The 144,179-nt window shown below is 39.5% G+C and overlaps 2 protein-coding genes across 2 annotated transcripts; one reads left to right on the top strand and one right to left on the bottom strand.

The window, feature by feature from the left end:
- The first annotated feature begins 26,207 nt into the window (after nt 1-26,207).
- On the top strand, nt 26,208-104,451 carry LOC139719068 (spectrin beta chain, non-erythrocytic 1-like). The gene is made up of 39 exons (XM_071630513.1): nt 26,208-26,527; nt 38,722-38,862; nt 39,619-39,770; nt 47,288-47,461; nt 52,755-53,043; nt 59,366-59,666; nt 63,610-63,727; nt 65,432-65,754; nt 66,162-66,300; nt 69,519-69,684; nt 72,368-72,612; nt 73,306-73,506; nt 75,207-75,323; nt 78,805-78,882; nt 79,365-79,529; nt 79,986-80,188; nt 80,817-81,042; nt 81,635-81,751; nt 82,336-82,611; nt 83,261-83,428; nt 84,245-84,417; nt 85,536-85,773; nt 86,030-86,293; nt 86,913-87,134; nt 87,561-87,851; nt 88,474-88,682; nt 89,841-90,045; nt 90,421-90,615; nt 91,215-91,283; nt 91,926-92,036; nt 92,632-92,876; nt 95,318-95,456; nt 96,319-96,403; nt 97,081-97,172; nt 97,771-97,875; nt 98,898-99,094; nt 99,559-99,846; nt 100,764-100,937; nt 101,664-104,451. Exons 2-39 carry the CDS (start codon nt 38,748-38,750, stop codon nt 101,857-101,859), a joined length of 7,071 nt encoding a protein of 2,356 aa, XP_071486614.1. The 5' UTR covers nt 26,208-26,527; nt 38,722-38,747; the 3' UTR covers nt 101,860-104,451.
- Nucleotides 104,452-112,026: 7,575 nt separating this feature from the next.
- On the bottom strand, nt 112,027-136,656 carry LOC139718766 (REST corepressor 3-like). The gene is made up of 12 exons (XM_071630234.1): nt 136,395-136,656; nt 136,232-136,288; nt 127,887-127,970; nt 125,035-125,249; nt 123,583-123,716; nt 122,323-122,392; nt 120,180-120,286; nt 117,784-117,985; nt 115,217-115,349; nt 114,289-114,455; nt 113,671-113,840; nt 112,027-112,195 (listed from the first exon to the last, which is right to left on the bottom strand). The coding sequence occupies exons 1-12, from the start codon at nt 136,525-136,527 to the stop codon at nt 112,027-112,029; spliced, it is 1,641 nt and encodes a 546-aa protein (XP_071486335.1). The 5' UTR covers nt 136,528-136,656.
- Between the last annotated feature and the right edge of the window lie 7,523 nt (nt 136,657-144,179).

Here is a 144,179-nt window from a genome sequence, read left to right as displayed (position 1 = left end):
TAGGGGCCTACCATTACTGTTTTCCATGCAGATTTTTTTCCCCTGATAGAAGCTTCCTTTGAAGCAGTCAACTTGGGTGTTTTCAAGATTTTTTTTGTTTTTTGTTTTTGTGATGTGAATGCTAATGTACCAAGAAAGATAAAACAAAATCAGCATACATGCTTGCAGTGTCTGTCATTGAACTTCAAAGTGACATCAATGAATAGCAGTTATTGTATTTTGGATCAAAAATTTATCTTTTGTGATTGGTTGAAAGAGCTTTACATGATTATAGGTATTTTCAGCTATGTCAGAATGTTGGCATGCTGGACACTCCGTGGCGTACTATTTTCAAAGTGACATCACTTTTATTTTTATTTTCCAAATAGTATATTGTGAAATGATTCACAAAGCAATTTTGACATGGCATGCTGCTTTGTACATTGTACCTTCACTCTGTGAAATGTAACAATTTTTAACAAAACAATTGTGACATCACAAAGCAATTCTGACATTGCGTACTGCATCGTACCGTCACTCTGTGAAATGTAACAATTTCGAACAAGAAAATTGTGACATCACAAAGCAGTTTAGACGTTTTACGCTGCTTCTTACGGTCAGTGTAGGATCTTTCTACAACATTGCATCCACCATGCAACTTCTCGCCTCACATTTTCCCCTTCTTTTGTTTACATTTTTTCCTTCTTTTGTTTACATTTTTTATCCAAAATATGAAACGAGTACTCTCAGCCTAGTTTCGAGTTTCTGATTAAAATCATAGGCCTCAGTGCCTCCAAGAGTACTATTCACTTTGGATCTGTGCCCCTCAGTGAATATTACTAATTTGGAGTCGCCTCTGCCCATAGTTTTAACCAGAAACTCTCAAGGCAAAGTATATTTGTGTACTATTTCCAGTCCTTTCAAAATCCTTATTCAGCAGTCTTTCTAACTTCTGTTGTTTTCTCAGAAGTCACAAAGCCTGAAACCATTCCCATTTATGGTGTACAAAAGAATAAAAGAGATTTTCCATTGTTACTGCCTCTTTTAAAATAAAAATATTTCCAGGTAATGTTTGAACACATTTCAGTTTTACGTTCTCTGTTATCCTGGTACATGCAACTTGTTTGTTACAGAGAGGTACGGAAATGGAGACTCTTGCAGTTTGATTGCAAGGAATGACATTGAAATTGTCGGTCTGCTTTGAATTCTTCCTTTGTTGTAATAATGTGTCACTGCTTTGATTGATCCAGCCCAGCCATTGTTGCTGAAAGTCTCCTCAGAATACACCACATACCATGGAGAATTTTGGCCATTGTTAGAAAATGTAATCATCTCACCTCAACATATTTCAGCCCTGGAATTCTGAACACCTGGGATGATGTGTTTGTTCATTTGTTTGTTTTGTGTTGTTGTTTTTTTTCTTTGCCAACACAGCCCCTGGTCTGCACAACATGAGCAATTTCCATCAAATTTGTGAAGTACTAGTTGTTGTTGTGCACATCACGACTTCCTTTGTTGTGGCATTTGCAATGTGTGCATGATGATAATGTACCAAGAAATCATCCATGGAGCATGATTTTATTCATTACAATTTTATATAAGTATGTCACCAAGTATACCTCATTTTGGAAGGCCAACAAATCAAAGATTGGTGCATGCCACATTTTTAAATTTTGAATATCACATGTTACCTTTTGCCGATATGTAATTTTTTTTCATCACTTTAGACATAATGTCCATGGCATTGACATGCAAATATAGAATGCTTGTATGTATTCAATGTTGCAAATTGAAATGACTATTGTGAATAAATATCTCAGGTGTAAAGTTTTGTGACTTTTTAGGCTTTCTGCCTTTACTGTAAAAAGCTGACTGTGGTGATATGCAATTTTTTTTTTTCAAGGAGCATATGAAATAAATCAGGTTAGGAGAATGCATATCACCTGACACCTCTTTGATAAGGCAGTAGAGGAGAATCTGGGGAAAAAAATTGTTGTACCGTAAGGATGAGATATGTATTTAAGATGTTATGCATGCAGACAATATAGAGTGAGAATATTGTAGTGTGTCAAGAAAAACAGAAGAAAAGCACATACAAGTGACTTTTAGAAGATTGTTCATTAAATAGATATGGTATTATATTTGCATCTTTTCTTTTCATTTCTGTGTTGATTAATTATGTATTAATCCCTCAGCACTTACACACTTGATCTGTTTGTGAGCTACAGTTCATTTCAGGAAAGAAGTTCTAATAGGGATCACTCAGGGCTTTATAGAAATGCTAATGAATGCTGTTGCCCCCTCCGCTGTGTTGAAGAATTGGCCACCCCAAGCAGCAGCAGCAGCCCAGAAACAGCTCTGCATTAACTCATGAGTCATGCCTTGAAGAGCTACAATGAATCATTCATTTTCAGCACCCCATCTAGGCATCTTCTCCCCCCCTTCCTTTTCTTAATCTTCCTCTCCCAATATCTCATTCACCTTCTCTTGCTATTGTATATTAGTTTTTTCCTGTCATTTTTACCCTTCTTTTCATCAGTTACCCTCTCATTTTTATTCCTCTCATCTCTCTTCCCTTCACTCCCCTTTTCTATATCTTCTTTATTCTCCTTGCAGTATATTTATCATTTATCTCTATTTCTTTCTCTCTATCTCTATCTATCTATCTATCTCTCTCTCTTGCTGGCTCTATCAGTTTGTTAATGTTTTCATCATTCACTCTATCATTTACTATATCATTTTAACATTCATCACCTCTCCTTTCCATGCTCTCCTCTCCTCCACGCCTTCCTTCTATCCCTCTCTCTCTCTCTCGTTCACTCTATCACTTCATCCTCTTCTGCCCTTCTCTTCATTAGTTGCCTCGTCATTTCAAGGGAGGCCAAAGTAAAGCTCCCATCTCCCAGATATTGTCTAGACAATTTGCGTCAAGGGCGGACACATACTTGGAAAGCAGCTCCGCCAGTGGATGTTTGCAGATGAGCGGCATGTAACATCACCGTCTCTGACTCACTAGTCTGCATATTGTGATGAAATTTGAGCAGGGTTTCTGGTGATTTTTACCCGCTGACAGTGTAATACAGGTGGTTGGATTTTTAAGGCAATTTGTTCCGTTTTTGTCATACCTCCTGACATGCCAACATGTGTACCTCACAAAGTTAATCAATTTCATCAGTGATTTTATGGGCCTGTTTTGTCAAGAATCTCTCAAGCATTATTGCATTGATTATACTTATCTAAAATATCTTTTCTACTTTTCAGGCCAGTAACGCCCTATCTAAACGATTTGCTCTGCTCGGCATGTTTTCATACGGATGCGTTGTGTTGTTGTTTTTGTCAAAGCTAGAATTAGGCTAAGAATACTGTATAAGCTGTTATTTTCGCAAGGGTTTTATTTTTTCGCGAATTTCACGAATCACAGTTGGATCGCGAATTTAACAACACGCAAAAGTGTCGCCAGATGCTAGAGTAATGGTACATTTAAGTTGGCGTAGGTGTCAATTCACGAAAACAACATCTCACGAAAAAGTCCGTGACCTCATTCGCGAAAATATCTGTATGCGAAAATAACAGCATATACAGTAACACATTCATAGTCATGCAGTCACATTTGAAATGAAATTATAATTTATGAAATCAGTCTGAGTTGAACATTATTTGCTCTACTCTATGATGAATGAAACTGCATTCCTGTATTCCCATCAGTCACAGTTTTTTAGGGTTTTGTTGTTGTTTTGTTTTGTTTTTTGTTAAAAGTAACATTATGGGAAACATGATTGTAATAACTTTAAGAGAAATTCTTAATTTAGGCACGTTTTAACTCCTGCAGGGAAGGAAGTAATAGATGCTTATCACAATCTAAAGGTGATATGAACTTACAGCGGTGACTAACAGTTTAGTCTCTCTAGGGCAATATACTTGTAGCAGCACAAGATGCAGACTCTTGTATTTTTAGTTGTTTGTACTGCAGGTGACAGACTGTAGTGATTCTGTGGCTGGTTACGCTCTGAACAGAGTGGTGCTGAGAAAATAAATTTCATTGTACAGGATCATTTCCTGTTTTCAAGCTGGATTTGAGGAATGCCCAAACCCATGTGTAACAAATTGGGCTCTTTCTTTTTTTTTTTTTCTTTTTTTTTTTATTGCGTAGGAAGACAGAGAAGGTAATGCAAGATGCAAAGGAACGAAAAACCAAAAGAACATGATACATGAAAGTGTATGTACTGTCTTGGATGGATTGAATTTAGTTAGCAAAGTTATATGGCTTCATAAGAAGCAAGGAGTACACCTAGAACTCTTTGAAAGTGTACAATCTACAGAGATATCTGTCCGTCAGGTAGTCGTTTATCCTAGTGGCTGTTCGCGTTGATGTTTATTATATGTTCCCCAAAGGTCTGAGATACAATTGTAGTACTTCCTATGACCTGGATTCAATAATCGTACGTGTTGTTTAAATTTCTACGGAATCTCTCATCACCAGAAAATGGGGCATCCATACAGGGGGATGCAATTGAAGTGCCCTAGAAGACACTTCTAGGCAGTCACCCTTTCTACATAGTGGATGTTTTGCTGCAGCGAATGTGAACATTTATCTAACTTCACCTTTGTCCAGCTTTTTCTTCGCTGTCTTCACCATACTTGTGCCTCTTCCTGAAGTGCACACAACTTCGTGTTTTGTTTTGATATTTTCCCATTTATTGTCTCGCCCACCGGAGGTGAAGGCGAGACTAAGGGATCCAAATGGCGTCCGTCCGTCGTCCGTCGTCTGTCCGTCGTCCGTCCGTCGTCCGTCCGTCGTCCGTCCGTCGTCCGTCACAAATGTTAAAGTTTACCTGCAAGACTCTCTTATGATGCATAACTTGGCATCTGTTACAGCAATGGCAGCCACACTTGGGTGATAGAAGCACTAGGGGTATCTTCATGTTATGGTGTTGTCAGAGGTCATGTGATGATGTCAAAGGTCATTTGAGGTCATAAATTAAAGAGTATGTGCAAGACTCTCTTTTCTATGTTAAAGTTTACCTGCAAGACTCTCTTTTGACAAATAACTTCACATAAGTTGCTTGGATTACAACCTAACTTGGGTCATAGATGCACTGGGGGTACCTTCATGTTATGGTGCCGTTGGAGGTCACAGGATAAGGTCAAAGGTCATTTGAGGTCAAACGTTAAAGTTTACTTGCAAGACTCTCTTATCACATGTAACTCGACACATGTTGCTACAATGGCAATCAAACTTGGGTGATGGATGCACTAGGGGTACCTTCATGTTATGGTGCCGTAAGAGGTCACATGATAAGGTCAAAGGTCATTTGAGGTCATACGTTTAAGTTTACTTGCAAGACTCTCTTATCACACGTAACTCAGCACATGTTGCTACAATGGCAATCAAACTTGGGTGATGGTAGAGGTCTCTTGGGAAGTTGAAGGTAACCACAAGGTCAAAGGTTACAGACAGGGGTCAACGAACTTTTAGGGCCCAATGTTAAGTTTTTAGGGCACATTTCGTTTATGGCTCATAACTTTTGATCCCTTTGTCCGTTTGTGACCAAACTTCGATGGAAGATGTCCCTTGGGGAGGGGAAGGTCGTCACAAGGTCAAAGGTCACAGACGGGTCAACAAACTTTTAGGGCCCAATGTTATTTTTTAGGGCACGTTTTGATTGTGGCTCATAACTTTTGATCCCTATGTCCGTATGTGACCAAACTTGGACGGTAGATGTCCCTTGGGGAGTTAAAGGTCATCACAAGGTCAAAGGTCACAGAAAGGGGTCAACAAATTTTTAGGGCCCAATGTTAAGTTTTTATGGCGCGTTTCGATTATGGCTCATTACTTTTGATCCCTTTGTCCGTTTGTGACCAAACTTGGATGGTGAATGTCCCTTAGGGTGTTGAAGGTCACCACAAGGTCAAAGGTCATAAGCAGGTCAATTAACTTGTGGGAGTTATAAAAAATATTAATTCCTTGTACGCGAATGGGCGAGACACAATTCGGCGATTGCCTTGTTTTCATTTGAGGTAAATGGAGCTCAGCAGCTGGGAGAGCAATATCCATCTTTTAAAATCTTGAAAATGTTTCAATACAGTGAGGAAAATGAGCATTTCCGAATATGCAGGCATGTGTGTCGATAGCATGGCTTTCGTGAGAGAGCCTGAGAAATTTACTACTGTAACGAGGACAACAAGAGAAAGGTGCGCCCCATCCAACTCGTGCAGTGCTAAGCTTGCGCACAAGTATAGCCCGAAGGGTCCAACAAGACTTTAGGAAGAGATAGACAGATCAATGATAAAGAGCAGCATTGAGGGAGGTTTTTCAGGTTGGACGACGACGTCCCTCCTCGCAGATTTCCCCTCCCAGCGCATAGAGAAAACTCAGCGCTCTCTAGATGACAGCTCATTGTCAGCTAATCCTATTCCATCCCAGCTAATCTGATGTCAATCCTCTTTGTAACATTCCAGTGGGTACTTGACCACTGACTTAGGGCTTGGCTGACCATGAATAGAGAGAGAGAGAGAGGAGGAGAGAGAAAGAAAGGTTGACCCGTTATGTGGGAAACAATTAGAAGAATATTCTCCGCTGTTTGAGCACCTTTGCTTGCGACAGTCAATTTATTCTCTGTGCATCTTGAGTGTTTTGCCCCACTATTATTTGCAACATGAACAAAAGCATATCATCAGGGATACTGCTGACACTGATTGACACAAAGGTCAAAGCCAATTGCATCATATAGGTAAATAGATTGATGGATAAAGAGACTGGTCAGTGGACAGGTTGGTGTAGAGTCAGATAAATTGAATTGAATTGAATTGAATTGAAATGGTTTATTGATATCAACATCGTCGCAGCCAAAGGCCGAATTGTGATGCTTTACAGCATATGATATAAAAGAATACATAAAAAAGCTCAAAAGAGGAATACATGTACAAACAGATGAACTATACACATAAATATCCATAACAAACTCAAATGAAGTGTACGACTTATTCTATAAAATATAAAATATTACAGTTGAAAAAAGAATCGCGAGATTAATATTGCACAATATCATGATATACATTTCAGATTGCAAAAAATTATCAATCTTTTTGTTATCTTACTTCCCATTTCTCTCTCTCTCTCTCTTTCTGTCTCCAGTATTCTCATTGTCAAACTATTAAAGTGGGCCTGCAAATGCAAGATTTTTTTTTTACCTTTCTCTTATTTCTCTCTAAACAATCTAAAAAGAAATCAAGCAGACAAGAGTCTCCTATTGCAGTGCACATCGTATATCATATAAAAATAATGCATAGCAGCTGTGCTGTAGAAATGTACCTTAGGTAAGGAAAAAAACAAACTCCAACTAAGGTAGGATGCTAATGCAGGTGTGATTTCTAATGTGATACTATAGTAAAGCCTGCTTAGTGTGTTAAAATCGACAAAGGTATGGTTGACAGTATTGTCTGTGTATGCAGAGCATCAAATCCAGTGAGCCTGCAAATAGCAGTATTGACCAAACAAAAAAGCTCTTACCACATGACAGATTGCACTTTTTGTGCAGCCTAAAATGTTCTTAATTTGCTTTTTAAAGCACTTCTGATGGTTTTGCAGTTGTTTTTCTAAGGGTGTTCAGTGGGAAGTAGTGTTACTATATCATAGTATTATGTTCATGACAATGAGGACTGTTTGAAACAATGATCATACAACATCTGTAGACATAACAAGCTACTATGTTATTGGGACTTTCTGGAGGTTAATAGCCTGCAGGCAGTGATAATGACTTTTAAAATACTTATCATGAGTTATGTTTTTGGTTTGTTTGGTTTGTTTTGGTCATGTACATGTCAATTTTCATTCAAGTCATTCACGTTGTATGTGTGTGTCATGTTCATGTTATGGTGTGGTAATGAGATGGTAAGAATGCAAGTTGCACAGTATTTTCAGGATATCTTCACTTTGTGTGACCAAATGAGTATTCATTCAAAATCATCTTATGGCATAATAATAAGCATATGACATTCCTAAGATAGTCAAAAAGCACATGGATGTCCTACATGTAGGTGTGTGTCTAAGCATCATAGCTGGCAAGTAATCACAAGTGCATACAAGGTCTGAATACTAGATCAAGCTTGGTGAGATAATAGTCTTTGTAATTGTGTCAGTGGTTTAAAAAGCAAATAATGTGGTTTTATCACTCCTCCTGAATCAGAAACAGTATTCCCAAATCTATTACGTAGTAATAATCAGAATTTTCCAGTCATGCGAAGAAAAAAAAAAGCATTCCTCAGAAGTAACTGCTAATATATTGTATTTTCATACTCCGTGACTTTTTGAAAACACTCAGACAGCTATACTTATGTGTTTTCTTTTTTTCTTTTTCAAGGCTATAAATTTTGACATTACCTGTTGTCCCACTATAATCACTCTCTAGATATTTTTTCTTTAAAAAGTAAATAACTCAACATACAACAATCAAAGTAGCGGGTACTTGGAATGCGAGTGTAAGATTGAATGCAGCAAAAGAAATTTGGCCGCGTTATCTTTGCAATGACCATATCTTGCTATTATTGTTATTACATAAAGTATGCATGACACCCTATGAATGAGAATATGGACAGATGGTGGAAATATTCTGCCCACAACAGGGAAGAACTGCATGCCAATGTAATTCTTTCATCAAGTGAGCATGAAATACTAAAGTAGCCTTTCGTTAGATGTGTGGATTCCCCGTAGGCTCTCGCTAAGTAAGACCACGCAGCTGAATAGATGGACGAAGGCAGCTGGATGACCTGCACACCAGACCTCAGTTGTCTCCTTCTTGGGGACTGGACGCTTTGCAAACATTGGGGTCGCAACGATTTGTCTGACCCTTTCATGTGTGAAGGAGTGGAAGAGATGTGAAAAGGCAGAGTGAGAGGACTGAGAGACAGGGGAGAAAGGGCAGTTGATAATGGAGGAGTGAGAGTGGCACATCTTATGAACTGCTATGCTTACAGCCATCCAAAACAGGCAAAGACTATGTGTAGTTGAGTGGGGATAAAGTAGTTTAAACAGGCCTTGGTTTAATATGTGACTGACAGCTATCCACCATTCCTATTTTTTGCTGGACTTTGGGTCACCAAGTATACTTATACATAATATATAGAGTTTCACAGCTCTAAAGATTTCGAGAAGTATCCTGTTTGTTTGTTTGTTTGTTTGCTTTTTGTTATCATGCAGTGTTGTGATTTTCCCTGTAAAACGTTCATACTGCCTTCAATTGGCCTAGCTAATACAAAGTACTCACTCGTGTGCAAAGGTGGGATTACACAGACTTGTAACGTGATTCATGCATTTCGGCTCATCCTTTCAATTCCCTCCCATCTATTTTGTTCAGATGAGGGGAATTGGAAAAAGAGAAGCTATGCATGTCTCCAAACATGACCAGGTGTTTTCTTTGCAATGATTCCACAACTTTCATCGTAAACTTGGCATCATTGTATTTCCTTTCCAAAATCTATTGTGACAAAAAAAGACTGTCAAGATGAATTTTGGAATGGAAAACGAAAACAAGAATTGAATACATCGTTGAAAATAAAAATGTCTTGCTCCTCTCGCCCTTATCTTTATCCAGGTCCGTGAGCAACATATCCACTACCAGAGCAAACGTTGCGTCATCAACGACGAGAAGAACTGTGCGGTCTGCAAGAGGCGTATCGGCAACAGCGCCTTCGCCCGCTATCCCAACGAGGTCATCGTCCACTACTACTGCTGTAAAGATCCCGACGTCTGCCCCGTAGAGCCTACATGACATTGAATGACAACACTGACTTCTTTTTATAAACTTGATCTTTGTATTACTTTTCTTCTTATCACAATGCTGATTAAGGAAAAAATGCACTCCTATCTCTCTGCCCGTATGTATCACATAACAAGTAGGTATGCAAACTAGGTTTTGCCATTATTTTTAGCCTCAAAAAGTTATTTTTTAAACTTCTTGCCTTGGAGTGAAAGTGAGATCCAGTGATAACATATCATGCCAAATGTGTCCATAGCTCTCTTTAACATGTTTTCATACCTCATGTATGCAGAGGCAAATATTCGCACGATACTCAACTGCTGTGTGAAGCAAGAAGTGTTGGACGCAATACACTGCTTTCTGTTAGTATCAACCACTCCAGTATACCTTGCTTGTTGTACAGTGAAGAGACTTGCCAATACAGGCATTTTCGTGATTACAATCCCAGGGGCTGTATAGTTCACCCATGCATATATTGTCTCCTTTATAATCGTCTTAGTGTGCCCTCACATAGCAGTATGTGGGCTGAAAGGAGATTTGCAAGCTCATGTGACTTTTCAAGATCTTTGTCACATTAAGCCCATTCACACAGCCACCAATAGTTGCGATTATTTGCATCACAATTTGCAATTTTTTTTTTTCATTAATGTGTGGACATAATAATCACAACTGTTAGTGAGATTCAAATTTCAATCCGCGCACCACCAATGTGATGTTTCCAAAATAGTCATGCTGTTTTTTCAGAATTGTTGCAATTATTTGCACTGTGAAGTGTGTATGAACAGTGTGCAATTAAGATCATGCAAGTGTTTTATATCCCATAATGCAAGGCTCTAGGACACGCTGAGACAGTCGGTTCAAAGAACTGATCTGTATTAAGGCAAAGTCAGGTTAACTCAAGAGACTCCCGTACGCGCAATTTGGCCTCACTCGAACGGTTTGCGATTTGAGTCGAGATAATTATTCGGGAACTGATGCAAGTTGGATCACGATTTTTTTCTTGCCTGTCTATGTGTGTACCAGAGCACCAAAAAGAATGATTTGAAACATGACTCGACTCACCCTTTTTCAGTGTGTGTAAATGGGCCTATTGTTTTGTAGAGGGCATTGGAAGTATTATAAGAATGCCAAACCCCACCCTTTTTAGCTCACCTGAGCCAAAGGCTCAAGTGAGCTATTGCGATCGCCCTTCGTCCGGCGTCCGTCATGCGTCGTCCGTCGTCCGTCGTCCGTCGTCCGTCGTGCGTCGTGCGTAAACTTTTTACATTTTCATCTTCTTCTTGAAAACCCCAAGACCGATTTTCATCAAACTTGGCAGGTAGCATCCCTAGGGGGTTAGGAACTCAATTTGTTAAAATGGGCACCATGCCCCACCCAGGGGGCCCCCAGGGGGGCCCAAACCCCCCAAAATTAAGGAATCTGTAAAAATCTTCTTCTCTAGAACCAGAAGTGATAGAGCTAAGTTAATACTATGAGTTAGTACATTGATGACTGTAGTTTCAAGTTTGTTCATGGCAGAATCAGGGGTGCCCCCCTTGGGACCCAGGGGAGGGGGGTGGGGAAGGGTTCTAATGGGGCCTAAATTGTACATTTTCATCTTCTTCTTGAGAACCCCATGACCCATTTTCACCAAACTTGGCAGGTAGCATCCCTAGGGGGTTAGGATCTCAATTTGTTAAAATGGGCACCATGACCCACCCAGGGGGCCCCCAGGGGGCCCAAACCCCCCAAAATTAAGGAATCCGCAAAAATCTTCTTCTCTAGAACCAGAAGTGATAGAGCTAGGTTAATACTATGAGTTAGTACATTGATGACTGTAGTTTCAAGTTTGTTCATGGCAGAATCAGGGGTGCCCCCCTTGGGACCCAGGGGAGGGGGGGGGGGGTGAGGAGGGGTCCTAATGGGGCCTAAATTGTACATTTTTATCTTCTTCTTGAGAACCCCATGACCCATTTTCACCAAACTTGGCAGGTAGCATCCCTAGGGGGTTAGGATCTCAATTTGTTAAAATGGGCACCATGCCCCGCCCAGGGGGCCCCCAGGGGGCCCAAACCCCCAAAATGAAGGAATCTTTAAAAATCTTCTCTAGAATCAGAAGTCATAGAGCTGAGATAATACTATGAGTGAGTACATTGATGACTGTAGTTTCAAGTTTGTTCATAGGAGATCCAGGGGTGCCCCTCTTGGGGGTAGGGGGGGGGGGGTTGGTTGGAAGGGTCCAAATGGGGGCCTGAATTGTACATTTTCATCTTCTTCCTGAAAACCTCATGATGGATTTTTGTCAAACTTGGCAGGTAGCATCCCTAGGGGTCAGGATCTCAATTTATCAAACTGGGCACCATGCCCCACCCAGAGGGCCCCAGGGGGCCCCAATCCCCCCAAATTAAGGAATCTTAAAAAATTGGGCCCTTATTGTACATTTTCATCTTCCACTTGAGAATGCCTGGTCAAATTTTGGTAGAGCTGTGAATAATTTAGATTAGTGACTGCGTGAAAGGTGAACTTGCGATACTCGGATGAGCGCTAGACCCGCGGGTCTCTTGTTTAATTTACACAGTCACTTTTTGCCAAACTCTGCATCAACTGGCTAGTTAGATGGTATTGCCTTCATATCAACACGATTTGTATATGGTCATGTCCATGTGTAAGAAGCCCACTGTCACTGTAAATGTGAAAACAGACATACACAGAGACTGACACATCTTCACACACCTGCAAGCAATATAAAAATAATAGAGATGAGTATGTTTCTAGTATCTATGTAATATAAAGCAAGATAATTTTGTGGCATTAAATTTTCACTATTGGGAGCTGACAGCCTTTTTCACGGCATGACATTTTCGCAAATTGCCTCTGGCATTCAATGCATGTAGTGTAGACAAGAACTTTCGCATGCATTTTAAGTTCGCGAATCTTGGCTCTTGCAAAATCAAAATGCATGCGAACATTTTTTGACTTTACAGTATTGCACATTTTTGCTATCTGTCTTGTCATCTGTAGACCATTAAGTTGTCACCATCATAATTTGCCATTTTTATAGGACTCCCATTTTTCCCAAAGGGAGCCATATTGGGATATGCACATTACTCTGTCATTTATTATTTTTCTTCTCTCAAAGGCAATGATGGAGACGTCTGAAGCAAAGACTATTCTCTATATCTTTTCTCCCGTAATACTTTTTTTTTCTTAGTAATAATCAAATTCATTATAAAAGTAATTTGTTTTTTTTTTCCTCAATACCAAGTCATTACAATGAAACTTTAAATGCAATGATAATTCTGTACACAAAAAGGGGAGTGGCACCAAAACACACAGTTATCAGGCATGCCTAATAGTACATGTACAGATAACTGGTATGTTGGGGTTTTTTTTTTCTTCTTTTTTTTAAAGGTACATTTTCATCAATGTATTAAACAGAAAATGAAGCTTGTCTCAAATTCCTGGCCCTTATTTTCAAGTTGTTTTAAAACAATGCATTGTTGTTGTATTTTTATTTTACACTACATAGATGAGAAATACAGGTGTGTCTTATATCCATGTTGACACCTTAGTATGTGGGCATTTCAGAAAAGAGTATGTGTGGGGGGGGGGGAGGTGTTCAAGGAAGACATTTCAGATAAATAACAAGAAAATAGTCTCTTTATTCAATTTTGTATGGTATAGTGATATGCACATAATCTTTGACACACCACTCTGGAAAGATATCAAGACTAATAGGTTTTTGCAGCTACAGAGACACCTCTCACGACAAAGTAGTATTGGTTATGATAAACATTGCCGACCCCATTCTTCAGCTGCATGCTCCGATTCACCAGTCAGCCACCGACTAAATGGACGTGACTGAATGAGCGGCACCCAGGGACTCCTTTGGCAAATAGAAGCCCCCTGAAGTTCTTCCGTTTGTTATGGGTTCTCTCTGTTGGTTTGATGAAAGACTGTGTACTGAAGAACATAGCATGTATGTTTCTCACAATGTTCAGTCCCTGATTAATATATACATGTGATAATTTGGTGATCATTTTGACCCTCATTTACAGATCACTTTTTTGGTGGTGTGTTGTTTGTTTATTTATTCATATATTTTTTGGGGGGGTGGAGGGTTCCCAAAAAACTATCATCATTCTAGCTGAATTGTGCAGTAAACACAGTTTAATAAATGATTAGTGCAAAAGAAGAGCATTTGGAATAGACTATATTGATTTTGAAAAACTTGTATTTTCAAAGTGATAATGGAATGTTAAGGGTAAAACTTTGCATTTTTTTACACCAACAAAACAAGTTTTCACAGAAACACAGCGGCACAATGCTAGCGCTTCCAAAGATATTTTGATGAAATCACTGATAGCATTTCAGGTGAGGTGCAATAGCTGGCAGAAGGTCAGAAAATTGGACACACTGTCATTTTTTTTTTGTAGGAGTCATATAAAAGTACCCAACGTTTCTCTCTTGATAGAATGTGACATTATTTGAGGGTTACATCAGTGACTTACAATCTTATGTATGAACCACTCACAATTTGACATAATGAGCATCTCCCCTACCCCCCCCCCCCCCATGTATATGGAACATAACATGCCCATGCACAATGTCTCTCATCTTATGACATTCCTCAGAGCTGTGCAAGGCTCATTAATCACTGTTTCCCTCAGCCCCCCCCCCCCCCCCAATGGTGTGACGAGCATCAGTGTTCAAATATGACTGGTCCAACCCAGCGGCTATGTGAACTTTGTCCCGCGAGAAATCACGTCACATACTCATTGAAATTTGAGCGTTGTGCCGGGGCCCTGAATACATCGTGCAATTAGAGTGGCTTGTGCTTTACGAGTTCTGTGCCGCTTTACGAGTTTACACTTGTATGAGTTCTGCCATCGTCGTCATCGTCAGAGGCCGCTGGATACCGGTAGTTGCCATGCATCTACACCTGCCTTCTCAAGGCATATCTTATTTGATGAAGAAGATGCGTAAGAATGAATAGAAAACCAGCTCCCAGTTGTAGCATGCCATTGATTTGCAAATATATTTCTCACAGTAATATTAATTTTCTTTCTTTCTTTTTGTTTGTATGTTTTGTTTTTGTTTTGATTTTAATTGTATTGGTGAGATGTAAGTTTGTCAGCTCACATACTGTGGTCAGTAAATTGAAAAGTGTGTAGATGAAGCCAGTAGAGTATAACCATGGAGCTACATTCACCATAGTATAACCAGCTTTAACTTAAAGGGATCGTATAGTTTTGGTTGAGACCTAATTTCAGGTTTATAACATTTTTTGGTGAGATAATGAGAAACCTCGTATGAAATACGAAAGAGCACGTAATTTCATGAGGAATTCAATGTTTATTTGATGAAAATTGGTTTTAGAATGGCTGAGATGTCCAAAACAGAGCGATTCTAATAAAGTGTGGGACCCACATTTTATTACGATCTCTTTTTCTTACTTTGTTTTTGGATGTTTCAGTCATTCCAAACCCGATTTTCATCAAATAAACTTTGAATTCCTCTTAAAATGGTATGTTCTGTACTAGTTCATAAGTGTTTTCTTGGTATCTCGCAAAAAGTTAAAAGCCCAATTCTCATCTCCACCAATACTGTACCATCCCTTTAACCCTATAAAGCCCAAGGGGGGGCACATTGTGCCCCCCCTACCAGATTTTCGTTTGCTACTCCTTCGCCCTTAATCCGATTTCAACCAAATTTGGTGACTTTTCCTAAAATCTTATTGCGAACATTTTGATATATAATTTAGCTATATTTGGTGTTGCTGGTTGCCATGGCAACCATAAACTGACAACCTTGTCAGTCAGATTTTGCATCTTTTTTCTGTTCCCATTTCTTTTAACAGCATTACAGTGTATGAAATGAGTGTTTCTTGGCTGAAATTTGTTGAAGGAGCAAAATTTGAAGTAATTATGGTCCTGGAAAGTTTTTCTTATTATTTCCTTTGTTTTTATGTGACAAAGGCATAAAACAATAGATATAATAGAGATAATTGAAAACAATAATATTTTCTAAAGATTGCCTTTATATTTTGAGTTATTTTGATTCCTTCACCCAAGTTATGCCTCTAATATCATTAGTTTATCATATTATCAATTTGAAATCTCAAAATTCCAGTATTATGCAAATATGAAATGTCATAACTATACATGTACCCATCCCAAACATTTCATCCCAGGTCTCATAATGTATCACTATGTTGATATGAATAGCGCCCCCATATGGTGACCTTGAGAAATTGTAACCATAACAAATAATAAAATTCCACTTGCTTATCATTTGTGGCGAATATGAAAATGATTGGTCTATAATAAGACATATATCATGGCGATAAAGAAATTATACAGAAAAATCATGTTTTTAGCATATTTCCTATGTATTTCTTTATATTTTGGTAAATAGCGCCCTCCATGGGTGACCTTGTGAAAATTCAAATGTACAGTCATGTAGAGTATGAGTTACTCTACCCACGTGCCAAATATGACAATGATACATCAAATAATAAAAAAGTTATATAGGGGGGGGGCACAATGTGCCCCCCCTTGGGCCTGCGAGGGGTCAAAATAGCTTGGGCTTAATAGGGTTAACACGCTGCATCCAGATTTTTTTTTTTTCTTTCTCATTTTCATTTTGCCTTAAATTACTGACTGGTGCTAACTGATTTCCAAAGTGTAGAAGACAAGGGAAATCTTGTGTGATTTATGTTATTTTTGTTCCTAGAACAACTGCTTAGCATGATGGTGTGTTATTTCATAGGGGGATGTCTCATGTTCTGACTTCAGTGTGAAAACTTTTGCACAAGGCCAATTTCAGTGAACTCAGCTTGTTTAAACCCACTGATGAGAGTATTTCTAAATACATTACAGTAACTCAGTGAAAAAAAAAGGTATTCACATAGTACATAGTTATTTTTGTGCGAGCACAGTAGAGCTCAACGTTTACGGACATTTCCACACTGCAAAATATTAGACATTATACAGTAGCTTTCCATCCAAATCATGCTATGATTGATAGTCCGAAGCAAATTTCTGGTTGACAGCATAAAACTCAACCCAAATTTGCAAGGATAGAGTGAGAATTTGATGTTATTTGATGGCGAGGTCTGTGTATGCAGACTAATTTGTCATAATATGAAGGTTGAAACAAACAATAATAACAATGCACTGAGTTGATACTGATTGTTGCTGGTAATGAAGTAGGCACAAAGAATATCAAGACATGGATATGAAGTACGTTAAATGATTTGTAATATCAGTAGATACCTCTTTCAAGAAATCTTGAATAAATTGTGGGCATTTTGGCGGTACATTCGGTTCCATTTAGTTAAAATATGCAGCTTGAATTATATGTAATGAAATGTTACATGTCTTGAATATTGGCTGGATTTTTTTTTCAAAATGTGATTGTCATTGGTAGTTTTTACATTTGCCTTTTTTTTTTCGTGTGTGGAACAGAGCATGAGGCATTCCATCAAAAGTGTCAATTACTGACTGTAATAAAGGTGTATGTCTGTTTTCTGTGTTTGTCATTTTGCCGCTGATTTAGTTTCTGCTAGGATTGGAAGCTCAGGCCACATTTTACTTCAATCACTGATTTCACGTTATTGTCCTAGTAAACTGCAAACAGAAATTGTGCCAATTTTGCCTCTCTTTTTTTTTTGGGGGGGGGGGGGCGGTGCAATCCTTGATCTCAATATCTGCTCCTTTTTCCACCCCTTTCCCCTTTAAGCTTCTATGTTTTCTCATCCACACAGAGGTAGAAATATACTGCTACCAAAAAAAAGACCTGCTCCTTGTGTTGTCTGAATAAATATTATGTGACATTTTACCCAGCATTCTTCCCATTATGTGTTGAAAGTATTCCCCACCAGTTTCTCCTACTATTTTGTTGTTCTATACACACTCTGCACTGACCAAATGAGATTCCAATTCTATGGTAAGTGAAGCAGAAATTGGAAACTCTCAGTCGCCATGGCAACAGGGCAAGGGAGGAAATGGGATACCGCTGTTGATATGTGACAAAAATGAGGAATAAATCTGTGCATATGACCACATCAGAACACTGCTGGATATCTGTTTATTGGATTTGTAAATTGATGTTCCCATTACATTGATAGAAAGAAGGGACTCCCTAAACAAGCCTGTTCTCATACCAACACCAATTTGGTGGCACAGTTCTCTTCTTAGGGTATAGGACATGGAAGCAATCTTCGTGTCGATTAAAGAGAGTGTAGACGTCTCGTAAATGTTTTGCATTTCTGTGTGAAGCATTTAACTTTTTTTTTAATGACATTTATAGTAGAAGCAGAAATTATTTTGTATGTGGATTTATCAACGAGCAAATGATAAGGAATTGATGCACTTCTGCTAGATGTTAATGATTGTTTTATCAAGAAAATACTGATTCTTCTCATGTAAGAAAAGCAGATATATAGAGTAGAACATGATGATTATGAAATAATGTCGTGATAAGAAACATCATTGTACATAAGATGGATATATATGAGCCAATAAAAAGTTATCAACTCAAACGCTGAACCTGTCATTGAGTGATTGAATGTGATTTATTCAGTTGCAGCGTGCTTAATGTTATGAAATGAAAATGTGATATGCCACTTTTAAAAATCTGGACACAGTAAAAGCATGATACTTACCAGAAACAAATTTCTAATATTACTGTAATGCTGGTCTTGAGGGAAAGACTTCTTTGGACATTTGCATAACATCAAAATTTATTATGGTTTATACTTAAATATTGTGATGAATGATTAATTGCAAAACAAGAATTTTTTTTTTGCTTCATTAATGTGACAGAACATACCTCTAAAATTATGTATGAATCACTCATACATGTGTGAGAGTTGCATACATAATTCACACATAAATATAAAATGAATATACTTTATTATGTATATGTATATTCATATATTTGCCTACCAGGTATATGTAAGTATGTATGTATGTGTGTGTATTTATGTGTGTGTGTGTGTGTGTGTGTGTGCATGCAATATGTATGTCACATTCTTCATACATCTTTTTTGTGCAAGACATATTGTACAGTATGGAAATACTTTACAGTGCACTGGAAATTTAATTTGCACAAAATATTGAAACATAAGTACTTCAGGGCAAATCACTGACAATAAAAAAAAATGTATGTCGAATCAACAGAGTATTGGTGACGTGACATCATCTCATCAGATTTACAAGCAGACGATTATGATGGTAACTTACATTTTTCCTTGCACAAACTTTTTTTTTTCAACGATGTTTATTCTGTTCCATTCAAAGTAATAGAAAAAAAATAACAATTTTCATTTGCTACAATTGAAATGACAAAAATATACATTTGTGATCATAATAGCAAATTTGCTATTGCTGTACATAATGACATAACAAAAATTACATTTTCATAAACAATTATCAATTTACATACAGTCACTTCCCCTATGCTCTCTAAAAAAAATTGCTTAAACTTAACAGTGATAATTCAATTCTTCTAACATTAATCTTGATAATCATCCAAATGAATTATGCAGCAAAATTATACAGTAATGAATAATGGAACCATATTATTTACCAGAAACAAATTTATACAAACACACAGACACACACCTACACACACACACACACACACAGAAGCAAACAAGTAGGCAAAAATTCAGAATTCCATTACTTCTATTTTTATTGTGTTGAAATCATACAATCTTATCATATTTTTCTTTTTTTTAATTATTATTATAGACCTACTCTTTCCATGAAAGTCAAATTAAACATGGAGTGTTGTTTGACCCCCTCAAAAATGGCCATTTACGATTATAGGGCATATCTTATTTGCCTGTTACAATATACCTGACCCTGTAGGAGGCCATAAAACAGAAAGCAAACAACCTCTGATTAGAATTAACTTGGTATCTCTGTAGATTCACTATTCCCTGTATTCCCTGTAGGGATCTTTGCATTAATGATTTAATGGGAGCCATACATCAAGCATAGACTGTATTGTAAAACATCTTGCAGCATGAAGAAATAAACCTGGAGTGTGATCTTATCGTGACATGAACTAAAAGGAACAGCTTCAAATGTATCAGGGCAATAAAAATAACTATATATTCAATGGTAGATGAAATATATTCGTGGTACTGTATACTGTATATGAGCAGGTTGTTTGCCAAGTCAGAAATGGTATGCAAGGTCATTGATCATTGACCAGAGCAGAAATCTACGGTGGTGGATTTTTCTTGAGCACAAAGTTCAAGCGAATGGCAATTGCACACGCATCCCAGTTGATGAACAACAATTGCAGTCAAATATTCTTTCATATACTTTTTTTTTTTATCACAGTTCATCAAATGCATGTTTACATTATAAAAAAAAAACATTTCCCAGACTTCCATCCCCTCAAGGGCCCCAGTGTAAATTTAATGTCACTGGGGACATTATTTTGTCCTCGCAAAATTATGAACTTTGCATTCACTGATCTGTCTTACAGCTTGCGACGTGGTAAACCAGCTGTATACATCATAGATACAAACAACATACGAACTACGGACACCTGCTTACTACTACAGTTCTAAAGAACAGAGGAGCCTTTCACATGTGAGAATCATGAAAATGCAAATCATGAGAGAGATTCTATATGATTAATACATACAAATATGTACATTACCGCCAGATCTTAACTTGTTGATACATTATTTTGGTTATGCATTTTAAAAAAATCTTTAAAACCAGGTCAAATGAGAAAGTAAGAAAGCAGCATTTTCGGATACTTTCCAAAATTAGGCCCATCACACTCAGGTTCCAAACCCATACCTAAACCTTTATCCAGACTCATAACCCAAATCCTCTTTCCTGATTTTCACCAAATCTTTCTACACCACAAGGCAGATGAGAATCTTCACAGAATCGATTTGTATATCACAGTGATAACAGTGGTAATACCAAAAAATGACAAGGATGATGAGAATTATGGGATTAGATTAACATTAATCTGTTTCAACGTTTATTTTGTAAAGCATTGTGTAACGTAAAGCAAAACTAACAGATATCGCTTCTTATATCGACAGAAAAAATAGATAAGAAAAGAGGTCTGAAAGTATCTGGACTCAACTTTCTCGCGCTGGTAACGTAATAGCAAGTGGTAACCATCATACCGGCCTTTCTCTGCTGAGGGTGGGTGGTTTATGGGAGGCATCAGACATTGTTAGCAATAAAGGCATATTGCTTCTTTCGAGGACGTCATTTAGCGGCTGAAACAATAAAAAATCATAAATCGTCATGCCATGCGGGCATGGCAGATTGGCACATCTGGCTCAGCGAAACAGTCGAGGTAATTCCACATATTAATCATCTCCTTTCCGATTATTAAATTCTCCCTCTATCACTAATGCGATTCCAATAGAGTAGCAATGTGGCTGGCACTGGGGGAGTTAATCAGCCCCAGAAACCATTAGAGAATGTCACGATATATTCAGCTGTATTTGTACAATATTGGAGGATGGTGTGTGAGGGAGGAGAAAAGCCGTCATACAACAGTCTGATCCAACTGAACATTGGTGATCAGCGAACAAAAAGTCACATTTTCTGGACCCGCAATAGCATTGTTGTTATAGGATTTCCTGCTCAAATCCGTCAAAATTGCATCCAATTTAACGATGCGATCATTCGATTTCAAGGGAATTTGAATAATCACCGAGATCAACAGCCAAAAAGCTAACTAGTTCATTCAAACGTATCATGATGCGATTTGATGATTTTCTGACAAACGTATAATTAGCGCGTTCAAATAGAAAATAAATGTAAAATGCATTTAAATTAGCACCAGCACTGCTTTGATAAATGTTAAGGAATTCAAATTGATGAATACGTAAGCAGTGTGTTTCGTTCCTACTTTTGTGTAATTGGTACTCTTCATCTCTTTTAATAAATTATGTAAACTTTATGTAGCTTGAAATGGGACCGTTGTCTGATATTGAGGCTTCTCATTCCTGTGCCAAACAGCCATCAAACAAGCTCAAAAAAACGCCACTGTCGCCAATGAAGTTGCAATGAAAACACCTCGACGGAAAAATTTCGTGAATTTGAAAGATTATGGTTAAAATAAATTTTGACCAAAGAAACTTTGACAATGGAATTACACGATTTAAAGTAGTGAAAAAGATGAATGCGGTGACTTGGGATATGCAGTAGGAATTGCATAGAACTATAAAAACTTGTTTATGATAATCTAACTCAAGCGTTCACAGTTCGAAAGATTGTGTTTGTAAATTCATTTGAAATTGGTACTTGGGATGAAATTGAACGTCTCTTTGGCTGGCGCAAAATTATAATTTCCCATCATTGTACATTATCTGAGTTTCTCTCTCTCTCTCTATTGAATGAAATAGGATTTTAAAAGAGTGATGTGAAATAAAATCTAATGCGCAAAGAATGGAAATAAACCATAAGAGCAAAGAGCTGACGAAAATCATTCGAACTATAACTCCTATTAATGAATTTGAAGGCGACTTTGATGAAATTGGGCTGGAAAATCCATATTGGCATCTTATTATCATCATCATTATCAATGTGTTATCATGGTTATTGCGCTCATGATTGATCCAAACCGGCAAGAGATGGAAAATCATGTGTATACAGGAATGTAATCAACATGCAATATAAACAGACTCGATGAGCAAGAGATTAGACATCATAATTTCTTGCATTGTAAGCATACAAGCTCTTGTCTCACTACAAAGGTATAAGGGATGAATTAAGCATACATGAGTACAAAGATATTAGTATAGATACATAGAGAGACAGACAGACACACACACAGACAGACAGATAGATAGATACATACATACATACGTAAAGACGGAGGGGGAGTTTCTCTCTTGGAAGTTCAATGTACACCCTTATATAGGGTGTTTGATAGGCCGTCTGTTTTTTATCCTATATTCGTCTTGTTTTGTCTGGCTATGCATTGTGTATGTTTCAAAGGCGTTGACCCATAAAATGGACGCTATGAACAATGGGCGTTAAGACACGGACCATCCCTCCCACTGCTTGACAATGAAGAATGAACTCCACGTGACAAAGAAAAAATCGATAAAGAGGGTCATTTGCTTTCTTGACCGTATAATCTGCCTTTCTTATACATCTCACTTATCCAGCATCGATCGTTGACCACATACAGGAAGCGGATCATTTATAGTCGCTCAGATTTAGAATAGTCTGGACAACAATCGGTTAACAGAAGTGGAAGCTCAAGAAGTAAGAAAAAGGTCTGCTTATTATATAAATTGAGGTAATCATTCCATTAAGTTTGTAAAGGAATCAAACTTACCCGATCTTTCACATTGCAGCAGCAGGGAGGTGTGAGATGGATCTCCTATATCTCCCTGCTATAGCACGAAAAATATGTCGAAAACTTACTATTAATTCTTGCTTCTCTTCTTCGCTGTCTCTTAGACAATGATTGTTTGAGCCCATGCTCGTGTAATGGTGGACATGACCAAATAAAACGATCTGATACGAATCATCACTCATTTATTTGTATATTCCATACCTCGTTTTGATATCGCACCTCTGGTATCGCTACAGGAATTCACAGATCCACACACAAAAAAATAATTATGACTCCGGTTTCTGCTCGGAAATTGAGTTCGAAGAAAAATTGGGGAAATCAAGGTTTTGTACCCTATTGAAAAAAAAAAACACAACAAACTGAAGTCCATGCATCCTCGGAATTCTCGATGGACATTTGGAGAGGACAGTTGTGGGACGTGATTATTATAATCTTTGATAGTTAGTAAAGATCATACCCCCCCACACACACACACACGCACACTTTTTTCAGTAGTATTTATTCACTTCCATTCGAACAATATGAAAAAAAGAACAGTCAATTTGGTATTATTTTACTTCATAAACAAAGAGAAAAAAAGTTTCTTTAGTATGTAGCATTTCCGCACGTGGAAATTAAAAAAAAAAGTAATGACTGAAAACACACATTTCAATTTTTGATTGAAAAAAATGAAAATAGAACAGCGAAATTACCAACATAAAAATGGAAGGAGGCCTATTTATATATAAAACTACCACACCCATCACCCAAACAATTCCCTCGCAGCCTTTCCTTACAATTTCTACCTTTTACAACTATCCTACAGCAAAACATTTCATACTTACATCTCCCCTCACACACGCACACGTACACACACGCATGTGAACCACAAAACACAAGCATTTGGTCTATTACCGGATCAAGATTTCTGTTATTTTGACAGTGCCTCCACATTGTGAATGACCCCACTTGGCATTTTATCTCGGAGAGGTAACATTTGACGGAAATGTTGTTTTGAAGTAATCATCGTAAAAAAAAATGATAACATACAAATATCATATCCCGTAACAACTACATTCGTATAACCCCCTCCCCCTTCCCTCCCCCCCCCCCCAAGTATAACAGTAAGTATCTGCGGAATCGAGGGAGGAATTATCTGCCATCGGGACTGATTTGGTGAAATAGGTGGAGATGAAATTGGATCCACTGGGTTGTCCTACATCACGGCAAAGCTCTGAACCCACCCAGATTTGTTCGTCGTGCATTCCCACGTCACTACTCCTTCTGCGTCGCCAGTTTGGCATCTCATCTCTTTTTCTCTCTCTCCCACTCTCTTTCCCTCTCTCTCCTCTGATCCTCTCGAGAAACAAGGCCCTCTTGTATCCATGGCAACCAGAGTTTACAAACATTTCGCAGGAGCGTAGGTTTGACCTGCTCGGGTCATACTGTCGCTTCGTATGGGCGATCAGATGTCACGTGATCAAAGGAAGGCGTTTCGAGTTTCTCCTATGCAGCCAATGATGACAATTTGGATCTGTATATAGGGAGTTTGTTTGTGTGTTTGTTTATTTGTTTACTTCATTTCCATCTGAGAAGATGTCTGGATAGCCCATATTCAGCTGCAATATAGCTGGTCTTCCATGGGGTCCAGTTAGATGTTAGAGGCGGGACCGCTTCACCGGGTTAAACACCCTACTCTTTGCGATGAATAAAGAGAAGAGGAATCTTTTACGTACAATGAGTTGTGACTTTCACACACGGGACCTCCATCTATGTCCTTTCCGAGGAACAGATCGAGTGTTTTGTCTCGTACTAGAGTTGGTATAAACAGGGAGGTGAGAGAAAAAAAAAGGTTTAGTCTCACCTCCTTGGTATAAAGAAACAAAGATTATATTTGAAATGGAAAAAAAAAGAAGAAAGAATGCTGACTCAAATCTAAAAAATGAAAACTGAAAAACTGAAATCGGGGGTTTACTGTCAAATGGATTGCGTACTGTATTTTTAAAACGAAGGTCTATGCGGTTCAAATCCTGTCGCGACACTCGTATTCTTTGGCAAGATATTTTGTCTATTAAATATGATTGATTATATAATAATGTGCATCTGGGAGGGAACTCGACATTAGCGTAACGTAAAATGGCAACAATGCAGGTTGGAGTGTTTCCCCAGGAAGAGGGACTGCCGGCTTGATTCCAGTGACTGGGGACTGTGAATAATACGGTGGAAAAGCACTACATGTATATACCCATGAAAATGAATTTCCATTGTTAATGATACTCAGTACATAGATTCGTAACGTTGCATGATGCACCATAGTGTACATAACTATTCTTATTCCACATTGTTTGATGCCAGGCACGTCTTTAGCATACGCCGCTTGGTTGGCTCAGTCAAAACTGTACTTTAAAGAAGCTATATAGTGTAATCTAAATAATCACTCTGCTCAACCATCACAAAATAGTTGTTTCCTGCATTTAAGCGTCCGCTATAACAGCCCTGGTATAGCGAATGAAGACTTTGAAATGGCAGGGAACCGTACAGTTCTAAAAGGAAACGCGTAATTGTTGTGACGTCGAGAACTCAGCGTCCTCCTGTTTGCCGGGTCCAATGGAACAAGCTCGACTTTTTTTTTTCGTTTCATCAAAATACGTCTACAGTACAAAGTATTACGATATGCCATGTTATAGGTCCTACTTTGATGACAAGTCAGTCCTTCTAATTGACATCTAGTCAGTTTTATTCGTTGTTATCAAGATATTCAACACAGTAAATAATCGTATAATAATGTTGGCGTTACTACCACAGTTGCTGCCCCCGGAGGAAAAAAAAATACACTGCAGTTTACACGACGGACATCTACAAGAAAACGCCTCTTACATGAAACCTTCGTTACATTATGACATGCAAACAGGACAAAGAACACTGCCCTTTTTTCCCTCCACTTTTTCAAACTAAAACCGAAAGGAAATTGGTGAGTGCGCGCATTGTCCACCAATATCCTATGCTTTGAATGCCGCCGGATGTCGGTTTAACGAGCCTATACAGTATGCGCATGCGCGCGTCCGCCACTCTTGGCCTCTAGATGCTCCAATACTTTTTTTCTACTTGTTCAAAAGCGCTCTTTCAAATCCCTCGCTCATCCCGGCTGGTAACACGGCGTTATCCACCGCGAAGGGCGTCAGATGATATAGATGCTTATCGCGCTGGCAAACGAGGAACTTGGAAATGTGAAATCCAGGCGAATGAAATAGATACCTACTTGTGTGGTTATCGGCGAATTAATGGCAACATCGAGGGCGATAATGTCGTGCCTTTTGCGGAGATGTAACAGTTCTGGAATCTAGAGTTTCTATGTTTCTTTTCCTCTCTCCTTCGTCTGCGTTGGAGAAGCTTCGTTTCTGCTTGGAGGGTTATGAGAGAGAGAGAATTAATTCGGAATATCAGTCGTCTGCGGTCTTTATCATCCACTGGTAAGCTGACTTGTTATTATCGTTGTTCTTCAGCTTTTCTTTGAGGTGTTGTTGTGGTGGTTGTTGTAATATTGTTCTTTTAAGTTTCCGTGCGTTTTTTCGGCTCTTTAATGGGAATTAGGAGTGATTCGTTATATCGGGACATCAACGAGGCATGATCCCATCTCCTATACTTGCTCTCCACAAAGCGTGACTACACGAGAGACTTGACAACGTAATCATGAGATGTACTGTAGTCACAGTGCGTTCTAATTATTTAACCAACCCCTCCCCCAGGAAAAAATGGATTAAAAGATAAAGACTTATTTACTTTTCGATTGATAGTAACACATTTACAAATTATGGAGTAAAGTATATTCAACTCAAATAAGAGACATTATCAGTTTGGGGAACGTTTGACGGGCCACTCATCTGCTGCATTGGATGGTGTATACTTGTGGCGGCCTCATGCATGTATTAAGCTGGTTTGAACTGATGAGCAAACAGGCACGGGACATGATCACTTCGGAGCTGCTTTTTCCTGTTCCGTTGTGTACACACTCAAGTCCAATAAGATAAATGTGACACTGGAATACGGAATGTGTTATTTCTTATTTCCATGGTGAAAACAAGTTAAACGGTGATCCTCCTATGTGTATACGTGTGTGATGTGTTTTATGTGGTGTGTGTAAATGTGTGAACGTACACTTTTAAACTGAGATGTGTCCTTTTATAGCTGGCTTGGGCTGTTAACAAAGTTGCACATTGATTATTTTTGTTCTGTTCTGTCATCAATCCAATTGCATCAAAATGCCTCATGACATAATAATACAGAATCACACCGATGTAATACTGGTATAATATCATACTACATAATTAACCCTAAACCCATCGAGTTTGCTCTACATGAGTCTAATGTGTGAGTAATTTGCTCTATGTACCTTTTTTTATCCCTTCTCCATAACTCATTTTCCTTGTTCCTCTTCTCTATCTCTTTCATCTTCTTCGTTTTCTTTTTTTATTCTATCATAATAGTATTGTCATTCTTCTTTTTTCTTTGTTCCTTTTTCCTTTTCTTCCATCATATAAATTCCTCCTCCGCTCACTCTTCTTGTCTCCACGTCTTCTTCCAATCCCCATAATGTGATTCCTGCCCGTATCTTCACCGTAACATTCTCCCCATACTCCCATCCTGACAACTCGCCATGGCATGTTGCTCAGAGAGCCTCATACCGTTCTCCTATATAACACATGTCCATGTCATCATCCGTTTAATGTCGTAACCAGATAACACGTTCATGCACGCATTACATTGTGTGACGCCATGAGTTAGTTTGTCAAGCCGCACGACCGAGGGCGTACAGTAGATCTGCGAGAAAACTAACTTCCACATCACAGAGAAGCATTTTGCTTTCGATTGCCCACCACGCAATCAAAATGGCGCCATGTTCCATCTAACAATGTCTAAAATGCACCCAAGAACTAAGGACCAGTTACTTGAGAGGACACGATAAATGCATGTTTATTGATGTCATAATATTTGTATGTAACACCTTATTACCCGAAACATATTTTATGTCAGAAAAAAAAATGGAATGTTCTATTTTCCATGTTTAAATGAAGAAGAATAAAGATTAGGGGGTGTATGTGAGTGTGTGTGTCTGTGATGCAATCTATTACCCGTTTCGTTGTATTGTGGCCACTGTAAGTTAAATGAGAAATGAGCTTACATAATTATAAAGTTTCTCAATTTTCTGAAATATCCTGCATCTTAAATATACCTATATCTTTCCCGTCCCCATTGGTACCAATTTTGGTTGAGTGCAACATAATACTTGTCTGATCCAATTAATTTGTACCGACTGCTTATAATCTGTAGGCCTATATACTCAAAATAGCTAATCGCTGATCACTAAAGATTATGAAAAGTATTTTGTAATCAGTAAAAGTTAATGCCTTGCTTCTCAACATTTTATTTTTATCCAAGACCCATGTATGGCTTCTACAAATATTTTTGAGGCCCAGCTATATTAGATCGAGTACAAATCTTTTTTTATCTTGATAATTTTTGGTCGTCGATTGAGAATATTATAACATCATGGCGTGTAGTGATGATGTGTTATGGTTATATTATTATGTAACCATGTTCATCCAGACAATCTTTTGGTAATTAGTGCGCTTTTGTGGTTCTTATTTCAGTGTAATAATGTATGTTTGTCTGCTTGTTTTTATACCGTCGGTAGAGTCAAGAGCATGATACGAGAAAATACCATTAGGCAGGCGTAGAAAACTCGCTTTGGTTGATTACTGGTGTCTCTGCATATTGTGCAGCGATGAGGACGTGTCTGATACAGTCAAGCTATGCGTTCACCCCATTTTGCTCTAGCTCATTTCGGACTGATACCGATAAATGAACCTGCACTCAGCCTTCTGCACTGGATTAGCACTAATCATCATTGCTGACGGCGTGTAGGACTCGGTAGGACTGAATAACATGTCGATGATATTTGCAAGTTATTGGACCTGCGAGGTTTAAGTGGCCTCAACGTGCCCGTGTGAGACTAATTCCTCTCGCGCGATGGATTGTTGATTGCTATAGATGCTAATGTTTACTGCAGAAATGACAGATCAGGCGCCAACATCATTCAACGCTTAAAAGACAGCCACGTGTCCGGTGTTTACTGTCGGAAGTGATACAATGTCAATGAATGCTGCATCAGTATAATGGCGTGTGGAAAAGGTGTGCGTGTCCTCCTTTGTGCATGGGTCCCCTACATTTCAAGCAAATCCCCGAAAAGCAAATCCCCGAAGCCCCCCCCCCCACCCACCCATCTTTTTTTTCCTTTTTTTTTTTACACCCCGGAAGTGGCACCCGAAATGTTCGTTTTGCCTTTGTTTCTGCTTGTTCGTTTTTTGCTTGTCAGCTGATTAAACCTGGAAGTGGCACCAGAAATATAAACTGACCCCCCCCCCCCCCCCCATAGTCAAACATGCCTTAGCGGGCACCTTTCTAGAAAACGAATGTTAGAGACCCCTCTACTAGAGCGGTCACCTGTCTCTAACGATCACTTCTGTTTTTGCTCCCTTGGGTATAGTACATTATCAGACACATTTGACTGTAGTTCACGATCAGTGAGATTGTGACGGTTGGCCTTGCGCCTTGTATCTCTATAACAGATTGCGTTTTAATGCACTAAATGTTGAGTTGTGTCTACCACGATCTATTGTTTGGGTGTGTACAGTTCTGGTCGAGGTGAGGATTTAGCTTTTAACATTTTGCGAGATATTCAGAAACCACTCTATGAGATGTCAAAGAGCATGCAGTTCTAAGGGGTATCAAAAGTTTATTCGATGAAAATCGGTTTGAAATGGCTGAGATATCCAAAAACAAGGTGAAACAAAGAGATCCTAATAAAGTTGTGGCATGTCGCCTTTTATTATTAGCACTTTTTTGGATATCTCAGCCATTTGAAAACCAATTGTCATCAAATAAACGTTGAATCCTTCTTAAAATTACATGCGCTTTCATATTTCATAAGAGGCTTTTCATGATCTCACTTAGGAATGTTTAAAACATGAATCCCCACCTCAACCAGTACTGTACAGTCCCTTTAAGCTGCAGCCTGAAACCCATAACAAGTCTATATTCTCTTGGATGTGCCATATAATGGACTGTAATGATAACTTCAAGTGTATTACGTTATGTTTAGTTCCTTTAAAGAAGAAATCCACCCCAAAATAGATAAACTTCAAAAGAAAGAGAAAAATATTCCCTACTCTCTAAAAAAAAATCGAGTGAAAATATTCACTCTTAAAAGAGTGAATACAAAAAAGAGTGAATTTAGAGTGAAATTGGAGTGAATTTTGAGTGAAAATGTTCATTTTCACACATTTTGGAGTGACCTCAGGGATCACTCGAAGATTTTGGAGTGATCCCTGAGGTCACTCTAAAACGAGTGAAAATGAACATTTTCACTAAAAATTCACTCCAATTTCACTCTAAATTCACTCTTTTTTGTATTCACTCTTTTAAGAGTTAATGTTTTCACTCGATTTTTTTTTAGAGAGTACAGAATGATACAAAATGACAAAAATCAGATAAGAAATAAGGAAGATATAATATTTTGAAATTTCACTTTTTTTCGGAAAACATTTCTTGGCCATTCCTTACGAACATTCAAATGAAAATTGAATGAAAATTCGAAAAAAAAAAACGCATTTTTAGCTAATACAAGCAAACACATGCTCTCGTAACAAAATATATAAAAGTTAACATTTTGTTCTTTTTATGGAGTGGTTTTAAGACAAGTTTTATATTTATACAGCTGAAATAAGAGATTTTTGTCATTTCTGTATTACATGAAATAAATAAGAAATTGTGAGAGCGTGACATCATCAACTTGCTGATTTAGATATTCATATGGCCTGGATGAGAATTGTTTTCCGAAAAAAAAAGTGAAATTTCAAAATTTCATATCTTCCTTATTTCTTATCTGATCTTCATTTTTCTATCGTTATGTATAGAGAATATTTTTCTCTTTTTTTAATTTTTTTATTTCCTCTTTAAATAACTATAGAAGACAATATGACAATAGAATATGTATTCAAACATGAAAAGAAAAATAGAAAAGTAGCAGATCACTTCCATTTTTTCACTCATAAATCGCCTTCACCGTTCTTATTTCATTTAAAGAATAGTTCAGAATATATATATATATATATATATATATATATATATTCTTTCTTCTTCTTCTTTTTCTTTTTTTTTTGCAGGAGAGGGGAAATATAAACATCAAAAGTGAAATTTCAGGATTTACATGGGAGAGATCGAGGGAGTATGTCTACTGCGACGAAGCTTAAGATTTTCTTTTATTTGTTACCGCTTGATGGCAAACATCCTCGCTTTTTTATTAGATAGTTTATCTTTGTGCCGTTGACACAACTTTATCGCGTTACGCAATGCATTACACAAAAGGTATAGATTCTGAGATTAGGCCTATACGTTCATTCTCAAGAGTATTCTCGTGTTGAATCTCGACGTTCCTTTCCCTGTGTTTTTTTTTCCATTGCTGCAACTAAAACAAGCTCCACGTGCCTGCCCAACTGCCTCACTTGCAGTTGATGACATCATCGGTCGATGATATCATATCATGACCCTGTTTTATGAAGAGTATATATATATATATATAATTGATTATAATATAGTTGATTTCTGTCATAAATCCATATGGCAGCCTGTGTGGTGAGGAAATTTAAAATCGATTATAAAATCTATTGATAAAACGGGGCTATTAATATGCCATATTGTACGATCTCGTATATAAATAGCTGAAAAAGGTTATATGAGAAGGAGGAGGGATAAAAGAGAAGAAAAAAGGTAAAGGGGAGAAGAAGAAGACAGAAATAAGGATAGAAAGAAAGACAGAAAAGATAACATAAAACGACAGTGATGTTAAACGTATAGAAGTAATATAGACCTACAGTAGAAAGTATAGGAGTAAAGATTTCCCCGCCCATTTTTTTTAACTCTTTCAATTTCAATAATTTGTAACTTTTCTTGCTCCTGAGAAGCTTAATATATCTCGTTCAAATCCTAGCTGTTAATTCGCAAAATTATCATTCATAATCATTCGTCCTTTTATATTTCAATCGAATTTACGAATTAAGCATTAAATTCCGTCAGCTGTCAGTGAAATTCGTCTCTGCCGTTGTTAAGATATGAGGATCAAAGTCGTCGAATTTTAAACAAATCTATATCATTATGTTAATTGATAAGCCTCTATATGGAGGGTAAACCATGCAGCGAGTAAATTTATCGCATCTTAAATGCCATGAGTATATAGCACTGTGAGTATATATACCTGGTAGTCCATCATTTTACGTATATTGTCTACTTTATTCGAGATTTTTTTTTTTAAACTGACTATCAGTTTATCATGATACTACAACTATTACGATGTCTTCTTACACAGAACTTTTATTATTGCTGTATAAATACCTCAACTATACTGCTTCATCATAGCTTCAGTTGCGATGCTGCTACATCAGTGCTAACTATAATATTTTATCATTATCACTGCTTATGCTATAAAGTAGTTTTTTCTCTTTCAATTAATGTTTATCGAATAACATCAAGCAAAAACAGTGACAGGAATCATAACAAAAAGCTATAACATTGTGCCCTAAAACTGCAAATAGTAAAGTATTTAAAGTTCCAAGTTAATTTTTCCCCATCTCAACGTGATAGTGAATGATAAGTGAATGTTCTAACCTTGACTTACAGAATAGAGTACATGCCTAAAATTCAATGAATCAGAATTACGGGAGCTGTATTACATTGCTGATTATTGATAGAGTTTCATTTATCTTAACAAAACTGTGGTGTTTAGCAATTACTATGTAAATGAGAAGAAGCAATGACATCATCTTTTCAAGTCCCCCATCGGGTTGCACGCACACACACACTTTCGTATTTTGGTAAAGAATGAAAAAAAAATGTGAAATCACTTTCCAAACTCTCTCTCTGTCACTCTTCACCTTTCTTTTTCTTCAACTTTATCCAATGTCTATACATTTTTAAAGATATTCATCAGATTACCTATCTCTTGTTTATCTGCTTTTTTTCGATACCCAATTCGACTTGAACATGCAGTGGCCTTTATAAAAGACAGTTTTGAAAGGAAAATATGACTAAAAACTGGACGATCCATCACATTCTTCCATAAACAGCAAAAATGGGCGTGGCGACAGGGGTTCAAAACCGGACTTCCAATGTTACAGGAAGCAACTGGAAGAGTCTAATGGTAATAATGGACTTGGGTCGTCACAATAAAATTGAGTGGTCCCCTTGGGCACAACTTTCTTGATTTCTTTGTGACTAGAAGGTTTAGAATTTAAATGCCTTCTTGTTAACCATGTTTCAACAAGCAAACTAGTGTCTTAATACACTTCTTCCAAATATCGAGGGCACTCGGGACTTCCCGAATGTACAAATTTGTTGATATTTGGGGGGAAAAAGAAGAGAAAAAAATCCATCTGTTGTATTAGTAAGTCGAAAGTGGTGTGATATGGCAATCGCTTGAGAGTACATTATCTTTTGTGTAGTGCGTAAGAAATATAGTTCCGTGCAAGCGCCTGTGTATTCATATCAACACAACCTTAGATTCTTGCTCTTGAAATAAGTGCGCGCTGTGTGTGTGAAATTCGGCTGGCCCGACTGAGGATCTACCCTGTGCTGTGTAGTAGGAAAACGCCTTGGAAATATATCATAGGATTCGTAACTGTGTTGGCTTTTTGGAAATTTAGTTGCAGGAATACACTGCAAGACTATTTTAGACCAAGGTAAGTTCATAAGATTGCTTGCATTTGGTTTAGGATGCTTTGGTATTTGAGTTACACTCTTCGGGTGTGTGCATTCTGCTGTTGTACAGACCTCCATCGGAGCAAAGGTGTTCAACGGGCAAGTAAGTCGCCGAACCTAGCGGCAGACATAACGGTATGGCTTCGCGTGTGTCACACTGCACGGTTTACTCTGTGTGACTGCAGTTTACTCCAGTCACAGTTTGCAGCTCGGGCTGCAGCGGCGAAGCTAAATTCAAGCCTTTATCAAGGCTAACATTTCGTGTTAATATTAGACGCCGCTTCAACACGGGAAGACGAAGACACTGTTCATCATAATCAGCATTCGCCCGAGCCAAATAACCATTTTCGGTTGAGCCAAATCGTAGCTCGGTTGACATCATTCGATGATACAGATGGAGAATCACAATTGAACGTTGCGTTAGAATCAATTTCAGTGTTCGCCCATTTCATGCCATCATGCCCATCCCCCATCACAGAATCGACTGTACCCCTTAGTCGTAGACTTAGTAAAGTAACTTGTATTAGTTTTAGTTGTACTGTTTGTAGCTGTAGATATTCTAGATGACGATGACCCAGGGTCTGGGTTTATACTCTTGCAGATGTGTATTAAACGTTTCATACAATGATGATGATGATGTGATTTCATAACCCTACCTACACAGTCTATCATATCAAAGTTTGTTAACCCTTAATTTTGCCGTTTATTTTTAAGTAGGGCCCATGCTATTTACTAAAATAGTATACAGGAATATGTTTTGATCCCTTTAATTGCCGAAAGAGAACATAACGATTTGTGTATATAAATTTGTGGAATATATTTGAATGTGAAGAATGCAAAAACTGGTTGTTTTAAGAAGAATCTTTTTTAGATCATCTCTAGAATAAGATGTTGGACCTAGAAATTGTGTAAAATTGATTATTTAATTAATGAATAGATCATCTATTCGTGATTGAACTCCTGACCTCTCTACTACTAGTGTAGGATATTGATCTGTTGACATATCTGGTCTAATAAATGTTGATGCAATTCCTTCAGCTCATTATTTTGATTTTTACTGTTGTGATACTGCTACAAAAGTGACATTTTCCAATGCCCTTTGAGATGCGTGACTTGACAGTGCGTCTTGAATGGGGATGATGGGACCCCCTCCCCTCGCTGCCCCACCAAAGGAGTAGACAGAGCTCCACATACCCACAATGCACTCCTAATGTGTAGCTAAAAAGTCCTATCCCATCTCACCCAGTGCTCACATGCAAAATTCTGTATCAGGAAGATTAAGAAAACGAAAAATGAAATTCAGCTCTGCAATCTTTGTAGGAATTGTCATAATGGGTCACAGTCTTCTATCTATTGTGAAAAATAATTGTTGAAGTGTGTGCTACATTGTTTGTAATTTTTGAAGGACATTGTGGAAAGTACACTTCTATATTTAAGCAAGCCTGAGCAAGGTATTGCAGTACATACTCATAGAGTGGGAATGATATTAAAGTTTTAAAACACCAACAGAGCTTACAAGTTCTGTAGTTCCACTTTTTAACATTAATTTGTGGATTCACACAATTATACACCTGTCTATGGAGTGAAAGACCAATTATATGTACATTTATGTGTACCACTATCATGCATGGTGGGGGTGATAGGGAGCTGTGTAATAAGCAACATAACGCTTCATGCTGGGTATTTGACAAGTCAAGCCAGCCGTGGTATTGCCATGACAAGACATTGAAGAGGAGTGAACGTGATTGCTCGAAGGAGATTAGGCATTGTTAGGAGCAGCAGGGGTAGTTCAAATGTATTATTACAGAAATTGCCATATGCCTGTAGTTTACAATCATCTTCTACGAAAAAGCAGATGCTGCTCAAGTGCCAAAAGTGCAGACAGGCTTTAACATAAAGAAAGAAACAGCTACAGTAGTATACAGCTGATGATGTGTTCTCTACTTTTGGTTCAAAGGTATAAAATGTACAGAATAGTACATTGTAGGTTTAGCAGTCATTGGCATGTATTATCAAAAACAATAGATTAGGATTTTTTTCTTTGTAGTTTAATTTGCTTCTGTGATCTTGTTTGTAGACAGTGAACTGCTGATCATCGAGTTAAAACCTGAATGCCTTCAGTCATTTTTTTCAGTATTTCATATTTTTCACATATTACAAATTTATATCATTATTGTCATATTGCCAGTAAAAATTGTAGGTCAAGATTTGTAGTACAGTCATATTTGAGGGGATCAATTATCAGTTATATTTTTAAAGTTCATTATACAGGGAGTGATTTTTACTGGTCAGGGACCGTCAGACCAGTGCCAGTGTGCAGCGTTGCATTATACATGAATGATAGCACATTGGGCCAAAAGTACAGTGTATTTTGTTGGGTTGTAAAATGTGCACATACACAAAATAAAGTATGATGTCTCTCAGTCTCTGATGTGAGCCTGTGAGCGAAGTATTTAGCCGCTCATGCACCAATTAAATTCAGTGTTTCAGTCAAAATGCAGCACTGATCTAAAAGATTTGTTGCCATTTAACAAGCGCAATGGCCTATAGACATGAATGATTCAGTGGAGCTTGTTTACTCTGTAAACACAAACGCTTCAGAAGTTAGATATGTAGACCATGGTCTACCATTGTAGTCCCATTTTCAGTATGATTTCAGAGAAGTTGTAATCAGATATGCATGATACACAGTCCAAACTAAACTTGTTCGGTGCCAAATGCATAGTAATGCAAAGCACCCTATGTAAACCTTGTACTTGAGAAGTTCATTGAAATATAGACCTACATGTACAAATGTGTCCTTGTCAATTAGTGTCCCTAATTGGCCTTAAAATCATCAGGTAAATTGGTCCAAAGTCTCATGCTGTCTTGTGGAATGGCTGATGCTCAGCAGTGCTTATGCTGTTCTGGTTCTAAAGTGTGTCATTTTCATTGTTTGTTTTGGAGATACAGTGTACCATACCATACAAGCCATCTGGACTTATCACACCAGAGAGCACACAGTAAATGAACCTTTGCCTTCATGATACACTGTATAGCGCAATGGCGGAGAAAGCCTTGGTGTAACTCTAGTCTCAAGTTATGTGTGTACACACTTCTGACTAACTTGGAGGTATTTTCTCTCTGACTGGCCCATTATCATGATAGCATCCACACAGCAAACAAATCAGAGGAAATGCAGGATAAGTCATACCAGTCTTGTTGATACAGCCGTCTTGGGTTGAAAGGAAAAAAAATAACTTCAAGAAGAAAAGAGATAGAAAATGAAAGACTCTTGACAGTGATAGAGTGGAGGGAGTTTGAGTCATGGCTTTGCAAAGTTGATAATGTCTCTCTTCATTTGCTGTTACCCTCCTTTGATAAACTGTTCACTAAGTACATTGTACAATGTGTCAACCCTACAGACATTAATAACAACTCAGAATTTTAGAGAACACCTGAATATCAAGTGGTCATGAGTTCTATACACCTGTAGACTGTGTGTACAAGTGTACTTAAGTCATAGGTTTTTAATAGCTTTGTCTCACTATTTTTCATGGTTCTTTGAAATATTTTCTCAAAATTATGAAAGGGATTGATCAGAGATTTTTTTTTCATGTATCACTTTACTAGCCCAATATTACTACATCAAACCTTCTTCATGGTTCATCTACCTCATACATGCACATGTACACATTGTGCACTTGAACATTGTTCAAGATACAATGTACTCAAAAAAGAAATATAATGCAAATTGATAAAAGCATAGCTGCCTCATTCTCCTAACTCTGGTGAAGGGACTCATGTGGTCTTATACTAATGTACACAATACAGATTGTATGCACAGTGAGGGAGTGAGTGAGATGGTCTTTGGAGAAATACCTCCTCATTGTGTATTGCAGATGTAGTCGCCAGACCATCGCTTCTCTTCTTAACAGTGTAGGAAATTGTCATTAAGCCTGGAGGCATTTGCAGAGAATTACAATTATTGTTCGCACAGATACAGATTGTGCAGCGGGTAGAGGAAATCAGTCATTTAGGGAGGGGGGCTTCGGCAGTCCAGGTAGTGCAAATGATTGGGCCCAGTGGTTTGTGAATGTTTCTCGTTAGGAAGTCGGGTTGTTTGCTTTCACTAATGCGCTGAAAAAAAAATGATATCAAGATATCTTTGCTGTATATTTTCGCTGAACACCATTCACTTTGATTAGTAACAAGTTTATTCACTGGTATAAAGTACATTGTATACTAGCACGCACTTGTACAGTGTACATACACACAATACAGTATACATCCAACATTTGTCATTTGATATACACTGTGTATATATTTGTACACTTTTGTGTAGGTAGGTTTTGTTTTTTTTTTTTGGGGGGGGGGGAGGGGTGGGGTGTGAATGTACTGTATGCAAGCAAATGTTACAATGTACTGGGTGAAGAATAAACACCTGCTACTGTACATGTACTGTACCTGACACATATTCATAGAGACTGTACTTGTCCGTACACTTTTAGAGACTGTGGATTACAATTAATGTGAAATTGCATGCAGACTTGGTTGATACATAGTATTACATTGCTTCGAGTGGAAGAGTGCATAGTGTGAGTGTTTGACTCACTAAAAATTATAAATGTGATTTGAAGGTGCTGTTGGCAGTAGTTGCTACACTTGTATGTGTATTTTTAAATTCTCATTCTAAATTAATGTTTTTTGTGCAAATATTTGATAAAAACATGTCATGAGAAATGGAATTTGTTTCATGTGCACAAATGTCAGAGAATTAGCCACTTCTTTTTATGATTGTATTGAATGGTATTTTCATTCTTGGCAGGTTTTTGACACGTAGAGTTTCTCTGCTTTGCTGTTCATTACATTGCAGGAGCCAGTAGACATAGGCCGTGAGCCATGTCCGTGGAAATGGAAAACAACGGTGTGAAGTGGGACACCAACAATGAAGAGAGCAGCTTGGATGATGGAGGAGCCAAGCTGTTCGAACGCTCCCGAATCAAAGCTCTAGCAGGTGAGATAGGACAGAAACTCTTTTCCCCCTTACCGTCTTCACATGAATCTTCAGAAGAAAAAGTTGTGCCAAAGCTGTAAAGGATGTACAGTGGCTGTGCTGTAAAAGTGTAAATTTTCATGGTGTGGAAATTTTCATGTGTATCACATGATGTGAAAGTAATGAAAGTAGTGCAAAAATAAAACCACACAAATTTTATTGCTTGTCATTCAGTATGCAGTACTACAAGTTTATATTATTGTGATCCTGTGGAATTAAACAAAAGTGAAATTTGTCTTACCTGGCCAAGGGCGGAAATTAGTCGTTAAAAACACCCCAAAACCCCACTTTTTAACTAAGTATTGCATCTTCCTGTCTGATGCATTATCTATTGTAATTGTTTAATATAAACAGACCAAGACCATTGTAGAACAATGATTAAGCAGTTGGATTAATGACATTGTAGCAATACAGATTCATTTCATGAAGAAGCAAGCTTAAAATTTCAAATGTGGGTACTTTCAATTAGGAGAGTGTGTTTTAGAGATAGCTTGTCGTAGAATTCAAGAAATGGTGTGGTTTTGATAGCTTCTCAGAGACAAATAATTGTAAAGCAATGGCATTAAAGCACTTTGTTACAATATCAAGACACATTTCTGTGATGAGAGTGTGATTTGTAGTCATTCACAATAAGCATGAAAGATTGCAAAGCTTTGATACAATGTAGCAAGTTTCTTTAATGCAATTACAAGTTGTACTTCTTCCTTATCACTCCAGATGAACGTGAAATGGTGCAGAAGAAAACATTCACAAAATGGGTGAATTCACATTTACAAAGAGTCGGATGTCGAATCGTGGATCTATATACGGATTTATACGATGGACGTATGCTCATCAAGCTGCTAGAAGTTTTGTCGGGAGAGAAACTGGTGAGTACTTGAAAGCCATCGCAAAATGGTCTGCGATGTCAGCCAAAATATTTAAATTGTTAAATTGCAAAGTTTGGTTTTTTTTTTTTTTTAATTATTCCACTGATGCTTTTCCATCCCATAGAGGCAGACTTTTAGTGACAGTCCGGAGGATATCAGCAGAATAACAGCAAAAATCATTGCTCATGGATTCACTTGTCTTTTTTTTTCAATTCATTTTGTAAATTATTTGGTGTCTGGTAACAATGTATATTGTATTAATTAGGACACCGATGTCCTCAAACGTCTGACTTGATTAGATCTGATGCATTCCAGGGTTATGATAGTTAAATACAATTGGAGACATTGAAGGGGAGAAAGAGAGAGAGAAATAGAATGAAAAGGATTATGATGTCATCCTGCTGGAATGAATTTTTGTTAACCTTTAGGAATTACGATTTGTAGGACCCTAATTATAAACATCAAATGCTTCAGATATCTGAATTGTATTTTTGACAGTTGACATACTTTCTACATGTGTATCAAGATTATCGTAAACCTGTTGCTTGGGTTTAGTGAAAAGCACTGAGGAAATTTAAGCTTTCTTCATCTTCAAAAGAGTAGGTTAATTTTTCATAAGGGATGCTGCTAGCCTGTGCAAAAAGCTGTACAGTATGGGTAATACCCACAGTACACTACACGTTAAAATCTGTGATCATATAGTGGCACAGCAGATGGACCTATTATTACACACACATTGATTGCTGTGGTGGTGTGTATTGCTCAATGCTCTCCCTCTCCCATTCTCCCTCGCAAAAGGGTGTGTCATCCAGGTTGTATTCTGTGTGGCATGATGCTCGTTTGTGCATAATACTCAGTACACAGGCAGACTGGTGTGCTCCCTGCTGGATGCTGGCTGTTCATGTATGCCCATACACTACTCCGTACACACACACACACACTGCTGGGGAATGTGTGACCTCGTCCTCTCCCCATCACTTTGTGTATTTATGGTACACTTGTGAGGCAGTGACATCATTGCTAGACAGTGTGCTGTATCTCTCGAAAAATGTATTCATATCATATCGCTGGGTGCACTTGTAGGTTTCCATCACACATGAAATATGATGTAGGTCATCATTTTGTGTCAAATGTATAGTGTATGCTTACACAATAGATTGAGGGAATGTGGGATGTACCAGGGTATATGATAAACATCATTTGAAGACATGGATGTACAGGGTTTTAAATTTAGGGAGTGGTTATAAACATTGCTCAATTGGTACTCTGTACAGTACATGACTTTTACAATGTATATAATTGCATAACACGTGTATACATGTATGTACATGTAAGGTATTTGTGTGCAATTTATGTTTTGCAGTGCAAACTCATTCTTAAAGATTTTCAAGTTCAGCAATTTTAGCTTTGAACATAAAATACTAGGATTAGGCCTACACATGCACATGAGATGTGTTTAATGTCACTCAAATATTTATTGCTCCTGTCAAATTTTGTCAATTTGAGAAATTCCAGGGATTTATAAGATATTTCATTATTGTGCTATCTTGTTTTGTGTAATCTCAGAAATATAGAGGTTTTTGTAAGGTGTCTATTACAGTGATTGTATTTGCATCTATTTCAAACACACCAAGCATTCAAGTGTTTGGATATTGTTTTCTGGGGGTGTAGGAAGGCAACACAAAATATAGATTGTAACAAGGGAACAATAAAGCTCATAGGCCTTAAATTACAATTCACATTGTTTGTGAATTGTAGATTGCATTAAAGGTCCTGTATATGCATGCTGGGGATGTTCTGGTGATATAAAGCAGGGCCCATACCAATGTAATGTAATGGTTTAGTATCAGGACTATCAATGCATTCTGTGGAAAAGTTTAGGAGGTATGGTCTGTGTAGGCCTATATGGTAGTACACATTGTATGACAAATCAATGTACACTTGTGCATGTACAACTTTATAGTAGATTACTAGAAACCTACTTTACCAATGCAGACATGCCTACATGTACGTTGTAGCTCAATGGCATTTAACACAGATCTTTGTATATATTTACAATGTATTTAAAAAGCCCACAGTACCCAGCATTGGGCCACCAATATGCGAGTTTCATCACATATTATTAAATGGGTTAGTCAAATACTGGTTAGTGATTGGCTAAACACAGTCACGTGATGGAGGCACATTGGTTATGTTCGCCCATGGGCAGAACATTTTTGTAATGTTCTCCCATGGGAAAACATTTTCACGTAACAAATGACAAACGATACCAAACGATTGAACAATCATATTTTTCACGCAATTGGATAAATTTGCCTATTCCGTACAATGTGAAAAAGCAGATTTGACTAACCCATATAATATAACAGATGATGACTTTTGTTGTCGGGAACATGTACCAAACATTCCACCCTCAGGGTTTGAAATGCTATTTCGGGAGGCTATAAGTCCCTCGACTTCGTCTCGGGACTTATAACCTCCCTCAATAGCATTTCAAACCCTTTGGGTGGAACATTCAGTATGTTCCCTCCCCCGCCAGTCATCATCTATATATTGTTGACTGCAGACATTGTGTACCATATGGGGGCTTTATTATCCTCCCAAGTGGAGTCCATGTACAGTACTGTGTTTCCCACCAAGAAATCACAATGGAGATTGATCATAAGTGTTTGTGTTCAAAGTCTGAGTCAAGTGTGCTGCTGCAGTTAATAAAAGTTGCATTTATATCGTACATTGCTCATGCACATTTGTTACCCTGTAAGTGGTTCAGTACACTGATAATGCACTTCGTACTCTATACAGTTGTAGGCCTCTGGGGTGTATGTATTACTAGTATTATGACAGATGTACATTATTACAGGGCTTCTTCTTTACAAGTGCATTATGTACATGTACATGTATAAAGCTTGAATGCAAAAACAACATTTTCTATGCTTTTTTGTGGCTTTTTTTTTGGAGAAAAGTGATCTTATAGAGAATTTTTTTTTTCACCGATACTACACTCGTTACATAACAAGAAATATTTTGAAGATCTATACAATGTAAGTTATATATATTGTGAAGATATTAGAATTGATATATATTTTGGTTATTTTCTTTGTTTTTCAGCAGCCGTAATTTCAAATATCTCAAGTTGATAAGAATGGATATTATCTTAATCGGTTTTGACATTAAAATTTTCATGAGTTTGTTGGTTTGTCAAACTTCTGCTATTCAATTTATTGTGTCTTTAAAGATGACAATCATTCTGCACATACAGGCTCAGTCTTGCCAACTGTTTCTACTTCATTTGAGTATTCATTTTTTCCGAGGAAAGAAAAAGCTTTATCAATATGTACATTTGTATTACTCTTTAATGACCATCTGTTGGTAGAATAGTGGTGGAGATTGATGAAATTCCTATCTTTGCAAATGTTAATCCTATTTCCCCCTATTTTTAGAAGCTGTAGAGATGGGAGGTACAAATTTGTATACACATGTCAACAGTAAACTCCTGTAAAGCATCAATATTCAGTGACTCGTGTAATCAAACAGATAATAGGCAGTGATTATTGAGAGTCTCAAGCGAGAGAGAGTACTTTGTTGAAATTCAAAGTCGGTCGACTGAATACACATAAAGCCTATTGTATATTTGTACATGTTAACCTGCTGAGGACGGACTGATTTTGCTAAAACACGCGTTTCCTACAGATACAAATTGTACCTACCCGAGTATACTCGGGACTCGTCCTCAACTCAACGGGTTGACATTGTATGTTTGAAGGTTGTAGAAATATGTTCCAGCCACGCCTGCTCTGTTATGTACAAACAATGTACATGTACAGTGTACAGTACATGGATTTAAATTCATCAGGGCTCAACAGCAACTTTGCCTCTGGTAGCCTGTTCAGGCCACTAAAATCATTGAATTTGAAATGTTAATGGCCCAAAACAGAAGTACTAAGGTGCTACATGTAAATAAAAGAAAATGTGTAGCAATCTACACGTATTGTACATTGTATTTTGAATCTTGGTTATGCGATCAGTCCATCAAAAGATATGCTTTTTGAAAATTTTGAGGCCAGATATCAATTTTTAAGTTGGTCTTGGGCCACTATCAATATTGAGCCCTGTCACGTAGCATAGTGTCTTTGAAACAATGTCATACATGTACCACTCTTTAAAATTAGAAGAGCTACACTATACAATGTACGGTACTGTATGTACATTTTAATACCAAAGGGGCACTATAACAGGGAAATTGCTTCTTGCATTCAAAGCGAAGGCAACTTTTAATACTATGAAGACTCATTTAATACTAGGTAGACTCATTCCAGATGACATTTTCATTCACAAGTGAACCTTCAAGGGCCAGACAAGAGAATTGATCCCATCCGCATATGTACAGCAGAGATTACCAAACACAGCCCGCCCACACAGTTCCACTTGGTTTCGTCGAGCCAAGAAAAGAACCCAGTCGAGATGTGCACCTCTTGTATTTGCTCACTGCGGAGTGAGTCATCCCAGGCAGGCTCACTGAAACGTGGCAAGAACACAGCATGTGGATGGGCAGTGTGGGAGTGGAGGAGTTGTGTCACATACATTGTACTGTACGACCCACCTACTGACAGTGGAAAGATAGTGCACAGTTGTACATATATGTACATTGTATAAAGCAGTCGAGAGAATGAAAGCAATTTTCCCATTCATTTGTCAGGTGGCTTCACACCGCTGTAAGTGAAGAGAAAGGGCAAAGATAGTCCGAGACCCAGGCAAAAAAAAAAAAGTGATGGGGGGGGGGGGGGGAACAAAAGTAGGGAGGTAGAAAAAGAGATATCTCTGATTGTCTGGTCCCCGCTTCCCATTTTATCAACCCTGGGAGGAAGGCTTCCTTTCAATTTGCAACCAGTCCTGCCACAATGAAAGCCTGACCCTGGAGCAATGTGCTTATTATTAATTCAATGCGTTCTTCGAACCACTGTTGGGGAAAAAAAAACATGTCAGGGATATTGGTCCCTTGATACTCTGTTATCTTCTAGTCTCCCCCATACATGTACTGTACAATGTACAAGTGTATAATTGTAGTTCTGGTGATGAAGAGGAGTTATGATATTGTAGGCCTACAGTGTACATTGTATAAAGATGAAAGTGTTCAAGGCAACTTTTTTGTTTGTTTGTTTGTTTGGTTTTTTTTAGGTAGAAAAACTGATAATTTTTCGCGAGTTGCCTCTGACATTCAATGCATATAGTGTAGACAAACTTTCTTGTGCATGCGAACATTCCTCGTTTTACAGTATCATGTTGCAGAGAAGCTTGAAGGGTTTAAATGGCGTACATTTAATTTCTTACATGTACTGTATTTTCCAATAATGCACATTGCATTGACATTAAGTCTTTGCGGGAAGACATCTGAAACATCGTAAATCTATCAGTGTAAAGCTTTGTCAGTGATCAGTCATTGTGTTCCAAGAATGTTTTGTGTTTAAATGCTATGTTCATTATATCTTTACAAATATTATATACAACAAATGTAGGCCCTACATATTCTGCAAAGAAGAGGAAATAACAAATCAGTAGGATTTGAGCAAAATGAGCCAGAATTTGGACAGTTATGATTACAACAAAGTATTTGAATGTTCATTAATATAGGCCTATACATACATTGTATGTATACACTACATACACATCTTCCTGAAAACATCGTATTCTATTTGCATTTTGAGAGTCTTCTTGGATATGACATGCTTTGCTTGCATGATAAACAGTTATGTGCATTTTTACATAAAGTGTCAGTAATGTAATTTTCTGCAACTCTTAATATGCCTCAGTTAAAGATGTAGGTCCTATAGGCCCACACTCCATATAAGTACCAAGAATATTTTTGATGCCATGGTTCTTTTGAGTTGCTTTATAAGATACTGTAATGTGTTAGATTACTGTGAATATTCTAAGTGATAGGATGATAATTAGCCAGATTTTGCTCAAGCTCTTGTCTTTAATGATTGCTGTATTCTTCAAAACTATGTATTTCTTCATCAAGATAGTTTTCCTGTTTAGCACCCAGTAGAGTCAGTCACACATTGCATCTTACACTGTACAGAATTTAGAATTGTATTTACATTGTAAATCAAGCAGATAGGGTAAAAAATTGCACATTATGACAGTGCGTCAGATGATTCAAACATCCCCCGTCATGTGGAGAGGATTGTTTGGATAATGACAGTTTGATGGTGGTATTTCCTTTCAATCAATAATCCATCCAACATGTGTGCTTCCATCCCATCTTTCATTGTGTGCATCACCATGATAATCAGAATTTACCCAGAGGAGAGGAAATTTTTGTTCCCTGTAGCGATAAAACTTTGTGTAGGCCTACAAGTGTACTCTGTGAGACTTGTATTCTATTCAGCTACATGTAGACGTGAATTTGGGGAAAAACTAGTCGGCTTTCTGCCATTACGTGTACACGTCCAGCTGTATCTGCAATCGTCAGACTAAAAGGCAAAATATATTCTACTTTTCGTTTAACTATGATGTACAATGTATGCAGTATATTTGTATTGTACGTGTTTTAATGACATATCAGTAAGACTCTGCTTGTTTACAAATATGCTTTGTACAATTCACACAAGACTACCTACAAGCCTCCAACTGAAATTCACAAAAAAGGAAAAAAAGAGGAAAGGCTATATCTGTATGTGTACATGTACAATAATGTACACTTTGTAATACAGTACCTTCACATCTCATTGTACGTATGATAAAATTGCACATATTGTAGGATGGACATAAATGTACAGTATTTGTGTAACAATGTACGGTACTGTATTGATAGTTATCAATGTATAGTGATTTTAAAAAATTTAATGAGTTTCAGTCAATGCTGTAACATCTCTTATTAACAGATTTTAACTACTAGTACTAGTACAACTTGTGCTTCTGTACACTGTACATTGTACAACTGTATGTATCCAATCTATGTTGTACACTTTGACGATGTGTACTTATCCGAAACTTACACACTCTGGCTTTTATCTGGCGTTTTCATTTGCATTGCTATTGTTGCACGTGTAACATGTTTCCCAGTCAATACAGTATGTAGTTCTCTCTTTTTCTGACTGTCATTGGATTAAATAAGATACTACACTGTACATGTATGTGTACATGTACACATCGTGTACTTGTTTTGGAATAACTGTCTTAAGATACAGTTGTACTCTATGAAGGTACACGTGTACAATGTACAGCTATGCATGTATTATGACACTGTATCCTTAGCACATGAAATTTTTAGGTAAGTATGATATGATTTAATAGTTGTTGAATGTGGCTGTATTTTAAAAAAGCAAACTATGGCAAAATTATTATTTTTTTTTATGTGACACATTCAAATTTGGACACTTCATCATCACATTGATAAACACAGATGCTTATTCATCACATTCACATTTATCTTTGACTACATTGTATGTATGTGACGTCTCTACAGTATCATGAATGATGTTTTTGGTTGTTTTTGTCTTTCTGCCGTTTCTCAGCCCAAACCCACCAAAGGCAAAATGCGGATTCACTGTCTAGAAAATGTGGACAAGGCACTGCAATTTCTCAAGGAGAAGCGAGTACATTTAGAGAACATGGGATCACATGACATCGTAGATAGCAATCACAGATTGACCCTCGGTCTCATCTGGACCATCATCCTTAGATTCCAGGTAAGTTCCCATCGGAATACTGTATACGCTGTTATTTTAGTGTACAGATATTTTCACGAATGACAAGGTCATAGACATTTTCGCGAGATGTTGTTTGCGCGAATCAACAGCGATGCTTACGTTAATGTTCTATTAACAAAGCACATGCAGACAATTTGGCATGTTGTTAAATTCGCGATCCAACTATGATTCGCGAAATTCATGAAAATTAAACCCTCGCTAAAATAACGGCTTATGCAGTAATCTTTATTCATTAAATGTAATATTTGGGGTTTTTTATCATTTCTATTCAATCTCATATTGGGTGCTTTCTATTAAAATGATGTAAATTATGGATTAGGCAGGGATTGATTTCCCTTCTTGAAACAGAATAGCATTTTTAGTCGATGGAAGAATATTTTGAACAAAATGGCGTCAATTCTTGTGTATGTAATGAAATTGCTACCATACACACAATTGGCATTTTGTATAGCAAATTATGGATTGGGCAGGGATTGATTTCCCTTCTTGAAACTGAATAGCATTTTTAGTCAATGGAAAAATATTTTGAACAAAATGGCATCAATTTTTGTGTACAAAATGTAATTAAATTGCTACCATACACACAATTGGCATTTCGTATAGCAGTCATACAAAGTGTATATATCCAAAATACATAGCAAAATGCTATGCAATAAGAAGAAAATTATTCTTTGTTTGAATAGGGCAATACACTCTGATTTTTTTTTTGATGATGTCATTTGACCATTCTGGTTCAGTTTCCATTTCTCGGTGAAGTGCAAGATTCCTCTCAGTGCAATTTCAGAGTTAGGTTTTCAATATATAGGTTTGATCCCAACAGACATTAAACTCTTCTCACATATAGCTGAATGGGCATTTGGACTACACTTGAAGGCCTCCATACTTGTGACATGCAAACTTCAGTGTATAACTAATGTGTACAATGTATACCCATATATACATTGCATGCCAAAAATAAACAGCTGAGGTACCAATGTCTCCCTTAATTTTGCAGGAGTCACTCTAAAAAATGAAATCTCTCTTCACTTTAGATTTGACAACTGAATATCAATGCCTCCCTGATAATAGGGGATTATTGAAAAAGTGGAAATTTTCACGCGTGTAATTTTTTCGTGCTCGGCCGGGTAAGATTAATCCATTGTCACAAAATTACAGCAAATAGTAGTATTGATATTAGGTATATTGCTGCATGGGGGGGGGGGGGGGGGGGGGGGGGTAATGCTGTTGCATTGTTGATCATGATGTGTTGCCAGAGGCATTAGTTATGTCATGTAGTAGAGTCATCACTTTTGTGATTGTCTGTATAGAGGGAAGAATATATCACGTAACATCAGCCATACCTGTCTGGCGATGGTTACAGCTGCCGAACATGACCTTTTCTGCAGACGGTTCCAATGGGAGCCATATTCACAGCAAGGAATGCTCATCCTGCATTACCACACAGAGGGGAAAAGGGGATCGCTCCCACATAACGATCTTCCCTGTGTGCCCATGGATCGGGCAGGCATAACGCATCATTCATGTCCCGCTGAATGAAATAGTGGCCGGAGCGTGACGCACTGGATTGCATTTACAGATTCCGTCACTGTCTGCCCCCTTGTGATAATTTAGGCTAATCAGGATGTTGGCAGGTATTTGGGGCTGGAACTGCTCCAAACTGTGTTACCTGATATAGAACAGGGTGTGTATAGTGTGCTCAAAAAAGTGTGCAAAAAATTGCACTAAATTTTGTACTGCAGAATTCCTCCCCCCCCCCCCAACAACAATTTTCCTCTATGATAATATTGACTAGAGACTTGATATGATGTGGCAAAAAAAGAAAAGAAAATGGTATCAGCTCTAGGGAAGAAAATTCACTAATGTTGACTCTATCAGTCAGACCTGGGTCAGAATAATTGAAGTAGTTTAAGTAGGTATTTGTTGAAAACCATGGACATGAAAGGGTTGCCTTCTCATGGTCTTCTGCAAATGAAGTTGCATGCATTCTGTAGGCAGGATGTACATTGTATCATACTCCTGGTCAGAATGCAATTTTAACTGAACTCCACATTAGTTAGGGCGCATCACAAAGTGGCTGCAAGCCAAGGGCGACTACTGTCGCTGAAGCCTGTCATTGACTCGCAGCTAATTAGAATCACACATTTGGAGCACGCTCATGCTCACTGCGTACAACTCCTCTGCCACCGCCACAAGAAGATGCTCTGTCAACCAAGCTTGGGCAGATATGGCACAGTGACGCCACAGACGGAACTCTTTCCATGCCGCGGAGAGGACGTGTGTGTGTCCCCCAATCAACCCAGCCACTCCTGGGTTGGGCATCAGAGCCATCAGCCATATTATTCAGGCTGATGTGCACTGTAGAGACTTGCGAACTGATGTAGGACGAAGGCCACCAGCCATGTTCTTTGCCTAAGCTCAGACATGGCTTGCATGCAAAATTGATAATGGGGTTATTCTAAACCCCACCCCCCTCCACACTAATAGCATCATACACACACACACACACACACGCTTCGTGCAGCATCATATTTCCCATAGAGCTCACAATGTGTGTGCACTCAAGTTTTGCAAAGGTAGAAACACACCCAGAGGTATTAAATCAGTATGATGATAAAAGGGTAGGGCACATATCATTATGATAAAAAGGACACTTTCTTTTTTTATAGGGGAGGGGTAACAAAGGTCTCCCACTAAGTTTTGGACAGATAATGTGAGCTATATTTACTGTATATCGTGTGTATGTGTAAATACTGATGCAAATTTCATGGTAGCTGTTAGAAGATGTACAATACATTGTATGTCATAGGAGGAACAAAACACAATTTCAAAACTACAAAGTCTGCTTGTTGGCCAAGCAGCTATTTTACTCATATTGCAAATGATTGTGTAATGTACCCTGACGATTAACTTACTGTATTTACTACAATTGTACAAACATCATGCCCTTGTCCTTACAAGCAGATTTTTTTTTTTGGTACTACATGTAGAAGCAGAAAATAATGTGTAATAATTTTTAGAGTACAAGTACATTTAGCTCTTTTCTGTAGGCGGCCCCTAATAGAGTGAGTGGAATTTGATAGAATCTTTTTCATGTGGGTTGAAATCCCTGCCTCCACATTTCAGGACAGGCAGTGGAAGAATGCAATGAGAGGGTGCAGTGCCCGGCTCTTGTCATCGTACACATCCCCACCCTTCCCAGGTATGAGCCCTTGCTTTCATTTCTGAATGCCTGGATCGATGGTGCATTTTTTCTTGTACCAAATCACCACTCGACAGCACAATCTGCCAGCCCCCCAATTGAAAGTGCGTTCACACGCTGAGGGACCATTTGGCACACGGGTCCATTAACGGGTTGGTTACTGACTGCAAAGAGCGAAGAGAAGTGTGGGCGTAGGGAAGTGGGAGGAAGAGAATGATGAGGTAATATGGGACAAGGTGGGGGTTGGTAGTTGCCCAAGAACGTGCTGTTGCCGGAGGGTTCGCCTCACAGTCCCCAGGCCCAGAGGAAATGCGCATTACTGCTTGGGCAAACACCACAAAACTTGATTGCAGTCTCTCTCGAATATATATCTTGAAGCAGGCCAGTCTGCAGACTTGTTTATCCCTTGATTAAGATTTCCTGCCATTCAGCATCCTATTTGTATGGAGCAATATATGCAGAACAAGAGACAAAAGGACACCCTTCCCCCTCAACAACAGCACCAACAACAAAAATGTCACAGCTATTGTAAATATTGCCGTGAATTTATGACTGCTGATGGACGTGTTATTTCTAAGCATACACGTGTTATTTCTAAGCATACACGGCACAAATTTGCTACCGGGAGAATAATGTTCCCAGCAGGTTTTCACTACAGGTCTGTAGATGTAGATCAAGGAAGACAAATTATTTTGACTGAGATTTGTTATTGCTCTGTATTTTAGATGATAAGATTAAAATTTGAACATTTATTATTCATGTAGTAGCATGAAAATTTTTTTTCTTTATTTCATCAGGGATTGGGCATCGATGTACATCTGTATGTAAGTAGGTGTACTAAAAGAGCCCATCAGCAGCTATTTGTTTGCAAATTATTGTACTAGTCAATATTTTGTTTCTTATCTAATAGCAAAAGAAAATGAAAAGTTACTGATCATATCTAATTAACATTTAGCTGATATTATGCTGTTGTGATGCCTCTGGCATTCATTGCATTGTGATAGATTCTCTTTAAAAGATGAATGTTACAGGAAAAAACATAAGCAGAGCATGAGTATTACCTATGAAGGTAACTTCATCTCTAGTTTTTGCTGGCAGGCGATCTTGTTGGCTCTTTTACTAATTGTACAGGTTACATATTCTCAAGGTACTTTGTCCCAGTCAAACAGAAGTTTACATTTTCCACTGTAACAGTTTACGCCATGATGTTGGACTTTTTTATTTGAAACCATGAAGTTTGAGTTAATCCCTGGTATCATCCATGAGTGCTGTAATACCAAAACAACAGAATGTGTAAAATATCATTGACCAGGGGGTTCAACATCATAATTGAGATTAATTGCTTCTTGGGAAGACGCAGGTGTACCCATTTGCCAATCATTAAAGCCTGCCAACACCCTCACACAATGCTGCGCGTCCCAGTGTCAAACTAGCAAAGTTCCCAGGTCTTTTTTTAGCAACCTCCTCTATGGGAAAGTTGTTGGTTGAAGCAGGCAAAACCCTTCATAGACGTGTACTGCCCATTTCTGCCCATTTCTTTTGACTGAGAGATGTGGTTCAGGCCGGGCCTGTTAGCATGATTATGCCACCCTACCGCAATAATACCAATGGAATGGTTCACTTCATCCGCCTCGTGAGTATTAACATTTCCGAGCTTTAAAAGACTAGCAGATTTATGTCCATCAGTGGTGAAGAAAGTTGCGTAGAATCCAGAAGTTTCCTTTAGTGTCCAAAATCTTGTATACACAAATGAAGTTCTCGTATTTGATGCTAATCAAATGTTTTTCCCATTCTAGAGGTATGGCAGTTGATAAGGATATTGTTGCCTGTGGAAGCATTAAATGCATCCAACAACAACAACAACAAAGTGTTGTTTGTGTGCAAGAGATACGGTAGGATGGAGGGTTGCATTGTTTTTTCATTGGTCAGTGTTGGTCATTACTGGTGTAGTGCTCATTGCTCATCAGTGATTGCACTTTGTTGCAGTCTGTACATTGGCACCAACACAGTGCTATATATTTGTTTTGATTGACATTTGCCATTGTTATATACCTCCACCGTTAACAATCACAGATTCAAGACATCAGTTTTGAGGATGAAGACAACCAAGAGACGCGATCGGCTAAGGATGCCCTCCTCCTCTGGTGCCAGATGAAGACGGCCGGCTATTCCAACGTCAACATTCGCAACTTCACCACCAGCTGGCGCGACGGACTGGCATTCAACGCGCTGATCCACAAGCACCGGCCAGACCTCATCGACTACAACAAACTGACCAAAGTCCAGCCAGTGCAGAACCTCAACAATGCCTTCAACGTCGCTGAGCAGAAGCTGGGGCTGGCCAAGCTGCTGGACCCCGAAGGTGAGTGATATGATTTGAAAAAAGGAAAAAATGAGTGATGCTTGCATTTGAGGAGTTATTTCCCTTTCCCCACTCCTTTCACTAATCCCTTGCAAATATTGCTGGAAAATAGTCTTTCTCTATAGGTGTACATTACCTCATACAGCATAGATGAATCCGACTTCAGAGCACTGTAACTTATAGTTGCCATAACTGGGGGGGGGGGGGGGGGGGGGGAGGCTTCCAAAGAAGAACAAAAGCACTTTCAATGGGTTATGCAATGAGCCAGATGTGTTGCTATGTCAGTGCATAGATTATCTTTTGTTAAGCTTACTTGAAGCCCCCAGTTAGAAATTACCATAAAAAGCAGTACCCAAACAAATTGGTCTATTTCTCATACAGCCCATTTTACATTTCTTTTTTTTAAATTTTCATCTTGTTGGGGAGAAAATGAGATTACCATTTCTAAGGTTCTGTGAAATGCACATATGAATAGCCCAGAAGTGATTTGTGTAATCATCTGTGAATTACACTTAAGAGCTCGATTGATCATGCATTCTCTTTGCCATCTTTGTGTGCACAGCAATGGTATTTTAGTGCATCATTGAAACAAATTCACATTCAAAAACAGTGGGCATATATATCTTTTCATGGGGGAGGGGGGGTTAGAGGTACAAGAGAAAGCTTAAATTCTTGTTGAATGGTACATTTTCTAAATTGAAACAGAATTTGAATGAAAAATAATGATGGAACCAAAATGTAAGAGCTTTCACTCAGAACATGAAAATGTCTTGACAGTCACACTACAGAGAACATCTACAGTTGTTGAAACCACTGCCGATTTAATGCACTGGTTTTCAATATATCATTGGGGCTGATATCATGTACAACATGCAAGAGTTTTGTATCATTCTTTGTGTCACATATTAGATGTGGTTCTGCATCAGCATAGTATTTGTTGTTTGGGTTTGATTAAATTCGCAAGCTCCAGCTCAAGTTCATTGGCAAAACTCTGTAGCATCGTCACAAAAAATTCATCACTTCAACACATCACTTTCCAACTTTTAGACGTGTCATATATACTATGATAGCACCAACACATTGTGTGTGGAGAGCGAAGAATAAAATTGAATGATATGCAAACGAGTTGCTGTTGCAATCTTGGTGTAATATTTGGTTGCCCAGAAGGATTTAACTCTTGATTGATTGACGGAAATATTTTCTTGCAAATGTATGATGACAATAACAAAACCGGAAAAATATCACAATTAAAAAATAGGGAAGTGCTTCTTGAAACATAATTTGTTCAAAAATTCCAGGATGTCTCAATTTTGGTTACGCTTCAAAATATCTATACTTTTTTTCTCATTGTTTCTTTTTCCCCCTACTCAGTTTGGTCGGCAATTCTGTAAACCTCTTTTTCCATTTCGTAAATCTCATCTCCTGATGAATATGTTGTGTCCCGCATTCCGGCACCCTTTCCACCGACAGACGCAAACATTGCATCTTGGTGAGAGAGAGCCCCCAAAATCTACCGTGACAGGGCAATTCCTTTCCCGCGTTCTAATTTGTTCGCATCTGCAGAGCAGACCCACGCTATTTGCTGCGCCTTGAAATTAAAGGGCCAACCTTTTATGAGACACTACTGAACGATTCGTTAAGAGGAGGAACATTCATGGGAAGAAATGAATCAATAATTATTAAAAAAATAACATGACTTCTTTGCTTTAGCAAATTCAGTTTGATGAAGGTCTATTTTTTTTTCCAAATTGCTCTTGCTCATTTCAGTTGCATCTTCATGTCATATAAACATGAAAGAGTACAATTGTGTCAGCATGATCTTAAGTTCTTGCATCTTATCCTTTCATATGGCAGTATTCAAATTGATAGTTCAAAAAGTCCAGTTGTATGGGTCCTGTCATTTCAATTTTTTTAAAGGATCATATGTTGACGTAAAGAGCAGCAGCTGCCTTTAAAAGTATCATTATGTGTCAGCATGCATGGAAGCTGTGAAAATCTCCCCTCTCCTGCATCCGTCCTGACGTCACAGCATGCGCTGCATCAGGCTCAATATAGGACTTTCCTATCAAAAGTGGGGGAGGCGGATGGGGGTACGGCACGCTTGTGACCTATTCCTGGCCTGCACTTTCCTGTGTGGCAGTGCTTCAATCGGCCGGTCCTTGGGGGTAGCATCCTCGCGCATTGTTCGCACATGCTTGTTTGGAAATGAGAATGCTGCTTTTCGTATCAACAACGTTCGCCCAAGAGAAACCCGTCTTGAGATTTCAATGCAAATAACGGTCACGTTACAGTGGTGAAGTAAAATGTTTTTGACAAGAACAAGCATCACATGAAGTAGAAACATTAAAAGAAAAAAAAAAGATGCAAGGAGAGGGAGAACAACCAAAGTCTTTCATGAAGTATCAATAAAGGGTGAGATGCTTTGAGGGTTCCAACTTGACACTACATCATGTGGTATAGACAGAGCATGGGTATTTGCAAGTGATTTTGCAGAGCAAGAAAGAGCTGGCCAGAAAGGTCAAAGGTAATAAATCTAGGTGTTAGTGAATTTTTGCAAATTTCATTTCATGTGTTGACTCTCCTACCTTAAATTCAGTCCCAGTATTACAAAGAAACACACAAGGCAAGATGTTTCTTGGTTTGTGTAGGTTTTCATTCACAAGAAGCTCTTGTCACATGTACAATGCAATTTAGAAGTGGGGCATGAATCAGTGCAATTTTGCTAATTATTTCCCTTCTCCAAAATTTCTGAGCATACACACTTTATACATAGGGTCCATGATACCCCTTATGATAGAGGTACCTTGAAAAGAAATATGAATCTTTCTGTTAAAAGTGATGGGGGCTGATAGACTAATTGCATGTAAGGGAGTTGTGCAGCACATAATATAACGCGTGCGTGCATGCCACGTTGGTTGCCGTCATATAGTGTACATGCAGGGCGTGTTTGTGCAGTCGGGGAAGGTGTTTGCATATCAAATGAGGGATGGTATTTACATGATCCAGATGCATGGATCACTCCTTAACAGACCAAAGAGAAGAGTTTAGGGAGGGGCACCCTGTGTTTGTCTGCTACAAGATATCCTTGCATTTTAAAAGGTAGCGACCACAAAACCCTGTTTATACCATGTTTACAATAAGGATTATTGAGATTATATACATTGTATGCATAGTCAAAGTTCAAAAGCACATACCAGGTATTCATCATGCTGTACATTCAAAGTTGTGTGATTATACTTTGATAGCATTTACCTGATGAGCAAATACCAGGAGCAAATACCGGAAGCAAACACAGGTTAATTTTCATTTTTATGAAGGCTATGTTATGATACAGCCATTCTTGCTCAGTGTTTAATCTGAATGTTGATAATAGTCTGAAAAGATAACAGTGATACTGTGCCAGTACAGATATTGATGAGAAACTTTGGTCAAGGATATTTCGAAAGACCAGGTAAATAGTAACTGGTAAAACATACAAGTTAACGTAGTCAGATTAAAGTACAGATATTTTGGCTGTATTATCATCTTATTAGCCATGCAGTATGCAGCTTTTCAGTTCATTCAGTGCTTTTGAGGAGCAAATCACATAATCAAAATTGCATTCATAGAATATGCAAAATCTGACACCGTGCCTATGAGCATTGAAATATACTTTAAAAATACACCTCAACCCCCTCACCACCGCCGCCGCCCCCCCCCCCCCCCCCCCCCAATATGACAAGGTTAGGATTCTATCAAATGTCTTGCCTAGTTGATTAGGACTAGTCTTCCTTTTCAGCAGCTCATATCTTTGTCACTAATTGGTCCCCTGCCAGGCGAGATGAAACTCAGGCATGTGGGATGTAAATTGCAAGACTCTATCTGAAAACAAAACTTGACCTGGTCAGTCTCACGGGACTTCCAGACCACCACATACACTTCCCCTTGACTGCGTCCACCTGCCAAGCTGCAGTATCACTCACAAATTTGACATGGTACAGTTAGCTGCCAGTAATAGATTTTGATCCGACAGAACCAAGATACCTCCTCATAATCTTGTTGACAGCAAGATGAATCTACAGCCATCTAACTATGGGCAAAAGAGCTATACTTCAGCCAGTTCCTACAACAATTAGACAAATGACTATGTCCAGTGGGTAAAGAAGGAACAAAAAAGACAAAAAAAAAAAAAAAGAAAGAAAGAAGAATGCTGCTCAGTCATCACAGAATCTTGGTCTTCCTGGTTAAATGTAAAAACAATTCAAAATTAGTAAGTTTTGTATAAACTTTACCAATGAACTGTACAAAAAGTGATATTGTACTTGAACATTCATCTGTTTATATGTAGAACTTGTGACTTCTATAACCCAATCATATGTGTACAATTGTTTTCATTCATGATGATCACTTTCTTGAAACAACATCAGGTAGTTAGAGATGTATACCCACCCACACTGCTTAAAAGCTAGCCTAATTTTTTTTTTTCTCTCTTTTTTTTTTTTTTGGTCATTCATAACCTCTAGTTATACTAGAGCAAAAATCCCATGTAATTATTTAGTATTTAAATGTTATACAGTGGATATAGCTGCCTGGGAAGCATCAGTATTTCGTACACTATACAGCGTGTCCCAGAAAAAATGAAACCGAGTTCCATTGCAATTCTCTGCGATCATAATCATATATTTGCTTTATGAGATGTACATGGATTGAAAGCTACACTTCTCTTCTTTCATTTGATACACAACACGTTGTTCATAATTCATGCATGACTGAGTTAGAACAATAGACAGTGATGCTACTAAATTTTCATTTGCACGAGCAAATGGCGACTTTGAATGCAGCAATCTTTTGCAAAAAATGAAATCATACACTGTAGCTTTAATATCCATTCTTTTTCCTTTCATATGATATCCCATGAGTAAAAAATGATCAACGCCTGCTCGAGAAAACTTAATTTGAAAATATCCTTACATTTTACCCAAGTAGATAGATAGTAAAAAAAGGAGCAGTTAGCTTTCCCGACGCCTGCCCGACTTGGCAGATAACAATAGCCTTCATGCTTCAATGAATATACACAAACATGAAGGGAGGGGGTAAAAGGGAATGTTACAAACGACTCGGTTGTGAATAGGGTCGTAAATTAGCACGTAATCATGAGTTTGCCTGACCATGCAGCTAACTACAGAGCAAAGGGTCTTCATCAGCGGAATATTTGGGAAGGTGGGGTGGGAGTAACGGACCTAAAAAAACCTTCCCAGCCCCCCCCCCCTCAAAAAAGACGACTTTCTGCCCTGCACTTGCACGTACTTTTAAATGTTAGAAGCGCAAGTTCAGTGACAAATAAAGTGATGTACCCTCTCTTTCTGCTTCACCTCCCCCTTCAAAAACTTCAAAACCCTGTCAGTGATGAAGGACTAACCACGCGTGAGGGAAATGTAGAGAGGAATAAAAACAGTGAAATAAGTTTGAGGTATTAAATCATCAAAATGTGGATCAGTGATGTAATGTTGATTTCAAGTAGCCATTGGACTGCATGCAGCCTGGGAATACTCACGATAGTAGTCTTCAATTATTGGTTACGTCTCATAGCTTTATTTAATATTCTAAATAAATGACAACAAAGGCCTGTCCGTCTCATACAGCATTCTCTGTAAATACCCTCCCCCCCCCCCCCCCTCCCCCGAACAACATTCACTGTAGCACTGCAGTTGTTTTGTGTGAATTCAATGGTTCAGATGAGCCCATTGTCTAATGCTAAGTCGGGAGAGCTGAATGCTTTTCTTCGACTATCCATAGAATTGGTAGAAATGAAGCATGCTTTCATACAAATTTTTCTCAAGCATGGGTTATTCATATTTGACGAGTAAGGTCTCATATGAAAGAAGAAAATATAAATATTTGGGTTATGAACTTTGCTTTTCGAAAACTTAACGTTAAAAGTCTGAAAAATTAACTTAAAGTCACCATTTGCGCATGAAAATGATAATTTGGTAGCACCACTTTTCATTGTTCTAACTCAGTCATGCATGAACAATGAATATTAAGTTGTACATCAAATGAAAGAAGAAAAGTTTATCTTTCCATTGATGTATATCTCATAAAGAAAATGTATGATTTCAATAATAGAAAGTTGCATGGAAACCCGGTTTTGTTTTTTCTGGGACACGCTGTATACTATAATGTGTACACATGGAATTTCTGCCAAAACAATAGTTGCAGTTCTGTATTTTTCTATTCCTTTTTTAAGTATTAGGGCCTATCTTTTAAGGAGATCTTCAACATTTACACCATCAACTGTGTAGGGCCTAATTACTATCATGGTGATAAAATCTTTGTTCTGTAGATGTTACCGTGGACCATCCCGATGAGAAGTCCATCATCACCTATGTGGTCACCTACTACCACTACTTCTCCAAGATGAAGGCCGAGACGGTGTCGGGCAAGCGCATCGGCAAGGTCATCAGCGGCGCTATCGACAACGACAAGCTCATCACCGAGTACGACAAGGTCACGTCCGACCTCCTGCGCTGGATCAAGCAGACCATCGAGATCCTGAACGACCGGGAGTTTGCCAACTCGCTGCAAGGCGTGCAGCAGCAGCTGCTGGCCTTCAACACCTACAGAACAGTGGAGAAACCCCCCAAGTGAGTTCTAGAGCACCCTCTGCTTGCTGCTCTGCATATATCCCTTTAAATGATAAATTTTCAAGTTGGGATAACCTCTTGTGAGCTTTGAGTGCCGATTGGCACAGAAAACCCCACAGCGTTGTAAACACCGTGCTGTGGATCACAAGATGATGGAACTGAAAAGAGCAACATATATTCTTTTAAATGTATATGAGCACGTAAGCTCTGTCAAACTCTTCGAGGTGGATGCACCAAAGACATTTTTCCAGAAGAGGATGAAATTTTTGCCTGCCAAAAGACGTTTAAAGTCGAACAGTTCATGAGTTTTGAGAAATTTGTATGTCATTTAGGAGACATGAAAGTATTGTCTGAACAGAGGAGAAAATTTTTTGTGGCACAGATTGCAGTAAGTAATACTAAGATAAAAGGGTACTTTCTGCGCAAAACCAAGTTGGTGATATGACGTTGCTGTTTTATTTTGTCAAATTATATTACGTCAGTTAAAATCCCCTTTTCCTGAGGAATTGACAAGGGCTCCATGTCGCGATAGGAAAACTTGGCCAGGAGGATGAGTGTGTGCAACATGATTATGTCATTTGATATGAATGACTCCCAGGCGATGACAGAATGGCATTACAGTCACCTTTAATAGCCCAAGGATGGCACACTGTCAAAGAAACAGGCTTCTTCTCCTTCAAGTCTCAAGTGAATGAAGGGGGTCCCTTCCCACCATGTTCTATTCCTCAAAGACCATGTCATCAGGCCTTTTGTAACACAGGATGTAACCTTTAAAATAAAAGATCACTCCAGCAAAGAAGAGGTAGAAGCAGAAGAAGAATGACCTTCTCTTCACCTCCTGCGCTTTTTATAGCAGCACCACCGCCACCGTTGCCCCTGATTACGTGGCCACGTGCCCAAGCTGATTCAGACTCACTGTCTGCATCGCTCCGTCATTTCCGAGCTTATGTGCTCTCTTGTGGCAGCTTCGGGACGAATGCAGATGCCGGGGGTCTGGCAGAGTTTCAAAGTCAAATCCCTGGGTCCAGCACCATCTTTTTCCTAGAAAGCCTAGTTTTTTTGTAGACTTAAAATGAGGGAAAGAAAGTCTGCAGAAGCAAGAGATGCTAAATATGTTTTTTCTCCTGTTTTTTACAAATTAAAGAGATGTGTGCTATAAAAGTACATTCTGCAGCTCAAAGGGAAACTTTAGCTTAAGAATCCCTTTACTTAATTAGTAGAGATTGATCAAAGTGGCTGAAGTGTTACCAGTAGGTGCCCAATAGAATCGGGTTACTTTTGTTTATGAAATACTAATTGGCATTTATAAATTGTATGCCAAAGAAATGTTACCTACTTTAGCTCTTCTTTTTTTTTTAGTTCTTATTAATGTTATTTCAATTTTGCTTTTTAGTTCTTATTAATGTTATTTCAATTGCTTTTTAGTTCTTATTGATGTTATTTCAATTGCTGAGGTGATTATTTGCTAATATCAACCTGACCATAGCCAAGTATGTATAGGGTTGTTAACCTAATATTTTATTGCCCATCTAAATATGTAGTTATGGCAACAATTTCAGAGCACATTTGTTATCAATTTTTTTTTTTGTATGTTTGTTTCAATTGGAGCAATTTCATTGACCGTCTCTAGAAAACTGAGATGGAGCAATTCCAGATATTTTGATAGTCTCATTGATCACCTTGTCTCATAATGTGTGTGTATATCGTTGCCATGATGTAAATAGCCCGGTATCCAGGCAATGTCTCCTCATCCCAGAGCGATGAGGAGATTCCGTGGGCATTACTGAGCCTGTGTGACAGGCACAGGTGGGACATGATGTATGTGTTATGGGTAGGATGAGAGGTGGGTGGGGAGGAGATGGAGGTAGGGATGGGGCAGATTGGGAGTGTGGGGGGGGGGGGGGTAAGATGGAGCAGCAGCATCCAGAAATGAGAGAGACTCCCCTTAACACCAGAACCAGTTTATGATGGATGCGGATATGCCACCCCCCATGATCTCTCAGCCGTAACCCAATATGGATGGCTGCCACCACAAATTGAATAAGATCAGTGCCGCATATCGTGCTGGCAGTGCTGGACTGGATGACTCTCCTTGTGTTTTATCTTCGTTTCTTTTTGCATTTGTTGAAATACTTTGGTCATTATGAGATTTTTCTCTTCCCTTTCTTTCAATTAACCCTGCTCATTTATTGGATACACTGTAGAGATTTCCTTCAGACATAGATTTATCTTGATTAAAAACAACAAATGAATATACATCAAATTAGGCTGAATTATGGCAGTGACATGGTAAAAACTGTTTTGGTAGAGACTTGCTGTTTTGCTAGGCAGAGAAGCAAACGGGGGGGGGGGGGGGGGGGGGGGGGAGGGGATAGATTTGATTAATACATCACATCAGATACAAGTATTAAGAGTAAAGCAGGCTGAGGGGAGAGAAGAGCAAACAAATCAGTTATTCTGTGTCAATCAAGATTCAGAAATTTCCATAAACCATATACAGGACCCACCAAAATCCCATCAGTAATGAGTTATTGTAAGTGGCATGATAAAAAAAAAGATAAACACGCATGTAGCTTGTCAACATAGTGTGTTTTCAGACAGAGATTTACTCAATTTACCTGGAACAGTGTCAGTAGGCTTGCAAGTGCATGTCGCATGACTACAACAATTGGAAGACTCATTTCTGTCAGCTAGAATGATAAATGGCATTTAGATATATACAATGCAATTCTACTGCTAGTTTGCTTTTGGTTCCATGTTGTACTTTGGATCCCGATGCGCAAGATGACATAAACTGAAAGCAGTGGATATATGTAAATCACAAACTGAACAAAGAAAATGGGTGCGCATCATTTGATTTGATTTTCTTTTGCCCTCCCTGGACTTTGAACAGTCACAAAATTGTCTCAAATGCAAGAGACTTGTAATTACAATGGCGGGAGACTATAATCTTCTCGACATAAAGCAACCAATAGAATGGCATGCTCCAGTATGTTGCACAATGCAGAGCATGCAACGGCTGCCGGCCATGCCTTGAAATGGCACAAACCGAGCAGGGTACATTACAAAAAAAAAAGAAGAAGAAGAGATTGAAAAAACAGAAAAAAAGACAAGAGTAATCATCCTAGCCAGCATGTTTGTCCCCAGCCTAGACAGAAAACACAGTGCCTCATGAGCGAGGCATGCTCAGCACATCTTGACCAATGTGGTCTGTATTGATCGAGTGATAAAGTAAACCCTTAAGTTGTCTTTTTTTTCCGCATTGTTAATATTTGCTTTCTCTCAATCTCTCTCCCTCTCTTTCACTTTCTGTCTATCTCTTTTCTGTTGTCTTGGATCTCCTCTTCCTTTAACTTAACCTTTTGTCTCTCCGCGTCTCCAACTGTGTCTGTCTGGTGCTGTCTCTGGTTGTAATCCAATATCTTCCACCCACCTCATGTCTCAAATATCTCTCCTCCTCTCTTGTTTGCCACCGACTCCAATTTTATATTTGTCTATCTCAATTTCTCGTCTGCTTTTTTTCCTCTCTTTTTTTTTTCTCTCTCTCTCTGTATGTAACTTTGTCCTTTGTATGTTTCATTTAATCTCCCAACTTTACTGTTTATCTATGTATCTTTTGTATGAATGTCCTTGCCGTGTTCTTATGTCCTTTTGCTAATGTCCCTCGCTCAATATCCCTGTGCTCACTCATTTATTGTTTGCCTAAAATCCTTTTTACCTTTTGAATGTTCTTGTTCTTTTTTTCCTCATGTGTTTTGGGCAAACTGTATTATTTCTTTATCCTCTCTCTCTCTCCTTCTCTTTCTCTGTCTGTCTGTGTGTTTGTCTGTCTGTCCCTCTCTTTCTCATTCTCCCCTCCCTCTGTCGTTGTTGTTGTTGTTGTTGTTGTTGTAATGTTGTCCTTGCTGTCTGTGTAATTGCCCCTCTATGTGTCTCATCCCAGGTTTATTGAGAAGGGCAACCTTGAGGTGCTCTTGTTCACCATCCAGAGCAAGATGAGAGCCAACAACCAGAAGCCCTACCTTCCCAAGGAAGGCAAGCTGGTCCATGATATCAACAAGGTCAGTGGATGGACCCAGTCCCCCAAAACACACCCAAGTAACAGTATGATGTACCATAGCAGGCACATTTTAGTTGAAGTGTGCCCCTGAAGATGTATAATCATGGAGAAATTACACTTATAATCTCTGATGAGCTGTAGTAAATGAAATTGATTTTTAGTGGACAAGGGGTGGGGTGCTTTGCTTACCATGTTTGTGTGATAATCTGCTTCAGTAAAATGTTAAATCTGCAGAAGATTGTAAAGATGGATGTATGTACATTGTTGAAATACACATATATTTATGTAGTTGATTGATATGCAGGCTGTTGACGCTGCAGTTTGAAGAGCATCCTCCACAAATCAAACGTTTGGGAATTGATAAAAGTGTTAAATCTGTAGAAGATTGTGAAGATGGATGTACATTGGTGAAATACACACATATTTATGTAGTTGATTGATATGCAGGCTGTTGACGTTGCAGTTTGAAGAACATCCCCCACAAATCAAACGTTTGGGAAGTAATCCCCCATTGAGCACACTCAATAGATGAGGGAAGGGCACACAGCCAATAGGCACCGAGAGGAAGTTGTATAGAAGCATTCGAGAGAATCAGAATCCTTTCTAGAGTGCATTGAGGGAATGAATATAGGTTGACATATGGTTGCCCACTCCTCCGCTTCTAGCACGCTTGTAATTGGCATATGCTGAGTGACACATCACATACACACAGATCCCTCCCTTTTGCATTCTCTGTTCAACACACAAACACACACATGCTCCCACTACACACACATGCACATAGACACACACCGATACAAAGCCACGTAGTCTGTTTCTGTGCTCTGTAAGTGTAGTACAGGTAACAGATGAGATTTCTAAATGCAATGTAGCCTCCGAGATGATGGAAATAAAAATTGTCCTCAATATTACGCAACAGTGGCAGATTAAGAATCAGCGGGAAAATATATGCAGTCATGTAATCTGTGACCATGTATTAAAATCATTCACACAAATGGGTGTATTAAGCTGAGAAAAAGAAATCCCCAGCTGTAGAACCAGTATGAACTCTAGAGTCCATATATTTCCATCTGGACAATTTCTGAAAAATAAAAAAGAGCAACTTAGCTTTCCTGTGTATGCCATGTGAGAGGTTATGTAAGTGTGGAAAGGAAAGCTTGCTAATGTATGCACAGTTTTGTACAAATCTGTCATTTTGAGAAATTTTGCCCATTTGTATAAGAAAGATAAGTCTCACAATTTGCTTATCAGTTGAAAATGTATTATGTTCCAGATGATAAAAATTTCAAAACATGAATCACCTTTGATGCATAGAGAGGTTTACTAACATAAACATTTATGGATGTTTCTTGTGTCTTGACGTAGAAATGAGTTATTATATAAACTCGTACCTCAGAAACATTTTTCAGTACTTGGAATCCAGTTTGCATGCGTTAGTTGTTGCTATGTTTGGCAAACCTTGGGCAAGCTTTCATGTTGTCAAGAAGAACCATTGTCAGAAAGGCATGCATAAAATTTGAATATATTGGTAAACTGGTCCATTGAGAAGCACCACTGGTCAGACATTCAAGATTGATAGAATGTTGACTGCAAGTTAGACAAGTATCGTGGTCTTTATGCAAGTAATATTGATACTATTGTTGGTTGAGAGAAGAAGCCAAATGCATCTCCGTCACCAAGGGTCATCTTTTCTTCGTTCCTCCAGGCATGGGAGAACTTGGAGCATGCCGAGCACGGGCGCGAGCTTGCGCTGCGCCAGGAGCTGATCCGGCAGGAGAAGTTGGAGCAGCTGGCGGCCCGCTTCGACCGCAAGGCGGCCATGCGGGAGACCTGGCTGAGCGAGAACCAGCGGCTGGTGGCCCAGGACAACTTCGGCTTCGACCTGCCTGCCGTGGAGGCCGCGGCCAAGAAGCACGAGGCCATCGAGACGGACATCAAGGCGTACCAGGAGCGCGTCTTCGCCGTCGTCGCCGTGGCCCAGGAACTGGAGGAGGAGCGCTACCATGACATTGAGAGGATCAACGCAAGGTATGTTGTGCGATTGGTTTGACGTGCAGCCGCTTCACCCTCTCCCGATACCGATTTCAATTGGTTGTATCATTTCCGACAGAATGTGCAGTGTCAACACTCTAATGAGTTTGTGAAAGTGCATTCATTTCTTAACTTTAAGTTTTATACATTGTTTAGAATTGAAATAAGATTACCTAAACCAGCTCAATTAAAATTTGGACTCGCTCATTGGATGCTGTATAATTTGTAAAAAATCAAAATCCTTCATGTTACTACAAATTGTCAAATATGGAAGAGATTTGTGATCACTGTACGTGAATACTTATATGGCCATTCTGAACTTTAAAAGAGAAATCACCACAAAGTAGTTTGATGAGCAAGAATCATTGCAGTCACCCAGAGGTACTTCTGTCTTTTCCTTGAAGGAAAAACAACATCCTGCGTCTGTGGGACTACCTGATCGAGCTCCTCAAGGCCCGCCGCTCCCGCCTCCAGCTCTCCCTGGACATCCAGAAACGCTTCCAGGAGATGGAGCTGCTCCTCGACTCCATGGAGGAGACCAAGGTAGGCAAATCCTCCTCTCGTTTCTTGCCAACCCATTCTTGTGGTCGGACATCCGGGTATTTTGCGGCGGCTGGAGTGAAAACAAACTCACGATTGGCATATTTTTAAAACGAAATTATCTACTTTTCTTCCGGGATTGGATTTGAAATTCCATGAAACTGTCGGATATGGTCTGTCTTAACATTTCTGATAGCCACAAGAAATGTTATTGGCAAATTACGGAAAAGAATGGTATATTGAGGATTCTGAATGCCGACGCTGTGTCGTCTGTATCACCACGTAAATTCGTACTCCACTGTATGCTTGTGCATGCAAAGCATTCACACCGATTCACACTCCAGCTCCGCACATGTAATGTACCGTAGGCGAGCTGTTCATTTTCATTCCAGCTATACCTGAAGTGAAGTATACCCGACCATGAGAATTAGATGACTTACGGCTGTAGTACAAGATGGGTTCTTCCAGCATTTGTAACGAAAGTAGTAATGTCGCTGTGTGTGCTGTTTATGATGTTTGTGTGGGCATGCATGCACTTTAAATAGCCTTTAAATGAAAACAATTCCCAGAAAATGCACCCATTAACCATTTTCAAGACTCAGATGCACTGAAAATGACTTCCTTGGTGACAGAACAGGTGTTTTAGGCTGAGGATCGGGTGAAATGCAATTCAGTTGGGTGCCTGTCGTGTCCATGTGGTGGTATGAGATCTCACTGCACAAATAAATGGTGCAAGGTTTTGGAGCCTCTTGAACTGCTGAGCCTATGGGTTCCCTTCCCTGTGTTTTGTTTAGTCTGAGGGGCTTTGGAGAGATGTTTTGCATGTGTGTTTGTTGTAAACAACTGTCAGTTGCCTTGGAACACACAAGATACAAATTCTTCGTAAGGGAAGGCATCACATCAATTATAGGTTAAAGTAAAGGAAAATGGGTAACATACCATTCTGTCACACTGATGGAATTGGTGAAGACACTTTAAGACACATGTAGTCAAATGTATCTGTACTGGCCTTTCAAGTAGCCTGAGTAGACAGAAGTAATGTTTACAACACAAGCTTTCCCTGTAAGAGGATTTTAGGAGTTTCAGCTGTCATAAGCAGGGTGCTTAAGTAGCTGCCGTCACAGTTTTCACCATCATGTCATAGGCCAGGTCTGCCAAAATTAATCCTGAGATGGTTTATTCTGTATTGATTTTTGTTTCCTTCACACAGACTGTATATAATGTTTGTACCGTTTGTATGAGCTAAAAACTATTCCTTGTCATCTCAGTATTTATAGGTCATGAAGGCGATAATTATCAAAGGTATTATCATTGGGAATTGTAATGTTACAGAGATGTAAAAATCTGCCAAATCTAGTTTTATTAGGAAGGAAAAATAATGAAGTCCGGGGGGAAAATGGGCAGTGGCAATACTCGTCAGGAACACTGGTGTTGAGACAGAAATTACTTATCTCTGCAGAGGGTATTGCGTGGGAGTGGGTGGGAGGAAGCAGGTAGTCAGTGATGCTAATTTGCAGTCATGGCTGGAAGGTGTTTGAGCGTGATATCTGGCATGCTCGTGGTGCCACGCTGGGCGTGAAGAGTGATGCTGGGAGGAAATATTGGTGGCGTGGCACTGCGATGCTGCTGAGGCCCTCCTTGCAATTTATATCAAGGTATCGGGTTTGTCTAGGCCAAAGACAAGAGCCATGGTGTTCTGTGTACACATTTGAAGGTCTCAGACAGTTTCACAATAATGATAATGAAGTCACATGAATAGATAAACACCTCTTGTCTTTTCTCAGTGAGCCCATCTTAGTTGCCACCTGTCTCTAGTGGTCACCTTCTATATGTGGCCAGTGTATGATCCTTGGGAGAAAAATTATGTGTTAAAGATCTTGTGAGCAGTGACCCTCAGCCTGATGTGGCCAGTTGCCCTGTAATTTGTCTCTGGTGGACATTATTTCATGTTCGTAGATTTCACAGTGAACTGTGTCTGTCAGCATACTCATCATATACTTTCTGCCAGAATTTTTGAGTCTATTTAGTACCATCTTTATGGAGGTGACCCATATGGTGAACTAAAAGTAAAAGAAACTGAAAAGCGTGCTTGGGTCACACAAATTCATTGTTATAAGTCGATAAATTAAAAGTATATGGACACAAACGCAGAAAGAATGCCATTGCCCTGTAACCAAAGGGGAGTCAAGGAAATATGAAATGGAAAAAAATGGAATTTGTATTCAAGCGTGTTGGCAGTCGGAAGAAAAATGCAATGGAAGGGAAATTGAACGCATTTACCGTTGCAATTTCATTTTAAATGAAACAGGCCCAATCCAGTCATAAATCTGAGTATACAATCCATCTCATTTTGCTAGTGCGACTTGATGCAGTGACAAGGTGTATGCTTGCGCCGTAACCACAAATGAAGGTGTACCCATCCAATATATTCTTGATCTGTGCAATCTTGACATATTTGAATCCCGGAGAGTGAGGTTGTGACGTCAAGCATTTTTTTCTTCCTCCGTCCAGCAGGATTCAATATTGTAGTTTTATTGCAATGATTGAAACGATGACAAGCGTATATGGTGAGGATATCATACATATTGAGGTTTCCCCATAACACATATTTTAGCAGAGGGTTTCACGTTGTCAGTTACCATTGTGTTGAGGGTTAGCGGTACACACATTCAGAGAAATCAGTTGGTGGACATAATCACTGTGATCGTCCTAATCACCTCGTTTACTGTTAGAGTGATGAACTATCATACGATGGAGTGTCTGCCTTGTATGTGTGCTGCAACCTGATTTGCCAATCCGGTGTGATGAGTATTGGATGATAATGCTTAGTAGATGACCAAGCTTGTTTACATGAAGTGATTGTTGAGATGGTAGCAATACTTATTTCAGTTTGTACTCCGCATCAAACACCTGGTGGGATAAATCTAACTTTGAAGGTAGGTTTAATAGCCATGTCTAAAATGATTTATAGATATAAATACTTGAGTGTTTTCTGTCATTCAAGACAGTTCATGCCAATCTTTACTGTCCCTGTATGGGATCTAAGAAAATTAGATAGAGAAAATTGGTTCAATAATCGATTTGGGATCTATCAGTAGGAAGTCGTTTGACTGTGAGGATTGTTCGTCCTCCACAAACAGTGTAGAGTTCATACTTTTCTGCATGCCGCCAGCTGACGAAAATAATGATAGCACCGCTAATATGGCACTCTTATCTGGCAGGTGCTACTTCTGTCGGAGGACTACGGGAAGCATCTGATGGGTGTGGAGGACCTGCTGCAGAAGCACAGCATGCTGGAGTCCGACATCGTCGTCTACGGCGAACAGGTCGCCAACATCAACAGCAACGCCTCCAAGTACATGGACCCCAATGGCCCCGACGGGTCAGGTGAGTTACTTGAACCCCTCATGCTGTTGATTTCGAGCTGCAAGGGTGGCAATACACACATCCATGTCATCTCTATGTACACTTGCTTCAAGCATTTGACCTCTGTGTGTGTGTACGCATGTCACCACCCCATTGAAGTTTTCATACTTGTGTTGGGTACATCCACACAGTGAGTGATCAGCATAGCGCTCCTGTTTGCTACCCCCTTCCATCACTCGTACCTTTCAGGTTGAATGTCAAAACTATGATCGAAACTTATTATAAGACTATGGCATCTAATCATAGTATGAGTTGAAACTGGAAATGTATCAAAGTTTCCTTGGATTGAGGTTTACCAATTACCACCAACAAACTGATTTCCCCATGATTGCTTAATTCTTTCTATTGTACTAGTTGTGCAATTATTAGATATGATAACTGCAAAAAGGCATTGTGGCCCATGATGCCATGAGATTAAATTCAACTACCTTTCCGCATGTGTGTGTTTGTTTGTCTTTTGTGAGAAAAATGGTACTTGCGGCTCAAAATTTTAGTTCGTAGAATCAGTTTTGAAGTTGGTCTTTGCACTAGTGAACATAAATATCGTGCTTTATCCTTCTTGGTATACATGAACATTTATTCCCCCCCCCCCCCCCCCCCCCCCCCCCGCCCCTCCATTGCATCTAGACTTGTTTAACATGTAACTGAGGAAAATGAAAAGTGCAAAAGTGTGTAACTCCTAAAATAGATAGACATTTCTGGCATGTATTTACATACTATCCCTTTTCTTTATCTGACGTGCATCAAGTCACAAGGTGTATCATGGGCTTTGCTATTTTCAATAGAGTACATCGTATGTGCATTGGGTTTTTAATAGCCTGAGTAGACCAGCGTAATGCAAAACAAGCGTACAGTAAACAGTAGGCCGTAAATAAGCTCTCCTGAAATCTGTCCAATTATCCCTCTGTAAGGCTAAGCCAAGCATTAGTTTGAGAAACTAAGAAAAGAATCATCTGCACAGGCAATCCATGATTAGTTTGTGAGGTTCACTGCTTTAGCTGTAAATCCAGCAAACTAGGGCACATACTCAGTGAACCTTCATTGCATAGGAGTGCAGTTAGTCTTTCTGGTTTTTTCATGGAGGAATGTGAATTTTTACCTTCCGTGCATGGATTCTCAGGACGTTCCAAGAGTCACCAATTTAAGTATAGCTTGCCAAAGTTAATCATTGTGAATTGTAGTTGAGAAGTTATGATCTGCAAGTCCATTCCGAGGATGTTCAAGGTAGAGTTTAGTGTGTGTTCTCAGTATGAATTAACCATCTTATTTGCACTGGAATAACTACTCTTTAGGAACAGTGCCAGAATCGCATTGTCTGTGATTGTTCATGCATTCAAGGAGACTATTTATAAATAACACAGTGTATGCAAATAACGTTGCCAGAAATGCACTTACAAATATTTGCCGAGAGCATAAATGGCAAACCACGCTTTTCACATGACATGAAAGTACACCGTTTGTTGTACTCACAGTGCATGTGGGAGTGATTTTGTGTCCAAGGCTATCCATAAGCAAGTTTATTTGGAGAGGAAGTTATTATAACGGAGACTGTGGGCTGACGTCAATCTCCGTAATTACAGCTGTCTGCCTGACAGACACGTCCTTCACTTTGCTTCTTATGATTTTTGTGGTGATGTAACAAACTAGGTGATCCCTATTTAGGCTAATGATTCATTGTGAAGTAAGAGTGTTCCCTTTAATGCCACAGTTAATTTTGACCATCTTTGCATTGAATGTTGGGTGCCTTTGATCCCAAAACCACCCTCCATAAGTGCATCTTTTTGATTATGCTTAAACAGGTATGAATGTGAAGACACAAGTTTAAGAATCTATTTTCGGTTTAGAATTTTCTCAATATATTAGGATCAAACTTTACGTTTTTTTGTTGTCGTTGTTTTTGCTCATTTGGCTTGTTTTCACAAGTAAGTGAACTGAAGAAAACATGCACCTCATTACATCACGAGGATCACTTTGAGTCTCTGTAGTTACCAGTAAGAGTAACTAAACTGAGAAACATGCCCAGCCATTAATGCAGTCATGCATTCTTCACACTGAAAATTCCATTAAACTGCTTATCAACATCAGATACAAATGGACGTAATCACAAAAGTGTGATATGCAAATTTCAAAATAAAAACTATAGACGAGTGTAAATGATCATAGAGTGATGTTTTTCTTTTACCTGTGACTAAATAGAGGTGTTTTCTGCCAGCGATGCACAAAGGAGATGTGTGATAGTGAAGCTACGGTCACAAAGGTTGGGACAAACGATGCGTTGGTACGAATGTCTCTGTTCGTAAGAATTCTTGAATTCATACGGCTGCCTTACGAAGAGAGGGTTTCGTACGAAGTTACAAAAATCTTGGACAAAACCATGGACCAGGCTACGAACTTACGAAAGGTCTACCAACGGTCTATGAACGCTGGTTTCGTGTGGCCTTCGTAAGAAGATCTTATGAAATTGTCTAAAAATCGTTCGTACGGCGTTCGTAGCAGTTCTTAATGGTATTTGTGACCGTGCCATTAAGTTAACGCCCATCTCACGCACGATGCAAAGTCATTGTACGCTCTGCGACTGTGAGTGAATGACAAATGAGCTCTTATCATCTTCTTCTCCTCGCTCCTCTCCATTGCATCTCCCCAGGGTACCTGCCGGTTGACCCCGAGATCGTCGAGAGCCGCATCACCCACCTGGAGGAGCGCTACCAAGAGCTCCAGGAGCTGGCCCGCCTCCGCCGCAACCGGCTGGACGAGTCGCTGCGCCTCTGGCAGTTCTTCTGGGACCTGGCGGACGACGAGAACTCCATCAAGGAGAAGCAGCAGATCGTGTCCTCCACCGACATCGGACACGACCTCACCACCGTCAAACTACTACTCAACAAGCACAAGGTACATGACTAGATCATGCCACTGGAGAAGATGAACATGATGTGGAGTAGATGTACTCCCTTGTTAAGATGTTGTTCAGTCAGTTGTGTAGAGTCATTGACATTGGCAAAGTTGGGGGAATCGTAGTAATGTAGTAATATTGTTGTCATGTAGTAATGTAGTGATGGTTTATTAAAACTTCAGTTGCGTCCAGAAAGCTGAATTGCAGAATTTTTGTACATTTTCATCGGGTAATAACATAAATAAATTAATGTGATCATTTTACTGGTTTGTATTAGATTGTCTTGCTAGAGAAATGACTTGTGAGTGAAAGTACATGTTTGTTACAATCATGTATTTAGCGTAAGATGACAGTGGAGTTAGTTTGCATTTGAACGCCATGGCAGTTACGGAAAAGAGACCACAAGATTACTTCAAATTCAAAATATGGGAACATCATATGTTGGGGTAATCTATGGCTATTTGTAGAAGAGATTTAGCACAGTAATTTATCAAGTAATATGTCTTCATAGAAAGCACTCATTTCTACCCAGTAGTAGCACATTCTACAGGAAACTTCATCTGCACTATGAACAGATGTCCTTGTGGTCTTGTGGTCTATAGTCATCACTACATCATCTATAAGAGGTGAACCTTGTTACTTGCAGGAAGCAATAAATGTGTTTGTTTGTCTCCAAATTTCTTCCATGACAGGCTTTGGAGGATGAGATATCGGGTCGTCATGCGCAACTGGAGAGCAACATCCGGGTGGGCGAGGACCTGATCGCGGAGGAGCACTTTGGAGCCCCCAAGATCCAGGCTCGCATCACCGAGGTCAAGGAGATGTGGCAGCGGCTGCAGGAGCTGGCTGCCCAGAGGAAGGCTCGTCTTCTGGAGGCCGTTGACCTCTACCAGGTAAGCCCCCACCCCCCTTTTTTGTCTCAGTCAAAAGTCAGGCAGATGTGGGTCATGCCATGCAATGTCCAAGTTACGGTCATGCTTTGTTCTAGAGCAGATACGAAATGATCATTCATACTGGTGCCTACTTTCCTGTATTCAGGTTGTCGAAAGACTGTTGCATCACTGAAATTCGTTTCATGACTATTTTTGAATGCATAGATGATATGAGGTATGTAGAAGAAGCAAAAATTATGTTGCCAAGAAACACATTCTATTTTTGGGATGTTTTGCTGAAGGAGCATGGGATTTTCTGACTCCAAAGTGTGATTGTACGCGCCCATTTTTCGCTGTCTTTATGCAATCGCAAATGCATACGTTTTGTCCAGCTTTGCAAGCCATTGGGCGAGGATGTAATTAGCCAACATTAGATGGAACAAAGAAATTGTACCAGCATGGAGAGATGGATTCAGACTACATCAGAGAGGCCATGCTGAGTAGAATTTGATTCTTCTTGATCTATGATTCGTGATATTGTGTAGTCCAGAATAGATATTTATATCTCTGAAAAAAAAAATTCAGCCACACAAAAAGCTGCCACATTGCGATGCCAGGAGCTGAAAATCAATGGGTAATTGATACTTGCAGAGGTGACCTTTCGTGAATATATTGGCCTACTCCCTGTTGTGTTCCTGGATTGTAGCGGCAGTCAGAAATCCATTCCATTGAAAGTCCTTTGCTCTGAATGTCTGAGGGAGATTTTGAGGTAGATAAGCAGCTGCTTAGCCTTATTGACCGCATTCTCTTCCTCGCCTGGAATGAGTCAAGCAAACATTTGTTGAGATCAACTATAGATGCCTCTGTGGGGAAGAAGTTGCAGTGGTCATTCTCTGCGATGTCAGTGGATGGCTAAAGGTGTTTCGGGTCACTGTCCTGTTGTATGGAATGGGAAATCACATCGCAGACGCTACATGTAATTAATTGTATCCCCGGCTGGCCGTTCGGGGCTTTAGCTGCAGCTGATCAGTTAGCCATCGGTGCCAGAAAAGAAATTAGTTTCTGCCTGTATGTGTTTCCACTAGACATCCCAGAAGGCTGGCCATAGCAATTGTTCTGATGAGTCACATATGTCATTCTGATAGAGTCTTGTCCAGTGGCTCGAGAATGAGAGTGTGTCAGTGGCATCAAAAATTGTGTTTCTTCCATTTTCATTTAAAATCCTCTTGTGTCAAGAATAATTGTTATTGTAAAAACCATAAATAAGTATGGCATGGTTGAAATATTTCGCAGACTATTATGGTTTGTAAGGGAAGGAGTGTATTCTGGGCAAATTTGTCCATTGCTAAGTGAGACCTATTACGTTTCAAGACCAGAGATTCAAAATGCAAACAGTTCTGTGAGTTTGAAAGCACACCGAGTGGCAGAGAACTGAATGTCAAAATACAGAAAATGTGTTACATGAAGTATAGTTCTGGCATCTTCTATTCTGCCTTCCTATACTACTTTTAACATTGCAAACTAAATGTCCTATTGCACACATCAGGTCATTTGCTCTGGTAGACTTTTTGATTTATTCTGTGCTTCATATTGATTTTCAGTCCTTCGTGGAATCGAGTGGTAGTTTTATTTAAGGCATTACATGCACCTTGAGATAAAAAGGACTTCTTACTGGGATCAATTTTCATGCAATCTTGTCACTCTTCCCTACCCCCTGACAGTTCTTTGCCGATGCCGACGACGTCGACACATGGATGTTGGACACTCTCCGTTTGGTATCCAGCGAAGACGTTGGGCGTGACGAAGCTAGCGCTGAATCCCTGCTCAAGAAACACAAGGTAGAGATTTACGCTTCGTGGCTTTTGCTCTTCACAATCTCTCTCCTCTGTATTCCCATATTCTCTATTCACCTCATTCTTCCTTTTCTTTCACTTTTTGTTTTATCCTCTCGCTTCTTTCTGTTCCCTTCTTTTTCTCGCTGTCTCTCTATCTATCCATCTACCCTATCTATCGATCTACCCTATCTATCCACCTGTCTATCAATTTATCTCTCATTGTTTTTGAATGAATCCAATTCAATCTATTTATATTTCTTTCATCCTTCTTCTCATGCTTCCTGCAACTTCCACAATCTTGTTTCTGTAGTCATTCCTAACTCTGTAGCAGTTGCTTGTTCAAATGTATCTGAATGAAATTTTGCAGTCATGGTTGAGAATCTTGAATGCAATGTCAAATAACATCTCATTAAAGTAAATTGGTGGCTGCTTGCCCAAGACCCCTGTTCATGTTTCTGCTTTCATGGAGGAACATTTATGAAGAATGTTAACAGAAAAAAAAATGCCCAAGATTACAACCAGCAAATAGATAGATGTAAATACTGAACTAGATAACACTAATCCTGATCACTTTAAAACTTACACAGTTGTCTTGTCTCAGATGTGAGATCTTTTAGCAGAAATGTCTGCAATGGAGATGGGGAACATTCTATCTAGACCATCGCACTTTTTTTTTTAACAAGTTGCATGACCTTACAGTCCTTGTTTTATGAACTTTTTACATGAGAGTGTTACACCAGCATTGTTTTTGTTCAGATTAACATATCTGTTGATTGCTATCTGTTTTTGTTTTGTTTGTTGTTTTTTAAACTTTGGGTATGGTTGGAACTGGAACTGTTTTATGAAGAGTATTGGCATGGAATGTAGAGTCACACTACTTTAAACTCCATGCCTGCTGATGTGTGATGTCACAGTGTGAAAATGTCTTTTCCTCACCCAACTTCTTTCATTTCAACCTGTCACGATTATTTTGTAGAATATTGGCGGAAAGAATGTGAGTTTCAGTTCTGTGTCGTTTTTGCATAATCAGAATTAACTTTTGAAGTAACTCTGTATCAAGTTGGTGTGCATGGATTGGCTAGCATTTAACATAATTTGTATCATCTTGGGAAATCCATAGAGATATTGATGAATGGGTTTGGTAGAATCTATGGATTCGTATAGGATGACATCAAATCAAGAATAAAAGTTGCAGAAGCTTTGAAATGTGTGACCAACAGGCATGACGGATTTTTAAAAAGAATCACATGTAGTAATCATGGAATGCTTTGATGTTTGTGCTTTTGTTACTTTAGATTAACAGCTTACTTTTGCTGTGATTTTATGAATGATCAGTTTGGTCACATGTTGTAGTTGTTCAGTGCGTACTATGAACCTAAACAACACACTAGACTAGTCAGGATATTAACAATCAGTACTTGGATAATGATTTGACATTGGCCGAAGTAATCACAAATGTAATGGATGGCACTGCTAGCCTGGTGCTGCAGTGGCCTGAATGCAGTCATGGGAATCAAGAGCAAATCTGCGCGCATACATTAACATGAGTCAGACTGATGATTTGCTGGCCACCGATTGCTCCGTGATCTGGACTGGGGAACGAGAGCGAGATGTCAATTGGGGCTCATTAATCCCAGCTCCTGCCAGCTATATTTGTGAGGATCACGTGCTGCCCCCCCCCCCCCTCCCCCCCCCCCCCTCCCCCCCCCCCCCCCCCCCCCCCCCCCCTTCAAGAGCACCTCTGACTCATCAGTCACGGCTGGTCGAGTCGGGTTCTGCTTGAGCTCCCTCCTCTCAGAAGCATGTCTGCTTCTTTTCCCCAGTTATTACATCTTGCTCGCCAGTGTAACACTGTCGATTGTCATTATCACTTCCTCCTTGAATAATTATCTTCCCCATAGCATTACCCCAAAGAGACAAGCCCTTCATAGGCTGTTGAGAGTAATGTCTAAATTTAATTTGTTTCATTAGGGAGCTTGTTCTACATTTGTAGCTTGTGCCATATAGTGACATTTGGCAGACATGTGTAAGTGATTAAAGTTTTCCCTGCTAAGTAAGAAAAATTAATTTAGCTTTAAAAAAAAAAGGCAGTTGCTGTGAAATCTTGCAGTGAAATGGCTTTTGCAGTCTTGACTTCAACAAGTTGGAAGACCACTTAGCTAGCTTTGTGTGTGCCCGAGTGCAGCATGCAAAGTGAAAATAGGAGTGGACAGGCCTATGGTTTGTCAGAGAAAGTGATACTCAATCACAAGTTGTTGTCAACAGTAGTATTAAGTTCTCTTTCTTGTATAGTCAGGCCACTTATGAAGGTAGTATCTGTCTGTAATTTTCACAAGCACAGCACACTCACCATGGGTTTAACTCTTGCAAATTTGTGTTACTTCTTAAACCTATTTTTACACATAGACACGTATGACACACCACCTGAGGTTATGGCGGGCTGTGATGATATCACAAAGTATTTGTTTTGCACATGCACATTTTACCTGGGCACAGGGATGGGATTACTACACATTTGGTCTTTCCTTACTACAACACTTTTAACAGGTATATTTATTTCCCCCTGGTTTCGGTATGTATTTGATTAGTCAGTAACAAATGGGTATAATTTAGGAACAGTTTCATTTCAAAGAAAATATAACTGCTTGTATTCCATTCATTACAAGAGTGCCATCTAACTCATGGCAAACGAAAATAGTGGGGGAAAAGATCTCAATTATTTGCCGAAGACCCTGTGAAATGAAAAGCACCAGTAATGATAGTGTATGTGAGACTAGTCCAATCAGTGTTATATTCTCATTAAGAACAGTCCTTTTACGAAAATAATGGGTCTAGGGCAATTACCCCCTGGGTAATTACCCCAAGCCCTTCCCCTGACCCTAACCCTAATCCTAATCCTGAACCGAATCCTAACCCGATACCAAAATTGCCCTGATACAAAAATAGTAAGGGTTTGTCAGTGTTAAAATGTATGAATTTTTGTGTAGTTTCTCAAAAAAAAAATGGTCTCCAAGTAAGTGTATACCTGTTATATATCTGTTAATGCTTCAGTTCACTACAATGTCCTATAAAACATATCAAGTAATGGAAATGTTTCTGTTGAATTTGCAGACCTCACATTCATTGTAAGCTAGTTGACCGATATGTAGTAACACAAGTCATACTAAGTACATAATGCACATAATGTGAGCTAGTCTGCTGCATGACTGCATGTACATTGTATATACTCAGTGTAATGTGCGAACAAAGTGACAGCAGCTGTACTCGTGTGGAGAGTTTTCCATATATGGGGAGTGTTTCCGGCTTCTGAAAGTATTGCAGCGTTAGTAGCAGCAGGGGATGCTCTCATGCCATAGCAGCTGCATGTTACATCACTGTAGATTATATGAGAGACATCATGGATGATGTCTGGAATTCAAAGATGGCCTCTGGTAATCTCCCTCCTTATAACATCTACCTTTCCTCCTGTCTCGCCCCTTCGCAGGACGTCACGGAAGAGCTGCAAAACTATGCCAACATCATCGAGGGCCTACACAAACAGGCTTCCGAACTCGGAGAGCAGGTGAGAGCATTGGAAAGGAGCTTGATGTACAACATGCTTCTTGAGACCTTCAATGACAAGTGTTCTTAAAGGGACTTTATAGGTGTAGACACGTGATTGGTAACTGTAGTTTGACGACCATGGTTTAACTCTCTGATTCTGACATTAGGTGGTGGGAAAAAAAAGCAGCAAGTATACTTGTGCTTGTGAATGATAGTGATGGACTCTTCTATGAACATATGTCTTCGACACAAGGCATCTCTTTTGAGCAAATACATCAATAAGATCCATTATGTGGAACCATTCTTTCACTAAATTGGTCACCATTAGAATATGGTAGATGCCTTTACAACATATATAGAGAAAACTTGTGGAAGCATTATTATGTTCTGTTTCTAGGGGGAGGATAAAAAAAAAAATCATAAGGACACTGGGAGGGGACCACTAATACTGACAAAGAGATTTTATGTGCTCATATAGGGTATATCTTGCTTCCTTCTCAGGACCGGGACTCGAACGAGGTCCAGGCCCGGCTGGGGACCATCGACCGACGCTACAAGGAGCTGCTGGAGCTGGCCAAGCTTCGCAAGCAGCGCCTGCTTGATGCCCTCTCCCTCTACAAACTCTTCAACGAGGCCGACGCCGTGGAGGCCTGGATCGACGAGAAGGTGAGGCTTTATATATCCCTTTTGCAAACATCACGAAATTTTGCATATTTAAGATCGTCCTGTAATACACTTCAGAGCTGTAAAAAAAAGAAAGAAAGAAAAAACTAACCCCATGTCATTCAAAAATATGCTCCCCTTTTATACCGAGAATAACAGTTGTAATTTTTTTGGATCCTACCTAATAAATCAACTAGAAATCTATGGTATTTGTTCCCCTTCTATAAAGAAGTTTCAAGTTTTGTTATTCTTAGGAGAGTTCTGAATTCCCTCCCTCTACAATATACCAGATTATTATCAGGGGAGGAAGCAAGGAATTTTGCATGCTTTTATTTTTACGCCAGTTGTATGAAATATGTGAAAATTTCCACTTTCACAGTATTTTAGCTGTAGCATCACTGTTCTCTGACAGACATTCTTTCATATCAAATCTTGACCGATTTGTCTGTCCATTTGCAGGAGCACACACTCAATGCCCTCATTCCAGCCGAAGACCTGGAGTCCAACGAGGTCATCCTGGCCCGCTTTGACCGCCTGGAGAAGGAAGTGGAGGTCAACGCCTCCAAGGTGGCAGTGGTCAACCAGCTGGCCAGGCAGCTCCTGGCCGTGGAGCACCCCAACTCGACAGAGATTACCACCAAGCAGAATCACCTCAACTCCAGGTGAGATTTTGGAGAGAGACACACTTAGTCATGCTATCATTATTTTGAGAGAAATGCAGTGATTAAGGATGTTTCGCATATCATATATTTGGGAAAAGCAATTCAGCGTGGATAGAAGCCAAACTGTCGTGTTAATGAAGCTGACCTCTTGTAGAGTTATTCATGTGCAGCTACCCGGTTATATTATCATCGCCATTCACCGTTTATAGATGTTGACGACACATGAGTTATGAGAGACGTTCTTGAACTTTTCTGTCTTGTCTTATACATTGCCCTTTGTTTTTACTTCTATGTGCTATATTGAGCAGCGTGAGATACTTGGTAGAAAGAAAAAAAGGGAGGGGGGAATTGTTTCTATCCTTTCAACCATTAGTAGATAGCTGTACCCATATTTCTGTATGCCATATTCTGTCTGTTTGTATATGATTCTTTGAGGAGGCAAGCAGTAAACTCTTTGTATTACAAACCATAATTGTTGACTTCTTGTTATGTTTCTGCTAAGAAAATGTTTTCAATTTTTATGTTTTGTTCGTGTAAAGGCTTCAATCTCTTTCGTGTAGCATGATATATTCGCATACATGACAGTTTAAGTTAACTCCATTCCACTCTTCGTTCTCAATCCCACCAGATGGGCCGACCTACGCGCTTTGCTGGAGGAGAAGCGGGACGCCGTCATGGCGGTCACCGAGGTGCAGACCTACCACATCGAGTGCCAGGAGACCACCCAGTGGATCCGGGACAAGGCGCGGCTGGTGCAAGCCACCGAGGAGCTGGGCAACGACCTGGGCGGCATCATGGTGCTGCAGCGCCGACTCAAGGGCATGGAGAGCGACCTCGCTGCCATCGAGGCCAAGGTACATCATTAAAAAAAAAAGAGGCATCCATGCATACTGTAAAGCTAGCAACAGTCAGGGCATGAAACTTTTGCGTGTTGGGGCCAGTGGTTTTTTCATGGCATGAAAACTTTTGTGAATCCCCACTGGCATTCAATACATTGTGTAGACAAACACTTTTGTGTGCATTTTACTTTTGCAAATGTTAGCTCCTCGTAAAATTCCTGAAAGTTTCGAAAAATTCCTGTGTAAAGTTATATATGTCAGGTTGTGAGATATTACTGAGGTTGTTCTGGAAATCTTAGGGGTGTATTTTGGGTATAGGCTTAAAAATTGATCAAAATTCAAAACTGTACATACTCAGCTATTGCACACCTTTATGCCAATTCATTCCTTTCCCTGTGAATTTAATGTTCATGTGAGGTTGCAGACATTTCTTCTTTCATTGACTGTGAATGAGATGAATACCCATGTCAGAAGCTTGTCTCCTTACTCCGTACCATGAGCAGCAAAACACTTTGTTCAATGTTTATTTTATTTTAATGTACTTCAGTAGTTGTATGTGCAAAACAAGTCTTCATGCCTACTTTTGCTTTGTGTATTTGTCTTGTAGCTTGAGGCCCTTGACAAGGAGGCTGAGAAGCTTTCCCAGGAACATCCCGAGGACGCAGAAGTCATCAAGAAGCGCTACCAGGAGATCATGGAAGTCTGGCTGGAGCTCAAGGAGCTGGTAAGATAAACATGGCATCCCCCCTCCTCAAAGAATTATTTTTTCATCACATTGAATGTTGTAAACATTGTCTGTATTATGTAGGATGCATTATAATGATAAGGTGATGTAAATCACAGCAGAATGCTGACTAGATATAAAGAGAGAATGCAAAATTATAACTGCATGGCAAAGTCTAAATTCATCCTGTAAAAATGGCTGTCACAATTAGCAAAAGGGAGATGATGTACACATGTATGACACTCACTGAAAAGCTCTTTCATTTTTAAAGGAGAATAAATGCTGCTGTGAAATCAGCAATCTTCCAGCAAATTTAGCCTTGAAAGTATCATTCTCTTGTCTCACATAATTTGATTGTTATATATTTGATTTGAATATAGTTTACTTGATCTTATGCCTCATTCAGGTCATCACAATTGTAATGGTAGAAAATTTTTAGAAATGGCTTGATCATAGAAAGTAGATTCCACATTCAAAATCCTGTAGTGATTATGCTATGAAGAGTTTGAATGAAATCAAATATTGACAATTTTATTCTTGCACAAAAATAATGATTGCTGTTCATATGTTACACCATTCTCCAGCTCAAGTCCCGCGAGGCTGCCCTGAGCGAGGCCGGCGACCTCCACCAGTTCCTGCGCGACCTGGACGACTTCCAGGCTTGGCTGTCGAAGACGATGACCACCGTGGCCTCCGAGGAGACCCCCGAGTCCCTGGCAGAGGCCGAAAAGTTCCTGAACCGACACGCCGCCATCAAGGACGAGATCGACGGCTACGAGGAGAAGTATGCCAAGATGAAGGAGAACGGCGAGCGCATCACCGAGGGACAGACGGACACCCAATACATGTTCCTCAAACAGGTAAGATGCTGTCACTCTTTACTGGAATGTATGTCATTGAAAACCACAACAATGCCATGCCACTCAAAAGTTAAAGAAGATGGAGCAAATTGATTTTTCAAAGCAGAACAAATTTGTGTGTTTAATTTTTTTTTTTTTTTTGACAGAGTTAATTTTTCATTCAGTATTTACTGATGTTCATATTCTTTCTTTGATTGCTTTAATTGTGATAATGTGGTACTGATGTTCTATTTATAAATTATTGACGGTCAAGAAAATCCTGTATGTACAGTTGTAATAAGCTGACATTGGCATGGTGATTGTTATATTTGACATGTCTGAGACAACTTCCTAGAGTGAATCAAATTTTGGATGTGTGAAACAAATCATAAACCACATGTACATAACATGTCTACTACCACAAACTTGAAAATGCAAACTTGAAAAGTGTCTCTATGGGATCCAAGCTGTACAAGTACTAGTGCTGCAGTTTCAAGGTAGTTTGAAAGGAGGAAGCCAAAGTGACTGATAATGTTCAGAGGTACGTTAGAGATGGCAGTTGTATCACAGAGCATGCACACATGCCATGTTGGCCATCTATCAGCCAGTCTGTGGCTTATTCAGACCAACCTCAATGATTTCTGACCAGTTTTTTTTTTTTCACCCCCAGCGCCTCCAGGCACTCAACGATGGCTGGCTGGAGCTGCACCAGATGTGGGACAACCGACAGCTGCTCCTCTCCCAGGCACTCAACTACCAGATGTTCCAGCGGGATGCCCGCCAGGCTGACAGCATCCTCAACCAGCAGGAGAACTTCCTCGCCAAAGTGGAGCAACCGGTGAGTGTTGAGCCCAACCTCCATCACATTTCGTCGTCGAGGGGGGCGGGGAGGGGGAGGGGAGGGGAAGGGGAGAGGAAGGGGATCCCAGCCCATCTCAGAAAATTGTTTTTGCAAATCAGATTTGAAGTTGCAGCGATTTGCAGCAACCAGGAGAGCACCTCATGAACACACAATGGATTGGTTAAAGCATCATAGCTATTGCCATGGTAACTGCAATGATTGCAAACTGCGGGATTATTGTAAAATGCTTTGGTGGAACATGTCAGAAATTTTTACTTCAAGCGCTTCAAAGGAAATAAAAGCAATGTCTGTCGGCCAATATCTGTCCAGCAACAGACCATAGGCGTGTTATATCTTGCCAGTCGTACATTGACAGTTGTGGTTTAAGATCATTATGGGTATACCCATTCTGGCACAGCACTGGCCTCAATAAACAGTTAGATTTTTTCAGTATCATGCAATTATATCTCTTTGACACTGGGGCACTACGCACGAATGCAATATTGAGTGCATGGGTAAAGCTGTTGTGATCATTCTTTATTTGTCAGGTGTTGTAATGTGAAAGCACCATGAACATTTCTCTTGCAAGGAATCACTTTGGACCAAGAAAAGAACACTAACTCATGCAAAAGTGATGTCTGCACACTTTGATTTTAATTTGACCTTAGAGCAAAAAAAAAAAAAAGAGAGAGAGAGAGAAAATGGTCGAAAATTGTTGTGTAAATTGTATGGGCTATATATTCTTCAGTTCTTCCTCTAATGGTGGAAACTTATCGAGCCCTCATTGTTTTGTTTTGCCTGCCTTTTCCATAGAACTCCCTTGAGGCCTGTGATGAAGCCATCAAGAAGTACGAGCACTTCATCGAACAGATGGCAACCAACGACGACAAGATCAACACCGTTCTGTCCTTCGCCAACCGTCTGTGTGACGAAAACCACTACGCTGCGGACAAGATCAGCAAGAAGGCAGAGAACATTGACGAGAGGTGAGTTCCGATCGCCACGCTTGCATCTGACTGGCCCTCAGTCCAGCTGATTGTTAATGCACACATCATAGGCCCTCAGATGTCAGTCATGTCTAATAGGCAAGCAGCTGAAGTAGCAATTACCTGTTTCGAGATCAGGGTACCAGGGCGTGAGGTATTATCAATGATATGGCACCTACGTTAACATGTTATCAACTAGCAAGAGAAAAAAAGTGGCCCACTACAGGGTATCTCTCACAAAAGAAGTCATACTCTTTTTTGTCATCGCTATCACATTCTTGGTACCAAGGCATGAATGTTGGGTGTTACCGCACCATCTTGCCGTATTCACATCTTCAAGCAATAAGTTTGGCAGTGACGAATGGTAGGTTAGAATCTGGGTTCATTTTGACAAACGGAGGCATGAAGTGTCAGCACTAAAAAGGACTCACAGAGACCACAGTTGTTCATAAGAGGACGACAAGAATGTCGATTTCTGTATTTCAAACTGAAGTGGTGGTAGGGGGCAAATTGATCTGGCAGGAATCACAGTCTCATCCCATATTTGTCACAAACTGCATATGAAATTTCAGATTGATGATACTGGGGCAAATAGTTTTTACCATTTACTCGGTAGGTATAAAAGATGCCTATTGGGTTTCAGACACCTTCCATCACCATCTTTTTCTCTCATCTGCTCCCCTTCATCCTTCCCTCCCCTTCACCCTGCCCCCTCTTGGCGGCTTGCTCCATCAGTATCCTCTGTGATTAGATCTTGTTTTATTCATGTATGTGTATTTAACTCTTTCTTTGATGTCAATACTTGTTTTGTAACCACTTTAGTCTTTTTTTTTTACAATGTAATTCTTCGTGCAGTTCAATCTTATGACTGCGAGATATGAATATTTCAGTAAAATGACCATTTATCTATCCCTCAAAAATCATCCTCCCAGGCAAAATGCCAACTGGCGTGCATGTATGTGTATTTTACTCTTTCTTTGATATCAGTACTTGTTTTACAACCACTTTTGTCTTCTTTTTTAACGATGTAATTCTTTGTGCAATTCAGTCTTATGACTGTGAGATATGAACATCTCAATAAAGTACCATTTATCTATCTAAAACCTACCTCCTCCAAGGCGAAAGGCTAACCGGCAAGCGGCGGAAGCCATGCTGGAGAAGCTGAGGGACAACAGGCTCCTGCAGTCCTACCTGCAGGAGGCCGAGGAGCTCGGTCTCTGGGTGGTGGAGAAGATGGTGGTGGCCCAGGAGGAGACCTACGACGGTGCCCGTAGCCTCCACTCCAAGTGGCAGAAGCACCAGGCCTTCGAGGCCGAGCTGGCCGCCAACAAGGAGCGTCTTGACAAGCTCAAAGAGGTGGGTGCCCAATGTCTCTTCTCCTTTCCCTGCGAAGGAGATTAATCATAACTTTAACTTTAAGAAAAAATAGCCTTCTTAGTTTAGATTGAAATTTGCATCAACTTTTACTGTGCTACTGCTCTACTTTTTCTGCTTCTATTCAAACAAACAACTTTTCAGGGTGGACTTCACCTCAAGGGTATTATTGCCATAGGAAAGCCATGAATAATATTTTTTGTTTGTTTGTTTATCCCGTTTAATTTGACAAATGCAGCATGGAGATGAACTCATCAAGGAGAAGCCGGAGACGGAGGAGGAGGTGAAGGCCAAGATCGTCGACCTGGAGCAGCAGTGGAACGAGCTGGAGAACACGACCAAGGAGAAGGGCAAGACCCTGTTTGAGGCCAACAGCCAGGCGCTATTCTCACAGGCCTGCGACGACATGGAGCAGAAGATCATCGACCTCGAGACGGAGCTGTGCCACGCAGACGCCGCCGGCGACCTCGTCACAGTCAACAACCTACTCAAGAAGCAACAGGTGCGCAGAAGTTCCCCGATGACTTTTCCCATTTTTGAATTTGTAGTCAAATTCCTGTTTGGCTTCACAAGATGATTAATTAAGAAGCAAGCTGACTCTCGTTAAACAAACAGCGATAATTGCAGAAATTGCTCAGGCCTTCTGTAGGGGTATGCTATACTTTTGTTACCATACTCGACGTATAAAGATATGGAGGATGTGATTGATGCTAGATATTTTTGTCCAAGAAGCACTAATTTTGTTTTGTGTTTTCATCCATTAGATGTGAATTCATGCATCAAGCCTTAACGATGTGTGCAAATACCATCAATAAATCTGCTTGTGTGAGGAAAAGTTGTGAAACAAAAGGAACCATAAAATCTTCAAACGCTTGTCTTTGATTATGGAAAAAGATAGTAAACTGTGTCTTAACCCATTGGAGACTAGTCCTGAGTATACTTAGGCAGGTGCCTGTGGGAAATGTGTGTTATAGCAAATTCAGCTTGTCCTCAGCGGGTTAATCACCAAATGATGTATTAGTGTATTGTTGAGAAATATTTAGAGCGATAGAGGGGGACATATTTGACACTCTTGATTCTCCGCCCCCACCCTGCCCATCTCCGCCGATTCCCGTCTCCAGGTGTACGAGCAGTTCCTGGTCATCAAGCAGGAGGAGGTGGAGCAGCTACAGTGCCAGGTGGCCACCCTGGAGAATGCCGAGCACATCGAGAAGGTCACCGCCAAGAAAGAGAACATCGCCGCGCGCTTCTCCAACCTCTCCGACCCACTCAAGAAGAGGCGTGAAGAGCTCGAGGCGCAACAGCAGGGCTACCAGGTCTTGCGCGATCTCGACGACGAGAAGGTGAGTCGCACTGGGATGTTTGTCGCCCTCGTGTGGTGATATTTATGGGGGGGGTGTGAGGGAGAGATGATACTAGAAACTGATGAAGTGGTGATTTTAAGACTGTAGGACAAATTTTTCTCCAGAGATGAACAAATGAAAATTTGTGGATTAATTGAGATTTATATGAGTGAAGTCAGGGTCTTAAGAATAAAGGATTTTTTTTTTTTAAGTCAACAGTCTGTTTGATGTGATGACTGTACAGTGTGTCAGAACTTTTCCATCACAACAAGGTACAATGGCCTCATTTCTGCATAAATATCCCCCTCCCCCACCATGTTCTCCTGTAGAAACTAAGAGAACAAGACCAGTCTTTGTTCATCATCCACTTGTGTTTCCCCTCTACAAGCTCACTGACATTCCCCCTCTTCCCCCTTTTCCCGCCAGATCTGGGTGCAAGAGAAACTGCCGCTCGCCACTTCCCAGGATGTTGGCAACAGCTTGCAGGTGGTGCAGACCCTGCAGAAGAAGACCAACTCGCTCAATGCAGAGGTGGACGGCCACGTCCCGCGCCTCGAGGAGGTCATCGAGCGTGGCAAGGCGATGATCGAGCAGGGCCACCCCCAGTCAGAGTACATCCAGGTCAGCATCACGGAGCTGGAGGAGCACTTGACCATCCTCAAGTCAGCCATCACCGAGCGCAAGGAGAAGCTGATCGACTCCACCAAGGCACAACAGGTGTGGAATCACCGCTAGCTTCCTTCTTTGTTTATTTGTTTCTTTGTTATCAGCAAACTAGTGCTAATGATTTGTGTTCTTACACTAGTTAATAAACAATAAATACAATCCAAATCATTGTTATTGTGTGTGTGTGTGTGTGTGTGTGTGAGTGATTGTGCCAATATTTATTGATATGCTGTCACGGGTTTGTAAAAAGAAGTAAAAAGATTACTTCGGTGAAGTTTTGATGAAAGTATGTGTGTTACTACCCACAGTTTTGATAATTCAATTCTTCATGTAAATTAATTGTTGCAAGCAAGGGGTAATGAAAAAAAAAATTGTGAATATACATTGTACATTATTTGTCAAATTATTCCTTGTGGTTTCAGGCTGTGACCATCTTCCGCAAAGCTTCTCTTGTTCATTTCTTACCAGCACACGTATCCCTTTCATGTATCCCAGATATGTGGAGACTTAGGTGAACTATCCAATGACTGCTTCAAATTGCTGTCAGACAGTGTAATTTTATCGCCATTCTGTCATTCAAACTCTCGTGGGGATTTATGATTTGTGACCCTCATCACCACTTTGTCCCCCTCCAACCTTCCCTCCGCCCTCCACCCTCCCTTCCCCCCGACAGTACTACTTCAATGCTGCCGAGGCCGAGGCGTGGATGAGCGAGCAGGAGCTGTACATGATGGGAGAGGAGCGGGCCAAGGACGAGGCCAGCGCCCAGACCATGCTCAAGAAGCACGCCATCCTGGAGAGCGCCGTGGAGGACTACGCCGAGACCATCAACGAGCTGTCCCACGAGGCCAAGCAGCTCATCGACGAACAGCACCCGCAGAGGTATTCGTCGCTTCAGAATATTTGCACAATTCTGTGTGTGCCACGTTCACATGCCTTACGTCTTGCCAACTTCGCATATTGTGGTGGTTGTCTTTTTTATGGAAAAATAGAAAAAATGAATGGGGCCATATTGAAAAAATGATTTGCAACCAGGCGATGCTGAGATCAAAATCAAGTGATATCGTGGGCAGATCAAACTTCGCATATTTTGCTGAAATGTACAATGGGGCACAAACCAGTCAATGTACAGAAAAATTTGTTTTTTTCATCGACTCCACCGAAGTTCCAGAAGAGAACAAATTGACTAACCCCTCTCTAGCTGAAAAAGAAAAAAACATTCCTAACTTTGAGGGGTTTGTGGGGAATGGACCCTCTCATGGACCTCTTTGACACATTTCACTTTTAGTTGAAATTTTCACCCTGTCTTCATTATATTTATGCACTTTAGTTGCTGCAATATCCTCCTTAGGAACTATGTAAGGAATTAAGTGCAACTACTTTAATTATGCATTGCCAATCACACAAATGATTTTCATGATACATCTACTAATTGATTTGAAATGTCTGCATTATGCGGGCATTTGTCAGTAAAAAAAGGTAGTTGACATTGTTTATCATACACATTTCATGATAGGTCACTGAGTACTGTATACGCAATATATTTCGCGAGTCTAAATTTTTGCGAATTGGGACTTCACAACAATTTCGCGAGTGGTTAAATTCATGATCGTGGGGTCCTGTACTGAACAGAGAAATGTATACACGTACATCACATTCATATCGGCATGAGAGTCAATATTTTTGTGTGTTTGTAATTTCGCGAATAGCAGCTAACTTGCGAAATTCACGAAAATAAAAACCTTGCGAAATATTCGGCGTATACAGTATTTTCATCCCATAGAAGTTGTACTTGATTAATACTAGATAATACATATTGAAATTCTTACAACACTGTCAAGAGTTTGCAGAGGATGGATGCGTCATCTTTTAGGTGTAGAAAGGCAGTATTTATACTGTATGAATTCTACAAAAGATTAATATCCATGTATTATGTGTAACAGATGACAGAAATGTGTTGGTGTCAAAGTGCTCATTGCATAATTAAAAAGTTTGGTTGAGATCACTAAAATGAATCTAAATACTATCCATCGATCGCAGCGACCAAATCGCAATCCGTCAGTCGCAGATCGACAAGCTGTATGCCGGCCTGAAAGACCTGGCTGAGGAGAGGAGAGCCCGTCTGACAGAGACCACAAAACTCTTCGAGCTCAACCAAGAGGTCGACGACATCGAGCAGTGGATAGCCGAGAGGGAGGTCGTGGCCGGCTCCCACGAACTCGGCCAGGACCTGGAGCATGTCACAGTAAGATGCTTAAAATTTGTGCCGTCAGACTTGACTTTGCTGTCATTTGAGACATCATCTTTTCAGCATAAGAGTCCAAGAGTTTTGCATTTGGTGCACGTAGTAAATCTGGTGTGTAGTGATACAGAAGCTGATGATATTGATTATGCTGGTGAAACCTAGTGAAATCAGCTCCTGTGTCCTTTTCAATTATATCTTGTCTGAAGCTCTTGGGAGTTTATATACAAGGAAATCCTTCGTCTAGACATGTAGAAATAAAGGCACACTTGTTTGACTCTTGTTTGTTAGTTTCTTTGCTCTTGTTAGGAGCATGCAGTTCCTTTATTTTCAATTCAGGCCATATATTAAACAATTTATTGTTGAATATCATTACAGATGCTTCAGCAACGATTTGCCGAATTTGCCCGCGACACACACAACATCGGAACAGAGAAGGTGGCTCACACCAACAGGACATGCGACAAACTCATCGAGGACGGCCACGCAGACGCGGCGACCATCGCCGAATGGCGCGACCAAATCAACGAGGCATGGGCCGACCTGCGAGAACTCATCGAGACCAGGACGCAGGTTGGTTTGCATTTGAGACCCTCTCACAATCTGTCCATAGTCTTTCCTGACATTGTAGCTCAAGAGCATCCAGCAGAGTTTACTGTGCTCCCATGCATACTTACATCTCTACACCGTCAATATTGTATATTTAAACCATGGTCCTATTCTACTCTGCCAAGTCCTCATTGCTGAAGCCATGTATGTAATTATCATATGTGAGAAGAATGCACTTTCAAGAGACAGATACTCTACAAGCTGCAAGATAGAGTGGATTCTCAGAATATATCTCTTCAATTAGATACATTAAGAGAGAAAAAAAAAGGAACAGGTTCGTGCTTTCTCTTCAGCTACATTGCCACAGTTGCTGATTTTTACTGCATTGCAAGTTTGAATTTGTTTAGTAGGCTCAGATGAAAACCTTGTGAGCCCTACAGTAATTATCACACCATAGTTTTACAACATTCCGCTCTCAAGAGCAATGGAATGATTTTATGTAAACAGAAAAGGTCTGAAAAATTGTGTCATGGTAAAAAAATAATAATTTGCATTTGAATATTTTCTGTGCCTGATTACTGATTTCTATTTTTCTCTTGCCTTCCCACCTTGTTCTTCTCCAGATGTTGGCTGCTTCGTACGAGCTGCACAAGTTCTTCTCCGATGCAAAGGACGTCCTAGAACACATCCAGGTATGGTGGTTGTTACTTTGTATCAAGTTATCATTGAATCAACTGTGGCGAATTGACCAACTTCCTTTGCAAAGATGTTTGAATCCTGGAAAGTATTCAGGTGCTAGACTGTAGATAGCCATCAGAGAACACTGCATTGCGGAGTAAGATGAGAGTGAAGTCTTTTAAACTTTTTTATTGCAAGCTCTCTTCCTATCTCTTCCTCTACTTGGAGTGAGAAGGCCGTAATGACTAAACAAGAACGTATGTCCTTTCTGTCTTCTTTTTACTTGATTGACACCATTCTACGACAAATGTCAAGCAGAGGGGGATACAAAAAAAGATTGCATTTCACAGAGGCACTGCCATTTGCCCTCAAAGCTGTACCAGTTCTTGATTAGAGGAGCACAGGCAGTGACGTCTCTGTCAGTCCTTCCTATCAAACAATGTTTCTCTGACTACCCAAATCCCAACTGTCCGTATGATATCAGATAACAATGTTTGTAATGCCTTGTAAATGATTGTATGCATGACAAGTTTTGTTTTGTTGTTTGTCTTTTGTTTGTTTGTCTGTCTGCTTGTGTCATTGCATCATCATCTCACGGCCGTTTGCCACGCCCCCTTCTTACCACGCCCCCTTAATTGTCTGCGTCGATTTGACAGGAGAAGCAGCAAGAGATGTCCGAAGAGCTGGGCAAGGACCAACAGTCGGTGGCCATCCTGCAACGCAAGCACGTCTCCTTCCAGAGCGACCTCAGTGCACTCGGAAGTCAGGTGAGACAGATTGGACAGACTTCCCTTTAAGTTCTCATCTGCGTGGAATGTCATTTCTTCCAATCCTCTCCACAGTTCGTCTGGCAGGAGAAATGGGATATTTTGAATCATAAAAACACAAATTTTGAGTTGTCATCTTGAATCTGTCATGAATCATTGCAGTTTCTTTCTGTCACTGGCTCATAATCAAGTAGCAGATGACAACTGCAGCTGCCATGGCAACTGCTTATGCAACAGATACTCAGCTCTGAGCATCCTTGATGTTGTTGCTGTGGTAGCAAGAATCATTTCAAGGTAGTGCTGTATTCTTCTGCAGGAGAAATTAGTTCGTTGGTCAGGAGTGATACGGACATTATATTTGCACTGATTGCAGTCTCTGAATCTTTTTATTATGTCACTCTCCATGTTTAAAGAAAAAACAGAGTATATGCCAAAACGTTAAGACTATGCTTGCATTGTCATCCCTCTGTAATAAAGACAAGATTTGAATTTATTTGAATTGATACTTGTACAGTCAAGAAGTTCTGTGACTCTTTGGTCACTCACAAGAGGGTAGACAGATATTGTGAAACACTTGATCTCTTCTCCACCCCAGGTCAAAGATGTGCAGGATGAAGCGGGCCGCCTGCGAGCCGCCTACGCCGGAGACAAGGCACGCGACATCGACAACCGCGAGAAGGAGGTCGTCGACGCCTGGAACGCCCTCAACGGCTCCATCCAGTTCCGCACGGTGCGACTGGACCAGACTGACGAGCTGTTCCGGTTCCTCAACATGGTACGGGCGCTCATGATGTGGATGGACGACATTACGCTGCAGATCACCACCCAGGAGAAGGCCAGGTAAAAAAAAATCAAAACACATATATAGGGGGAACTTTATTTTCAACATTTTGTGATATAGCAATCTAGCCGTATAAACTCCCAACCAACTTTGGATATTGTTTTATCATCACACTTACTTGGTCAAGAAATACCTTATAGAGGATCAACCCAGTGTTATACCGCTATGCAGGTGATATCAGCTGGGTTCATTTGTTTTCATGTCTGTCTTGAATGTGGCAGGAATCGCAGCATTATTTCCAGTAGGTTTCAACAAAGTTTGTACACTATACTTGTGAGGCTTTAGCCCATTTCATGTATCGATATATAAGTAACTTGTAATCTATAGTATTGTTTTATTGTTCTGTTAAAGAACCATGAGATTGGCTTTACCATGAAAGCCAAATAATCTCTACATATTTGTATATTTGTGGGATTTGATACAGAATGGCTTCTACCTCACTCGAAGAGCTGCCAAATTTACTTGATTCTACAGGAGGCTCCCTGAAACTTGTACAGACTCTCAGGCCTCGAAATAGGATTTTGGAGGGGCAAGGCCATTTAGAAAAGGGCACTTTTTCCAAGAGGCCAGGGCACTTTGGTCAGTCAGAGGGGCACCAAGGCCACATTGGAAAGGGCATGTTGGGTGTTTATGAAAAAAGAAAGAAGAAAAAAAATGAGAAAAACAAACAAACACACACAAACACACACACACACACACACACACACACACACACACACACACACACACACACACACAAAGTGCAACACACAACAAAAACCTCTTCCCTACAGCTGTAACACATTCCCGATTTCCGCGTTTCTATCAGGTGAAACGACATTTTTTTAACAGGAATAAAACAACAGTAGGTATTGATTGAAACTTGACACCCTTTCAGGCCAGCCAGGCCAGGCTACTGTGTAACTTCAAAGCAGATTCCGACAGCTGGCTGGCAAAACCACATGGCAAAGGAATTTGCGCGCGCGTGTGAATTGCTGGATGGAGGGCCTGGGGCTTCGACTTGAGCTATATCTTTACTCAGTAATTAAACATTCTTTCCCTGTTCATCTCCAACACCCCAGACAGTTCATGACCTCCAAGAATGCGCCAGTATACGTGCGGTTTCTTCTGTTGATTGGTCTCTCTCTCTCTCCACCCCTTCCCATTTCCCAGTCTGGCAGGCACTGGCAATCGTGGGATTTTTCTTTTTGCTTGGTGAAGTTGGTGTTCATTCTTTACTACTCTATCTGAATATGCGCTGCCTAGCTAGTAATGTATTCTCTATGGCCGCCGCTGTGCTGCGGAGGCAGTCTAGTCGGGACGGTAAAAGCCGGTCGGGCGTACATGTACGTACACGTCATCTCGTATCTCGGAAAGATACTTTGAGTTTGAATCAGATATACTGGGACGCGAGTGAACTGAAGGTATGATATTTGAGATCAGGAAAGTTGTTCAAGCTTATTAAAGTGTAGACTTTGAGAAAGGGCATATTTATACGTCATAAATAATAACTTTCATTCCCCGTAAAAGGGCACCACGGCCCCAAGAAAAAGGGCACATTTTTTTTTGGCCGTAACTTTGATAAAAAAACAAAGGGCATTGCGGCCAACGAGAGGGGCACCGGCGGCCGTGGCCGTCGGTTAAAGGACAAGTTCACCTTCATAAACATAAGGATTGAGAAAATGCAACAATATTAGTAGAACACATCAGTGAAAGTTTGAGGAAAATTGGACAATCGATGCAAAAGTTATGAATTTTTTAAATTTTTGTGTTGGAACCGCTGGATGAGGAGACTACTACAGCTTGTGAGTCATATGCGTACAACAGTATAAAGAAAATGTAAAAGAAAATTCAACATATTTTCACTTTTTTCGCATAATAAAAGAGCACTTGACTTGCCTCTTTCTAAAGGCAGGGGGAATAATATTACCCATAACATTTGTCGGTAACGAGTCAGGGAATGTGTACTTTTTTCAAAAGATGGAATTTTGTGAAATTCTCTTTATATTTTCCTTATATTGTTGTACGCATGTGACATCGTACACTGCAGTAGTCTTCTCATCCAGCGGTTACTGCACAAAAACTTTCAAAAAATCATAACTTTTGAACGGATTGTCCAATTTTCCTCAAACTTTCACTGATGTGTTCTACTAATATTGCTACATTCTCTCAATCCTTATGTTTATGAAGGTGAACTTGTCCTTTAATTCGAGGCCTGGACTCTTGATTTTCTGACAACAGAATTATAAAAGTCTTTCTGAATTGGGAGTTAATTTTGCCTGGCAGGATATATCTAAAGCACAAGTATCTCCCTAATTGCTCTTTAGAGTCCCCCTTTTTTGTCACCAGGCAAGTGTATGGAAGAAACCAGAGAAGCATATGACGGCATTCATATTCTTCCAAGGCGACAAGAACTGTCCATTATATGCATATTTTCTGTTTCCCCTCTTCACACCCCCAGGGACGTGTCCGGTGTCGAGCTCCTGATGAACGGCCACCAGAACCTCAAGGCCGAGATCGACACCCGGGACGACAGCTTCACCAACGTCTTCACCATGGGCAAAGACATGCTGGCCAGAGATCACTACGCATCCAAGGAGGTGAGTGTTTCCCCTGCAAGGAATCATTCCCTTACCGTGTTCTTGTGTTGTGTGGTGTGTTGTGGTGTGGTGTGGTGCAGTCATTACCCATGACTTACATTTCTCTTGACCCCATGATGACCGAAGCAATGCTCTGTCACATGCTAATGTCAGTTTGTTTTTCAGCTAGTTCTCCTTCTCCACTTGTACAAATAAAATTATTCTGAAAAATCAACACTGTTCTTATCAAACTATGAATAAGAGTACCTAAGAGTACTTGAAGGAATTTGATATAATTTTATGTATGCAGGAAAATACATCTTGTCATACCTTAAGGTTCAAGTGGAAGAGACCATCATTAAGCAATGTGCTTCTGTGGAATAACGGCCTCTGGGTGAATGGTATTTTGTAATTGTCTCTTCTTAATGCCAGTGGAATTTAGAGAAGGTAGTACAGTGAGAGTAGATCAGCATCTCTTTCTCTCCTGTGACTTGACAGTAGTTTTTTGAATGCCATTCTTGAAATCCTTAGCTGTGAAAGATAAACAAAAATGGAATTTTAGATTAAAATATAAAATCAGTTCATGCCCTTCGCCATTTTTATCTCTTATTTGTTTGTGTGTGTGCCTGTATCTTGATATGAAAGCATAGCTTTCTTCTAAACACAAACTTGTGATCTGATGCTAGTTTCTAGAATTTTCACACATCCATCAACATTTGTAGAGATCTCATTGAGCCTCCTGAATTTGATTTTGTAAAGAAGTCGTCTGGAATGATTGAATAATGAATGATGAAGAACAACAAACTCCTCTAGGTCCATTCTCCTTTGAAATGGGATCTGAGCATGTCTTTACCCCCCCCCCCCCCTTACTTCCTCGTCACAGATCCACGCCAAGCTGGTGCAGGTTGGTACCAAGAGGCAAGAGATGATTGGTGAATGGGAACACAGATGGGAATACCTCCAACTCAGTGAGTACCCTTCACCTCGTCTTGATCATCTCCTTCAAACAGTTCCGTACTTTAACTATTGATGTCACATTTCGTAATGTCACTGTTGTGTTTCATGCCCAAAATATTGTGCTGTGCAAATATAGTGCACATTTATATTTTTTTGTGTGTTTAAATTTCCACAATGTTGTGTACATTTTCTCGATATTTGTATTTCATCCAAAAATAATTCTGAATCATCACACTGGACGGAAAACATTGATTAATTGGCATACAAAAATATCCCAAGATCCTGTAGATAAGTGTACCTATGTTGGAATAATCCGATTCCATGTCCATTTCCATTTATTTCATTTTCAACAAAGAGTGACAGTGTACAAAACAAAGCCAAGAAAAGAACAAACAATATAAGAATACAGATTGACATTGGTATTTACAGACCATAAGCACATAACCCCACCTGGATGTGACAGAACCCCTAAACAAGTGTACCATCAATTTAGTTATGCCCATTATGTTAGTGTCAGGAATGTACAGACTAAATGACACCTTTTCATGTTTGTGTGCTTGGACGTAAACTGACCCAACCTGAAGCATACAAGTGACATTAAATATATGCTGTAACCTAACCCAGTGAGCTTGTACCATCAAAAGTTCTGTGGAACTCACTGTTTTGCCTTCTTTTTTTTTCTCGTTAGTTCTGGAGGTCTACCAGTTCGCTCGAGATGCTCACGTGGCTGAAGCGTGGCTGATCAGCCAGGAGCCATACCTCAGGAGCGATGACTATGGAGTAAGTATTCATGATTGAATTTTCCTTGTCTCATTGTCTTAGACTACCTGAGTATTTTGTAGATCATTCAGCTGGAGTTATGATCAGTAATGCAGCATACATGTGGATTATATAGTCTTAGAATAGGATGTGAGTTCTGTGTGTGTGTAGTAATGACAAGACATTTTTTTTTTCTTTGGTAGGGGGAGAAGGTTGTAGATACATGGCAAAACTATTCCTTGGATGCATGGAATTATTCATTTTCTAATAGCAAACTGTGTTATCAAGGCATTTGTGTCAAACAAGTCTTTTGAACGCCAACTGCAGTTCTGGCAGTTCTGGTGATACATATTTTACAACTTGAATCATCTCTCACATTCACAGTGTTTTTTTAAGTTTTTTATGATACCAACGAAGAACAAAAATGGGGAATATGATAATCAATCTTTTGACACAGGAAGACAATACACAGTTATTATTAGTAACATGTGAATGAATGCTCATAGTCAGAATGCTCAGCATTGTAAGAAGGAATGTTGTAGTCTCCATGAATGTGATACTTGGAAATACTAACCACGACCATACTCTCTCTCTCTCGCCCCCTTCCTTTCTCTCCCAGAACTCACTTGATGAAGTGGAAAAGCTGATCAAGAGGCACGAGGCCTTTGAGAAGGCACTCTACTGCCAAGAAGAGAGATTCACCGCACTGGAGAAACTCACCACGGTAAGTCTAGTCACTCGAGTCTGTCCTGAGAGTAGTAGGTACTAGAGAGCTTACTCGTAATACATCCTGTGCAATTGCTCTGTGAGTGCACAGATGGAGGCACCAGGCTTGCCCCTTGTGGTAGATGGAGTTCCTTGCCAGCATACTAGCAACCAAGGAGCAGTCAAGGAGTGTAGACATGCAGTATGCCCTATACAATTGTATTTTGAGTGTGCAGAGCAAAGTTCACCATTACTAAGAAGGGCACTTCTGCATCTGCTTGTGATCATGTCAATTTTACATACTCTGCCCTCTTTAGGCAGGGAGAATATAACCTCTTTGAGTCTGTCTTGGTTTGAAGGGTGAGGTTAGCTTTTGTCAGAGACCCTCCCCCTGTCTAGATTTCACAAGGAACAAGCAGAGGTTTGTAATGGTAGACTAGTCAAGCCAAAAGCAAGAGCCAAGACCCAGGGAGAGGCTCTTGTGGAATTCTGTCCGACGTTCTCAACTTACACCTTTGAATAACTGAATTTTCTACCAGCATTTGGTAGCAAAAATCACAGCCAATCAGCAGAGCACTGTCAGAAGAAGCTCATGCATACATGTTTTGCATTGATAGCCAAAAGGCAAATTGAACAATGGCATTGGTCAAAGTGACTAACTTAATTTTTCAGTGACTTAATTGACCAGCAGGAATGGTGCGTAGGGTAGGCTTTCTCCCAGTCATGAGTATTAATCGCAATCGTAGATCTCAAAAGGCCATCGTGCAGACGCACTCGATTTTGTCTCTCTGTAACTCTTTTTTTCATGACTCTCGGTGCTAAAAAAGGCATGAGGACCTTTGGAAAAGGCTAAGGGTAAGGTTTGCTTGGATTTGAGGGGTTGAACAACATTTATCATATCTCTGCAGTCTGTTTCACCACTCGTCTGACTTGTGATTCAATATTGAAATTGTTTCTGTTGGTAAGATATTTGTCTGGGGTCGTGCAGTGCAGTCAGTCATGTTTTGCTCTCCGGATCTCTCCCCTTTTCCACACACGCAGTTTGAGCTGAGAGAGCTGAGGAAACGGCAGGACGAGGCGCGCCGGGCCGCTGGCGAGGACACCCCGCCCATGAAGGAGTCGCCGTCCCTCAAACACAAGATTGTGGACCAATTCATGGAGGAGGAGAAGGAGAAGGAACAGAGGGCGAAGGAGGAGGCAGAGCAGGAGCAGCAGAGGGCCGAGCAGGAGGAGATCCGGTGAGTAGAGGGTGCCTACCCATGGCCTTCTTCCCTTTTCCACCTAGTTGTTTCTTCTGGTCTAGTTGCTACCGTCGTATCGGCAGGAGTTGCCTATTTTTTTTTTTCTCACAAAATACTACAGTGACATCCCAGCCCCCCCCCCCCCCCCCCCCCATATTACACCCTTCCACTCCAAGTGTTATTATCGATTGAGCTTTTTCTTTACTTATCAAGCAAAAGCAAACTCCTGATACAAAATAAACAAAACTCTGAACAAAAGTCCTATTTTAATATTGTAAATGTTATTTACCTTGTTGCTGCTGTGCTAATTGTTAAAGACCTTTGTGTCTTCTCTAGAGTGAAATTGCACCATTCTGCTGCATCGTAATTTCTTGCAATAGAATCATATTTTTCATATACTCTAACATGAAGTGGAATTATCTTGAATTATATTGTATTACATTGTATTGTTCCCGTTTCAGACAATCAGCAATGAAGATGGTGGAGGAGGTGCAGGATATTGTGAGCCAGGAGGCGGCCGGTGACGTCCGGCCCACCACCACCGTGGACGGCGCTCAGGACCGCCCATCACCCGCAGCACCTGCCCCCGCCGCCGCTGCTGCCGCAACCGACGACGAGGGCATGAACGGGGAGGGAGAGCCTGCCCCAGGCACCGTGCCAGCCGGCGCCTATGGCACCAGCAGCAGTGACGTAGAGGGCTTCCTCATGCGCAAACACCAGACCGAGCTGGGCAAGAGGGCGTCCAACAGGTGAATGCCACTTTATAACTAGGGAATGGAGATGACTGTGAACTCATTGTTTTACACAATTTCAAAGTCTGGGAAACTTATGTCTTGTCACATTTTTCCTTCATGGCATAGCATTGCACAGGATTCCAGTACTTGTTGGTTTTGCCCCTGAATTTCATGTCATGCAGTCATCACTACATAGCATTGTGCTTGAGTTACTTGTTACAAACAAAAGTGAAGGAGCATGAATATGTTTATGAAATTTATACTACTAAGTGATAGCCATATGATGTACAGCAGCTGTATAGCATGGCAGTTTGCTTTGACCAATTCCCCTCCCCTCCAACAAAAATGAATAATAAAAAAACAACAACAATTGTTACAGAGCTTTGCATCTGATACGAGTAATCATGTTTATATTCTTTTGAGAGTGTGCACATGGCTTGTTCCTTTCCCCTGAAAGAGACTCCCAGTTAAGGAATCAGGAGCGAGAGTTTGTAGGCTTCTTGAATGGAACGAGCATTTTGTGTTAACGTTTCAGTTAGCGTGCAAAGCTATTAGTGGTATAGCACCAGTGTACATGGAGGAATTTGTAGAGCTAAAGTCTTCGTCTCAAATTTTTAACCATCTCTGAAGTTCTCAAGATGATACTTTGTTGAAGTATTTTTCAGTAAAAGCAAAACTACCCTTGGAGACAGGGGTATTCATGTATGCTTCTCCCAAATTGTTGATAAAATCTCTATCTGTTTATAAGGCAAGCAGCTGCAGTTAATGCATTTAAGACCAAGTTAAAAACAAACTTATTCAATATGATACTTATACTCAGTTATTACTCAGTTATGTTTGTCATAGCTCTTATTTTGCAATGTGCAGTAGAGTATATTTGTTAGAATGTCCTTTATCATTATTATCACCATTACCTGCCCCTGTTCCAACAGATCATGGAACCAAGTGTTTGTGGTGCTGCACACCCAGTCGATGTCCTTCTACAAGGACGGCAAGAACAAGCTGAAGGAGATCACCTTCAACAACGAGCACCCGCTCAACCTCAGCGGGGCCAACGTCGAGATGGCTGCCGACTACACGAAGAAGAAGCACGTCTTCAGACTCAAGTGAGTGGACAAACCTCTCTTGTGCCTCTCGTGTGGCGACAGTCGTAGTTTCCCTGTGTTTTTCATTGTTGAATCAATGTGATAAAACAGTGCCCCTTTTATGTTCTTGTTTGTTTATTATGTCATTTTGTTGTTGTTGTTATTGTTTGTTGTAGTTGCCTTAAATGTCGCAGGATTCAGCATGACAGTCAGTGTCATTTCTTTGTTCAAATTTTCTTCATGGAATGATTTCCAAAATGAAATGTCATCTAAATTTTTTGTCATCACCAGACTTGGGCCCTGTTGCTAGAAACTGTTATGTGATTATCAAATTTGTTTAATAAAGGTATCATAATTCTCATGATAGAAATTCATCAAAATGTAAACAACAAGTTGTGATAAGTGTGATTGTAAATCTCCCTGCAAGAACTCACCATCGCGTTACATGATGCCCTAGTCTCACTGATTGATTATAATGTTACATTGCAGAATCTATTTTCATTGACTGACAATGATTCCGTTCTTTAAAGTGAATGAAAATCAAACACAATTTTCAATCAGACCCGGATCTCTTTCAGTGAAGGAACACCAGGATCAAACGCAACGTGCGGGTGATACTGGCATTTGATGTGAAGTTGCATGTAATCGCAAGTCAAGTTTCTAGCAACAGGTAACTCGATGTACAAAATGCAATCAGATGTACTAAAACAGTGCTTTCTTCTCTGTAATTCCCATCCTACGTTCCAGACTGGCTGACGGCTCGGAGTACCTCTTCCAGGCCAAGGACGAGGAGGACTTCAGCTACTGGATGGACAACCTCTCCCAGGCCATCGACGGCGCTGGCAAGGAACTGAAGAAGGCCCACACCCTGCCCGCAGACTCGACCTCTCCCGGGGGCAAGAAGGCCAAGAGACAGGGCCTCTTTACCCTCAAACGGAAGTGAGAGCCTCAAACCAGATCACCCCCGGGGGAAAAAAACAAAGGGGAATGCATGTGAAGAGCAACCCCTCTCCCATCTCCCCATTGTACAGTCCCCCGTGAATCATGACATAATGTTGAAGTACTATTACTCGATATCAGAAATGATATAAATTTGCATTCGTCGTCTTTTTTCTTTTTCCTTTTCTAAATTCGTATTTGGAAACTTTTGCAAAAAGTGGAGAAAAAAAAAATCAGGACATGAAGAAAAAAACAGAAACAAGAGGAAAAAGGCATCAAGCGACAAAGAGTTGGGAATCTGTAAAACTTCTTGCGCTTACCTGCATTTCATTTGCACTTGTGCTTGAGAAAAAAAGAAATTGTGAGTTAGTGGCATTGTGGTGTATAACATGTATAAAGTGTAGTAGTTGTGCCATAGGGGGAGTGAGTCACACACGCACAGGGAAAAGGGTTTGTGTGAAAATGCAATGAGACTGTACATTAAAGAGATTTGTTTTCGCTTGTAGTGCGTAGAGGGTTTGTGTACAATAGGCATGTTTGGCCCGTGACTCGGTGGCTTTCTATTGAGTATTAGTGTAGGGACTGGGAGAAGTGAGGGTAAAGTGAACACCAGTCCTTTTTATCCAAGGGTGTTTTGAAATATGCATGCGGCATTCCACATTGTAAACTTCGTATGCATAGAGTTTATCTAGTGAAGGGGTTGGGAGGGGTACGCCTACAATACCTAGGGAGGTAGAAGTTGACGTGTGAAATTTGTGCGACGAAAGGCAGAAAGGCGATTCAATATATCATTGGACAGTAGATGTTCGGCCAATTAGAATCATGGCAAGCTAGTATTCTCTCATAGTTAAAGTCTGTTGTATGTTGACTAGTCAACACGCAGATTTTCTTTTTCCATCATTTTGTATGGCATGTGTTTTAGACGAAGAAGAAAAAAAAAAGCAGAAAACAACCTGAGATTTGCGTCAGCCTGCTATTGAATTACCATCGGAGTAGGAGAGAGATGGAAAAAAAAAAGAACTTAACTCTGTTGGATGGTAAATTGGAGTCAGTACTGCCTGTATGTTTGTTATTGTCCAGTACCCTACGACGCATACCTTGTACCTCCAAGAGGAGTACTATCATGTCAATATACAAGACCTGATCTGTGTGTTTCTGCATTGTGTATTTAAATAGTCCCTACTCTTCAGTGTTTGTAGCGTCCTCTCAGTGTAGCTAGGAAGAGGTACGGAGGTAAATATTGATGTTAAGGGGGATTAATGAGAAAAAAAAGAGAAGATCTGCTAAGTGCGTACATTGGTGTCGTAGTGGTAGAAGTGTTGAAATCTTTGATGAAATGGAGAATGTGTGTATAAATACTGTGTAATTATCTCTGGCAGTTGTTATTGATTAATAATGCTATTGTATCTTGATAGTTGTATATCTACAATTTGGCATGCATTACAAGCACTTTACAGTGATGAACTGTATTTGTAGTTCTACTTACCTTACACAATAAGAGGAGGGGGAAAAACATGTATGGATCTCAGATATTGTGGTGTGTTGTGATAAAAAGCATTTAAGGCAAAAAAGTAACTTAAATTAGCTTGGTCAGTAAAAGATTTGAGACTTCTTTTATTTGATTTGTTTACTGTTATTGGTGGACTTAATCAGCAAAGCTTTGTAAAGAACTACAGCCATAGCTTACGAAAAATTAGCATAAGTGTACATTTACAGACAACACTTTATCAGTGTTATATTGTCTTTTTTTTTCTTCAAGCAGTATTTAGAAAAGCTTGCATTAAAAAAAAATGTATGTACATGTCTCTTTAGTGGTGTGACTTAACTGATATAAAAAATTGACTTTTCTATCATACCCTGTACTTATAGATAGTCGGCAGACACATACCCATGCCTTGTCATTGGTTAGTACCCAAGGGAAAAAGAAATAACTATACTTCAGAACTGCTACTTAAAAATTTGATCTGGCTTGACAGGTTTTGTCAAACAAACACAGATCAACCATTTTACAAGAAATAGCTGAAAAGAAATGGGAAATAGGCTATACTACTTCTACTACTCTTGTCATACTTAAACCAAAAAACAGACGTAAGAAAACTCCTGAAATAGCTGTTATTAGTATGTGTATAGTTATCTCATTCAAATTTAATGATGTATTGTATTAATTAATCTATACTGCCCTGCCTATCTGTGACAAACTTCACATTCTTTTTTCATTTTTTGTCTTTGTAAGCTGTGTATTCTCTGTATTTCAAGAAAAAAAAGATGTTATTTTGTAGAGATCATCTATTTGCAAGTTCCATCATAGTGCTTCTTCTTTGCTATTAAGTATGTCACTTTCCTCAAAGTTGTATTCTGTCTGTAATTATGTCAATTTCATCATGCCATGCATGTCCAGTAAATTGATGGGGGAAGTGGGTGAGATGGTGTTGGAAGTACTTCACAATACTTCTTTCCGTGTCAACAGCTCACTTGTTCACACCATTCACAGCAGATGCGAGACGCTGGCATGTCGTCACGGCCAAGCGTTGCGCAGTGACGTTACGTTACAATTCACAAGTGTGTTATCGCCTGCGTCGGGTTTAGCACCGAGGTGTGTGCCGCTAGTAACCGTATATCTTGGCATTGAATTTTCCACGCTAATTTGTGTAAATCGAATCGCTGGCTTTTCTGCGGGCCATCTCCTCGCTGTTGTATCTGTCACTTTGTGTGGTATGATTTTAGGAGGGGGGTATTCTGCCGCCCTCCCTGTGGACTGTAGATTTATGTTTGTTAATTTTCTCTCGCCTATTTTTTTTTTTCCCTCTTCAAAATGCATTCAAAATGCAGCTTACTCATTGGTGTTATAGTCATGATTGATTTTCTAGTCAACTCACTTTATTCTCCCAGGGAGCTTTGGCACAAGGCAAAAATAAAAAAGATTTTTTCAATTATTCTCTTTCACCTTGCATCAGGGGTAGACGCCATATTCAAAACAGAATCGTATTCCGCGTGTCTTAGGAGACACAATGATTCAAATTTTGTCGAAGACGTAGGATTCCTTCAGATGTTGTGCAGTTAGATTACGTCTTGCTGTGTGTATTCGATATATGGTATTCAGAGTTGCGTATTCCATTTCTCCTCGTTCGTATTTTTGCCCGGCGTTTAAGTTATTCACAGTTTCTGCCACGACAATTCGCATTCGCTCGGTGTATTCTCTCTCTCGCCAAGTCATAAACAGGCTAGCCGTAACAAATACTGTATAGATCAATAGTGCCGTACCTGGGTGATGACGTAACCCAGATCACCACCTTTCTTTATCCTCTTTGAATTCTAGCCCTTAATTTTGTATGTGTCACGTATTGCCAATAAATCCAAGTGAGAAAAAAAAAAGAAGTACACATGGGCCCATGTCAGTGCAGTCATTTTTAAAGCAGTGTGTCGAACAGTGATGTTGCTTTTATCTCACCTAGTCCACCTTTTTCTCTTCACTTTTATTTGTATTAAAGACACGGTCACTATTTATTTTCATATATTAATTATGCAAAGATGACTTCCTCTCTCCCTTTCTATATCTTTCTCTCTGCATATAGAGCTAAACTAACCGCTATGACTGTGTTCCACTTCAGTGTGTGTGAAAGAGCGAGGGTGTTTCATTTGGAATTTACATAAGCGTCTGAAATGTGAAATTGATCCAAGAAAAAAGACTGACACAGAATTGGATATGTCTGTAAATCTCAACTTAAGATTCTCTCGCATACTTAAAATACGGCTATTGCAAAGTGTTGCACACCTTTGACTTTGTCCAGCACAATCATTCTGACATGCCTACATCATTCCTGTAGGAAAGGTGTAACAGTTTTCTCTTGTCTCACATTTCTCTTACACGGCTGGTTCTCTTCCCATCTTGACAAGCAACATGCTATTTGTGACTTTACATCACCAAACCAACAAAAAGTGGCCAGACATGGATTTTTAGTTAAAGGGATGGTACAGTATTGGTTGAGATGAGGATTCCACTTTCCACTTTTTTGCGAGATACTGAGAAACCATATATGAAATGTTAAAGAGCATACAATTCTAAGAGGAATTCAAAATTTACTTGATGAAAATTGGTTTTGAAATGGCCGAGATATCAAAAAGCAAAGGTGGGTCCCACTTTTTATTAGGACCATTTTGTTTTGGATATCTCAGCCATTTCAAAACCAATTTTCATCAACTTAACTTTCAATTCCTCGTAGGATTATATGCTGTTTTGATATTTTTTGAAGAGGTTTCTCGTCTCACAAAACAGTTGGAAAACTGAAGCCCAATCTCAACCAAAACTAGACCAACCCTTTAAGAGCAGTTTCTGAAAGAGCAGACATATAATTCAGTTCAAATGGACTCTCCTAACATTTCTAAATATTGGAAAAAAGCACACACTCTATAAAAGTGTGTACTGAGAGAAGAGGCTCTGAAGTATGTCTAGCTGTGCTCTGTGCAAATGAATGGGACCAAAAAAAACAACAACAACACAAACACAATTTCCAGTTTGTCTTATGATCCCAAACTTTAGAATAATGTCGAAAAAGAATTGCTCTTTCAGGAAATATGAAAAACTCAAGACTGACTAGGTTGACCTGTTTCACCTGATTTTTAGTCCTCACACAAAATTTGTGCGTGCGACTTTTTTTGTTGGTTATGTGATGCACGGTCACATTTACTCTTTGAGGGTTTCTATGGTGGTGGACTGTTTAGTGGTATATAGCTTCATTATCCACCATATATGTTTTTTCATAGATGCGAATGTGGCCCTGAAAAGGACCTTACTTTCACCCAAAGATGGTAAAAACTTGTTTTTACCATCTTTGGAAATCTAAGAAAAAGCATACATGGTGGATAATGAAGCTATATACCACTAAACAGTCCACCACCATAGAAACCTTCAAAGAGTAAAAACACGTTTTTACCAAAACATCAAGATTGAGTCGGTCCTCTACCACTCTTGCATCAAAGAAAGGGTACATGGTGTACAGTGAAACCACCCACCGCTAAACAGCACACTTCTGTTTACACAGGGGGTCCCATCATCTCTGACACTTATGATACATTTGTAACAGGTGGAATACTGGTATCTGTAGTTGACATTGTGTGGTGTGGCTGGAATTTTTGTGATGATTCGGTAGCAGTTATCACTGGAATACTTTCATCGTTGAAATGCATTGTCGTTCCTACCACACAGTCGACCTGATAAAGCCATACAACTTCATTCAACTGATCATAGATAACACCAGCATTGACAAACGAGTGCCACACCGACACACACTTACAAGGAATAAGATACATCCAGATTTCAGATACACAATTCAATAACAATAGTGATTTAATTACAAAAACTTGAGAACAAAATGAAACTCAACAACTTCTAACCCTACATCATCTCTGTAGAAAAGAAAAAGAAAAATCCTCACAGCTGCTGCTGTGAGATACTTCTGAGAGAAAACAGTTCCGTAGAGGAACTGTGCAAATCACATCACATATTATTATGCAAAACTACTACATTGTACTTGCAAACATACATCTTTCGAATGTGCAAGGTGTTCTATGTGAAGTTGAACTGAGAAAGAGTACGCTGTACTCACGAGATCCAGTGGCATTGTGTTAGGAGTGAATTGGTTTGACATGTGCTTGCCGAGCACCCTCTATGGCCATGGTTAGTCAGCTAGGATACATAACTCCTACCGATCTCTCTAGGAAGTATCTGGATATCTCATTGGTCCATTCATGCTGTACAAGCAATTGAAGCCACTGCACTGCCATGCTACCAGGCACACTCCATGTGGACATGCACACATTTTCCAGCAAAGATTGTCCTGAAGATCATGTGATCTTGTAAGCTCCATACAAAGTTTATGGCGATGTGCATGGCAAGATGGCTGCCAGGTGGCTTCAGAGTGATTGGCCAGTGAGGTGTCCAGATACTTCCTCTAGAGATCAGTGGTAACTCCATACAGATGCCATGGCATTAAAGTTCCCTCTTGAGCACCAATAATCTCAAGATGTGACGGAATGTGCATTACATAAATTTCCACTTTCCTTAACTTCTATCACTACTAATGGGTTATGTTACCTTTTGTAGAGTCAAGAAGTTGAATCTAATTCAAAAGCCCACCTGTACGTTTGCCCTCAACACCTCGTGACATAATTACAAGGACATTATGCGTGCTCACCAAATTCTCATTTACTCACAGTCACACTTGATGGTCTGTTGAGATTAAAAACCTGCGAAATTCATTTCACCCGGCTGAACGTGTGAAATTATGGGCACAAACATTTTCTATTTTTACAGTAATCTGTGGTCCCATCGGGATGCTTACATGACAACCAAAAACAAGGCAAATTCAAATATATCTTTTGTTTTTCGGAGGGCAGCCATGGTTTGAAAAGAGATCAAGCTTTGAGAGGATGCAACATCTGTTCACACAATGGGATTTGACAGGCGCTTGATCACAGATATGAAGGCGTTCTTGTGATGGCCACACGTCTTCGCAGACAGAATAACTCTTACAGTAATCAAGAAGGATCGGTAAAGAAGTGACGCTGGATTCTGCACAGGAACTCAATGAGAAGACACTTGTCCAGTGATCACAAACTCTTTCTGCTACTATAACTATCTACTTTAATAATAAATTACTACAGTTCACTGATCTACAGTTTTACATAGACATTTGTCAGAACACATTTTCCTTCTGAGAGACAGTGACCATGTCTCGGCGTAATTTTTATCTCACGGCACCGCGCATCTCCGTGTCATGCTCACCTGAATAAATAGTACGAGGATGATTCAAAAGAGAAGTAGGAACAAGATGAATATTAAGGAGAAGAGATAAACAAGATGATAAATGAAAATAACAATGCTGACATTCCTTTGTCTTTTCCTTCTTTTTTCATGGCAATAACTGGCAAAGTCCTCCAATGCAGGTCACTTCGTAAAGAGATTACAATATGACGATGTTGATTTTCAAAATGTGCAGAGCACGTGGAAAACAGATGAAGATGATCATTTCTCCACAGCATGCAAAACCCATTAGTAACATGAACCTCTGTAACAAGGCAGCTCCACCAACATGTAGGTAGTACTATAAACCAACAGCTATACCGGTGGAACAACATACGCCAGTTTAGTGCCTGCATAACCAACATGAAACAAAACATAATAGGAATAATTGCATGCACTCGTACTCCACCTAATCATAACACAGATTGTGAAAATTTGCTGGTACAAACAGAACTCTTGAAAAATACTTAGAAAGCTACACAAACAAGTTGCTCTTCAGCTACATGTGGCACACATGCATGTAGTCTCGAAAGACATCGTTTATTTGCTCTTTTCCTTTTAACTGAGATATATTCCTTCTTTCTCATATTGAACTCTTCAAAGAATAATATGTGAATATGTGTGTTGCATCATCATTTCTCGTAGTGCAGTGACCTGCCCATTCGCCATATTTCAAGCATTTCCAAGATCTTTCAGACTGGCATTACATGTTGCACCGAGGTTTACCCACACATAAATTTGAATGTATGGAACTCAGTGAATTATGTCCTGCCCCGATACACTGACAGTAAATGACATGTGAGTAAATCATTTAACATAGGAACATATCCCCAGCATGATAAGCTCAACTGTGAAATAGCACGATGAATGTCAGAACTTATTGTTCCACAAATCCCACACAAAAGATATAAAATATCCTATGTACAAAACCTACATAGATTTAAAGTAGCAAAGTATAACTATGTACAAATAAGGACACTGATGTAAAAGGAAAACAACAGAAACAAGAAACAAGATGGTACAGCCAAATGACTGGAAAAGAAAAGAAAAATATGAAACTATGATTTTCGTTCAAAACACACATATTTACACCTGCTCAAATCTTTGCCTATAAACTGCATCTCCTTTGCAAGCAACTCAAACCAGTCGCTGGAACATAAACCAAGAACAACCTTTTCTCAGCATATCACAGTGTAATCAAACAAAGAAAAAAAAATCCCCTGACAATGTTTGATGTGTTTAGCCAAGGTTCTTGCTAGTACACAGTCTTAATGTTAATCATCTGCACTGGGTAAGAATCAAACGAGAGTAGATTTGTTTCTATCTAATACAAAGTGCACATTGCGGGTAGAAATCACTCCTACATGGTGACGATATAGTTTGCCCACAGCATAGGACGAGAACACTGGGGGAGACTGCTTTTGATATTGCTCAGTCTTGAAGTTGTGGGTTCAAAACCTGGCTGGTTTCACAAGATACAGTTTCAATTCAACACTCAAGCCGCTGAAGACCACTTCAGCGTGCATCTCCCGCAGATCCAAGTGCAACTAAATGCCAAACTACCAGACTCTGTCGATACAGGATGTCACTGTCCAAATTGGAGCAATTGGGGACCTGCAGTGCCTAATTTTGTCAAAGCCCAAATAACAGCCAAGCAAGCGTGGAGATGGTGCGCATAAACTGTGCAGAAAAGAAGCAACTGTGCATCCATTCATGTCAGGAGATGGCAATGACAATCACAAAGTATTCTATTGTAAGACACAGTGATTCGATTTGATTGAAAGAAGCTCCTAGTATTTCTCCTATTTGTGATGTTATATGCTTAGCCCATTGAAGACTAGTCCCGAGTATGCTCAGGCAGGAACTGTATCTTGGGAAATGTATGTTATAGCAAAGATCAGCTCATCTGCAACGGATTAAGACTGCAACTACCTTCATAAAAAAAAGGGGGAAGAAAAAGAAAATGTATTTCACAACGTTTAGACAGACTGCATTACTCATCTCATCTGCACAGTTAAATACTTTAAAGGACACTTTGTTCTTTCAACTGTTTCTATCATATCAGGGACTTGCCAGGAAGGGGGGGGGGGGGGGGGATTATTACCAAAGTGAATGCAGGTTTCTTCTGGAAAAGTGTTGAATGAAACAGATGTCTCCAAATTCTGTAGATGTGCACATCAACATCTATTCTGGGTAGAATCAAATATCCTCATAAAACAGACCCCTCCTCCCCACCCCCCCCCCCCCCCCAAAAAAAAAAAAAATCAAAAATCAGCAGAACTCAGACTTAGTTGACAAAAGAGAGTGAAAAAGGCGATACCATGGACTAAAGATAACTATAGTAACTTGTTTGGACAAGTACAGTCAGCTCTGAACACATAAATAAAGTTTCAAAGTTACATGTGGTCTATCAACTTACTATAGACTGTAGGCATACCTTCACTTTGCTTTTTCTGCACACACAACTACATTGGTAGTACCTTACATCTATGAATGATCTCCACAAAATACTCATATCTCATATAAGCATGTAAAAACATATTTAAGTGTTTCAAGAAAGGGCCTAAAATTGGCCTTTGAAGCTGGTTTCTCTACACAGATCTTAGATATTTCCAGTACATAAAAATCATTGCATCTCCTGATTGTTTGACATCTATTTTCTTTTTCTGCCTTGTGCATGCTTGTGCCTCATCCTTTGATGGCTAATTACCCAATGCCAGTGCTGTGTATAAAGAGAGTCTGGCCAACCTGGTTTTCAGCCGAGCTGTGATTGGTCAATCGCTGGTCCCGTGATCACGAGGTGCCATGTTGTTACCCAACGCCATGCGCACCCCGCAGTGGCTATTATTAACAAACGAAAACACTGCGCATTTACGTGTGAACGCACATGCGTGAGCACACTCTTGCTTGGTAATGACCTCTGTGCTTATCAACAACATGGCGCCCATTGTTGCAGTTCGCCAGACTCTCTCTCTATACAGGACTGCCCAATGCCTTAGGAAATTGTGCCAGGGATAAATGGATGCATGGGTTGTTGTTTTTCCTCTCATACAAAGTTTGAGAAAAATTAGGTACAAATATTCCAGGTTTTTTTTGCCTTATCAATATTACTAATGCAGCATAGGAAATATTAGAATTGCAAATAATTGGTTCTTGACGAAACCAACCTTTCAACAGTGAACCTTCACTTGGGCAAACTCCGAAATCATCTGATCGTTCTTGTCTGAGTATCTAGATTGCAGATATAATATGATCATGAATACTCTTTTGTCTAGATGTATGTATATAAATATGGAAAAGGATAATACAAGTAATCTATTTTTCTTGCTAAAATAGGGTCAAGGGTACTGCAGCCAGGCAGAAACTCTGTGGTTACTGGGGCGACGGCTCACGCTGGTTACCTCCAACCAGCTGGGGCGGGTGGCCCGACAATGGGCCCATGATGGCGGGACGTGAGCGGGCCAGGGGTCCCGAGGCAGTGGGCACGTTGGGCCTGATGAGGGGCGGCGGTTGGTGGAGAGCGCTGCGTGGATGCAGAAACCTGAAGAAGATGGGAGAAGGGTACCAGAACTGATTGTATTATTACATAACGCCGACCAAAAGAAGATAATGTGTTTTGATTGTCAAGGGGTTTAACTTATGAGCTGCCAAGATGACAGCTAATATGGTACTGTACATGCTTCATTAATTCCAACTTTAACTATACTGAACATAATCAAGCACACAGTAAATGGGATTCACATACTCCTGTAAGAAGCATTCATGTCCTATGGTGACATTAGAAGGCTCTTGTGAGGGGAAGGGGGAAGGGGATAAAATGGTGACGGTATACAAATATTGCACATCAGTGAGGGTATTAGTAATACATGTATAATATGGACTGGCCTTGAGGGGGATACGCCATTTATTGCCTGAACTAGAATTGTATTGCCCGAGTCGAAGACGAGGGCAATACAAATCTAGTGAGGGCAATAATCCCCCGAAAGTAGACAGTCCATATTATTACCCATTTCAGGCATCTTGAGCAGTAAAATAAATCATTAGGCCTACAATGTAAACTTTTCACAACTTCCCAATTCATGGTATTCCACTCGGCGCCAGCTCGAGCTCTACACCACACTGCGCGCTACATCCCTATACACTGCAGTACGTGGCGCGCGTGTAACAGCCAACTCACACAGGCGTAGGGATCGTCCTCTATTTTTATGTGTTAACCTATGGGTATTTGCCCTCTGTTGTGAAACTCGGGTATGCGGCGCACGTAGAAACTGCCAGCTCACACAGTAACAGCGATTGTCCTTTAGTTTTACATGTTAACCTATGGGAATTTGCCCTTCGTCATGAAACCTCTCCTCGAGAAACTGTCATCAACAGTAAATTTTCCTCACTGGGAGCTCAAGTGCCCGGATGCTATATTCCCCTCGTTTTTAACACGCAAATCCCATAGGCGTTTGCCAAAGAGGGGAATGTGAGAAATTCACCCCTCTTCTCCCTGCTGGCACGCAATCCCAGCGTAATAAGAGGGGAATAAAATTTTGTAGAACCACAGCTCAGATGCCTGATACGAGTAATGATAAGACTTAGCCACACAAGGTACCTTTGGAACAGTCCAACACACCTGAGGTGATAGCTGAGGGTGTTTGGACTGCTTCAAAGGTACCAGGTGTGGGTAATCATACTAATGCAGGAACGAACAAAGTGATGTGCATCATTTGCTTTATAAAATGATGAAGCTGATTTTAACGTTTGATAAAACTTGGCTGCATGCCAGCCATTTTCGCGAAATGATGTCACCGCGCCATTTCCGTAGGCCTGCCATGCATCGAAAGGGCTAATGACCGGTCATTGTACCTTGCTACTGACCAGTTATAAGCAAAATTATGCATCAGACAAAATACAAAGCTGATCACTCACACGCTTTCAACAAATCACTTGATCAGGATCTGCTTCACAATTTTATAACAGCTATTGTTGGCCAACTCTGTGAGAATCACAGGCTTCTGCTTCTGACTTTACCTGGGCTGCTGAGTCTGCAGAGGCGGAGGTTTCTGGGAGGCCGGAGTCTGTGTGGGTGCGGGCGCCGGGGCAGCAGTAGGCCTCAGCAGAGGGGGTGGGGCACTTGAGATGACGGGGACAGCCAGTGGGGTAGACACGGCCGGTGAGGTGGCAGAACTGCTGCTTGTTGTCTGTGGAGTGGGACACAAATTTGAGTCAGATTGGAAGACGCGGATGGGCAGGGGGGAAAGATGTATGGCCAGCTGAAAAAATGTTGATGTCAACTTGTCGGTATATGTCATCATTTGAGAGAAGACAAAGGGCAGTATGATATAATATCTGTCGTTTTAGACCTTGCTGCTAACTCTCACATTCTTAAACACAGCATTATATAATCTATGTGCATGATTAATGGCTGAGGCGGCAGATGTGTTGTAAAAACACAAATAGTGTACCCTATTCACTCGTGCAATCGAACAAGATTGCGCATTCAAGCCTCTTTGAAAATAAATAGCACCTCATCCTTCACCTCGTGCAAAATCTTAATCTATTGTACTTGTGACCATTCCCTATTTGTATCATGATAAACGACATAAGCCCATCCTCACTCGCTGCCCCTCCCCCATCCCCTTTCCTTACCTCCATGGGCTCCCCTCTGGCCTTCCTCTCGGCCTCGTACTCCTCCAGCACCTGGTCCAGGTTGAAGCGCCGCCGGAACGTCACCAGGAAGGTGCGGCACTGTGCTGCATTCTTGTTGCCAATCACATCAGCTACCGCCTGGAAGTCCTGCCCGTACTTGCGAAAGGCTGCATGAGACAAGGGGAGGGTGAACGTGAGAAAAGTACAATCGAGTGAAGGTGTCCATGAAAAAGGCAGTTTGGGTTGTTGTTGTTTTAAGTATGGGTGAGATGGGTGAGATTACACATGTCCCTAGGATGACAAAATCTCTCATCTGAATTGGCTTACATTCAAAAACTTCCTCACTCAATTTTGAATATCAAAAATACTGCTTTGAGTTTTAGAATATTACAGTTAATTATTATGTAATCCTGCCCAATGTTTCTACATTATTTGACTTTGCCATTGATGTTATTATGGCAAAATATTGCAAAAGATTTTTTTTTGCTCTCCTGAAGGTTCTGAAATTCTGAAATTTTTGAAGCATGAGGTCTTTTGTCACCCCAGGGACAACATGTAACAAAGGACTAAAAATCACTGAATTTAGAGCAAAACGACAGACTGCATTTACCAAGCATCACTTCCAGCATCACTGTAGGAGAATGCAAATGCTTCAATCCTTTTGGGGTTTTAAAGAGAACATAGAAACAAGACAAGCAAGCTGAAGACGTGGCACAGAGTAAGAACGAGGAAAGACGCAGATATATATATGATTCATTGTCGGTGCATTTTGTCCACGAGTATCCCACAATCCCAGTAGAGTGCTGCAATTGGCACGTTCATTACTTCATTGATCACTGCTCGACAAGAATTGTTCAGGCACATAACTGTTCAACCCAGCCTGCTCCACGCAAAAAGGGCATCGGCTTTGGCATTTGCTGCTTCATACCTTGCACTGCCAGCAGCTGCTCATCGTTGGTCCAGCTGGACTTGTTACGCTGGGCCGGATCCTGAGGCCTCAGGGTGTCAATGTCCAGGAGCTTCTCTTTCTGCTGGCTCAACATCTGCTTGTTGCCTTGAAGCTGCCAAAAAAAAAAATGGGAAGACCATAAATGAAAGGAAGATTATTATTTTTTTTTTTTTCATTTTTTTTCCCTCACTGGGATATTTATTATTCTCTTTCATCTATACACATATTACAACATATTTCAAATAACATCATGCTTTTTTTTCGAATTCAATACAATATACATCAAGAAAAAAGGTGTCTAAAAAGACACCATTTTTTCTGAAACACTTGCAACTTATGATTATGAAAGGAAGATTATTACCTCTGCCAAGGAAGGAGGTTATGTTTTCATCAGCATTTGTTTGTTGGTTTGTTTGTTTGTTTGTTTGTTTGTTTGTCTGTTTGTTTGATTGCTTGTTTCTCTGTATGCAAAATAAGTTGTGAACGGCTTTGAATGAAACTTTCAGGAAAAGTTGATAACGACACAAGGAACAGATGATTACATTTTGGTAGTGATTCAGGAATTTTTATGGATTTTTGGAGGATTTATATCTTTTGGCAGATAGGGTCAATGAACTTGGGAGTTCAAGCAGTGTGTATTTGAGGTTTGCATATGCGTTCTAAAATGTGTGCTCTGCTCGGGTGAGGCGTTACATAACTGGAAGCTCATGACCTAAACAAGAGACCCGCGGGTCACGCGCTCACCCGAGTATCGCAATTTCACCTTCCATGCATTCTTGCACACTTTTACCTGAGAACATTGGACATTTAAGGTCTGCATATGGATCCCCCCCCCCCCCCCCTCAACTCGGGGGGGCAGCCCTGGATCTGCAATTAACAAACTTGGAACTAAAGTCATCAATGTACAAACTCATGATATTAACTTTGCTTTATCATTTCTGGTTCTAGAGCAGAAGATTTTAAATATTCCTTAATGTGGGGGGAGGGGTGGGCCCCCTAGGGGCCCCCCAAGAGGGACATGGTGCCCATTTGAAGGAATTGAGATTCTATCCCCCTAGGGATGCTACCTGCTAAGTTTGGTCAAAATTCATCATGAGGTTTTCAAGAAGAAGATGAACATGTACAATTCAGGCTCCATTACAACTGTAGGACTTCTTCCCATCCCTCTCCTGGATCCCCAAGGGGGGGGGGGGGGGGGGGGGGGGGGGGGGGTGGGCACCCCTGATTCCGCCATGAACAAACTTGAAACTATGTGTGTCATCAATGTACTAACTCATAGTATCATCCAAGCCCTATCACTTCTGGTTCTAGAGAAGATTTTTAAAGGTTCCTTAATTTTAGGGGGTTTGGGCCCCCTGGGGACCCCCCAGGTAGGCCATGGTGCCCATTTGAACAAATTGAGATCCTGTCCCCCTAGGGATGCTAACTACCAAGTTTGGTGAAAATCAGACATGGCGATCTCAAAGTGAAGATGAAAATGTACAATTTAGGCCCCATTAGAACCCCTCCCCACCCCCCTCCCCTGGGTCCCAAGGGGGGCACCCCTGATTCCCCCATGAACAAACTTGAAACTACAGTCTTCAATGTACTTACTCATAGTATCATTTAAGCCCTATCACTTCTGGTTCTAGAGAAGAAGATTTTTAAAGATTCCTTAATTTTAGGGTGTTTGGGCCCCCCTGGGGCCCCCCAGGTGGGCCATGGTGCCCATTTGAACAAATTGAGATCCTATCCCCCTAGGGATGCCACCTGCCAAGTTTGGTGAAAATCGGTCATGGGGTTCTCAAGAAGAAGATGAAAATGTAAAAAGTTTACGCACGACGGACGACGGACGACGGACGACACACGACGGACGACGGACGACGCACGACGGACGCCGGACGAAGAGCGATCGCAATAGCTCACTTGAGCCCTTGGCTCGGGTGAGCTAACAAAAGGCTTCTACTCCTATATTGGGAAATTGGGCAATTTGCAGTATGTACATATGGATGGAAATAAGCTGCTCGGCGGAGGTCTTCGCTCTCCGAGTGCTTTTCTAGTTCACAATTGTGACCATTGCTGATGCTATTTCTTTCATGATTTTTCTGCTTCAATGTTAAAACACGTCCAGACAGATTCTGCTAAGTTGCTTTTGCATAATTTTCGCAGAGCCACAATTGCATATGGTAAGCTATATTTAATTTAAAGTCATGTAAGCCTTGACGACGCATATGTGCACATGAACATTTTGGTCATCAGAGATTGTCTATTGCTCATTTTTCTTTTTCATTAAGGAAAGAGACAATTAGCTGTTTTGTCAAGAGGTGAAATGCAAAGGTGTTTGTAATACTTCTATCATTACCAGGTAAGTCAGAAATGCAAATTGGTTCAAACATTGCATTTACATTACCATGAAGTCAAAATTATATACACCTATGTATAATAATAGAGGCACTCTTAATAAATTGGCTTAAAATGCTTCTAATTGCTAATTTTAAGTAAAGAGTAACTGGTTCTGTTTTTCAAACAAAATCTCTACATTTGTGAGTTTGCAAAAATCTCCTCACTTGTCGCTTCAAGTTGACTATGTCCGTGTCCAGGGCCTTGAAGATGGCGTCTGCCTGGGCCGTTGCCATGGCGAGCAGGTCCTCCTTGTCCACGTACATCCCCTTGGGAGGCTTCTTCTTCATCCTCATGGGGTGGTGACGGTGGTGCGTCTGAATCTCATTCCTAACCGGACCAACGTGTGTGCGCATCACACCCGTTCGCCTGCCGTGAAAAAAACACATAATCCGGATATGTTTCAATATGCCACTGGTGGTCATACACATACACTGTGGCTTGTATGATTATGTATAACTGAGGACCCACAAAGCAGAAATTTTAGTGGGCAACTTGGTACCATCATCATTTTAAACTTGGTAGTATATATTGGCAAAATTGGTATCACAAATTCAATGCATCTTCTAATGCCCAGATGAGCATTGATCATTTCTCAACATATTTTAGCATGAATAGCTGTCAAACAAACCAATGCAAGGACATTTTGAACACACACACACATACCAGTCCATATCTGAGTTTTCTCTCCTTTTCCATCTTTCACTTGAGCAACAAAAAATTGCTTCATTGGAGGGGCTGCGTATTCCCTTCCAAATGATCGATAAGCAGTTTGATGGTGAGAATGGCAGCAGATGGAAGCACACACTGTCAAATTCAGACATACTGATGGAATGCAATGAAATTTGTAGCATTATTCATATGATGTCATCTCTGGAGAAGTGACTAGTTGTCAGATAATCTGAAGAGTTCCTTTGTTTCTCCTGATGGGCTGACTTTTTCTTTCCACTAATTTATCTTACTGTTCACAATGAGGCAACATGATATTTAATTTCTTCTTACCCACTGCTGGTTTAGGGAAGACTTTAATAGATGCCATCAAAATACAGGGTGTACGTCACGAGACCGACACCCACGAGTCATACAGCCCACTAGTCATACGGCTCACAAGTCATACAGCCCACGAGTCATACAGCTCACAAGTCATACAGCCCACCAGTTATACATGGTTCAAGATCTTTAATTGTGTTTGCGTATGTGAGTGTTTGTGAAAAAAATAAACAAAATTCAGTAAAAGTGCATGAGATGTGTCAACATTACTTCGAAAACGGCAAAACACCCTCGTTTCCCTATCTGCAAAGCCCATACCGGTATACCTACTTAGAAAAAAAAAATGATAAAATGATGTGGACATTCAGATCAACCAACTAGAAAAATACCCAGGTATGAAATGAAGTTCACTACAAGAAAATTATTCACAAAATGGTCAATGTTGTAGTGCACACCTACTTTACATGATATGGCGAGGGGGGGGGGGGGGGGGGGGTAGTCATCTGCAAAGGTGTTGAAATAATAAAAAAATCACAGAAAATAATGTAATCGTCAATTAAGGCAGCGTTAAGAATTCAGAAAAAGAAGACGCATCAATGAATGTAACTTTTCTATTTCATGAAAATACTGTTTTGAAAAGAATAATGTTACAAACACAAGCTACTGAAATCAAGGTGAATCACTGCGATTAAAAAAAAAAAAAGGTTTTCATCCGTTGCATTTCATACATTAAAGTTAAAGAGAAAATTGAAAATTAAACTCTAAGCAGGCGGGTAAAAGCAGACAGAAAAGGATATCTAATAAGATCTACTTAACTTGTGAAGCTAGAAAGAAAAGGGCGAAAAAAAAATTTAGATATACTGTCCACTTTCTAAGTAGCAATCAGGAAAGCCTATTAAATATAGCATGATGAAATCTAAAAGTAAACCATTCATTGTTCTTGTCCTCTATCACTTTTTCATTCCATTTTTTTTTTTTTTTTTGGGGGGGGGGTTCCTGTGAAGAGGACAATTCTATTAAAAAAAAAGAAAAAAATTGTAACAATGTTGCTCCCCGTAGCGTGACAGAACTGCCCCCTAAAAACCACGCGTGTAGAAATACATAATACTTAATGTCGTTGATATGTAGATGGTGCTGTTATTAGTTAGTAACAATCTCTCGCTCCACAGCGTAGCGAAATTGCACCCGCCAGTATGTAATTTTCCCCCTTAATGGAACACCCTGTACAGGTACATATTTGTAATTGACATGAAGATGGCACTGTTCATCCTGTCGGTCTCGTGAGCCTTCTTTGCCTAGTGTCAGTCTCGTGGGCTTTCTTTGCATAGTGTCGGTCTCGTGAACCTCTTTTGCCTAGTGTCGGTCTTGTGAGCCTTCTAAGTGTAGTGTCGGTCTCGTGGGCTTTCTTTGCTTAGTGTCGGTCTCGTGAGCCTTTTGTGCCTAGTGTCGAACTCATGGGCTGTGTGACTCGTAAGCCGTGTAACTCATGGGCTGTATGACTCATGGACCTATTGTTTATGTCGGTCTATGACTCGTGGGTGTCGGTCTCGTGGGATGACCCCAAAATACATACCTCCAGTAGCTGTAGCACGCGTTGCACAATTGTCCTTTTGGGGTGGTATGCAGCTGGGTAACAGAACTTGCACAATTCCCGCAGACATTTTTTCCCAATGTTCCATCCTTTATGTTAGAGTGTAAAAGGTAAAAAGAAGAGGCACGATAGTCACAATAATGCACTAAGAGCACCACCAATGCATGTACCAAACGCAGTCCCTGATGTCTTGAAGGGGTGGTATAGTAATGGTGGTGATGAGGATTGAGCTTTTAACTTTTAGCGAGATACCAAGAAAGCACTTATGAAATAGTACAGGGCATACCATTCTAACATCAATTCAAAATCTATTTGATGAAAATCGGTTTTGGAATGTCTGAGACATCCAAAAACAAAGTAAAACAAAGCGATCGTAATAAAAGATGGGTCCCACCTTTTATTAGGATTGCTCTGTTTTGGGTATCTCGGCCATTTCAAAACCAATTTTCATCTAATAAACATTGAAGTCCTCTTGGAATTACATGCTCTTTCATATTTCATAAGAGGTTTCTCATTATCTCACCCCAAAATGTTAGAAACCTGAAGTCAGGTCTCAACCAAAACTATACGTTCCCTTTAAGCCCCGTTGGGCTAAAATTAAGTAGAATTGGTTTTCGGAAATGGGCATGTTTCCACAAAATTTGTCCCCTTTTATAGGCGAACATGTAAAACCTCTGATCAACGTCACAACATCTCCAAATCCTGAACGTAGAAAGTCACGCTTGCACAAAGTTTTAATACTCATAAAAATCACCAACAAAGATAACTGCCTCATTCCACACAAATGTAAAGCTTGTCCCTAAATCTGTCACCTGCTTTAGTGGTGACAAATATATTGGCAGCTTCTCCAAGAGGACCAGTGCATCAACACAGAGAGTGGGTCGCAGGTGTGTGTACCATCCCTCATATCCTAAGCCAATGTATAAATGCAAGGCTTGGATTGTAATATTGCATGTATGATGGATATTGCAAAGTACATTTCTCATAACAAAATGAGTGTTCAGTGACAAAATGAAGGGAGGGTGTAGGTTGTGCAGGTACGACATGCTTGCGTGTAAAGTATTCAAGTCAACAGAGAAAACAAGTGGTCGGGGAAAGCTATCTGGACATACGCCAGCATTTGCAATGGTAGAAAAAGGACACAGTTGCCTGATTGTGTGTTGTCCATGTAGGACAAATGGGGTGTTTGTCACAACTCACAAGGAAACTTTCCAGGAAAACTTGAACATGTGACCTAAGATGACCCCTGACCTTTCCCTGTGACCTCAGAAAGCACCATAAAATGAAGAATCCCAAAGTGTCTATCAATCAGACCAAGGTTAGGGTCACAACTTCATGAATTGTTAAGAGGTTGCTCATTCAAACAGATTCTGGTAGACAGACTTTAACGTTTGTGATGAACAACAGACAGCGAATGACAAATGAGTGCCATATGTATCTTTAAGTCACGCCTCCACTTTCAGGGGGGCGAGACCATTCAAAAAAAAAAGACAGAAAAAAAAAGGGACAAGGAGATAAATGGGTAACCAAAAACACTGTCGATTTCCAGTACGGGAAGAAAGAAAGCACAAGCACACAGTCAACCATGGAGTTGCTTGAGGAAGCTAAAGATAGCTGAAACTCACATAACAGGAGACAGACAGTAGTCTTGGCACAATGCTTTTTAAAGGAGAAAGAACTAAATCATGATTAAATTGGTTTTAAAGGGATGGTACAGTTTGGGTTGAGATGGGGATTCAGTTATTAACTTTTTTTGTGAGGCGACTATAAATCGCTTAAAGGAAATATTGAAGAGCATAAAATTCTAAGAATAATCAAAGTTTATTTGATGAAAATCGGTTTTGAAATGGCTGAAATATCCCAAATCAATGAGGTCCTAATTAAAGGTGGGAGCTCCCTTTTAATAGAACCACCTCGTTTTGCATTGTTTGGGGATATCTCAGCCATTTCGAAAACCGATTTTCATCAAATAAACTTTGAATTTCTTTTAGAATGAAATGCTCTTTAATATCTTATATAATTGGTTTCTGATTATCTCACAAAAAGTTAAAACCCAAATTTCCATCTCAACCAAAACTATACCATCCCTTTAATGACTGCTTAGTGCTCTAACTGCTGGTCTTACCTTTGTTCCCTCTGCCTTGTCAGTGTCCATATTCTCAGTTTGCTCCTCTTCCTGTGGCTCTTCTTCACCACTATGGGGGGGGGGGGGGGGGGGGTAAGGAGGGAGGAAGAGGGGGAAGGGAGGGAGAGGGGGAGGGGAAGGGGGAGGGGGTGTTAAGGAAGAAGAGGAAAGTTCACTCGGTATCAGTACTCATCTGACAATGAACACAATAGCAGTAAAATCTACCCATAAATGATACATACTTGATTATTTGGGTTTCCTTTATTGGCTTACACTGGGATCTGTTTTTCAAAACTCACTCTCTCATAGGATCTCCTACAATGACTTATGGAGGTCCATCATGTTGCACACGATTCTGAAGTCACAAAAAATGAATATTCTACAATGGCGAAGTATGGTTTGTTATGATGGATTAATGAATATTCACAGCTAGGTGCTCGAAAATGACATACCACTTTGGCATCAACTTCAATTCTCAAGAGAATTAAGTGACAGATTCCATGTTATTCGCTTGGCAAGTAGCCACGGTTGGCGAGTAGGTCACAATAGAGCTTGTGTTTTGACTTAACCTCATCCTTGCAGTAAACATTTAAAGGGGAAATCCAGTGAAATTAAAAGTTAGTCTGACAAGGAAGGAGTAAAATTTTCTTTGCACAACAATGAAACTCTGATCAAAATCAGATGAAAAATACAGAAGTTAAATTGAATTTTTCAGTCTCGTTAATTTTCTTATGAGACAGTTCTTGAATAGTCAATATGAATATGCTAATAGTGAAGTGATGATGTCATCCCCTCACAACTTGCCATATAGTTTACATAAGATTTTTGAAATTTTCAGTTTTTCATTCAAATGCAATTGTGCCCCAGTCTCAAATCCTGATATACATGACTGATCATTATTTTGAAGTTATTCAACAACAAATAACATTATGGTTTACACTTTAATGGCAGAAAAATTGAATTTTCATCATTATTTTGTACATGATAAATGAACAATTGTCAGGTGATGTCATTAGCACACTCATTTGCATACATTTACATCAACTGTATGAGAATTGCTTTGCACAAATTAGCAAAACTTCACAATTTCATAATTTACCTAACTTATATCCAATTTGTTGATCAAGTTTTCACTATTTTACTTACAAGATTTCACTCTTCTTTTATGACATAAGCTTATAACTGGCCTGGAATTCCCCTTTAAGTCCTTTGAAAGTGACTTTGGACATGGTAAAGGAATATTCATGGAGCACAACCAACCTGCCATCTTTTTTCACAGTCTCACTGGTGGTAGACGACTTGCCAATCTTTTTGTCCATGAGACTCGTGCGTGTTCTCGTCTTCTTCCACTGGTAGTAGTACTTCACGAGGCTGCTGATGGATTTGTCAGGTAGCTGCAGGAGTACAGTATTAAGATTATAACACATTCTGCTATACCCAGGGAATCGACTATGACATCAAATAAGCACAGCTTTCATACGCTTATTGTTTCTCTCCACTGTGATTTGAACCATCTGGGCAGGTACCGTCTAAATATTCTTACAGATGTGCTAAATATCTTCACATATGCCTTTATTTGATCTGTGTCCATTACAAGGGTCACACAACACATAGGCCCCTACCCATAAATCATGAAGCCTTCGTAAGTTTGACGGATCATCTTCACAGATACATCTCTCGAACTGTTTTCTGAGATCATACCGTAATAAACCAGGTTTCACACATGACCTGGTAAGCACAGTAACATTGAAATACAACAAACTCAAACATATGCCATGCAAATGTATTGCCCTTCATTTACATTTTGATGAAGAATTCTTAATCTTTACCACTGACCACAAAACAACTTTTAATCCTTTCTGCACAAAGGAAATATTTTCCAATATTACCTAAAATACAACTATCATTGGACTATCTCACAGAATGGAATGCATGGCAAGTTAGGTCTGCTAATAACTGGTGGCATTTGACCTTGACCTTAGAACTTTCATCCCAGTCATTTTCAGCAACTAGCATTTCTAAAATTTCTCATCTCCTTATATGAATCTGATAATATTACCATTTTACATTCCTAGATTTCAGCAAGAAAATTATATTTTGAACCAAAGTATTGTGACCTTCGACCCTCGACCTACTACAACCTCAATCTATTTCTAACCTGTTATTCCTATCCTTCATACCAACTTACACTACTACTGGGCATTCTTTGACGAAGTTATGGCTAAAAATGACCATTTTTGGCCAAATTTGAGATTTCAAATTTGAGATAATTTGGCCAAAATCTACTGAGCCGATCTACACCTCATGTTGCATACCTGAGCCAGACTCCACAGAAATCCACTGCACTGCTTTCTTAAATCACAATAACAAAATCTAGGTTTTATGGACAGACTGACTATTTGTAAAACACATAGCCTCTGCCCCCCCCCCCCCCAATAAAATCATGCACACATTCAACACAACAAACAATAGTACAAGCTGTGTGAAAGTTTGTTTTTTTTCACAATCAGCCTAACATTTAGCTTTCATGCATAAACTGATGTCAAAGTGAGTGATGTAGATGTTAAGTCAAACTAAAAATGTTGACATTTTCACTCCATCAATGTAGGCTTCACAAGCATGATAGTTTACAGAGATTTTTTTTCTTCATTTTCTCGAATCGTAGTTAGTATTTTGCAATGCGCATCAGCCTCCTCCAAGAATTACACTCACCATCTGGCGGATGCGGTGGAAACTCTTGCCATGGAAGCTGAATGCCTGCTCAAACAGGACCCGGTCCTCCACCGTCCACTCGTCAGGGAATGGCGTGAAGTTGGGCAGGTCGGCCAGGGATTTCTCCACGCTGTGCTTGTGCCAGAACAGCATGCCCAGGGCCTGCTCGGTGTTGTAGCCAAACTTCTCTTTCGCCACATTGATGTACTCGTCCACTGGTGCGGTATATAATGTCGATACATTTATCAATTTCTTTCTTTCTTTTTTTTCAGAGCTCTGTCAATGCAACATCAAGGTTTTTTGTTTTGTTGTTGTTGTTTTTATAATCTGATTACTTTATATACCAGTACAATTGTACTACATAATTCACATACATAACACTTCACAAATCAGGTCTTGTCGAAAGAACAATTCTGAGAGTGGTTAAATCAAAGATCAAGAAACACAAAAATGGATTTAGAATTTAAAATGTTGCCTTTTAAAAGAAAATTCAGAATTTCCCACATGATGAGCTTTGCTTATAATATCACATGGTCTTACTTTATACTGCTCAGTGATTGATCATAATGCAATAGCGTGATTAATGCAGAGAGGATCAAAATCTTTATATTGTCTGCAGTGACATCACATCAAGAATACAAGTGTATTGTATAATTCCAGAAATTGACCGGCTACTGATGGGGCTAGAATGAAATGATGTGTACAATGTATGTAGACCATGTAAATCAACAGATACTGTAAAAGTGGATATTTTCGCGTGACTAGTTTTTCGCGCTTAGCCGGGTTAGAAGAGTTTCGCGTGTTTTTAATTCCGCGGAATCAAGACATCACGCACAGGAACATATGGCAAGCAAAAATATTCGCTTGCTTTTATTTTTGCGCTAGTTTCGGGTTGCGCGAAAAGCGTGAAAATTTTACCACCGCGAAAATTTCCACTTTTACAGTATTGCCTTTGACAGTCCCTTGCGAGTTTTATGTCCCTCTCAAGACAATATTTTCCTTCATTGCTGTGCACTTTGGGAGAATATAATCCTGCTGGGGAAAATACAACTCTGGCAGGATTGTCACATGCTGTATGATACATCTAAAGAAGCAGTGTACATGTATGATAAGTACAATGTCATATAGTTACCATACATGTGACCATCAGTTGACTCACAAAAATTACTGGTTACAATGCAAAAATACAAGTAGCATGTGCAGTATTTGCAATAAAACTACTGACTTTTAATTTATTTTTGTGGGGGGGGGGGGAAGGGGGTGTAAAGGATTCATATGACAGATGATAATGGTGAAAGATTCATACACATGTAGAAATGTACATGATTGAATTCACACCATTCTTGTTTAATTGGAGACATGGAGACATGTGGTTTTGCAAACCATTAACATTTTCTTTTTTGAAGTATAATACAGTGCATCCAATAAATCACATAGATGTAAAACACCTGTGAGGGTGAAGAATTGTAGAAACTTGATAGACAAAATTTACATATTAGTTACAATTAACAAAATGCAATATCAGCACCGGCACTCATTCACTCAAATTTGCATTAGAAGCTGTAGCACATATACACACATTTATACAGGTTTGTAGTTTCGTACAGTGTTAGTTCGAGGGAAAAAAAATCCTCTCACTAAATATCAATCCATCACTGCAAATTTCACTCAAACACTTTCACATCAAGAATTAAAGACAGTCAACTGTTGTGCCACAATTATTGTGGTGTAAATAGTGTGTTACATCTGATGGGCTCATCACAGCAATATACTGTATGTGCACCTGCCAGACAACACACATTATCATGTACAACACCCTTTGTCAACGGTCCTATCCTTCATTAAAGTTGTGATGTATGTTTGGCAATTCTCATAAATCCATATTTTTTAACTTTATTTTTATATGACACACACACACACACACACACACACACACAAAAAAAAAAAACTTGACTTGACTCATACATGTATTTTGATGAAGTTTAAGGTTGCCAATTTCAACTGAGTTTTTGCTTGTGTGACAGAAAATGATCATTGTATTTTCTAATGAGTGACATCCTTGTCTTTAACAAGATTTTGTAGTTTCTAACGAGTTTAAAACCTCAATTACATCAAGAATATACACATACAGGAATGCAGGGGGGAAAAGAATGATTTCTTTAAAAGTAATATCTTATTACTTAACACTAACTAGGCCTTGAATGGATGTACAATATACACAATGTTGTGTAATATATTTACAAATGATTTTTTTTTTACTTTCAAAGTAAATATAGGACGCTATCCTTAGCAACTATTATAATATCATCCCATTAAAAATCATGTAACATTTTATAGTATTTTACAATGTACAAGGAATATGACTGCAAACATGGGACAACTTTCTTTCTGAGCAAAACAAGAGTTAATCTGAACAATTTCACTCTTTTGGCCATGACTTCACTTCTTGCGTTTGATCTAATTGATATAATCGTCACACATTATCAATGAAATTTTGCACAGTTCCTTGCAGCACAATTGCTATACCAGTGACATTTTGCAAACTGAAGTAGTGTGTCAAAGGCAATTAGCATTGCTATGTGGTGCCAGGAAAGTTACTGGCAATTCAGTTGTAATACCCGTATCGTGATCTGGACCATAACAATTCTATAATGTGCAGACATAACCATGTGTTCAGGCAGAACCTGTGTGAACGCATGAGTACTTCATCCAAACACGTGCGAGCAGTTACAGTGTACATAAAGAAAAAAAAATGTGAGAGTAAAAGAGGTGAATCAGAATGCATGGTGTAATAAAGTCTGTGCCCTATTTGAGCATGAGACAAACTCCAGGAATAGCACAACGACACTCACGTTTCGGGTCTGGAATATCTCCGTTTGGTGTCCATACTAGGAGAGCCTCTGGTCTGCTATCCCCACGTCTTCCCACAGGAACATCTAAAAGACAGAAGGGGTACAAAAAAAGACGTGGACTTGTTTTATGTCAGAGGGTCAAATCATTTATGCAATGGCTGCAGGTCCTTCATGATGTTTTTAAGTTCATAGCAATACATGATATATACACATTTGAATTAACTTGCACATTTAAGCAACATATAGATATTTACATCAATGTCAAAACATGACACATACATAAAGTGTGTATGAATACTGTTATGCATATTACCAATAGTTATTTTATGTTGGTAGTTATTAACATATTTCAGTGCATGACGATACACTGGCATATGGTATTTCACAGAAATTACAACAATGCCTGGAATTGTAAATTTTGTTCCATAGAGATCTAGCAAAGGGGTGGTGTAGAAAATTTGAATTGACAAACCTAATTTTCATCTTTCATTTGTAACTGCCACGCCGGGGTGGGGGATATTAGTTACAAAATGGTTTGGAATCATTGTCATGGTTTATAACTAATCCTCTTCGAAGCAGAAAATCTGAAGAATTTACTGAAAACCATCGCTTGAGACAAACAATGATTTCATGATGACTAACAGTTCATTTAGTAAGTATAAACTTGCAAGAGTTGCAAATTTGGGGTGATGCATAGCTCTGATTGCATCTCTGGGGTTATTTTTATCCCTTTGTGTCATCATATTGTGGGGCTTTCAATAACACATTTTGGAACTTGATCTCTCGACAATTGTACTGATCACAAGTGAATACCTTAATGTAAGAACGGCTGAAGTCCAAATTTGGCTATCATCTTTGTAGACCCCATTGCAAAGTAATGCAGATATGAATAATCATCATTACGACAACTGTTTTACATTTCATTTTTTATATATTATAATACTCCCACAACTGAACAATTAAAGTATTTTACGGATGTAATTTGTTGGGATATGTCAGGCAGAGGTATCCATTTTCAAGAGAAAAGATAAGCCATTTCTCACATTGCATACAAAATAAACAACGCATAATTAACATACATGTATGAGATGCAATATTGTCATGTGTTTTCAATTTTGCGAATATTGGTCAACTAGCAAAATTCATGAGCTGAATGATACAGTAGCAGTCCTATGCATGCAACAGAAAATCTCTGCCACTGTTGTAAACACATCTCTGCAGAGTATGTTTAGTTTGCATAAATGTAGCTGTAATCAATTTGGACATGTAGTCCTTCATGAGCACTACAATAACTGACCCCCTCATCATCTTTCGCTTCAGGAATACAGTGTTGTAAAAAAAAAAAAAGTAGATAATTTCACTTGTTGCATGATTTCATGTACAGTTTGTGAATTGCATAATAGCCCATTAATTGTTCAGTATTGTAATTTTTACATAAAACCTGAATGTATTTCAGCCTCAGTAAACCACATCAACTCAATTCAAAGCAATGCTACATCAGTGCATCAATTTTTATGTGATAGCTTCACCATTGCATGCACCATGAAGTTTAGATCTCCTTGACCTACACTGTATGTCTCACAACCTGCAGTGGATGTGTAGCCTTAAAGGCCGTGTCACACCAGCCTTGCGTGCGACTTGCAAAGAACAATTTTGACCACCCGGAGGTCCCCGTAGATGATCCGCACATGACAGTACCTAGCATGTATCTCAAAAGTAGTCGCCCGGAGGTGCGCACCTCCGGGCAACTACGCGCTAGATACTGTCAGGTGCGGACCAACTGCGGAGAGCTCCGGGGAGTAAATTTGTGTCCCCGCAAGTCAAGCCGCAGAAGTTCCCCCGTACGGTATGACAAGGCATGAATGAAAATTGCAAACATTCTTGTTCGCCCGCTGAAAATCTTCTACGTGCTGGAAACTACCTCCTCGCCACAAGCCCGCGTAGCTTGCCCGGAATGGTGTGACACGGCCTTAACAATTGTTGCATTTTCTAAATATTACTTCCCCAGTATTCTTGAACAGTTTACACACAAAATGGAGAGAAAGGATTAAAATTGAAGCAATGTCATGGTTGTGTGACCACGACGATTATTCCAAGGGGTTGACTGAAAGCCTTGCACGATAACAATTCGAAAGACAGAATGATAATACTTTTCATATTGATCAGTGTCCTCGTACATTCCAGCTTTGCTCATCTGATCCTTAAAAACTACTGATTTTAATCACATTACAGAGCTCTCTCTCCTTGTGGCAATATAACTACAGTCAAACCTGTCTTAGCGGCCACCTGCTTATAGCGACCACTGAAAACTACCCCATATGAAATTGCTGTATTATAGACCCTTTCTATAGCGGTCACCTGCCTAACACAGCCAGCGGGCACTCATTTTGTATCCCGTGGTGAATATCTAAATGTGTAAAGCAGCCACAATAAAAAAATATAAAAAAAAACTAGCTGCCAAAACTGTTACATCAGTCATGAATACATTGGCTTTTACGTTCATGGCATGAATTCTACCGAGTCCTAGCTCAGTCACAATCACACAGACATGATTGACAAACGCAGAGCCCTCTTTGCCATGAAAAGCAATCTTACCACTAACTTGACTAGATCTAGGCCTCAGTAATGCCACCCTGAACATGCTACAAAGGCAAAGCCAGCTCCGAATATAACACCTTAGAATTTTACCAAAATGCCAACTAAATAGTGACTAAAATCCCTTTTAATAAGGACAATGGGATATTGTCTGGGTATTGTTTGTTGTTTACATCAGCTTCCCACATTATCCATCTCCTCAAACTCACTCATGAACCCCATTCATGCAAAACTGGTACAGTTGTATGAACCAGTTCCTTAGGTTTGAAATATTATTTTGAAGACTTACAAAAATTCAAGAAAAAAAGACATTATTAATTTAACAATATTTTATACCTAAATATATTTCATCAATTTAGTAACACCTTTATTCTAATTTAAAAGATCTAGATTTAGAGATCTATCATACCAAATTTTTCATTTAAGTGATCGAAACTGTCGCGCCCTGAGACGAACAATGTCAGTGTTCGCATTTTCAGCCAATCTTTACACACCAGCTATTGTCTTCCAATACTATACAAGTGTTGAAATTCAAAAGGGCCACCGACCTGTCTACAGTGGCCATCTGTCTACAGTGGCCACTTTTGTCATTTCCCATGGGTGGCCACTTTAGACAGGTTTGACAGTATTCATCCCTTCAAATATTCAACCCATTTCAGTCATGTCAGTTGTGCAAAGCCAAAGATGGCTACTGAGGTACTCCTATAACAAAACTGATTTCTGTGACTTGTACTGTGACAGTTTGCAGAAGAGTTAAAAAAAAAAAGTAACATCTGCACAAAGTAGCCATCTATACCACTGTAGGTTGTAGCTGCACAGAGGTACCTTGCATCTAACTATAGGTCATAGCTATGGTAATCAACAATGGGGACAAGAGGTAGAGATATACATCCATTCACCTGCACAAGCCTACCTATTAAAGTAAAAGTCACTGTTGCATACCAGGGTTCGAAATTGGTGATGGTCCGCTGGCCATTGGCCACCCAAAATCATGTCGGACTAGCTAAAAATTATAAAATTCTGAAGTAAGTAGTCCGTCTGGCTAGCCAAAATATTGCTTTAGTGTCAAAATTTATTCTAAGTAGTCCGCCTGGCTAGTACGACCCCTGCTGATACATAGGGTGTGTGCATTCTGGCATGCTGATTAACAGCCATACAGACTGATTCAAGTTTTAAAACACAGTAACTTATGTTGGCCATAAGGGGCGGGGGTGCAAAATCTAAATCTCAAAATATGATTCAATATATTATGCAATGAATCAGGTGCACTGCTCTGTCAGTGCATAAATCAACTACTGTAAAACATGATATATTCGCGGCATGAATTTTTCGCGAATTGGAGCCGACGACCTGTTTAGCGGCATGAAATTTTCGCGAACTGGAACTGGTATTTATTGCATATAGTGTAGAAAAGAACTTTCGCGTGCATTTTAATTTCGCGAATCTTCGCACTCGCGAAATTCGCGAAATTAAAATGCACGCGAACATTTCTCGTTTTACAGTATTGTTAGGCATACTGATGCCCCCCAGTTATGGCTGAATATATAAACATAAAACGCAGCACCCAAACTGAATCTAGGTCTATAGCACAAGGCCTACTAAGTTAAAAATCAATAGTCTTGCCTGTCTCTCCCTACACAACTACATGCCCTATATATAAATGTTTGCTTGTTTATGCTTTTGATACAATGTGTGATTAGAGGAAGAAAAAAGCTGCAAATAGTAACTACAAATATTGCGACATTGTTCATTTCACTTTGCTAAATATGCAAAGAGCAGATCACAACTCACAAAGATAGGTTGAATTTCATATTCAAGTAATTTGCTTCAATTTAAGCACAAGCTGAAATTTCATTTTGTTGAGTGTCAAAGAGTTGATATAACTACATGTACTCACAAAAAGGTAGCAATTCTATTTCAGATAATAGCAGAAATTCATTTTGCGCCATAATATCTTCATTTAGTAGTCTTACTTACTGTGCCACTTTGAGTGTCAGAGATTTTATGAGACTCGACACAAGGAAATTCAAAAATTCTAAGTCAGATCATTAAAGCATTAATACCTGTGGTGCCACACTGATTTGCTCAATGTGTATAACTTGTAATGGAGGGTGTGGCATATTTGTGTTTGTAAATTACTAGCATGGAGAATTCCAGGGGAGAATTGCCACGTTCACGTCGACTTGCCGTTATCATTGTCTATGCCTGTGGAGTTCACCAGATTGTACTGTATGCATGAATGCTTCCTCTGTGCAGGAAATTCCCCACACATCCCACTTTCTCTCATTTTGCCTATCTATAGATCATATTCAACCACTGTTGTTCATCTATTTAAATGTATTACGTGTCTGGTACAGTAACTGCAGGAATAACAATTTGGCAATGGCTGAACCAGAGCTACCAAGTCTCACACATTCTGCGTGAGACTCAAGCATTTAGGGTCTGTCTCATGATCTCACGCATGGCACCCATTTTTCTCACGCATCTGGTGAAGTCTGCAATTTGGGCCAAAAATAAGGAGCATAGCTCAAAGGATTAAAGTGATAGTTGCAATTGAATGTATATTTCCCTTTTGCCTTTCAAAATTAGTAAAAAATAGTCACTTAAGTATGCACCAGATAGCATCATTAAGAGCTAATAATTAAAAAAAGCTCCCTACCATGGGAGGGGGACACCCTCCTCTTTCGCGTGCGCATGGTGAGCATGCGCGCGTGCACCGAGACGCCGAGTCATAAAAATCTCACTCATAAAAGTTTTTTGAACTTGGCATCTCTGCTGAAAACACAATGGGCACAACAACAGCCAAGTTTATGAAATGTTTGGCTTACTGGTACAGCTTGTACTTCCTCTGTCATCATGTCTTTGTTTATAAAAAGAATTTAAAAAAAAATCTTCAGCAACAGCAGGTGTTTTTCTTAACAAGGCCACAGTTTACAAAGAATGTGATATTTTAAACTTTAGAAACCAACATGAAAACAACAACAACAACAAACACCCATCCTAATCGGTTTTCATGCCTTTGATGTTTAAAAATACATGTAAGTTTGAAAAACCTATTGTATACAACATTCTGCTTGAACATTCATGCTTTTTTTTTTCATACTCATTTACAAGTTGTAGTGACTTACATTGTAAATTACACGCAATTCACATTTTTATTGCTTTTTAGTACACAAAGCCATAGAAACATACCCATACATGACTTTGACATTCGTGAGGGTAATATGGTTGCCTAAGGCTAGCTGGCATGTGGGTTTGTTAAATATGTATTGTTTATCATGGGACATACAAGAATTCAGGCAAACCTATGCAACCACGTAATGTTGACTAATCAGCTAAGGCACAGCAAAATGCATTACAGTTTTATTTGATGCTCACAATAAATTTGGTTTTCAAATCTTTTCTTTAAAGGCAGAATATAAAATGAATGAGAAATTTTGATAAAAAATCAAGGAGTATAAGCAGGAACAAAGATCTCTAGCTTTTGTATTTTGAAACACATTTGAAGGCAAATATATGAGAAGAAATCAAATCCTCTGTCAGTTTCTCATCTGCCTATGATGAGTGCAACTTAGAGAATAAAATTTTTGCCATCGCATAGAACCTCAAAGAAATAATAACAATAAAAAAAAATAAAGAATCTGATCCTTGCAAGTAAGGTTTGACAGAGAGCTGCATTGGTATTAATTCCATGCTTGCTTGCTTAAAATAGTTCAGCCAAAACTTACTTAATTGATCACTGGGCTTGTAAACTCTTCAAATACGGTACCTGCTTGTTTCTAACTTTGGACAAGTGTGCATGTGCCCATTTGTGTGATTTTTTTTTTCAATGGCCATGTCTTTTGTAATTTTATTTTTTACTTTTGTAGTGACTGCTACTTGAAAGTGGAAATTTTTGTGCATTTCACACGTAAACAGAAACCAGTTTGAAAATAATAGCACTCAAATATTTTTGCTTATTTTTTGTTCAATATGTAACACTATTTAATCTTATAATTCTGCAGAATTAAAAACCACACAATATTCATCTTCCCGGCAGGACGCATAAATTTACTCTTGTGAAATTTTCAACTTTTACAGTTACCTAAAGGGGAAATCTAGTCCAAAATTAAGTTAGTATGATAAAAAAAAGAGTAAAATCTTACGAGTTTAACGGTAAAAATTTGACTGAAATCGGATGAAAAACTAATTTTACTAATTTCTGCAAAACAGTTCTTGTACAGTAGATATATGCAAATGAGTGAGCTGACCTTGTCATAACCTCACAATTTTCCATTGACCATGTATGGTACAGAAAAGGACGAAAATTCAATACTTCTGTCATTAAAATCTGAAGTATGATGTTATTCCTGGTTAAGTACCCTAACTTCAGAATAGTGAATTTTAGTTAGATGCCGGTATATCAGCATTTGAGCCTCGGACATACAATTGCATTTGAATGAAAATTTCAAAATTTCATGTACAATCTACATGGCAGGTTGTGAGGGGATGAGATGATCACTTTGCCATATTGACCGTTCAAAAACTATTTCCTCAAAAATTAGCGAGACTTCAAAATGTACTAACTTCCTTATTTTTCATCCGATTTTGATCAAAATTTTACCGTTGAACTTGTAATATTTTACTCTTTCTTATCAGACTAATTTATATTTGGACTGGATTTACCCTTTAATTTTGGTAATGTCCTCATTAGATGTTACAATATACATTCAGAATTTTTTTCTACACAAAAAAAAAAAAAAAAATCATATAAGATGAATAGGGACCTATGAAATGGGCCTGTATGCCTATGGCCTACCATTTATTTTTTTTTCTTATCAAATGGTTATTTAGAGCAACAATTCACAGCATTCTTTAAGAACTGATTCTCATAGGTGTTAGATTTTATTTCATAACTACAGGAACTATCACTAATGCAAAAAAATAATGTGAATCTGCTGAGTTGCTCTTAATGAATGACTAACGCTAGAATATGTTCGTCGATCACTCGGCCCAAACAAGTAGTTCATAAATGACAACTTTGCGTATGTGTGTGTGTTTACCTGTTATATGTGTGCACTATTTATATCACAAACAATAATATATGAAAAAAAAAATCAGGATTACTGCAATGAATTTTAACTCAGTTTGCTGGCCACGTTCATTTAGTCCAACTCACAAATTACCAGTACAGTATAGCAGTAGGCCCTAGGCCTAGGGAGTAGGGCCTATGTGGAAGGATGCTGCAGAGGCTAAACATTGCAATAAATCTGCATACAACAGATCACCTATGAGCAATTAAGAAATTAAATTCATGCCATGCACAGCACCAACATTAATACAATTTCTCTCCTCTGATCAAAACATGCCAGTGTTTCATTATGATGACAGTTATTTGACGTAGAATATTAATAAATGCACAATATCTACATTTTACTTTACGATAACAAATATATAGGAGTCCGTCCCCCAATACGCCGGGCAAGCTTTTACCATTCGCCTTGTATTTAATCTTCACCGAGACACACACGGGGGGTTTGCAAATTAAACCATGTATAGAGCTATAAAATTCAGCATATTACGATTTCTCCAAAGTTGATAACACATGATTATTCATTCTCATCATATTGTTCATTACTGCAGCGAAGACAATGACTGATAGTATCAACCACTCCAAGTAATATAAATGAAGAAATACGTAGTCGCATTCTCATAATTCATCCAACAATCGGTTTTGGTTGTGATCGATCAAAATATTCTGTCGAACTTACCCGGTTGAATGTCGGGAATGACCGCTTGATACTCGGCTCCAACACGCATTCCAGGTTCTGTGAAGAAAATTGGAGCGGAAATTAATATGAGTATCACAGCCTGATCACAAATTAACAAAAGTGGAGTTGTTGCAGATTTATCTTTATTTATCGAGCAGCTTACCATTTTCATCTTCCCCCGAGCTACTTGTCCCGCTCTCCTCAGATGGGTGTCCATTCGAGTTGGCTCCCCCGGAATTGGACCCATTGGAGCGATGATTATGTTCGGAATTGCTGTTTCTCTCTACCACCACCATTATGGGACAGGATTCCGTTGACTAAGTATTATGGCGCACAACTATGAGAAAAATTGTCGCTAAAATGATATATGTGGACAGAAATTCGATGATCGGGAACGGTAGATATCCAGTCCCGAACGGCTGCTGTCTTTGTCTACACACACATACGGCATAATACACACACCGTATACCGGTAGTTTTGTGCGTTTCACATGAATATGTGCGCGTGTGTAGTACTGATACGTGTGTAGACCATTGAAGCAGAACATAGAGAGTTGTGTGTGCGTGTGTGCACGTATCATAACCAAACCGAACGCGGTACCGTAGTGAACGTGTATTGATGATGAGAATAAGCAAGATAATTTTTGTGTGTTGTGTGTGTGTGGGTACGACGAAGGGCTGGCGTACACAAACGCACTCGTGTACAGAACACTGCAAAGGCAGGGCTAGCTTACCCAACTAACACAGTCAAATATCACTCCGCTCTTTCAATTTCGAACATAAATCACATTTTATTGACACAAACATGAATTTTCCGTGCTATAAGTAGTCAAACTTATTCTTCGTTCAACCTCATGGTGGAAAATTACCACTGATATATCTTATGAATTTTACAAATTAACGTGGCGGACGAACATTAGGTGGTTAACAACATCGTGAAGTTGCCTTGTCAATGATAAAATAAATAGCGTGTGCCCATGTAAAATAATCAAATCAGTTTTGCAGTGGAACAAACATAAAAATTTATGCGTTTACAACACCAGCATGTAAAGGCTGAGCTAATTCACTCTCCGAATCCCAATTTGGTATTGTAATGATACAAAATTAGAAAAAAGTTTCGTTTCGTTCTCTCACGCCCGATAATTACAGAGTGTGGGCACCCCCGTATTCTATTCATTTGCGGTTTGTGGTGGACGATCGCAGATAACCAAAGCCTTTATGGTCAAGGAAACAATAATCTCGAACAACCAACGCAATGCAAGTGGAGGGGTCGCCTCAGCGTGGCCATTTCAATATACAATGTACATTGGGTGGCTTGCCTAAAACCTAGGATGAGAGGGTGGGACGGGAGTCATCCAAAGTTCATTGCAATGACCTACATTGCGATTACGTTCAAGACTAACAGCATCCCTGGGGTGGGGCCCCATGAAGAGAAAATATGAAATGAGAACAGATATTGGTGCGACACTTTTTGCAACGTCGTCGTGATCCGTGGCATGGGGAGGGGAGAGGGGCCGGGGGGGGGGGGGGGGGGGGGGGACTCGTAAACCTGTTCGCGTGAGGGAGGGGAGGATGGAAGCTAGACTTACCACGTCAGTACAAAGGGTCTGCGACAAAAATATCGATCAAACATCATACGCCTATATAGTTGCCTATTATCTTTAGGTGGTCTGGTGGGTAGTCCATAGACTGGATAGTAGGCCCTACTTAGCACATTACCATCCCAGATACTAGTACGGTAGGCCTACATCTGTACTGGATAGTAGTAGGCCTACATAGACTGGCATAATAGTCCGTCCACGGCATACATATTTTGCCCGGCTTCAGGCCATCATGCTAGTGTTTTAATGTTGATCTCATTCTCTTCAATCATGACCAAATATTGTGGAAAAGGCCAATGATCGATTTTGTTGATCGTATAGGCCCTGGTAGTGGACACAACAAAATGTGTCGTATCGTACGAAGAATATAATGGATCATGTCTTAATTTGAAACATAACCCATGCAACATTGAAATGGCTTTGAGGAACAGTGATCATGTTTATGTAAAACAAGAATCTAAATATCTTGACTTGTTTACGGAGCCAAGGATCGAATGCACTATAAATAGGGCCTACAACATCAGTGTTCACAAAATGATTTATTCATACATAGTTTTCAAAATAAAGATTTTAACCATTTAATCCCTTTTCAATTACGATCACCATTCATGCAGATCATTCGCGATGGGGGTCGGCAACTTAGTTTTGCCTTACTTTGAAACAATCAAACAAACACTGATTCTTTCAAACGGATTTTGTATCCAAACACAGACAATATAGGAGCATTTTCATTAACTTTGATACGTCGGACTCCTATGATAAACGGGAATGATCAATTACATTCTCTCGTGACCCCCGTAAGTTAGGTTTTTCTTTTCTTTTCTTTTTTTTTTTGGCATCTTGTATGAATTCCGGAAAAGAGGAATGTTCACAAAAAAGTGAAGAGGACATTATTCAATTAGGAACCAGGGAGGTGGAAGCCACTTCCCTGAAGGAACCATCCGCGAGGGAGTAAGTACAATTTAAGCCATGTAGAGAGAATTGAATTATTAAAATCTAGATCGGTTTTGCCAAGTTTGGACAAGAAGACTATTGTAGACACTTCCTGACCAAGCTGCGCTAAGGAAATTATGAATTTCTCTGATTGTGGTTTATATTTGCTTGCTTGCTTGTTTGTTTGTTTGTATATAAGTATGTATGTATGTATGTATGTATATTAATAGAATAAAAGAAGTAGGGAAAGGGAGAAATAGATTAAAAGAAGAAGCGATACATGAATCACAACAGAAGTGATTTAAATCATAATCCCCTTTGTATAGGCAAGGTAAATGATGTTCGCCTGTCTAACGAATTAATACATGTTAGACTAAATCATATTTCATGTAAATCGGAAATCTCATTTTACCCTCACTTTTCTTTCTTTCAATTGTAATGCATTCAATTCATGCCTTTTGCTCCACCATGAAACTATAAATATTGAGGGTATAATGCTACAAACGCTTTGCATTCACGACTTTTTTTCTTTCTCTTTCTTTTGCTTTTTATTCCTTTCCCTCTTAATATACTCTTTCTTCGTGATGAATTAGAATCACTGGTGTGTGTGTGTGTTTGTTTTTTTTTACATCCGTCTTTAGTTTCCCAGTCACGACTGAGTTGTATATGCGTTGCGTGAGTGCAGGCAAGTTTGTTGTCTTCTTTTTTTTCCCCCGTTTTTCTTTTTTGCCCTTCTTTTTATTTCTTCCTCTCTGAATATCCCCGCCCCTCTCTATCTCATACTCTCCTTCATTTCGGGGAAATTATTTGATACGAATATCATCGCGCGAGCTCGTATACAGAGTTTCGGCATAACTATTGAGGTATTAATAGTGCAACAATGCGTTTAAACTATAAATATGTTCTTATAACTGAAATTGATTTCTTTTATGTTCATACAATTAAAAATCATAACAGTCGCATACAATATACCATTCTAATTACGTGTGAAGGATATCTTAACCGATGAGATAGCATTGGCGTAATTATGGGATGTTCTCAAGCTAATAATTACTTGAAAATGATGTGCTTCAATTTATTTATTGTGTTATATCACCGAAAAATGATGACCAGTTTACAGGTTGATTGCAATTGTTGTAAAAGCAAAAAACAAAAAGCAATAATAACAACAACAACAACAGTAGAATATGAGCAAGAAAATTTAAAGACTGAATGAAAACATGAATATTGTGTAATGGCGTTCTGTCTTAGAAAAAATGCGTCAGTAACATCAAGTAACGAAAATTAATTACTGAATAAGAGAAATAATTAATGAATGAACAACAAATAAATCAAGATAAATGAAAATTTGCTACAATGATGTGGTAATATAAGATCTCTCCAATATTGGTTCGTATACACAAGAGCATAAAAAACACGTTTTCAGTCGATGAATTATATAGCGACTCCATGCAACTGCTTCTCCTCCAATCACGTTTAGATGTAAGATTACAATAATATAACAATGATTTTATGTAAGCCTATAGAGTTTAGTAATTCCTTGATAAACAGAGTTTTCTCTTAAAATGACTATAAACGAAGGCGGATATTTTATATGATGTGGTGACATACTATGTGGCAATGACGTGATCGCCTTATAGACCTAACTTTGCATAAATCATTTTTTTTTCATAAATACATGCAAAGCTTTGGTCTCCTGTATAATTAGTAACGTGTTTCGTCCGATGAGAATACTATATATCAGTGTGACAAAGCTGACGCTTATAGCTTTGTCACTGACAGAGTTACTCAAACAATAACTATACCATCAATCCACATTAGCACAGGAATGAAACAGCAAAACACAGTTCATGTTTACAGTTTCATCACTTTCCTGCAGGGTTTATTGTGAGAGTTGTTTCGTCGTACCTTCCACAATCATGTTGAGTTACTGTCCTCAGCTTCACATAAGTTTTCTCCTCGTCTTCCTCGTCTGAGGAGATTCACATTTCCGCCTTTTTCATGATAGTTTGGGACATTTCCCAGAGTGAATTGCCGAAACAAAGTTGCAGCAAAAAGTAATGTGCCGAATCAGTCGTGAGCAACTTCTTAGGTATGATATTCTTATATAAGGAAAGTTAGGGGACAAGGACCATGGGCTCAGCAAATCAGTATTCCCCAAATATTACAAATAACATAAAGGTTTATAAAAGAGAACCTACTTAAGGCCAATCGGGCTGCACGCCTGAGATAAGTTACATAACTTATTTTATGTTTTGTCTGTTGTTCAAGATTCAAGATTCAAGATTCAAATATATTTTCACTTCCATCAAATAAACAAAGAGATTATATACATTGCGTATGTACAGGATATTTGTAATACTTGCAGAATGAGATTTGACAAAGTACACATGAAAATGAGAAGCAGATGAAAAAAAATGCAATTATATCTTTGTTAACATATACATAAAGCGTACAAGTCAACTAAGGATGATGATGGAAGTGGAGGGTCCCACTAAGAAGCAGAGTTTGTACGATATGGGACCCTCAGAAAATACACAAGACAGCAATATAAAACAAAATAAAACGAACCGATGGAGTCAACTGACATCAAGATAATTGGGAAGGGAAAAAGACAAAGGGGGACAAAAGGGTTCACTTTTGCCCAATCATAGTAGTGACCGGAATTACATAATTTGTATTTGACTATAGCTGGCTGTACATTTATTTCAATAAACTACAATAGGGAAATACTTTTGGCCAATCAACATCCCATCTGGACTTCCTATTATAAACTATCGTTTTATGGAAATGAGCGCTGACCACCCGAGCCCATATCTGGTATAGTTGACCCTGAATGGCAGCTGCCTCAGCCTCGTGGGAGATTAATACTGGGCAGGGTGATGACAGAAACCTGTCAATTGAAGTGAACATCATGGAACTTGTAGGTCCATAGACCAAGGAGGTACTCGCCTAGTACCTCCTTGCATATACGAAGAACTGAGACCTAACTCTGGAGTATTGGTGCTTGCTTAGCACTTAGGGGTAAATTCTCACCAGAACTATAAGATAGGATTATGCAGTTTCATCTGAGACATAGCATGATTGCATGTTACAATTAACAGTCCTTTTAATTTGAATGTTCTCTTTCTTATATCAAAATTGACTTGGAAGTGAGGTGCATGCCTTAGCACTTCAGCTTGACGATTCGAAAATGTGAAAGTCAAAATTATTAATTCATCGCAAAGAATCATGAGTTTTGCAAAATCGAGTACAGATATATACATTGACATAAAGTGAAGAAACCAGATCAAATTATGCTGCCCTTCGGTTAAAAATCTCTGCTCGAGAGGGTATATGCTTTGTAACAGTCAGTCTCAATACAATAATGTAAGATTATTTGTCGCAACACTCATCGATATATCATTATACAAAATACTGATGACCGATGTATGTATACGAAAAACAAGAATAAAACTGAGAAGGCAGTGAAAAAAAAGCAACAAATGAAAAAAAAAAGAGCAAGCAACGAATAAAAAGAAAAAGCAGCTAAATATCGCGGACGTTAAAAAATAAACAAGAACACTCGAGCATTCATTCATTCATTTATTTCATTTTCATTCTTCTTTTTTTCCAACAAAACATAACACAAACTAAATCAGGAATTATATCATAAACAGTACATTCGAATTTGCAAAGGATGATCCAGATAAACATATATATATGCATGCATACTGGCAAAAATACAAAGTTATGCTTCAGTTGAGAAAAAAAAAATGAGAGGTCCACTAAAAAGCAAGCTTGTATATTGTGAACCACTCAAATAAGTATGAAAGACAAGAGGATTTTCTTGATTGTGTAAAGGTGTTCTTTTTTTTGATAAAATTGGTGGATCAGTGCAACTTCCTTTTTCATGTTTGAAATGTTTTTCAGTCAGGCATTGTTCTGGATATAAATATGCTCCCATATTATGTAGGCCTATACTTCTATACAATCCTATTGAATACCAATATTACAAAACTTTTTTTTTCAAATCAAAATGTTTATTTATGTCGTTGCTATACCGTTTAATGAATGGTAGTTATTTTGAACGCTACATTCCATTTTTTTTTAAGATCCGCGAAATGGTAAATACGTGACCAGCAGTCAGTACAAACAACAGTTTTGTTTGTATAACGCTAACGATTGTGTCAATGACAATTTGTTGTTTACCATCTGATTATCATTACGTCAAGGATGTTTCATCGACAATCAGTTATTACATAGCATGACTCCTGGAATTAACAACGTTAGTATTGTGTCTTAATTAATGGTGTTTGTCTGCTTATGTTTTCAGCAGCTATTATCTTTGATCAGGGAGGTGAGAAAATGTCATCTCCCTGCTTTAATTGACATTGTGAAATCGAGGTTGTGCGTGCCTCGAGAAGGCATCTACGTGTGATTGATGTGTTGTCAATGTGAATGCCACGTCATCAAAAATTATCTCTTCATTTTTAATTACGGAGAATCACTTTGATAAAGTATACTCCCTGATGTTCGACATGAGGCAAGCTATGTACAATGAGTGTTTGCGAGATAATATCTCAGGTGTAGTAAATCATTGCAATGTCTGCTCTATTGTTGCTAAATGCATGTCAACATAGTATTCCACCACTTTCCTTTTTTGCTTTTTGTTAATCTCTTCTATCTTTTCACTTTGATTGAATGGTCTTTCTCTATGTCAAGTGGCTGTGTTAATCTGACAGGTGAACATTCTGGCGCCCATCAAGTTCTGGCGCCGCCACTCATGGTGAGATTTAGCAATGCTACAACTTCACAACATAGAGGGCAGTATAACTAACAGCTTGGACCAGACGAACCGTGCAACGCACGCAGTGCCCAGAAGCTCGCTGAGCGTCCTTCCACGGTTTACCAGACGTTAGTCACACTGACTGCCCGAGTACCGTCAGGGTGTCGAGGCCTAAAGACCGTGGACATCTTACTCGTCGGCAAATACCGAGGGGAGATGATCTCTGTTAGGACAGCCGTCCCACATTAATAGCCTGCCTTTTACGAGTTTGGCGCCAGTTTTATTTATGTTTACAGATGCATTTCGTGTTGCTTTCCATGGCTTCCTTTGTTCTTTTCCTCATTACCAAACTTTTTCTTCATTCACATTGTCTATCATTTTTTTAGATATACATGTATACATTATTTCAATACACTGTGTACGCAAACATGTGTATTTAAATGTGTGTGTGTGTATGTATGTATGCATTACGTATGTAGTTTAAAAAGTTTATACATATTCACACATTTCTAGCGTTGCCTCAATTTTCAACATTTTCAACTTTAGTATAAAATATCATGCATCTATAATGGGCTTCACAATTTATTGTGTGTTTGATGTTTTGTTCATCACTTTACCTTATATTCTTTGTCGAAAGTGAAAAAGAA

This window comes from Diadema antillarum, unplaced genomic scaffold (genome assembly GCF_040938485.1).
Source record: "Diadema antillarum isolate AM-2024a unplaced genomic scaffold, OU_Dant_1.0 scf00000008, whole genome shotgun sequence".
Taxonomy (NCBI): Eukaryota; Metazoa; Echinodermata; class Echinoidea; order Diadematoida; family Diadematidae; genus Diadema; species Diadema antillarum.
Note: the sequence above shows the minus strand (reverse complement) of the source record. Positions and strands in the feature narration are given on the sequence as shown.

Excerpts from the sequence above, each read along its gene's own strand:
- LOC139719068 (XM_071630513.1), top strand. The coding sequence starts at position 38,748 with ATGTCCGTGGAAATGGAAAACAACGGTGTGAAGTGGGACACCAACAAT. Across the intron at positions 53,044-59,365 it reads CAAGCTGCTGGACCCCGAAG|ATGTTACCGTGGACCATCCC; the intron begins GTGAGTGATATG and ends TTTGTTCTGTAG. Across the intron at positions 81,043-81,634 it reads TCGCTGCCATCGAGGCCAAG|CTTGAGGCCCTTGACAAGGA; the intron begins GTACATCATTAA and ends TTTGTCTTGTAG.
- LOC139718766 (XM_071630234.1), bottom strand. The coding sequence starts at position 136,527 with ATGGTGGTGGTAGAGAGAAACAGCAATTCCGAACATAATCATCGCTCC. Across the intron at positions 125,250-127,886 it reads AGATATTCCAGACCCGAAAC|TGGACGAGTACATCAATGTG; the intron begins GTGAGTGTCGTT and ends ATACCGCACCAG. Across the intron at positions 120,287-122,322 it reads ACAAGGCAGAGGGAACAAAG|GATGGAACATTGGGAAAAAA; the intron begins GTAAGACCAGCA and ends TCTAACATAAAG.